Here is a 144,179-nt window from a genome sequence, read left to right on the forward strand (position 1 = left end):
CACCCCAACACTTAGAGTTTTTTTTCACACTTTGTTTGCACTTTGTTACATTTTCATGCAGAAAAGGGTGGGGTATTTATAGGTCCCAATGGCTTCAAAATTGGAGCCAAATAGTATCTCATCTAGGGTTTTCGGGGTATTGGCGGTACCATCATCTAATACTCTAATAATGGGTGGTACCACTACTTGACAGAGTCTCGAATACTGAGCTCTAACAGTACCATCGCTTGATAGGCAAGTACCACCACCTAGAAGGTAATAACTACCGGTGGTACCATCACCCAATCTGGGTAGTACCACCGCTCAGACCACTTGAGAGACCGTTCCCTAGGCGGTTCCACCGCCCCAGTCTAGCAGTGCCATCGCCAAACAGGGTCTAGCAACTTGGTTGGGCCTTGAATTTGACCAAAACCAATCTAATTATGGGCTCAGTTTGCCCCTAACTAAGTTAGTGGGATTACCCCCTAAACCTAATCCTAATTAGTGCTAACTATAATTCTTAAGGCATATACTAAGCAAATTAAGTCTGATTAGTCTAGGTTTCTTCTGGTGAGCTTCCGGTGATCTTCCGACGATCTTCTAACGAACTTCCGATGATCACTCGGTAATGTTCTAGTGGACTCATGGTAAGCTCCTTGGCTTCACGACGATATTCTTAGTGAGTTCCTATGAGCTTTTTTGGCAAGCTCTTGGACTTCTCGGTTAATTCTAGTGGAATTTCTGATAAACGTCCAGACTTTCGATGAACTCTCGAACTCCTAACAAAATCTCGATCTTGACTTCAGCACTTCATTTTGCTTTATGCCTTGATTGCTATTGTAGTTAATCCTGTACACTTTTCTCAATATATAAATTTGATCAAATAATTTGTCAATTAATTTCATCATCAAAATTCGAGATTCAACAATCTCCCTCTTTTTTATGATGACAATCAATTGACGACGGAGTTAACTTTAACTCTCCCTATCTATATGCCATACTTGAGAAAAGACACTCTTGAATTCAAGGCTTTTGAATTCAAGTATTAAACCAATAAGTAATATTCATTTAAACTTATCGACATACACATCATTATACCAATCATGATTTACTATCTAAAAGTATGATATCACGTATTTATCACAATACAAATGATGTCAAGGCATGACATCTATTTTTAAGTCTAATGATGATAGATAGTCATCATTTTTAAGTATGATACGAATTTCAAATATAAAATTTAGCAAAATAATAATTCTCGATAAGAGATGACAATTCATCATTCCTAGGTATGATATCAATTATAAATAGCAAATTAAGCTCATGATACCTTATCATAATGATGCACAATTATCAAGTATTCATGAAACATTTCAAGTATCTTCGATACATATGATGCATATGAAATACATTTTGATATATTTCAAGTATTTGTGATGTGTTGCGATGTATTTGACGATTCCAATTATATTTCAAGCATTCATAAAATATTCAAGCATTTATGATAAGATACATTTTATACATTTATCTCAAATATTCATAATGCCAATTTGTTATCAATTTGCCATATTTCTCCCCCTTTGTCATCAACAAAAAGGAGAACCATTCAACAGTGTAAGTGTAGTAAAAAAAAAAAAAAATTCAAGCATGTTCCACACTAAGTTATCTAAGTTAGCAAAAATGAGAAAAGCAAAAACTTTGCATGATAACTACTTTTGGATAAGCTAATATTTTTATTTTGGATGTGCAAAAGCTTTTTGGTTTTTCTTATACAAGTTTCTTTCTTCCTTTATCATAAAAATAAGATAGGAAAAAGGGTAAAGAACGAATTCATCAAGAACCAAATTCATAAAAGGATTTGAACCAAGTTAAATGAAAATAAATGAGTTTCATTGAATCAAGCTTCTAGTTCAACAAGGAGAAAGGATTTATAAAAAGGATCAAGATATCCATATGAAATCAAATCCCCATTCTTACAAGTGATCATCATATACTTAAAATCCATGAAAATTCTTCTTTCATGGGAAGAGCAAGGAAGAGGGAAAGAAGCATAAAAAAAAATCATGAATAAAACTTCATAAATCAAATCCATTTCTCATTAAAAATTCACAAGAGTGAAATCCATGAGAGATATATTTGTCAATTAATTCTATGAGTGAAGGGACTAAGTATATCAAAAATCATTAAGTGATCGATCAAGAGTAGGAAATAAATTTGATACCAAGTAAATTGATATTCTAGATTTCATGAAAGCTTTAAAAAATCGAGAAAGCCCGAAAAATATATACAATAAACTCATACATTTGGACAATTTAATATCCCTAACTTTGCAAATAATCATCATATGAGAAATAATACATCAAGTTGTAAATACTAAAAGTTGAATCTTTTCTTTTATAAATATCACGAGAAAGAAAAACGTTCTTGATTTAAAAAGAAAACTGAGAAATTCAAAGAATGCATCAAGGAATTTATGTATTCAAAAGATTTACCAAGTCTAATTCTTAGAGTAATACAAGCATTAAACCATCATCAAGAAGCGTATCATAATATTGAAATTATATGATGTCAAAGGATACGTCATAGAATGTAAGAAGTATAGTATATCAAAGAGTACAACTCATCATGGTACTTTTTAGTTCTCTGCTCCCTTTTATCAGCAAAAGGAAATACATAACCTATTCAGGTGGTAGTAAATCAAAATGCCTAAACAAAGTATTCAATTGCCGACAAATTTGCTATGTCTCGGTCTAATCGGATTCTTCATTATTACTCTTTCTCTCTCAATCTGAATGATCATAACTAGGGATTTGTCTAAGAAAGAACACATGGGATATTCCTCTCATGACACTGAGAGTAGATGATCCTCTATCGACACTCAATAGTCCTCGTAAGGTTGGCTACCACTCTCGATGATCGATTATGCTAGATCTGAAACCACCAGATTTATAAATATAGTATTAAAGAGTGAAGTACTTATACAGGATATCCTTGGTATCTCAAGTCTAAGAACCAGATATACCACTAGGACTACAAAATCGCTATCTGATAATAAGGCATCATCAACCATCCAGCATTCTGTAAGCGGATCAATTAGTGAACTCATTGTCCAATGATCACCTGTACTGTATCCCTAATGTCCCCACACAAGCAGTTATAAGATCAATTACATTCATCATATGGATGGGTATATAGCATACCAGTATATCTGATTATCTCGATGTCCCTCTCAAGTAACCTATGATCGGGATTATTTATGATTTATATTGAAAGGCGAATCGGTCTTCTTATCATGATCTCATCATGATCCGATTCTCATTGCATAGGTCCATGGACATCATAATATATTCAAGCAACATATATAATAAAGTGATAAAATACCAAAATATAATAAGTAAAAAGATTGTGTGTCAAGTCACACATGTCATCACTCACATGATTGGCTTGTAGAGCACCTATGATTAGCAATGAAACCGTCGACAGTTAATATTGTCAGGTGGTGGTACCACTAAAGCCTAGTCTATGAGGCTCTGTCAAGCGGTAGTACCACCAGACTAGAAGGTGGTACTGCCCATTGTCAGAGTACTTGGTAGTGGTACTGCCAGTATCTTGAAAATCCAAAAAGAGACTTTTTAGCTCCAATTCTGAAACCTTTAGGGCCTATAAATACCTCACTCCTTTATGTGTAAAAGTAAAAAATTCTTTAATTGTTGGGGGTGTAAAAGTGTTGTAAAAGTGCTAAAGGTCCTCATCTTTCTTTAGCTTTATAATCATTAGAAAAGAGGCGTGAGGCTTATAAGGGTTATCTCTTGAACCCGTGAAAAGGAGAAAAGCTTTATAAGAAGGTGATTAGTTTTTGCCTATTAAATGAAGATCATTAGTGGATGTTGGTAACCTCAATAGAGGAGGAATCAGAAGTGGACGTAGGTCACAACGGCCGAACCACTATAAATCCAGTATGTTCTTTCTGTTGGGAAATCTTGGGGGCGACATCATATGCACAGCGGAAGAACAAGAAAACAAAATCCCTGATTCCCAAAGAGATGTTCGTCGTCGTGCGAAGATTGGTGCGCAAAATCTGTGAAACTTAAAACTGCGTATAGAGTATATTGTGTTACTTAGGGAGATCGTATATACCTATTTCCTTGCAGATCCTTAGGAGAGAGTGAAGGAGGTCAAGCGTCCTCCTCTCTAGCGGTGATCCACACAGTAGGATTGCGACGACGCTCCTTAAAACTTCAGGCCTACTATGAGGTGGAGAGGGAGAGGAGAATAGGAAAGGCAAGCGAAGGCTCTAGCCTATGAGGCTCTTAATCCCTCCTATTTATAGAGGCCCCCTGTCAAACCCTAATGGGTCCTCCCCTAGTGGGTATTGGATCTGCATCCAATAAGACAAGGGCTCCATCGGATATCTCATATCCGAACCTCTACTCATCGCAATGCCTACCATATGTGTGTGACCCTCTAGGCCCAATATCGAGCTGGCCGTGAGTCATACCTGTTAGAACTCCTTCTAACTCAGTGAATTATTATCTCTGTAATAATTCACTCGACTCATCGACTACGGACGTACTAGGCCACTACGCCGTAGTCCCCAGACGATACAGGGGAATCCAATCCATTGGACTTGTCTGTCCTCAGTTACCATGTACCTATAGTCCCTCATCCATCTAATATCCCAGAGATCGTATATCGAGCATGGTGCTGTCAGACCCATACGGTTTCTACTCGAGTCTCGCTCTAATTGGATTCTCTCGGAGAACTCTTTTTCTCTCAACCCGAATGACCCTAGCTAGGGATTTGTCTAAGCAAAAACACATGGGATATTCCTCTCATGACGCCGAGAGTGGATGATCCTTTATCGACACTCAATAGCCCTCATAAGGTCGACTACCACTGTCAATGACTAGTTGTACTAGATCTGTGACAGTCAAACCTACAAGTCTGGTATCAAAGAGTTGAGCACTCATACAGGACATCCTTGGTGTCTCAAGTCTAAGGACCAGATACACCACTAGGACTACGGAATCGCTGTCTGACAATAAGGCATCATCAACCATCCAGCATTCCGTAAGCGGATCAATCAGTGAACTCATTCTCTAATGAGCACCTGTACTGTATCCCTAGTGTCCCTACATGAGCAGCTATGAGACCAACTACATCCATCATATGGACGGGTATATAGCACACTAGTCTGTCCGGTTATCACGATGTCCCTCTCGAGTAACCTATGACCGGGATTATTTAGGATATGTGTTTAAAGGTGAATCAATCTCATTATCGTGATTTCATCACGATTTGATTCCCATTGCACAAATCCAAGGACATCATAATATATATATGCATTTATGTAATAGTTATAAAGTGATATACGCCAAAATATAATAAGCAAAAAGATTCTGTATCAACTCACACGTGCCATCACTCACGTGATTGGCTTGTTGGGCACCTATGACTAGCAATCTCCCACTTGACCTAAAGCCAATCACCTATGTGTCTGATCCCTATCAGACCCCTGTGACGCTCAAAGACAGTATGAGACAACGGCTTTGTCAATGGATCTGCAATGTTATCTTCGGATGGAACTCTTTCCACTGCTACATCTCCTCAGGTTACGATCTCTCTGATAAGGTGGAACCTCCTCAGAATATGCTTAGATTTCTGATGAGACCTAGGTTCCTTCGCTTGAGCAATCGCCCCGTTGTTGTCGCAATATAGGGAGATCGGCTCCTCGCTACCCGGCACGACTCCCAAATCTGTAATGAACTACTTCAACCAGACTCCCTCCTTTGCTGTATTAGATGCAGCAATGTACTCCGCCTCTGTGGTCGAGTCAGCAGTAGTATCTTGCTTGGAACTCTTTCAGCATACTGCTCCTCCATTCAAGGTGTACACATACCCTGAATTCAACTTGCTATCATCGACATCAGACTGAAAACTTGAGTCAGTGTAGCCTTCAACTTAAGGCTATTACCTCCATATACTAGTAAAAGATCCTTAGTCCTTCTCAAGTACTTAAGGATACACTTTACTGCTTTCCAGTGCTCCAAGCCTGGATCCGCCTGATACCTGCTCATGACACTCAGAGCATGCGCTATATCAGGCCTAGTACATAGCATGACATACATGATAGACCCTATTGCTGAGGCATAAGGTATCATATTCATATTCGCCCTTTCTTCTGGAGTCTTTGGGGACATACTCGTAGAAAGCGATATCCCATGTCTCATCGATATAAGACCTCTCTTGGAATTTTTCATTCCAAAGCTTTTGATAATGGTTCTATGTACTTGGACTGGGATAAGCCAAGCATCCTCTTGGATCTATCTCTATAGATTCTAATCCCCAAGATATAAGATGCTTCCCCTAAGTCCTTCATGGAAAAGTGTATAGATAACCAAGCCTTTACTGTGGATAGCATTCCTACGTCGTTCCCAATGATCAGGATGTCATCCACATATAACACCAAAAAGGTGATAGCACTCCCACTTACCTTCCTATACACACAAGGCTCATCTTCGTTCTTAACGAAGTCATAAGATCTGATTGCCTCATCAAATCTTATGTTCCAACTTCGGGAAGCTTGCTTTAGTCCATAAATGGATCTAAGCAACCTACACACCTTATCTGGGCAGTTCTTGGACACGAATCCCTTAGGTTGCATCATATACACCTCCTCCTCGACGTTTCCATTGAGGAATGCAGTTTTCACATCTATATGCCAGATCTCATAATCATAGTGTGCTGCAATAGTCAATAGAATTCTGATGGATTTTAGCATTGCTACGGGTGAGAAGGTTTCGTCGTAGTCAACACATTGCCTTTGACGATACCCCTTAGCCACTAGCCTTGCTTTATAGGTCTCTACCTTTCCATTTACTCCGATCTTTTTCTTAAAGATCCACTTGCAACCGATTGGTACAATACATTCGGGCGCATCAACTAGGTTTCAAACCTTATTGGAGTACATAGAATCCATCTCAGAATTCATGGCTTCTTGCCACTTCCTAGAGTCTATACTCATAATAGCCTCCTCGTAGGTTTGAGGATCAATATCCTCAACATCTTCTCCTCTAATATGTCCCACATATCTCTTAGGAGGATGAGATACTCTATCAGACCTACGTAAAGTTGAAACTTGTGTATTAGGTACCTGAACAGACTCGGGCTGTAGAGTGAGCTTGGTTCTCCAACCTTGCTTAACTCTATCATTCTCCCACTATCTCTGCCAAGAATATATTCCTTCTCAAGGAACACTTCTCTCTTAGCTACAAAGATCTTTTGGTCCTCGAGATGATAGAAATAATACTCACAAGTTTCCTTGGGGTATCCCACAAATTTGCATCGCTCTGTCCTTGATTCTAACTTATCGGGGTTGTGTCTTTTAACGTGGGCAGGGCAGCCCCAAATCTTAACAACCTTAAGATCAGGCTTCTTCCCTTTCCATATCTCATATGGTGTAGACACTACCGACTTAGTTGAAACTCTGTTCAGAAGGTAAGTTGCGGTTTCTAGGGCATATCCCCAAAATGAGATGGGTATGTCAGCGAAACTCATCATGGACCGTACCATATCTAATAACGTACGATTTCTCCTTTTAGAGACACCATTGAGTTGAGGTGTATAAGGAGGTGTCCATTGGGATAATATCTCATGGTCCTTAAGGAACTAAGTAAACTCTGTACTTAAGTACTCACCTCCTCGATCTGATCAAAGAGTTTTGATACTCTTTCCAGTCTGGTTCTCCACCTCATTCTTATACTCTCTGAATTTCTCAAAGGCCTCGGACTTGTACTTCATTAAGTACGCATATCCATACCTTGAGAAATCATCAGTAAATGTAATGAAGTAGGAGTAACCACCAATGGCATGAGTTGACATGGGTCCACATACATCACTATGTATGAGTTCCAACAGCTCAGTGGCTCTCTCTCCAGTTCCACTAAATTGAGAGTTGGTTAGTTTTCCACGAATGCAAGGTTCACAAGTTGCATATGACACAGTCGAATGGATCTAAATATCCATCATTTAGCAACTTTTGAATCCTTCTTTCATGGATGTGACCTAGCCTACAATGCCACAGTTATGCACTGTTCATCTCATCTCGTTTCCTTTTGGATACATTTACATTCATGATATGTGAAGTAGTGTCTAACATAAATAAACCATTATGCAATATTCCTTTCGTGATGATCTTATCATCTAATAATATCGAACAACCATTGTTCTAAAAAAAAAATTTATATCCACTAATTGTTAAACATGAAATGGAGATAATGTTTTTGATAATAGAAGGAACAAAATAACATGCATCTAATGCAATAAAAGCTCAACTAGGCAGATGTAGGGCGACCTCGCCAATAACTACTACAACAACTTTTGCTCCATTACCCATCTTGAGGTCCATCTCGCCTCTCTCTAGTCTCCTAAGTCTTGCCAGAACCTGCAACGAATTGCATATATGATAAGCACTATCGGTATCCAATACCCATGTGTTATCATAAGAGTCTGACAAATGGAGACTGATCATGAATGTACCTGAAGCTTTATCAAGCCTTTGTTTCGCCCTTTCTACAAGGTACTCTTTGCAGTTCCTCTTCCAATGCCCATCTTTACCACAGTGGAAGCATTGGCCTTTGTCCTTTGTTGGGTCTTTCTTAGCAACCTTTGCTTTACCTGGTTTGCCCTTGCCCTTTCCCTTCTTAAGGGACCTTTATGCTTTCCTTTTCTTTTTGGTCTCACCAGTGTAGAGAACTGGCTTCTCTTTCTTAATAGTACTCTCTACCTCCCTCGAGGAGCTTTGGGAGAGTCACCTCAAACTTGTTCATATTAAAATTCATTATGAACTGTGAAAAGGAATCTGGTAGGGACTGAAGCACAATGTCCACACACAAGTTATCCTCTAGGACCATTCCTAGACCTGTGAGTTTCTCTATCCACTTAATCATCTTTAGGACATGGTTCTGAACCGGTGTCCCCTTAGTCATCCTAGCGCGGAAGAGGCTCTTGGATATCTCATATCGTTGAGTCCTTCCCTGTTCCTCAAACAATTTGCGGACATGTAGGAGAATGGATCTGACATCCATCTTTTCATGTTGTCTCTATAACTCAGGAGTCATAGAGCCCAACATATAGCACTGAGCAAGAGTGGAGTCATCAATGCACTTCACGTAGCGAGCGATCTCATCCTCGCTTGCCCTTGTTTCAGGCGTAGGCATCACTGTATCAAGGACGTACACGATTTTCTCCGCTGTGAGAACAATTCTCAAGTTACGGAGCCAATCCGTATAATTTGGACTAGTGAGGTGGTTGACATCAAGTATGCCACGTAAGGGATTTGAAAGCGACATTTTCTAAAAATAAAGATGTAGCAGAAATGAATAACATGCAGATTTTGCAAGAAATAAACTATCAAGATATGGACTTCTATCTTAATATGCTCCCACTATTTTACTAACGAGTCACGCGACACTCTCAGCACGTGAAACGGAAGTCTTCGACAGACTTCTAATGGGGATCAGGATCCAATCAGCGTCTTAGTGTAACCTCGAGGGACTCGACCAATCACACTAAGCCTAAAAGGTAGGTAACTCTTGCCAATCACAACTCCTTGTGATTCCCGTCCTGTTCGGCCTCCGAATCACCATGGCCTCAAGGGACTCGACCAACCATGATACTCGGTTAAGTCAACACCTTCGTTACAAGATGAGTCTGATTTAATGATATACCCTCGAGGGACTCGACCAAGTATACCATGCCCTGAGGTCACCGGTGACATCTCTATGTCGTAAGCAAGATAGTGAATCGCGATATAGGTAAGTCTCGAGGGACTCGACCAACTCAACCTACACCGGGAATCGGTTCCTACTTATAACGATGGAAGGCCACGTGGGTCAATCTAATTGCCTCACGTTTACCAACTTAATATTATCGAGAGAGATGTTTCTATGATTTGGTCTCCTAATATGATATGTCACACATATACATATTTAATATATATCTACATCGCATGCAAATATATATACATATCTAGTATGTGTATAAGCAATCACACCAGATGATCATGGACCACAACCTAATGTGATTAGACCCGAGCTAGTAGGCCTAATCACTCACATCAAGATCTGTGTGCAACGGTGCATCTCCATGCCCTATGATCGTCCATCTCGTCCTCGGTTCCGTCGACATCTTGATGCATCTTCATGCATCGCGATCATCTGTCTCGTGGGTCCCGCTATCACATCCACGCTCCCGCTGCGCCTCCTCATGTGATTACAACTTAATCATAGGCACGCAGACCCGACAATAAACGAGAAATATAATGGAGGCTCATAGACCTCAATAATAATAATCACAAGTACACATATCACACGGTCCATGATCATCCGTATACACATCATACATCACATATATAAATAATCATCATCATGTAGGACTACTAGATAATAATAAAAATAATAATCAACTAAACTTTTTAATTAATTAATATTTTCTGAAATCAGGGACATGTAGGGAATTTCTGAATGTCTAAGGGTATTTTCGTAATTTGGACAAATGACAGAAACTGAAATTTCTCAAATTCACAGGGGCAAAACTATCTTTTTGCCCAAAACCCTAATTCCCTCTTCTCCTTTTCCCTTGCTGCTGCTGCCGCCGCCGCCGCCACCCTGACAGTGGCAGGCTGTGCGGCGGAGGGCGGGGCGCTGCTCTCGCCTGCGGGCGGCACGCTGCCCTCGCCTGCCCCTGTAGGTGGCGCCCCCGCGGGCGCCGCCGCCTCCGCGGGCGGTTCTGCCGGCGAGGCAACGCCCGCAGGCGGTGCTGCCCCTGCAGGTTGGTGCCCCTGCGGGCGCCGCCGCCTCCGCGGTCGGTTCTGCCAACGGGGCAACGCCCGCAGGCGGTGCTGTCCCGCCGGACGGCCGCCCCTGCGGGGGGGTTTTGCCCACGGGAGCAGCGGCGGCAGGCGGCGCCTCACCCCGCGGGAGAAGCGGCCGAAGACGCCTCTGCCCGCGGGCTGCCAGCCCCGTCGGCCGCAAGCCTGCTGCAAGCAGGCCGCCGGTCGGCTACTGTAGACGCAGCCCCTGTGCTGCCTGCTTGCGGTTGCGCTGCACGCAGATCAAGGGCAGCAACTGTTGCTGCCCTTTCTCCTTTTTGCGTCAACGATTTTGACGTCAAAAGTTTTTCCTAAACACAATACACGCAGTTCAAAGCCAATCATTCGCACGAACAACCTGGCTCTGATACCACTGTTGGGAAATCTTGGGGGCGACATCATATGCGCAGCGGAAGAACAAGAAAACAAAATCCCTGATTCCAAAGAGATGTTCGTCGTCGTGCGAAGATTGATGCGCAAAATCCGCGAAACTTAAAACTGCGTATAGAGTAGATTGTGTTACCTAGGAAGATCATATATCCCTGTTTCCTTGCAAATCCTTAGGAGAGGGTGAAGGAGGTCATGTGTCCTCCTCTCTAGCGATGATCCACACAGCAGGGTTGCGACGACGCTCCTCAAAACACCAGGCCTGCTCTGAGGTGGAGAGGGAGAGGAGAATAGGAAAGGCAAGCAAAGGCTCTAGCCTATAAGGCTCTGAATCCCTCCTATTTATAGAGGCCCCTTGTCAAACCCTAATGGGTCCTCCCCTTGTGGGTATTGAATCTGCATCCAATAAGACAAGGGCTCCGTCGAATATCTCATATCCGAACCTCTACTCATCGCAATGCCTACCATATGTGTGTGACCCTCTAGGCCCAATATCGAGCTGGCCGTGAGTCATACCTGTTAGAACTCCTTCTAACTCAGTGAATTATTATCTCTGTAATAATTCACTCGACTTATCGACTACGGACGTACTAGGCCACCACGCCGTAGTTCCCAGACAATATAGGAGAATCCAATCCATTGGACCTGTCTATCCTCAGTTACCGTGTATGCTGTCAGACCCATACGGTTTCTACTTGAGTCTCGCTCTAATCGGATTCTCCCGGAGAACTCTTTCTCCCTCAACCCGAATGACCCTGGCTAGGGATTTGTCTGAGCAAGAACACATGGGATATTCCTCTCATGACGTCGAGAGTGGATGATCCTCTATCGACACTCAATAGCCCCGTAAGGTCAACTACCACTCCCAATGACCAGCTGTACTAGATCTGGGACAACCAAACCTATAAGTCTAGTATCAAAGAGTGGAGCACTCATACAGGACATCCTTGGTGTCTCAAGTCTAAGGACCAGATACACCACTAAGACTACGGAATCGCTGTCTGACAATAAGGCATCATCAACCATCCAGCATTCCGTAAGCGGATCAATCAGTGAACTCATTCTCCAATGAGCACCTGTATTGTATCCCTAGTGTCCCTACACGAGCAGCTATGAGACCAGCTGCATCCATCATATGGACGGGTATACAACACACTAGTCTGTCCGGTTATCACGATGTCCCTCTCGAGTAATCTATGACCGGGATTATTTAGGATATGTGTTTAAAGGTGAATCGATCTCATTATCGTGATCTCATCACGATCTGATTCCCATTGCACAAATCCGAGGACATCACAATATATATATTCATTTATGCAATAGTTATAAAGTGATATACGCCAAAATATAATAAGCAAAAAGATTCTGTATCAAGTCACACGTGTCATCACTCACGTGATTGGCTTGTTAGGCACCTATAACTAGCACTTTCCTTACTACTTTCTTTCATTACTTATCTATATTTTATACTTTATAATTACTCTAAGTTATTACTTTCATTACTTTCCGATATGGGCTTTGATGAAATGATTTTGTGGAACGAAACTTTTCAAATCCGTAACTTTTATTGCTGCACTAATTCACCCCACTCCTCCCCTCCCCTTCTTAGTATTGTATTAATCTTAACATAATATTTTGACTAAAAGACTTATAGGGGTATGGTAGATAATTTATTATACCTCACAGCAACTAGACCTGATATTATGTTTAGTATTGGAGTATGTGCTAGATTTTAATCTAATCCCAAGCAATCTTACTTAAAAGCTATTTAAAGGATTTTTAGATACCTGAAAGGAACTCCTAATCTAGGATTATGGTATCCATAATCCAAAAACTTTGAGTTACTTATTTTTACCGATGTTGATTCTCTAATTGTCAAATAGATAGAAAAAGCACATCCGGAACATGTTAACTCTTAGGTCATACACTTATCTCTTGATCTTCCAAGAAACAAAACTCGATTGCACTATCTATAACTTAAGTTGAGTACATAGTAGCAGGTGCATGTTATGCACAATTTATATGAATGAAAAACACTTTAGAAGATTATAGAATTTATTTGAAAAATATCCCTATAAAATGTGATAATAGTAGTGCAATATATTTAATCAAGAATATCATTCAACACTCTATAATTAAATATATTGATATGAAGTAGCATTTTATTCGAGATCATGTTAATAATCATGCCATATCTTTAGAAATTATTGATACAAAGCATCAATTAGCATATATTTTTATAAAACCATTGAACAAGGAATAATTTGATTTTATTAGAAGAGAATTAGGCATGTTAAATATTCCAAATGTATGAATTCCTCTATACATTTTTCGGATTTCTCGATTTTTCATAACTTTGAGTTTTCTTTTTAAATCGAGATCATTTTCTTCATTCATTCTTCTTGTAATTCACTAAAGAAGATATTTTATTCATGGATTTTTGCTATACTTGATCTTTTATATGATAACCATTTCGTATGAATCCTTCTTCCTTCTATTTACAAGAAAAGGGATTTGATTCATGAATTTTTAGTATGTACATTTTGATTTTTTATCATGAATCCTTTCTCTATGCAAAAGTAGAAGTTTGATTCAATGAAACAAATTTTTTTATGGATTTAATTTGGTTCATGGATTTTGTTCTTATAACTTGATTTTTCTTGTAACTAATGAATTCCTCCCTTACTCTTCTTCCTTTTCTTCTTATTCTTATGACAAAAGGAAGAAAGAAACTTGCACCAAAAAATACTTGCACATCTAAAGCAATAAAGCTAGTTACCTATTTTAAGAAGCAAAAGTAATTATCATGCAAAGTTTTTACTTAACTTCTCATTTCACAAATTTACTAGATTGGATAAATTAGTGTAAAACTTACTTGAATAGTTTAAAATACTTGTATTATTGAATAATTCTCTTTTTTTGTTGATGACAAAGAGGGAGAAATGATGAATGTTTGGTATCATGATGAATGGTATCATGATCAAAATATTGATTAAATACATAAAGTGATAAATGCTTAAAATTTTAATGTCTTAGCATCATGTATGTATGTCCAAAATGATGTTAATGTTGGTATCATGAATGTTTTAGTATCATGTGTGTTGTACCCAAAGTGATGTTAATTTATTTTTGATATCATGCATAAAATAAGGATGAAATGTAATGTTTTAAAATTATGCATATTTTAATTTGAAACTATAATGATACCTAACATATAAAATTTTGATATAATATATTGCATTCTATCGTAGAGATCAAAATTATTTCACTTGAATTTAAAGGTCATGATTCCTTTTGAATTCAAGTTTGCTTTATCTCAATATAGCATATAGATAGGGAGAGTTAAGGTTAACTCTGTTATCAATTAGTTATCTTCGTCAAAAAGAGGGAGATTATTGAATCTCGGATTTTGATGATGAAATCAATTGATAAATTAATGATCTAATCCATATGTTGAAATAAGTGATGCAAGACTAACTACATGAAAAAAGGTAAATCAATTATGGAAGAATCGGGTGTTGTGTCGGAGTCATGATCGGGCATCGGGTTAGAAGAATCGGAGTATGCACCGAGAATGGGTGTTGTAGGAGTCAATATGCTGAAGGATCGCGTGATGCACCGAATATCTAAACGATGTGCTAGAAGTTCATCGGAAGCTCATCAAGAGTTCACCAGAAGTGCGCTAAAAGTTTCGTCGGGAGTTTGACTGAACAATTGACGTGTCGGATAACTAGATTGCTTGATTGTAATTGTTTTGGCCTTAATTGATGCTTGGGAGAAATCCTACTAACTCAGTTATGGGCCAACTAGGCCAAAATTAAGACTGAATTGGTCCTATTGTTTGGCTCATTCAATGACCCAAAGCCATGTCAAGCGGTGGCACTATCGAAGCTAGTGGTGGTATCGCCTGAGGCTTAACCTCCTAGGTGGTCTGGGTGATGGTACCGCCCAGATTGATCGATGGTACCACCAATAGTTAATGCTATCAGGAGGTGGTACTGCTCTGTCAAGCAATGGTGCCACCCTGTCAAGTAGTGGTATTGCCAGAGCCTTGTCTCTAAGGCACTATCAAGTGGTGGTACCACCCAATATCAGTTTGTAGGTGGTAGTATCGCCCAATAATGGCGATGGTAATACCAATACCCCAGAAATCTAAGATAAGATACTTTTTTACTCTAATTTTGAAGTCATTGGGACCTATAAATACCTCACTCTTTTCTACATGAAAGTATAACAAAGTGTGAACAAAATATTAAAGTATTAGGGTATGAAAGTATTGTAAAAGTACTAAGTGTCCTCCCTTTCTAAGTATTATAATTATTCAAGCAAGATGTGAGGCTTATAAAGGTTGTCTCCTAAACCCGTGAAAATGAGAAAGTATTGTAAGAGGGTGGTTGATTTTCACTTATTAAAGGAAGACCATTATTGGATGCTAGTGACCTCAACGGAAGAGGAATCAGAAGTGGATGTATGTCACAACGATCGAACCATTATAAATCTAATGTGTTCTTTCCTTACTGCTTACTTTCATTACTTAGCTGCATTCTGTATTGTAAATTTACTTCAAGTCGATATTTTCTTGATACGATTTTTTCGTTATATTTTTATCAACTTAGAAAGATTTGGAATCGCAACCGTCATTTTTATCGCTGTACTAATTCACCCTCCCCACCCCCCCCCTCCCCCTAGTGGCGTATTGATTCTAACACATACAAATTTTTTTATGGAGGACTAATATTATTCTTATGAAATAGTATTGCTACTTTTGAGTATATAAATCTAAATTACAAGGATATCTAAAACAATATTATCTTATCCCATCACATAATTATTCGAAGTAAATTCTCTTTGAGAATTATCTAAATCTCCTAAATATGAATATAATTTTCTTAATATCATTTATAATTTTAATATAATTTTAGAAATTATTAATCTAGATCACTTTGGCAACTATAAGGCAAATACAATAATATAAAATATAGTTTAAAATATCTTATAAATGATAAAAAAAATTTATTATAAATTATATCCTATAAATCTACCATCCCAGCTCCCTTTGGTAGCTATAGATTAGATAAAACTTAGATATATAATTTATAAATAATATTTACTAAATTATTTCAATTTAATTTATGTAGATATAGTTTAATAATAAAATAATAACCGTAATAATTATTGAATATTTATCAACAAAAAGAAAAACTCATATGATAACTATAATCATGATAAAATATAAACCATACCTTTATATTAAAAATAAATATTATTTCATAATTATATATATATATATACATGTGAATAACCAAATAAATATCTAAGAATAATAATTGATTTTTTATTTATCGTATGCAAAATATAATCAATAAGTCATATGAGAAAACTAAAAAATCATAATTTATATTTTTTAATTTCATTTGAAACCCTTACACCAATAAATCTTATTTAATTAGGCAAACCTAGAATTAGGCTAAACATCAACCCAATTAAGTCAAGAATTAAAATTGATCAATATGAAAATTGATCAAAATTTTATTTTTTCTAAATTTGATTAAATAAAAATCTAGTAAATAGTCAAATATAGACATGATCAAGTCCAATCAAAATATTTAATTAATTAATTTTATAATTGAGGGCATAAATAAAAAAATTTAAATTTTAAAAGGGTAAAACTATAATTTGACATAGGATATATAATGATAATTTATAATTTTCTAAGGGCATAAAGAAAAATTAAAATTTAAGGACACATATTTCTCTTATTTTTTAGGATAAAACTATCTTTTTAGTCAAAAGAAAAACCTAACCTCCCTTTCTACATGAGATCGTCGTTGTGCGTGGCCATCACCTTCGCGTGGCGATGTAACTACCATTCGTAGCTATTGCATGAGATGCAATCACTGCACATAGTGGTGCTGCATAGTCATTGGCTACAATTAGGCGAGCAATCACCAGAGGCCACCCTCAATAATATATCATCAACAATAAGCTATCGACAATGGTCTATCAATCAAACACGAGGAACCTTACATCGCTCATAAGCAAGCGATAAAATGAATCGGATAGAAAAGCATACTAGCAATATTGATGATTCATTCATGCGACGTAAATAAAAACTAATTAACACCTCTTCATGAGTGAAAGGTACTAACAAATAGATCTAAAGTATTTGATTTCAAAATCATGGCTTTGATATCAATTGTAAACATAAAAATCATAAGCTATTATTTTACAAAAAACTTTAATGCCGAAATCTAAAATCAAATAACAATAGATCTCTAAATTTACGATACGTACCTTTCGATACTAAAATATTTTCTCTGATCTACTAGCATACCATCATCGGATCCGAGATCTGTAATAATATCGACCTATAAGGAGAACTAGATTCGTCTTCTCCTCTTTTCTTATCTTTTACAGGACTATTATGAACGTTAGATTTAGGAATAAAGGGATACAAGAGAATATATGTAATATCTCGATAACTAATTCACATGATTAAGGAGAGATAAGAGAAGATTTGTAATTTCTTAATAATATCATACAATTCATTTATCCATGTATCCGCATAATTAATCATTATGTGTATAATTCTTAGAAGGTATTATCTATTTATAGGCGAGAATAGATATTCTATGATAAGTAATTAGAAAAATCCCTCTCAATCAAAGTTATCTTTTGATGAATTATTTTATAATTATATTTTCTGTCTGATAGGTAATTATAATCAAAATCTAATCATATCCATAATATATTTTATATAATTGAATATTACTATATAATCTAACACCCCGTCATCTCCGTCACCCCAGTGGCTCTGTCCACACGATAGAGAGAGAGAGAGAGAAAAAAAAAAAAAGAGAGAAAAGAGAGCGAGCGAAGGAAAGAATAGAAGAAAGTCAACTTCTCTAACTAGCCTGTATCCAGTTCTCTCTCTAACTAGAGCAGACTGTGTATCTTGTGGTTCACATGATAAGGGAAGAAGAGAAGGAAATCACTCTAAGTGAGTCTTGCAGAGCTAGAGATAGAGATAGAGGCCAAACTCATCTGTCTCCCAAAACGAGAGAGTTAGAGAGAGAGAGAGAGAGAGAGAGAGAGAGAGAGCAGTGGTAATGGAAGAAGAAGAGAAGGAATTCCTTGATGCTCCCCTAACTAGCAAGTATCCAGGTTCTCCCTCTACCAGAGCAGACTATATGTAGATTTATTATGGCTCAAATGAGGAAAGAAGAGAAGGAAATCACTGTACCCGAGTCTTATAGAGCTGCTGCAGCTGTTCGAAGCCCAAACTGCCTCATTAAACTCTCCCTTGTCGCGGTTCGGCTTTGCAGTTATGCGTCTCGTTATAACTTAGAAGATCCAAATGATGCACAGTCCTGATTGGATCAGGACGAGTGGAGCCGGAACGCGTCGACATCAAAGTGGTTTAGAGATGCCTCGCACTTCGTTGGATCAGGAATTCTTCTCTCACACCATGTTGGAGATGTGGACATGAGAAGGCTTTTAGTAGCTAATGAATCACTATATCACACACAACAATGCAAATGTTGACGTAATGGTAACATGATACATAAAATCAAATGTCACTCTGCAGAACATCACATCATTCTACTTTATAAGAGTACAAACTAGTAATCCATTTACAACCTCAATTTTATTTGTCAAAGTTGCAGCTCAATACAAATTGTAGAATACAAAAGGAGAATAACATATACAGGAACAACACTACAACACTTCAAACCTTCTCTCCTCCATAATGTTACACAAGGACAATATTTCAAATAATATATTCTTACAGAAACTTTATTGTGTTGGTGGATTTGAGATAACTTTCAAGAACTGAAACTAGCTACATGGTGAGTGTATCAGGAAGAGCAGTATAAGCTCCTAGAATCTTGCCACCGACATCAGGGAAACACTCCTGGTTGGGCAGGGGCCCGACCTTGCCATCAGCTTCCACCTTGACAGGGTATTTCAGTAGGTGACCTGTCAGTGGTGTTATTTCCTCTGCAGTGTATCTCGACCAGTTCTCTTCAGCTATCTTGTTCACAAACTTTACACACTCCAAACTGTTGGGTTCCTTGAAACGGTCATCTATCATACCGAGATGTTCCGCCCACAATGACATCCTATATCCATATACCTGGAGCAATTCAAATTTTGTTAATATGCATTGCGCTTGGTATAATATGCAATATCAAAATTCTCTTTGAAAAAGGTAAACTATGATGGTACTTCAGTACCACCTTGCAAATGCAACAAGTGCTACAACAAGAACTAAAAGCAGGAACAGATGTGTAAGTACTAGAAAACTTTTGTCTGGTTTTGTACTAATACAATTACCACAAAAGCACCAAAACTTTCCATCTGGCTAACCAATCAGCTGCTTTAGTTTGCCAATTAAGGAAAGCATCTTGAGTCCCATTCATCAGCAAGTTAGTCTATTGAGAGATCCATTTTTTCAGTTACACTTTTAATTGATCTTGCGTAGGGTGACTTGGTTCCACCAACACCTGGTTTAGTCCACCTGGAAGGGCGACTAAAATTGGATCACTTTGTATCAGCTATTCCCACAAACTAGCTAATGCATAATATGACTACCTCCAACATTCTCCATTTAAATTTCTATCACTGCATCAGCACCACATCTATCATAGGGTTTATCATTGGCAAGGAACTCTCTTTCAGTCAGAAAAAAGTTAAGGTCCATCACATATCATGAAATTTCTCAGATGCTGTAGGAAAACGATACAAACTTTTAACTTTTCCATATTTTTCATTCAACATCAAGTTATTTTTTATGATTTTGATTTTTATGTATTCAACTATCAGAGGGTACTTGATGTTGAGTTTCTTGTCACTGGAATATTGATATGAATTGAATTGATTTTGACGATTTACTATGATGGGATTTTATTGTAATTTGGTATTTTATTGTAAAATAAAGAATACTTACATGTACCTGTTCAAGCACATCATCACCTATCCTCTAGCCATCAACACGTGTTATTTAAACCTTTAACCACCTATAGGATCGGAAATGCCAAAGCTTTTCTTGTTCCAGCAGTCTCTTCACAAGCTTTCTTCTGTGATTTGACACAGCAAAATCCCTAATTTCCAAAACAAATTATCTCTTGCTTTTTTGAAGGTAAACATGTCTAGCATTGTGCAGTTTTTTATGTACTTTGGCTGGTCTTCAAGGAAAAAACAAAACAAAATAGAAACAACTCAAATGAAGTCACACAAAAGTGGAACCATAGTTAATTAGCTACATCCATGTTGTAGTCATATTGTCCAACGCATTCTTTGACAATACAATCTTTTCCTGTTTCATTCTTCCACCCAACACATGCATTCTTTGTTTTCTTGCACTTTGCAAGTTAGAAAGCTTTCCTAAACTTGAGTCTGGAAATTCGTTGGGACAAACACCACTGTACAGGAGACTTGTCTTTAATATTCTAAGTTGATCTACCAACTCACTCATAGAGGTCCTTGTCACATGTCACTATGCCAATCAGCAGGCCTGTGAGATAGCATGGAAAAGCATGATTTAATGTGTTTCTAAAATGATTAACTGTATATCACAACAATTCTCAACTAATGATCCAAATAATCTTGAAGTCCCAGACATGGGACTCAAGGTTTCATCTCATGGATAATTTGATAATTGGACCAGATGCCTGTAGTTCCCAAACAATATGGTATTTCTAAATAATTTTTTCTTCATATGGTGGAAAGGCACAAAGCTTATCATTTTTACAGTAGCATGATAAGTTACTCAATATATGTTTAAACTCAAACTTCTTTGAACGATGCCTCAAATTAGCAGTAGAAAGAAGTTCAATCAGCAATGAACTATAACATAACTGCACAGTGTTCTATAAGGGTAGTTAGAAAGGAATACCAAGTTTCACATGATGAAGAATACATACAGACTCATATATTTTATGATAGTGATACTAAAATCTTTCATATATTATACATATTCAATGTATAATAAATGTTTGGAGATGGTTAAATAAAGTTTAGATTTAGAATTATAAAGTGATACAGAAGGATGAAACATAAAAGATGATAAATGGCAATGACCTGGCCATGTGGATGTCTTTTTCTCTTAGTCCATGTATGATGAGGCTGATAGGCTCCCATGGCTATCTCAGTATCTCTTGAACCAGCCAAAGATCTTTGGTTGATATTGGCTGAACCAATTATAACATACTCATCATCTACAATCATCCCTTTTGCATGGACATAGATCATAAACCGCCGAAACTTTTGTGACAATTCCTGAGTTCATTCAAGATGGAATACTTAGATATTAAATGTGAAGCATGGTACAAAAGCACTTGGTTATTTTCTAAAAGTAATCTATATAGAGTATGACAACCTAGATACTCATTTCCTTTGAGTTAAACCTCTATGATATGTAAGTCTCTACAAAGACAATATTAAGCAAGGCACATTAGAGAATAAAATAGAAGTAGCCTTGTCGCAATGTGAAGATCATAATGCTAATTGCAAACTTCAGACGTAACAATTTTGAGACAATCCATAAGATACAGAGGATTTATTGGAAACAGTGTGATCTCCCATGTCAAAATCAACATCAACAGGACAAATATGGAGCTAAAATACAAAAAAGTCACTAGCTATAAATATTCAGCTTTCAAATTACATCCAATGTTTGATGCAAGGTAGGCAATACCGAATGATATCGCCTGGTACGGGCGGTACATACCGGTCTGATGGGATACCGGTACGCGGACCGCCCGCAACCGGGCAGAACGTTTAAAAATGCCCCGTATCGGACGATACAGGGCAATATTGAGTGGTAACGATCGAAATTTCGACCGTTACCGCCCGGCACAACTCGGTAACGGTCGACATTGACCGTTACCGCATTGTAACAGTGCTACAATGCTCCAACGGTCAATTCCCGCATTGTAATAGTGCTACAGTGCTCCAACGGTCAAATTGACCGTTGGAGCCCTTTCTCATAGTATATAAACTCTTCTTCTTCCCTATTTCACTCCTAAACTCTTTTTTCTCTCCTAAACTCTATAAAACAACGATTTGTGAATTCAATCGAGGCTAATTTGGGAAGATTAAGAGGAAGAACTTTCAAATCAAGAGATATGTATTCTCTTTCTTTAATTAGAGAGCAATTAAGATCTTTAATATTATGATTAGTGTGTTTCATGCATATTAAATATTGAAAAATATTTATGATGCTGCGATTAGCCATTTCAATGATGATTTAATCGAAATTTGTTCGATTTTATGTCAATTCAATATGTTTAATATCTATTAGGGTGTTTGCCATGTTTATAGTGTTGAAAGAGAAGTAATTAATAAAAATTTAACTATATTAATCATGTAATTAGTGTATCTAATGATGATTTTATCATAATTTAAATCATATTAGATCAAAATAACATATTTAATGTTTCTTTTATGTGTTTGACATATATATGATGGTAAAATAGGTTTAATTAGGTTTTAGTAAAGTTATTTAATGCTGCGATTAGTCATTTTAATGATAATTTAATCGAAATTTATTCGATTTTATGTCAATTCAATGTGTTTAATACCTATTAGGGTGTTTGTCATTTTTGTAGTGTTGAAAGAGAAGTAATTAGTGAAAAATTAACTATGTTAATTATGTAATTAGTGTATCTAATGATGATTTTATCATAATTTGAATCATATTGGATCAAAATTACATATTTAATGTTTCTTTTATGTGTTTGACATATATATGATGGAACAAGACTTCCTTAAAGCTCGAAAAAGATATGTGATACTATTCTTACCTAATTTACATTAATTTTGCTAAACTTATACTATTACTATATTTATTTCTAACTTAAAAACACTATCCTAACTTTTTTTTTATTTTCAAGTATTTTCGGAGGGTTTTACACCCTAATTTAGGTGTACCGCTCGGTACGCCAAGGCGTACTGCTTGGTATACTATACTGTACCGTACCGAGCCAACGTCGAAATGCCGGTACAGTACGGTATTGCAGACCTTAGTTTGACATACCACCCGAAATGGTACGAAATGGTCATACATATCGGTCCGTTAGCTGACCTGTATGAGGATGATGTATCAGCCAACACAGTCGAAACTTATGCTGTATCAACTGATATGGGTTGGTACAATCGAAATTTCACCAATACCGATAAGTATGGGTGATGTATCGATAAGTACAGGTGATGTATCAGCCAACGCAGTCGAAACTTATGTTGTATCAACTGATATGGGTTGGTAGGTGGTACAATCAAAATTTCAGCAATACCGATCCAAATTGGGTCAAGTTTGGCCCCAACGATCAAATTGACCATTGGGGCCTCATTTGGAGCTTTAAATCGCCCCCTCTCCCCCTATTTCACTCACTTACACTCACTCATTAACACTCTCATTCTCACTCTTTCTCACACTCTTGCTTGTGATTAAAGTTTCTAATCAGCAATTAGTGGTAATCAAGCTATTAATTTGGATAAAAACAGACTGAAACTGAAGATCCAATGGAATTTCTCTCCAATTTGAAGGTATTTTGCTTCTTTGTATGTTTATTTATCATTTAATATAATTAGAGACGTATTAACACATATTTACAAAGATTAAACATGATTAAGGTCATTCTCTTGTGTTAGTCTTAATTAGTTCGATTGTCTTATATTTAGACCCAAATTGGAAGTATTTAGGTTAATCACTATCTTATGCATTTATTTACACCTCATATACACTCTATTCTTAATTAAATAAAATAAAATTATCATAGGATTTTTCTATAAACTTTCAACCATTGTTCAGCCTTTTCTAGAAAACTGGTGCATACTAGCGTACTGACATTATGTACATCAGTACTGACTGATATCTACCAATCCTCCCGTGGACCGACACCACCTGGGTATGATGATTCTTGATTACATCCACATCAAACATGTACAATACAGGACTTTGTTGTTTATTTTTTTCAAATGGCTCGTCATTTAATATGAAGTGAATCTGATAAAAATGTTTGAGGACTTCATAAATGAATAATGATATTTTTATTCATTTAAATGAATAACGATATTTTTATTCATTTTAATCCCTTAAAAATGATATTTCCAATGCATTTACGGAAATTAGCGAATTTATGAACTAAATAATGATTACATCTATGTAATTTTAGGTTTCAGCATTATGGAGCATGTTGATCACAACGTTAGACAGTTTCCACATAACAGAAACAGTAAAGAGAAAAAAAGGAGGTGAACTAGAATGTTGTTCAATACTTCAATATTTCTAATGAAGGGTTTACACTTTACACTATAAATATGAAGTTTTCAACGCTGAAAGAAAATTATTAACGATGAACTATGAAAGATAATTAATTAAACAATCATCCTACTAATGAATCAACTGCTAAGCCAGCCATAGAACAAAGATTTACTTCAAGAAAAAATAGCATCACAGTAACGATTGAAAATCAACAGAAATTACTACTTACATGCACAAATTACCTATTGATCTTTGGTTCTTACCCTTAAATAGCCAGGACTCTGTAAAACATGTTGTTGGTACTCATCTCATCTGGCAGCAGGAACGGGTGGAAGTTGTGATGTAAGAAATCAGTTTAAAATGTCAATTAAGTTTTGGTGTATTGATTCCAGACCAGTGCTCCAAAAATTAGGGAAGAGAGTCTTAATGAATATATAATATATAACTCCAGTTCAGCTCTAATATTCAGGAAGGATTCTGCCAAAATGATTTTAAATTGACAAATGACCAAATAGTTCCATTATTGACTTAAAACAACTTAAATATAAAATATTTAAGTTCAATCTTTTTGCTGCCATCAAAAGGTCGCGTTGGCAGGAAAAGATAAAAACCAACAAAAACAGCTGGATTTGACCACCGCTAACTAGTGTAAGCCAACAAAAACAGAAGGTAACCCCTAACCTTTTATGGAAATAAATATGCCATATTAGAGAAGAATAATGATTCCCTATTAACCTAAAATTTCAAGAGCACTTTATTGGAATAAAGTATGTATTTATTTGTTTTTGCATTACCAAACTCTTTATTCATATGATGATCAGATGAGTATTGGAGATATAATGAGATTTGTCACTATATTCAGAGCTATGAATAAATTTTGAGTCTTTAATTTGAAATATATTATATCTCAATCATATTTTTATGAACTACACTTCATTATTTTTGTTAATATTTTTACATACTTTTTTAATCTTTCACATGCTGATTTCATATATTTTTAAAAGTTAAATATCTTAGGAAATAAAAGCTAAAAGAATCTTTTTGCATTTAATAATTTTCTATTTTTTATCATTTGTTTGGCTTGATCTTCGACTAATTCCAATCCCAGCACCTTGATCTGACAGTATAAAAATAACAATATAGTCTCTAGTCAATCATAATGCTATTCTTGGGAACTAGAATAAATAGTTTTGAAATCATAAAAAGATCCCTTTCATGTATTGTTCTTGTTGTTTGACATTCAAATAGCATACTTAAAAAGTTGGGTAACTGTAATATGTGGATATCTGACATATATTGTGCGTTCGGACGCCCATGTCCATGCAGCATTGGCTATTGGTTGCATAATACCAGTGATTAAAATATTCAAACTTGAGCAAAATTTGTACTGTTTCTACAATAATTGCACTTTTCTTATCGTTGCTAGTACTCGTTTATGGATGCAGATGCATTATTATTACTTTCTTAAGAGGCTTTATCATTATCTCTAAACTAATTTATAAGTGTCTTCTTTTCATGACCGGTATGATAGTGGAATGTCTTGCCAACAAAAAAGAATTCTCTTTTATCTGTTCTGTTGATTGTCCAGTGAAGCATTGTAAAATGCTTAAACAGATTTAACTTGAACCATGTTTATGACTATATATTTTAAAAAGGCCCCAGTGGCTTTGATCATTTTTAGCTGAAACATCCCATGTTTTAGGTTAAGCTATAGCGAAATCCTCTTTGGTACATAGGAAACTAGATCTAACTTCTAATCACATCAATGAAAATTTTGAATTTGATGATAAATTTTCGCCCTGACCATACCAAATGATATTTACCGGTCAAGGACATGAACCAAAATATGTACCACTCCTTTCCAGGTGGTTTGTGGCCAGTTCATTGGTTACCAGGAATTAACTCTCCTGAATTGGTTTGATCCTTTCTTTTCCTGTTGATTTAGGGTTAAAGCAACCGCTGATCCCTTCTCTCGATTTCTCTTGCACTCACCTCTCTCGTGCCACCTGCCACACACCGGCTCACCAAGTACTGCTCCTCTTCCTCGTCCGCCTCCTATTCCTCCTCTGCTTCTACTCCTCTTCTCCTTCTTCTCCTCACCTCCTCCCCTTCTCCTCCTCCTCCTCCTCCTCCACCTCTCCCTTTTTGGTACATTATGTACCAGCACGGCAGCACACATGTCAGCATGCTGGTTCATACGGGACCCATAGTAGTCTGGTCGAGACCGGTATGGGTTTGATACCCGAGATTTTAAACTAAGCTCCAAGTATTTAAGGTAGTCATTAGGTGTCAGATGAGTGGAATGCCTATGTCAGCACTATGCCATCCGTGATGAAGGAATAAGGAAAAGAATCGAGGAAAATGAGGGCAAAAAAATTGTACAGGCAACGCAGAGAGGTGCATGCTAGTACCATGTCCTTGTCAGCAAACTCAGCATATGCATGGGCACACGGCTTGTATTGCACAAAATGCACAGTACATGCCTTGCCAACAAAGTACAGCCATGCAACCCATGCCACTGAATTTATCATACAACGTAAATGATTCATACTATTCCATTTGATGACTGAAAGACAAGTAAAACAATTTCAAATTATGCCATAGATACTTTACCTCTGGGATTTTTTCCAAGGACTGATCATCTTGTTGCAAGTTATCTTTTGGCGCTTCTTCACGATTTCCAAGACAATAGAAATTAAGATAATCTTGTGGATGTGCATTTTCAAGGTTCATGAATTTAAGAGCCCGTGCCACAATTTCATACATCATCTGTATTGTCTGGCCCTGTAGGAATCATAAGTTCCAAAAGTTAAAAGATTGTGATAATATGATCAACATAGGAAGCCTCAGTTACATAGAAGCAGAGTCTGCCATACCGAATCGTACCGCCCGGTACGGGCGGTATGTATCGGTCCGATAGGCTAACGGTACGCGGACCGCCTGTTACCGGTCCTCTGTAGCAATGCACTGTAGCAGTACAGACTACAGTACACTGTAGCACTGCAACGTTACATTTTACTGTTACAGTGCACTATTATAGTAGCAGTATAGTGCACCAGTATATTGTAGCAATGCACTGTATCAGTGCTATAGTGCTCGGTACACCGTACCGTACCGGTACCGAGCCCAGGTCGAAATACCGGTACGGTACGATATTGCGAACCTTGCATAGAAGCATAATGGATCCAATGTTGTCAAGATCAAGTTGACAATGTAAGTGACATTCTTAATTATATTAGTTACTACCAATATGGCTTTTGGTATATTGGTTACTACTAAAATGATGGGAAAAGATCCATGTAACCGATCCCAAATAGTTGGAACTTACGACTTTGTTGTTGTTGTTGTTGTTATATGGTGAATTCTGTCATTCTAGTCAATACAATATCAGTCTGACAAGATTCAATATAGATAGTGGTATCAGGGTTTAAACCTTGACCTGATCCACTTTGTAGTTTGTACTGCGGATGGAAGAGCATGGAAATGCAAATGGTTACTTTGATTACATGGCGTGGAGTATCGAGCCCTTGTGGAAGTAAACAAATGGCATGCACTGATAGGCTGGAAGTCATCAGAAATACTTCCAACCAAAATGACACTCCTGTAATTCTATCTTTATCTTGATGGGGCCAAAAAATATTTATTTTTATTAATGTACTCATGGAACAGGTTAATTCAGTTTCATTTTATATGGCATCTTAAGAGCAATAGGTTGATCTCTGGTTGGGAACTGAAACAATTAGGGAAGAAAATTTTGTTTAGTGCCTGACATGGTCTCATGTTCCTTCAATGAAAGTATTCAACGCACAGATAAGAAACAAAGGAGAGTTAAAAGGAAATTTATTGACTAAAATATAAAACTGTTTTGTCGAGCAGACTACAATCTAAGCACAACCTGTGAAGCAAAAAAGAAACTCCAGATAAACCATAAGGCAAAAATCATCATACTCCAAAACATTATACATTCAGTTCATGGAACCATACTAGTTTATTATTTATGCATATTGTACAGAATTTATTAAGAACTATGTTGATTATAGTTGGTCAGTTAATTTTGCATAGATAAAATTACATCCACATTTTATTAAAGAGTATGATCTTTTCCGGTGTAGGAATAGCAACATAAGAATTATATACAATGATTTCCTTGGGAAATAAGCAATAGGATTGCATATCACAACATACTGTGTGGACATCAAAATGTTATTTTGAAAAGCATGTAACGATCCACAAAAACCAAGCAGCATAGTTTCATATTTCATCATATTATGGATTTCCAATCTAATAAAAATAGTGATAATACTAAAATTTTCTTATTGCATTAATTAAGAAAACGAAGAAGATTCTCAAACCCATTTGACAAAACCAATATAAATACACTGAAGATAATGGTCCACATATGTTTCATGTACTGTTTGCACCTCTAGAGAAGCAGATAGAAAAATGACTAGCTCCATAAACTTTTAAGGTACTCTGACTGAAGTTAATTAAAATTGACAAAACTTAAGAAGCAATAAAAGAATTTGTACATACGAAAAAAGAAAAGGATACATATAACAAGTGTAGTAAACAAGAAAACATGAGCAGTATCAGATGAAGAAAATAGAGTAAGATAAGTTACATTGATATAAGTAAAATATAAAGAACAGATAGAGAAGAAAGAAACATAACACAGATAATAGATCAGAAGTACAAGGAAAACCAAATCATACATTAAGCAAGAATAAGATGAGCTTAAAAAAGTAGCAAATGAGTGCAGGCCTTGATACATAGACTTTGAAGGAAACAATCTTATTTAGAGGTAAGCTTATGTACATATAGACTTTGAAGGAAAAGGTTGATTGAAAATATAGACCAACTCTGTCACCCCAATTTAGTCCCACATCACATGTAGGAGGAGAATTGAATTAATTTATAGGGGTAGATGGATTTACCATCATAGTCTCAGCTAGTGATTCATGCTCATCAAAGTAAGAGGCCCATAATCACCTTGGATAAGGTTGTGACAATCTGAAAACCAAGAGAGAATAGGCGAACTAGAAAAGCAAATCTGAAAGGGCTATATTTTTAAAAAAGAAGATAATATTATAAACCAAACTCTTTACCTGTCCTCCTCCCTCTCTCCATTCTTATAACTTCAAACAAATCATCTCCATGCTAAAAAACAATAGAAATAAAAGGGTGAACCAATGCACGAGGCTCATCCAGGGGGCTAATTACAGATTATCCCCTATAGTTAGACGTCCTTAGCATCCTAGTCCCTAGACTTCAAAAAATTTATATTTGAATCCTCATAGTTATGAAAGTGAAACATCTACGTTTATTTACCTTAACATCATCAGTTTTACCAACAGAAATACGAAAATAATAGGCAAAAAAGTAATTTCAATGTTCCAATTGATGGTGGTGACTACTGTAGATGAGGAGAGTAGCGACGAGACATGAGGGTCGCTCTACATCACCGACCCTTTCGCCACTCGACAATTGTGTTGACAACGACATAGATGCAGAGTGACGAACGGGCCGCTCGGCATCAGCGTCGACGCCAATGCAGTTGCCGAGCGGCACTACTCTGTATTGCGCCACTCTGCATCTACGTCGGCGCCAACGCATTTGCCAAGCGGCCCTTTTGCTGCTCTGCATCTGCATCGACGTCAACGCAGTTGTCGAGCAATGAAAGCGTCACTCGGCATCTGTGTCGGCGGCCCTTTCGTTGCTCAGCAACTGCATTGACGCTGACACAGATGCAAAGCGACAAAAGGGCCACTCGACAATTGCGTCGGTATCAACGCAGTTACCGAGCGATGAAAGGGCTACTCAGCATTTGTGTCGACGCCGATACAAATGCAAAGCAACGGGATGCAAAGCAATGTGATGCAGAGCAACGCTGCTCTGTGTCTGCGTCAACATTAACGCAGTTGCCAAGCTGACACGGACTTAGCTGGATTTGCCTAAGTCGTGCGGCACCCTTGCGTGTCCGTCCGCAAAGGTCAGCCTCCCTGAAGCCTCCCATTGTCCCTTAGGACCAACAAAAGAAAGAACGGGTTAGAGAGAACGCCTCAATCGGGATCCACAAGCAAACATCTCCGAAAAACACTTCATAGACAATGCAAATTATAAACAGACTTTACAAGCTCTGAACAGTGGCACAACAAAGGGTAAAATGGTCCATTACAGACCGAAAAGCTCTCGCACGTGTCCACATGACACAACCTTTATTTACAAGCCTAAAGAGGCCACCAACCCAACTAAAATGGGACTATTATGCCTTCGGCCGCCCCTCTACATGTTGTACAAGGCATGAACATGCCAAAAGACACGGACATACATAAGCATTACGTCAAACACCCTGTTTCGAAGTTTGTCCATGACATTCTCCCCCACTTATTCCTTCGACGTCCTCGTCGAAGCCTTTGTGAACACTGCAACTCTTCGCCTTTGCTGAGTCTTCAATCTTCTGCTCCAACTGCAATGCACCTCCTGGCTCCCAGCTGCTCTCCGCTGCTGTTTTTGAGTAGTCGAACCTTTGATCAGCCATGCTGCTTCAACTCGCCAATGACTCTGACTCTGGTGTGGGGTTGGCTGAGTTGTGTTGATCCTCGTTGATTCCTACGGATCCACCAAATGAAGGAAAAGACCATCCTTACTGCGCCAGTCTCTCAAAATTTTCACATGCTGCTTGAACTGGGTGGATGCTTGTTGGAGCTTTAACGAGCATCACCTCGCAAACTTCTGAAGTTTTGGGTCCTTCCTCCACAAAATCTGCTCATTGACTCTTCTTTCAGTTAGTTGTCACATCCAAGTAGGTTCGCATCACTTCCGCTTTCGATTGGCATTTCGTTGGGAAATGAAGCGGACAATCTACTCACAGTAGCACTGATCACCGTTGGTGAGGATTTGACAACTATTGTCTTCCATTATCCTCGAAGGGTCTTTGAACTTGTGCAGAGCTCCTCTGCTGGATAAATAAGAGAACTGGGGTACTCGGTTTTGCCCATTCTCTTAAGAGTTGAGAAGGCAAATGTTACTTGACTTCGTCCGCCTCCTCGAGGTTGTACTTCATGCATCGAGCTGGTTACTGGCCTTCGTCTGCTCTTTGCTCACACTTCTGAAGTACTTGAAGTGTTTGCACTCCTTGCGTTGAGTTAGCTACTGCGATTCACCTTCTCAATGCCATTGAACTTCTGGAATGCAGGAAGTTTTCACCCCAACTTGGAGTAATTCTCTGATAAATGAGGTCGCCTCTGGGATTGTACCGTCTTCTCCATCAACCCTGCCGCCGACTCCACTGAGTAGCAAAGGTACAGCACCGCGTACTGCCTGCTTCGTTCCTTGGTCGTGCACTCTTGCATGACCCGAAGTCCTTCACTTACGGCTATCTTGATGAGAAACTTGTTGACAACGGTCTTACGAAGTTTCTTGGCCTCTGCCCTTCAGCCTTGTCTCGGTACTTGGAGATTGCCTCTGCATGCTCCACCTCCTCGACCCCTTTCACGACCAAGCGCTCTCCCTCCGTGAGAGCAAGGGATCAATGACTTTCACGGAAGTCCCGCCTCTGCGGTACCATGGCACTACCATGCCCATGGCACTACTATCCGTCGCCTCGCCTCTGAATCCCTTTTCTTCACAATCAGTAGATATGTCTCTGTGGCACTCCTCTGAGTCCATCTCAATTCTGACTGATGCTTGATTTTGGGTAGCTAAGTCCCTCGGCACTCGTCGTCGCTTCCTCGCCCCTTTCGACCTCCTGCTTCAACACCTCTGTGTTCTCCAAGCAGTCTGTTTGGTCGATGGAAAGACAGACTGCAACTCCCATGCATGGCCTCTGCCATCACGTTGTAGGGTTTGCACCGATTCTGTTCTCCTTAGCTTCCTTAGTAGCAACGTTCGCTTACTCGGCCTTGTCCTCTAACTTGCCGGGCTCCCTTAAGCGAATATGAACTCTGGAGCAGTCCAACTCTCCAGCTGCTTCGATCATACCTCTGCATGATCAAGTTCCTCCCATGGAACTCACTGGTACTTGCATTCGAACTTTTCCCTTGGTGAAACCCAGCCCCCATATGCTGATGACCAAGGTTTTCATCCGAAGCAAAATTCGATGCACGCACGAAAGACCCGCCTCTGCGGTACCATGGCCTTCACTCCTTGAATCCATAGCCCTTCTTGCCGTCATGTTGTTCACCGAAGTGGAGCTCCCAGTAGCTCCCAGTAGCTCCCGATCATACCTCCATATGATCTAGTCCCTCCCGGGACTATGTCGTGTGTGTCGCATTGCCACGAACTGTTCCACCACGATCCGCTGCACCATGTCGCCTCCTGGTGACATCTCCATTGCATTCTGATCCTTGTGGAATAAACTCGAATTGTGAACCCTCCATGTGTGGCCTCTACCAATACATCGCAGGGTCTCCTTCACCTTCGATTTTGTTCACTCCTTTGACAATCGACCTTCATCCACCCACTCTTGGGTCACACCTAGATGAAGCACCACTCTAGGACAGTCCGTCGCCTAGTAGCTCCCGAAGTCCACCAACTTCATTGTAATTTGTGCACCATTGTCTGGATCCTGGGCCTCTGCCCCTACCAGCACAATCTCCGCTGCGCACCGCTTCCTTCATAGCAACTCGAATGGCAACACTGTGGCATATTCTTCAAGAGTACCCGCCTCTGCGTCCTCTTGCCCCGTGCTAAGGCCTTCTGAACCCAACTTCGCCTCCGCAAATTGAGTCGCCTTAGTTCCTCCATCAAATGCTTCTCCGAGATAAGGTGCATGTGCCCCGAAGCTCCCTTCGTCTTTGGCACCATGCAAGATGAGTCCGCTCCGTCAGAATGAAGGACCCATGGAACAACATGATCCTACTATTGCCTCTGCAAGAGTTCATGTCCTTGACCTCTGTCTAAGGAAAGCACTGTGCCTCTGCTCCACGTTCCAACTTCTATGCTGGCTCCCTTCATGCGGCTTGGGTACTTCGCCAAGTTACACCCAAGTTGCTCCGCTCCTCGTTTTTTCATTGAGTCGATGGTGGCCCTCGTGCCCACCATTCCACGGGTCAGCCCTCCCTTGAGTCCGATCTCCACATCGACTCCAAGTGTGCCTTCATTTAAGTTGCTTTAGGTCGCTCCCCCACTTGATCTCGCAATGCATCCACCAATGCATTCTCTCGAGCGAGATCATGCGACAACTCCTCGCCGCTTGCTCAGTCCATCGAGCTTCGTGGAGTTGTTGTTTGTTGAGGTACTCCTCCTCAACATGTGAGGTCCGTCTCACATGATTCTCCCTCTGGAGAGCCGGGACTTATCCCACCTAGATAACTATCCCGTTGGAGCAACATCTCTCTTCGTTTCGGAGACCACCATCCTCTTGGACTACTCCGATCTGCTGAACAAACTGTGCACTGTTCTGCCTCCTGCAAACGCACTTGCTAGATTGCAACTCCATGTCAATACAGCCCTCGCTGCACCCCTCAAGGCCTAGCAACATGCTGAACTCGTTGCACACTTTAGCCTCCGACGGACGTATCCTTCAAATGCCGAAGAGAAAGTTTCAATGCTCCATGGCGCCGAGTTTCGGTCGCCTTGGGATGGCCACGAACATTCCGTCGTCCACATATAAGCCCATGCATGAGTACCAAATTCTTCGAGTTAGCAATTCCCCTCACCTCTGTGAGCTTTGCATAACTCTTTTGGTCGTTGAGCAACTCATTCCACCTTGCATGGTCTCATTCTTGCCAAGCGCCTCGCTTGCCTAGAGCACCGTCAAGTATAGTTGCCAACGTTGAGCCGTAGCTCAAACTCAGCCATCCCAACCTTTGTGCGCTCCAAATTCTTCCAAGCTTACCTGTTCTCGTGGTGCCTCTTGCGCGAAGGGTTGGCCATTCCTCTGAATGCCAATCTCAGATGCCCGCTCCTCTGAGCGACTCTTTTCCCTATATCTCCATGCCCGTTTTCCCTCAAACGGTCGCGCGTGTGCTGACTGCCCTCAACGCAGCCACGCTAGGTCCCCCACGTTTGCATGTCAAGTGTTTCTATGAGTGCTTGTCCCGCTCTGATACCATATGACACGGACTTAGCTGGATTTGCCTAAGTCGTGCGGCACCCTTGCGTGTCCGTCCGCAAAGGTCAGCCTCCCTGAAGCCTCCCATTGTCCCTTAGGACCAACAAAAGAGAGAACGGGTTAGAGAGAACGCCTCAATCGGGATCCACAAGCAAACATCTCCGAAAAACACTTCATAGACAATGCAAATTACAAACAGACTTTACAAGCTCTGAACAGTGGCACAACAAAAGGTAAAATGGTCCATTACAGACCGAAAAGCTCTCGCACGTGTCCACATGACACAACATTTATTTACAAGCCTAAAGAGGCCACCAACCCAACTAAAATGGGACTATTATGCCTTCGGCCGCCCCTCTACATGTTGTACAAGGCATGAACATGCCAAAAGACACGGACATACATAAGCATTACGTCAAACACCCTGTTTCGAAGTTTGTCCGTGACAAAGCGGTGCCGCTCTGCATTTGCATCAGCACCGACACAGATGTCGAGTTGTCACGAACAAAGTTGTAAATGAAGTGGTTGATGTAATGCTCATATATGTCCGTGCCTTTTGATTTTGTTCATGCTTTGCACAGCATGTAAAGAGCTGGTCGTAGTGTCACGGACTTAGCCGGAATTGCCTAAGTCGTGAGGCATTCTTGCGGTAAAGTCATGGACTTAGCTAAAGTTGCCTAAGTCGTGAAGCACCCTTGCACCAACTCCTCGGACTTAGCTTGGGATTGCCTAAGTCATGAGGCGCCCTTGCGACATATGCATCCGCAAAGGGTCAGCCAAGTTGTAACCTCGTACAGGTCTCGAAGGACCTATAAAACAGAAAGTTGATTAGATTGTAAATGAGCGATGAGCAAGTCCCGACGTCTCGCGAAGAGAGAAGCTTTACAAGCAATTCAGCGAGCACCTTGAGTGCAAGAGAAAAAAGAGAGGAAGGAGAAAACAAGGACTTTAGAAGGTAGAACGAACAGTTGCAAGTCCACAAACAACTGCTCACCGAGTGCCGAGTGCGAAGGCAAGTTCCCGTCAAGTTAACGTGCGAACTTGTGAAGATTGTTCAACGCCCAACACTATACCAAAGCCCCATCCAGCCCTGTGCCACCCGGGGGGTTCCAGGGTGCTAAGATGGCTAACATTTTGCGTGTTGCTGCAGTCTGCAGAAAACAAGCCATTGGCACACGAAAACGGAGCCATTTTAGGGTAATTTTGCCCGGTGTGGTGAGCGGTCACACTATGGCGCTGCAACTTGTTCGAACATGCATTTTTACAAGCAAAAACACACAACCAAGGCAAAACATGCTGCCAAGCATCAGTACATGTATGCAAAAGCGACGAACGGTTTGTTGAACGAAGTTGTTGCGATTGTGTGATGACCATTCGTGACATTCTCCCCCACTTAAATTCACAACGCTTGTTGGTAGTTGTTGACGACTGCTTCTTCATGTCGTAGGGCATCTTCAAGCTCCCAACTAGCTTCGGTTCGGGGAAACTTTTGTCACTTCACCAAGTACTCAGTCTGCTCAGTTCTATTAGGTAGCTTTATCTTGCGATCTGCTAAAATGGTTTCAACTCGCTTCTCGTAGGAGGCTCTCGTGAGGGGTAACCGAGTTGGAACACTTCGGAAAGCATCTTGCGGATCTGAGTGGTAGGCTTTCAAGTTACTAGTGGGAAAAACATTGCGAATTTTGAGCCACGCCGGTAGCTGTAACTTGTAGGAGATGTTGCCCACCCTATTGATAATTGGGAAGGGCCCTTCATACTTACGCATCAATCCTTTGTGTACTTTGTGTCTAAAGAATTGGAGTGATGCTGGTTGAAGCTTCACCAACACCAAATCGCTGATTTTGAACTCTTGCGATCGCCTTCCTAAGTCTGCCCACTTCTTTATCCTTTTGGCCGCCTTCTCCAAGTAAGCCCGCACAATATCTGCATTTCGGTGCCATTTTTTTGCAAAGTAATATGCTGACAAACTACTCCCAGTATACCCGATAGCCAAGGTACGAGGAGTCGACGGTTGTTGTCCTATAATGATCTCGAAGGGGCTCTTGTTAGACGCAGAGTTCCGCTGCAAGTTGTAAGAGAATTGGACACTCAATCTCGTTGGTTGGCACTAATGTAGTGTCGAAAATATTGCTCAAGGAATGAGTATCCTTTCGATTTAACCATCTGTCTAGAGGTGGAGACTTGTGGAGAAGTATAACTTAGACCCCAACAATTTGAATACCTCGGTCCAGAATCGTCCTAGGAACTGAGCATCTCAATCATTGATGATATTGTGCGGGACTCCCCAATACTTCCTCTAACTCGTCTTCTCTTTTACAGGTCCTTAAGGGACCATAGGAGGTTTCGGGAATGCCGACCCTTGGCGGATGGACACGTAAGGGTGCCGCATGACTTGGGCCAAACTAGCTAAGTTCGTTACAATGGTATCAGAGCGGGACAAGCACACTTAAAAACACTTTGCATACAAACGTGGGGGACCTATCGAGGTTGCGTTGAGGGTAGCCAGCACGCGCAACCGTTTAGAGGAAACGAGCATTAAGGTGTAAGAAAGGAGTCGCTCAGAGAAGCGGGCATCTGAGATTGGCACTCGAAGGAATGGCCAACCCTTCGTGCGAGAAGCACTACGAGGACAAGCGAGATAGGAAGAACATATAGTACATAAAGGTTGGGATAGCTGAGTTCAAGCTATGGCTCGATGTTGGCAACCAAACTTGACAGTGCTCAAGGCAAGCAGGGCACTTGGTAAAGGATAAGACCGTACAAAGTGGGATGGATTGCTCAGCGATCGAAAGAGTTGTGCAAAGCTCACAGACGCGAGGGAAATTGCTAACTCGAAGAATTCGATACTCATGTAAGGGCTTGTACGCGAACGATGGATTGTTCGTGGCCATCCCAAGGTGATCGAAACTCGACGCCATGGAGCATTAAAACTTTCTCTTCAGCGTGGGAAGGATACGTCCATAGGAGGCTGAAGTGTGTAACGACTTCAGCATGTTGTTAGGCCTTGAGGGGTGCAAAGGGAGTTGTATTGGCGAAGTGTCACAATCTAGCAAGTGCATTTGCGAGGGCAGAATAATACATAGTTTGTTCAGCAAAGCAAAGTAGTCTAAGGGGATGGTGGTCTCTGAAACTATTAGAGGGAGGGATGCAAAGAGAGAAGTTGCTCCAACGGAACAGATATCCAGGAGGATAAGTCCTAATTCTCCAGAGGAAGAATCATGTCCTAATTCTCAAGACAACAACTCCACAAAGCTCAACGGACCGAGCAAGCAACAAGGAGTCGTCGCATAATCTCGCAGGAGGTAATGCATCAATGGACGTATTGTGAGATCAAGTGGGGGAGCGACCCAAGGCAACACCAAATGAAGAAACACTTGGAGCCAATATGGAGACCGGACTCAACGGAGGGCTAACCTGTGGAATAGTGGGCGCAAGGGCCACCATCAACTTAATGCAAATCGAGAAGCAGAGCAACTTAGGCATAACTTGGTGAAGTGCCCAAGTCGTATAAATAGAGTCAACATAGAAGACGGAATATGGAGCGGAAGCACAAAGCTTTTCTTGGACAGAGGTTAAAGACATGAACTCTTGTAGAGGCAAGAGCAGGATTACACCATTCCATAGTGTCACGAATAGTCGTTGTGCACCCGCAACAACTTCGTTCAACGAACCGTTCATCATTTTTGCATACTTATACAGATGCTTGACAATATGTTTTGCCTTGGTTTTGTGTGTTTTTGCTTATAAAAATATAAGCTCGAACAGGTTGCAGCACTGCAATGCGACCGCTCACTGTGCCGAGCAAAACTACCCTAAAATGGCTCCGTTTTTGCGTGCCACGGCCTGTTTTCTACAGACCGCAGCTGCAAGCGAAACGTCAGCCATCTCAGCACCTAGAACCCCCCGGGTTGCACTAGGAGAGATGGGGCTTCGGGGTAGTTTCGAGCATTAAACACTCTTCATAAGTTCGCACGTTAACTTAACGGGAACTTGCTTTCACGCCTGACACCTAGTGAACACTTCACTGCTTCCTTCCCTCTTAATGAGACGTCGGGACTTGTCTGCCACTCATTTTCAAACTAATCAACTTGCTGTTTTACAAGTTCTTCAGGACCTGCACGTTGACCCTTTGTGGACGCGTATATCGCAAGGATGCCTTATGACTTAGGCAATCCCAGCTAAGTCTGAGAAGTTGGCGAAATGGTGCTTCACAACTTAGGAAACTCCAGCTAAGTCTGTGACAATTGCCGTAAGGGTGCCTCACGACTTAGGCAATTCCAATTAAGTCTGTGACAATGGGTCTCTCATTCTGATGGAGCGAACTCATCCTGCATGGTGCCAAAGACGAAGGGAGCTTCGAGGCATATGCATCTTATCTCGACGAAACATTTGACGAAGGAACTAAGGTGATTCAACTTGCGGAGGCGAAGTTGAGGTCAGAAGGCCTTGGCACGGGACAAGAGGATGTGGAGGTGGGTACTTTTGAAGAATATGTTGTAGTGTTGCCATTCGAGTTGCCGCGAAGGAAGCGGTGTGTAGCGAAGATTGTGCTAGGGGGGTCAGAGGCCCAGAATCCAAACAATGGTGCACCAATTTCAGCGAAGTCAGTGGACTTCGAGAGCTACTAGGCGACGAACTGTCTTAGAGTTGTGCTTTGTCCATATATGACCCTAGAGTGGGTGGACGAAGGTCGATTTCTGAAGGAGCGAACACAATCGGAGGTGACAGAAGCCACACATGGAGAGATTGTAGTCCAAGTTCATCCCACAATGATTAGAATACAATGAAGATATCACCAGGAGGCGATACGGTGCAACGAATCGTAGTGGAACAGTTCGAGGCAATGCAACACACACGGGACAAGTCCCGTGAGGGACTGGGTCATATAGAGGTATCATTGGGAGCTACTAGGAGCTCCACTTCAGTGAACAACACAACGACAAGAAGGGCTATAGATTTAAGGATATAGGAGTTGGTCATCAACATATAGGGGTTGTGTACCATCGAGGGGGAATTTAGAGTGCATGAACCAATGAATCCCATAGGGGGGACTTGATCATACAGAGGTATGATCGGAGCGACTAGAGAGTGAGACTGCTCCAGAGTAAGCGAACATTGTCATTAAAGAAGACAAGGCCGAGTAAGCGAACGTTACTATTAAAGAAGCTAAGGAGAATAAAATTGATGCGAGCCTTGTAATATAATGGCGAAGGCCATGCATGGGAGTTGCAGTCTGCCTTTCCATCGACCAAGGGGAACTACTCAAAAAACACAAAGGTGTTGAAGCAAGTGGTCGAAAGGGGCAATGAAGCGACAATGAGTCCAGAGGGACTCAACTATCCAAAACCAAGCATTGGTTAGAATAGAGGTGAACTCGGAGAAGTGCCACAATGGAGAATCTATCGATCACGAAGGGACGCAAATGAGAGGCGACGAATAATGCGAGGCGATGGATAGTAGGGCTATAGGCATAGCAATGCCATGATACTGTAGAGGCGAGACTTCCATGGAGTCATTGATCCTTTGCTCTCATGGAGGGAGAGCGCCTGGTTATGAAATGGGTCAAGAAGGTGGAGAATACAACGGCAAACTCTAAGTATCGAGACAAGACTGAAGGGCAGAGGCTAGAGAACTTCGTAAGATCGGTGTCAACGAGCTTCTTATCAAGATAGCCGAAAGTGGAGGACTTCAAATCGATGCAAAAGTGCTTCACCAAGGAACGAAGCAAGTAGTACGCAGTGCTATACCTTTGCAACTCAAAGGAGTAGACGACAAAGATGATGAAGAAGATGGTACAATCCTAGAGGCGACCAAAACTATTAGAGACTTGCTCCAAGTCGAGACAAAAAATTTACTCCTTTTGGGCAAAACTTCTTGCATTCTAGAAGTTTGATGGCAATGAGAAGGCAAATCACAGAAGCTAACTCAACACAAGAAGTGCGAACACTTCAAGTACTCCAAAAGTGTGAGTAAAGAGCAGACGAAAGCTAATAACCAACTCAATGCATGGAGTACAACCCTCGAGGAGGCGAACAAATTCGAGTAACATTTACCTTCTCAACTCTTAAAAGAATGGGCGAAATTGAGTACCCCAATTCTCTTATTTGTCCAGCAGAGGAGCTTTGCACAAGTTTAAAAACCCTTCAAATAAACTTAATAGAAGACAATAGTTATCAAATCCTCACCAATTGTGACTGGTACTACAGAGAGTAGACTGTACGTTTCATTTCCCAACAGAATGTCAATCAAAAGCGAAAATGATGCGAACCTACTTGGAAGTAAAAACTGAGTGGAAGAAGAATCAATGGGCAAATTTTGTGGAGGAAGGACCCCAAAAACTTCAAAGCCTACGAGGCGATGCTCGTTAAAGTTCCAACAGACATCCACCCAGTTCAAGCAACATGAGGCGTTTGAGAGACTGGCGCATAATAAGAAAGGTCTTTTCCTTCATCTAAGGATCTATAGGAACCAATAAGGATCAACACAACTCAGCTGACCACACACCTGAGTCAAAGTCATTAACGAGTTGAAGCAACATAGTGGATCAAAGTTCGATTACTCAACAACAACGGTGAAGAGCAGTTAGGAGCCAAAAGGTGCGTTGCAACTTAGAGCAAAAGATTGAAGACTCAGCAAAGACGATGAGATATAGCGTTTGCAAAGGTTTCAACGAGGACGTCAAAGGAATAAGTGGGGGAGAATATCATGAACAAAGTTGTAAACAGAGTATTTGATGTAATGCTCATATATGTCCGTGTCTTTTGGTTTTGTTCATGCTTTGCACAGTATGTAAAGGGCTGGCAATAAGCTTGGTAATCCCATTTTAATTGGCTTTCATGATCGCTTTTGGCTTGTAAACGAAAGTTGTGTCATGTGCAGTGATTTAAAAAGCGCTAGGCGCCAAGGTCCACAAACGCCCAAGGCGCTAGGCGCTCGCCCAGGCGCTCACCTGAGCGAAGCGAGGCGCTAAAATATAAAAATATATAATATAATTAATAATTTCAAATAAATAAAAATTAACAACATTAAAATCAAAATAATATATTATTAATCTATTAACATAAAATTAATCATTTCAAAATTCAAATAAACTTAATATTAAGAGTATACTGTATACTGAGCCTGATGGAGAAACGAGGAAGCAGCGACGAGCGACGACAGCAGCAGCGGCGAGCGACGACGACAGCAGCGGCGAGCGACGACGACAGCAGCGGCGAGCGGCGACAGCGGCAGCGGGAAAGGGAAAGGGAGCGGAAGGCACGAGCAGCGGGAGGGCTAGCGGGAGGCGCAAGCAGCGGGAGGGCTAGCGGGAGGCGCAAGCAGCGGGAGGGCTCGAGGGAGGCGCGAGCAGCGGGAAGGCTCGCGGGAGGGCTCGCAGGAGGCGCGAGCAGCGAGAGGGCTCGCGGGAGGCGCGAGCAGCGGGAGGGCTCGCGGGAGGCGCGAGCAACGAGAAGGCTCGCGGGAGGCGCGAGCAGCGGGAAGGCTCGCGGGAGGCGCGAGCAGCGACAGCGGCGAGCAGCGGTAGCGGGAGCAGGAGCGACGAGCAGCGAGATCACGATCGGGATCGGGATCGGCAGCGGCAGCAGGTTAGGGTTAGGTAAGAGTTAGGGTTGGGGTTATATCAGTTTAGTTGGTTCGATTGAACCAACTAACAACCGAACCAGGACCGAACCAGACCTAAAATTCTGGTTCGGTCGCCTTGGTTTACCCAGGCGCTCGCCCGAAGCGCCCAGCGCCTGGGCTCGGGCGAGCGCCCAGGCGGCGCCTGTTTGAAGCGCGCCGCCTGGGACATTAGCGAGGCGCTCGAGCCTCGCCTCGCCTCGCCCGAGCGCCTAGGCGAGCGCCCGAGCGCCTTTTTCAATCACTGGTCATGTGGGCACTTTTTGAGCATTTCAATCTATAGTGGATAATCTTAGACCCTTTGTTGTGCAACCATTCAGAGCTTGCGGAGGTCTATGTTAGTAATTTGCATTGACTATCATGTGTTTGCTGAAATGGTTGCTTATAGATCCCGAGTGAAACACTTCCTCTAACCTGTCTTCTCTTTTGCAGGTCCTTAAGGAACCATAGGAGGCTTCAAGGAGGTTGACCCTTGGCGAATAGACACGCAAGGGTGCCACACAACTTAGGCAAAATCAGCTAAGTTCGTGACAGAGTGGCGAAAGGGCCGCTCACTACGTCGGTGTCAACGCAGTTGTCGAGCGATAAAAGGGCCGCTTTGTCACGGACTTAGCTAGAATTGCCTAAGCCGTGAGGCACCCTTGCAGCAAAGACGCAAACTTAGCTTGAGTTGCCTAAATCGCGAAGCACCCTTGCACCAACTTCTCGGACTTAGTTGGAATTGCCTAAGTCGTGATGCGCCCTTGCGATATGCATCCACAAAGGGTCAACCAATTTGCAACCTCACTCAGGTCCCGAAGGACCTATAAAAGAGAAAGTTGATTAGTTCGAAAATGAACGACGGACAAGTCCCGACATCTCGCGGAAAGGTAAGCTTTACAAGCAATTCAGCGAGCACCTTGCATGCATAAGAGAAAATAGGAAGAGGAAAACAAGGACTTTAGAAGGTAGAACAAACAGTTGCAAGAACACAAACAACTATTCACCAGGTGCCGAGCGCAAAGGCAAGTTTTCATCAAGATAACGTGCGAACTTATGAAGATTGTTCAACGCCTGACAATATACCGAAGTCCCATCCAGCCCTGTGCCACCTGCGGGGTTCTAGGGTGCTGAGATAGCTGACGTTTTGTGTGCAGCTGCGGTTTGCAGAAAACAAGCCATGGCACACGAAAACGGAGCCATTTTAGGGCAATTCAGCTCGGCGCAGTGAGCATTCGCACTACAACGTTGCAACCTGTTCGAACATGCATTTCTACAAGTAAAAACACATAAAACCAAGGCATAACATGTTGTCATGTCTCTATACAAGCATGCAAAAGCGACGAACGGTTCGTTGAACGAAGTCGTTACGGGTGCGCGACAACCGTCCGTGATGTTCTCCCCCACTTAAACTGTTGACGCCCTCGTCGACGCTTATTGGTAGTTGTTGATGACTACTTCTTTATGTCGTAGGGCATCGTCGAGCTCCCAACTAACTTCGGTTCAGGGAAGCTTTCGCCACTTCACCAAGTACTCGGTCTGCTCAACTCCATTGGGTAGCTTTATCTTGCGATCCACTAAAATGATTTCAACTTGCTTTTCGTAGGAGGCTCTGGTAGGGGGTAGCTGAATTGGAACACTTCAGGAAGCATCTTGCGGATCTGAGTGGTAGGCTTTCAAGTTGCTGGCATGAAAAACATTGTGAATTTTGAGCCACACCGACAGCTGCAACTTGTAGGAGACGTTGCCCGCCCTACTGATAATTGGAAAGGGCCCTTCATACTTGCGTACCAATCCTTTGTGTACTTTGTTCCTAAAGAATTGGAGTGATGTTAGTTGGAGCTTTACCAACACCAAATCACCGACTTTGAACTCATGCCGCCTTCCCATGTCTATTCACTTCTTCATCCTTTTGGTCGCCTTCTCTAAGTAAGCCCGCGCAATATCTGCATTTCGGTGCCATTCTTTTGCAAAGTGATATGCTGACGGACTACTCCCAGTATACCCAATAGCCAAGGTGTGAGGAGTTGACGGTTGTTGTCCTATAATGATCTCGAAGGGACTCTTATTGGATGAAGAGCTCCATTGCAAATTGTAGGAGAATTGGGCTATGTCCAATAGCCTCACCCATTCTCATTGGTGGCACTCACGTAGTGCCAAAGATATTGCTCAAGGAGCAAGTTTATCCTTTCAGTTTGGCTCGATCTAGAATCATCCCAGGAACTGAGCGTCTCGATCACTAATAATATTGTACGGGACTCCCCAATACTTCACCACATTCTTCATCATCAGCTTGGTCGTCTCCTCTGCTGAAAAGTGTAGGGGTGCAGTAATGAAAGTTACATACTTTAAAAATCGATCGACCACCACGAGTATCGATCCAAGTCCCCCTACTACCGGCAAGCTTGATATGAAGTCCAAGGAAATGCTCTCCCACGACCTTTATGGTATAAGCAACAACTCTAAAAGTCCCACCGGCTTCTGCTACTCCACCTTGTCTTATTGGCAAGTGAGGCATGTTCAAACATATTCCTCCACATCAGTCCCCATCTTCGGCCAGTAGAAGGCCCTCTCTACGAGAGTCAAGGTTCTATGAATACCCGGATGTCCAGCCCAAAGGGAATCGTGACACTTCTTAAGAGTTCACGCCTCAAATTGTCCACTCAAGGAACATAAACTCTATTCCCTTTTGTGTAAACGAGTTCCTTCTGGACCCAAAATCGTCGTGTCTTGCCTTCTTTGATGAGCTGCATCATGGTTACTGCTTGGGGATCCATATGCAATCCATCCCTGATCCTGGAAAGGAAGTTAGAGTGCAACCGACTTGCTTAACCTCTGCCCTCCAATTGTATAGCATTCACTCGCTCCACTTTCCGGCTCAATGCATCGGCCACGACATTTGCTTTTCCGGGCTTGTACTCCATTGTCATATCAAACTCAGCCAAGAAGTCCTGCCATCATGCTTGCTTTGAGGAGAGTTTCTTTTGAGTTTAAAAATAGCTCAAAGCGATGTTGTCTGTCCTCAGCACAAATCGCGATCCGAGAAGGTAGTGCTGCCAAACTTGTAAACAATGGACCACTGCTGTCATCTCCTTCTCGTGCACCGAATATCATCACTCGGTCTCGTTGAGTTTGTGGCTCTCGTAGGTCACCAGGTGACCCTCCTGTATGAGTACTCCACTAATAGCGAAGTCTAAAGCATATGTATGAACTTCAAAGGGCTCCCCATAATCCAACAATTTGAGCATTGGTTCTTCCAACATAGCAACCTTCAGATCTTGGAATGCAGCTTCACATTTGTCAAACCACCTCCAAGGCTGCTCCTTCAGCAACTCATCAGTGGAGTTGCATGCTTCGAATACCCCGCTATGAAGCATCGATAGTAGTTAACGAAACCAAGGAAGGATCTCAGCTCCGACACCTTCTTTGGAGTTCGCCATTCCACAACAGCTTGCATCTTTGATTTGTTCATCCGAGTGAAGCCATCCCCAATTTGATGCCCCAAGAATAAGATCTTTGTTTTAGCAAAATAGCACTTCACCCTTTTCACGAACAAAGTGTTCTCCTTGAGAACCTTGAAAATTGTCCGAAGGTATTTGAGCAAAGTAGACAACGATATCATCCAAGTAGACGACGATATCGTCCAAGTAGATGACTACAAACTTATCCAAATACTCCTTGAATAGTTGGTTCATAAGAGTGCAGAATGTGGCCGGAGCGTTGGTTAAGCCAAAAGACATCACCAAGAACTCAAATGCTTCGTACCTGGTCATGCAAGTAGTCTTCGCTTCGTCGCCTTGAACAATGCGCACCTATCAGTACCCCGACTGAAGGTCGAGTTTGGAGAAATACTTTGCTTTGCCCAATTGGTTGAACAAGTCCGTGATAAGCGGGATGGGATACTTGTTCTTCACCGTCACCTTGTTGAGGGCTCGATAGTCCCATCTTGTTTCTTTTGGAAGAGAACTAGAGCTTCGAATAGTGATTTGGAACTACGGATGAGACCACCACTTAGCAGTTCATCTAACTGCTTTCTGAGCTCTGCCAACTCAGGAGGGGGCATGCAGTATGGTGGTCTCGCTGGAGGCTTCACTCCTGTCTCCAGCTCGATATGATGATTCATGCCTCTGCGTGGCGGCAGAGTCTTCGGCAACTCAAGAGGTATGACATCTGTAAACTCCGTCAGGACGTTAGCCACCATAGCATGTTCCTGATTGGCCTCCTCGTGGAGTGGCTCTAGCTTCACAATAGCCACGAATGTCAATTCGCCTTTTCGTACCCCTTTCTTCAGTTGTAATGTCGATATTTGTTGGGGTTCCCTGGTTCCTCTTCGAGAAATGGGAACCACACAAAGGTCGTCACCTCCCAACATATATAGGGAGTTTATGAATGGCATTGGCATCAACTTCGCCGTGTGCAAGAACTCCATTCCAAGAATCACTTGGAAGTCATCCAGTGGCACCGCCATCATGTTTGTGCTCCCGCTCCATGTTTCGATCTTGATGGGAACTCCCTTTGCCAACCCGAAGATTCACTTGGCCTCCGAGTTCACTGCCTTCATCCGACTTGGGTTCTTCTCCAAGATCAGCCCAAGTCGCTTTGCTTCTCGGTCGGCAATAAAGTTGTGGGTAGCGCCCGTGTCTACCATTGCACGGGTCGTTTGGCCATTGAGCTTCATGTCTACATACATCAGCTCGTTGCTTCCTGCTTTTTGTGGCTTTGCCTTTATGTTCTCCCCCACTTGACCTCGCATAGGGTTCAACAAACGCATTGCTTCTATTCGGGGTCCTTACAACTCCTCATCATTGCTACTGGATTCTGAACTACTTGAACTGAGAGCGACGGCTTTGCCCTTATCTGATTTGGGGGGATGGATGGAAGCTGTTAAAGCATTGAGTGCCTATTTCTGTGGGCACTCTCTCACCATGTGCGACCCTCCGCACAAGAAGCATCCGCTAGGTTTTGGGGCCTTGCCTTTTGAGCTTGGCCCTTTGTGGGAGTTCTTCTTCCTTTGCTCACCCCCGGGCTCCTTCCCTCGAGAGTATTTTGGAGGGAGATTTTCTAAAGATTGTTTCCTTTTTCCTACGTCCTAAGAGGACAAAGTCGGTGAGCCTTTCTGCGACCGTAATTGCCCCGATCACATCGGTGACATTCCTTCGATGCAGTTCTTGTTGAGCCCATGGCTTCAAACCATCAAGGAAGCTAAACAGTTTTCCCTTCTCAGACATGTCCTGTATGTCCAGCATTAGTGCAGAAAATTACTTCACGTAGTCTCGAATGGAAGTACTTTGGTGGAGTTGTCTTAGTTTCCTCCTTGCGACGAACTCTGTGTTCTTGAGTAGGAACTGAGTTCTCAACTCCCGCTTCAAGTCCTCCCATGTGTCCACCCAACACCGACCTTGTTGGATCTCCTCCCAACGGGTTCGCTATCAAAATTTTGCATCCTCATTCAAATACATGGTTGCTATCAAAACTTTGGTTTCTTCATAATCAGGCCTCGTAGCTCGAAATTATTGTTTCATGTCGAACAGGAAATTCTCGAGCTCTTTAGCATCTCTGGCACCTCCATAACAATGTGGCTCAGGTGCTCTCAAGTTTTGTGGCGACGTAACACGAGTGTTGCTTCCTCCCACATTCATTGCCCTTATGAGCATGGTCACCCTGGAAGTGAGTTCCGCCACGACTTCGTGCAAATGTTGCACGGAGTCTTTGGTGTCGTCTGATAGTCGATCGACTAGGGCCTCAACCTTATCTATCCGGGATTCAGCTTCTTACGAGCTCTCTAACCCAAGAAGCCTTCATTGGCCATGGTAGAGTTCCTCCAAGCTCTCTTCAAGAACATCCAAGCGGGTTTCCACCGCTGTGAGTCTCTCCTTATGGCTCTTTTTTCCGATTAGCGCTTCAAATTGCGCCTCCTTTGCTCGCGGAAAGTATCCAACTTCTCGCTCATCATGTTCGCTGTCGCGCTCCTCCTGAGCGGCTCCAACAGCATGAGAGTGAGTATGCACTTGTAGTCCACCTGCGACTGCTTGGGGCAAGGGTCCAGCTTGCCCCGTCTTGCTTGATTCGCCACGATGCTTTCCCATAGCGAGACTGTAAAGTTCCTTCGCTGCTTACTCAAATTGCTTGCCCGCTTTGATACCACAATGTCACGGACTTAGCTAGAATTACTTAAGTCATGAGGCACCATTGCGGCAAAGACGCGAACTTAGCTTGAGTTGCGTAAGTCACGAAGCACCTTTGCACCAACTTCTCGGACTTAGCTGAGATTGCTAAGTCGTGATGCGCCCTTGCGATATGCGTCCACAAAGGGTCAGCCAATTTGCAACCTCTCTCAGGTCTCAAAGGACCTTTAAAAGAGAAAGTTGATTAGTTCAAAAACGAGCAGCGGACAAGTCCTAACATCTTTAGAAGATAGAACGAACAGTTGCAAGTCCACAAACAAATGCTCACCGGGTACCGGACGCGAAGGCAAGTTCCCGTCAAGATAACGTGCGAACTTGTGAAGATTGTTCAACACCCAACAATATACCGAAGCTCCATCCAGCCCTGTTGCACCTAGGGGATTTCAGGGTGCTGAGATGGCTGACGTTTTGTGTGCAACTGCGGCTTGCAGAAAAACAAGCTGTGGCACGCGAAAACGAAACCATTTTGGGGCAGTTCGACCCGGTGAGACGAGCGATCGCACTATAGCGTTGCAGCCTGTTCGAACATGCATTTCTACAAGCAAAAACACATAAAACCAAGGCAAAACAGGCTATCATGCCTCTGTATAAGCATGCAAAAGCAACGAACGATTCGTTGAATGAAGTTGTTGCAGGTGCGCGACGATCGTTCGTGTCAGCTTGGCATCTACATTGGCACTGACACAAATGCAGAGCGATGCCACTCGACAATTGCGTCGACACCAACACATATGCAGAGTGGCGAAAGGGTCGCTCAGCAACTACTTCAGCGTTGATGCAGATACAAGCGGCTCTCATCTCTCATCGTTGCTCTCCTCATCCACAGCAGTCACGCGCAGCCTCCAGCGGCCCTCATCTCTCATCTGTCATCTGCCACCGCCGACACCGTCCGCAATCACCAAATGGAACGTTAAAATTACTTTTTTGCCTATTATTTTCGTGTTTCCGTCGGTAAAACCGACGACATTAGGATAAATGGACCTAGATATTTCACTTTCATAAATATAGGTATTCTAATATAAATTTTTTTAAGTTTAGGGTCCAAGATACTAAGGAAGTCTAACTACAAGGGGTAATTTATAATTAGCCCTCATCGAGATCATAGAGGAGCATCCTACCAATTATACTAAGGTACGCCCTCATAAAAGATGCTAGAAATAGCAAAAGGCAAAGATTTCTAGTAAAAGGCAAAGATGACCAAGGCAGGGGTCTCTAGAAAATGCTTGTTTTATCAAAATTATTTGGTCAGTCAGTTCAGCAAGCCAGATGGTATCAAGAATGCCAAACAAAACTTCACATTCATGTTACTGAAAGTGTGTTTCTTTTTGTGTTTGCTTTTACAGAAACTCTACTTCTTCTTTCTGGCTTCTTTTTTTAACCTTTTCCTTAATATACATATTTCACATACTGAAAGTTGCAGCATTTGCTGCCTTACCTAAAAATTATGAAAATTTGCCTCCTATAACATTTTTAAGATCAAGTTTGATGAGCAAAGTTATTTTTGTAAAATGATAAATTTTAAAGCATTTGCAAATTTTGTAAATTGAAGTAGGAATCACCAAGTTCCTTTCACCAACTTTTTTGATGAATTAACATGTGAAGAATTTGAGATGCTATTCTATGGATGATTCATCACAGAAAAAGAAATCACTTAGGAAGAAACAAATTTGTCCATCAATGGAAACTAATTTTAATCTTTACTTAAAATATGATCATTAAGTACTAAATATCTTGTGAATTAAGATATAATTTTTTAAAAAAAATAGTCAATATGTCTATGGAAATTGCAAAGTTTAATTTAAGTTCATAAATTGGCTAAATCACATCATTCTTTACTGAATAACATAACAAAAGATGTTTACCTTCTCGAAAGATAAGCATTTAACAATTCAACTAAAGTAAAATAATACCTGCCAAAAGAGAATTTCTTGCACAGCATTTGTAGTTGGAACTCCTTCAGGCCACATTGGTATAACCACATAAACTGCAAATGGCTCATTGGCTCTAATTTTGCTGGCAACTTTTAGGGCTAACTCCATCGGTATCAGATTATCAGCACCTGTTGATACTCAGGAGTTTATAACTCTGTTTTGAAATATAGTACAGGCAAAAAATAGATATAATGAAATTGGGCTGTAAAAAATGTTAACAATTCTGTTCGACGCATGTTGGCAGCCACCAAATGCTACCGAGAAAAATTAGTTGGTGCTTACAATTCAATAATTCCTTGATCAAAAATTAAATAAATAATTTAATTAAAAAACAGGAATTCCAAATATAAATGTGCAAAGATCATATTATGAAAGGATGACCTTAAGCACGACATTAAAAAAAATATACTAAAACATTGACTAATAGCAAATAGAAGCATCATGACCATAGCTGTTGCAGACAATTACAATTGTTATACTAGTTTTCACATTTTTCAAACTCCAAAATATCAACAAGTGATTTTCAGATTTAATACCTTACATAACAGAAGTTAAGGTTAACACAAAAACAAATCTGTCACTTACATCTAATAATTCTCTTATTATATTATTCATACACACTACTAATGCTAAAATATAATGTAACACCAGAAACTGCAAAAATATTTATGAAACAAGAACTCACAGATAACATGTATTGTATCTCTGTCAAATCTATTGGACAAAATTTGGATCCTTCTTCGGATATGCAGTCACACAGTATCCCTAGTTTAAAGAGATATATTAGACTAGACAATTCTAGAGTACTTGATGATACCTACAAAAGATTATTCCTTGGGCTTCTTGTCATCCAATGACAAAAAACTGACAGAAGATAGATGGTTGACTTTTGGTTTTGTGATTTTTAGTATCATTAGACGGAGAGTTTAGGGTTCAGGATTTGTTGCTATTTATGAACATGATACCATGCATGGCAGAATTTTGTAGTCTGTCAGTGAATCAACTATCCACAATTATGCACTTCTTGGTGGTTCCACATCATTTTTTCTAACAAAGTAACAAAAAATTGAAAACAATTAGGGTGGTAAAAAGTTTAGGCAGGAAGATGTTAATTGTTATCACTGAAAAATCATAACATCAAGGGATTATCACAAACCTGAATGTTTATAAGATGGCCAACCATATGAAGAACCAAGAAAATACTGATTTTCAATATATATGAAATGTTGGGCAGATCTGATTGCCTTTACATATGCTGTGTGGATGCTCTTATCAATTACCAGATTCTTTCGACAGACAAGATTCTGCAACAGATGATAATAAATGGTATATAAGACCAGAATAATATTTTGGAACTAATATATTATTTTGTAGCACATTGTACAAAACAGGAAATCATATGGCTTTTGTAAAATCAAATCGTGGCTCAAACTGATTCACACGAGGAAACAATGACATATAGCTATATAGTTTGTTAATGCTCCATAACAGAAAATATGCCAGCATATGCATCAAGGCAAAAGAATGACCATTTTTGAAGCTTCTTGGACATTGTCAGGAAAACCTTTTACCGATCCAGAGTCAATGGATCGAAAGACCTGAAAAAGTTAAAAAGTATATCAAAAGTCTTTGAGTATTAACACAAACTTTGCTTGAAGGTATTCACCAGTTTATTAGTGACATACAACCTGTACATGCCATTGTTCAGAATCTTCTTGCTGGGAAACCCATAGACTTGGATCATCATCTGGAACAGAAGGTGAAGGACTAAGTATCCATGAAATTCGTTCAAGTCTTATTAGAGCATCATCGTGCCAGCCGGATGGATTTTTGAAACAAAGACTAAATTCCTGCCATCTTGTTGCCTTCCGCCAGCGCTGCTCAAAATTCTTCAGGATATCATAAACCGCAGGACCTTCAATTTTGCAATGTAAATCATGCCATGGTTGTCTTGGGGCTTTAATTCCTGCCTAACACAGACAAGAAATACAAAAAGCTGATAAATTTACATAAAACCAGTACTGCTGAAGGTCCCTAGAAATATATTGAGCACACATGTTTACTGACCTTCACAAGTAGCTTACCTAGTTTACTGAGTCAAACTAAGGTTAAAATCCTGATCTGATATCAACTCCAATATCTTGTTGGACCAATATATACCAGTATAATGGGGATTCTGACCTATACTGCTTGGTACCACTTTATAAGGTCCATTATTGTTTCTTAATCAAACCAGTAAATATCAGTCAGTATGTATCACTCTTATTCATATTTAAAACCTTGGGTCATATGAAGAGCAATCTTGGGCTTGGCCTTGAGTTCCATCATAAAAATTCGAAAATATGAAAAGAAAAGCTAATAAATTACATAGAACCAACAGAATCTCAAATCTCCTGGAAATCCAATGAGCAAACATGTTTATCTAGGGCTTTTATAGATAGGGTGATGGATTTATACGTCGCAAAAACATGTAAACATGTTTACATATATCACAGACGTCTTACTTTCTATAGCTATAACACTGTAGCCTATATAATTTAAGCAAATTTATCTATTATATATATATGTGAGCCAATATCAAAGAAAAAAAAAAGGCACACACACAACCAAGGAAACTAAATGCAACCAGTTTTAATTCCGATCTATGCTTTACACAGAAATTATCTCCAAGATTAGGTGTTTAGTAACTATAACTTGGACCAGTATGAAGTTTTCCTCAGGAATTCATTTCATCGACCTAAATTTTGTACAAAAACATATGAACAATAATTATAATCATATCATCATTCACCAAAACCAGGTGATATTTATCAGTCCAACCAGTGTCCGGGAAGCAGACCCCCTGATTTCCCATGATACTAAACCAATCCTCCTCTCAACCAATCTTGGTCAAAAACCACCTGAAACCAGTTAGAATTTCTAAAATTTTGTTAAAACCAATTGAGAACCATAATAAGGTCCATGAAAACACACCAAACCCAATCCCTTTGACTTTGAGCACAAGAGCTCTCTCCTCCACCTCCACCCTCCCACCGCCACTGATCAAAATCAAAATCCCTGACTCAAGCACCTTCTAGGATTCTGCACATCACTGGCATGCAATTGTTGGTGATTCCTCCAAGGCATCTAGTGTAAGTCGAGACGGTTATTTTCTTTTTTCCTACTTTTTTCTTCCTTTTTCCAACCAGTACTAATGGTACCAGCATACTCTATTGGTTCAATCCTATTGGCACAGGTACTGATGGTCACAGCATATGCTACTATTCCAATGGTACAGGTACCTGTACCAAAAAGTAGTTCCATGCATTCTGTTATCTATTTTGGAATTATTAACTATGATATCCAAATAGGTATCAAATGATTATTTTGTTCTGAAACCAGTTATGAAGCCAAGATAATGAATAGAGGTGTAAAGTGAATCTCCATTTGGAACATTCCCTTAGTTGCATCCCAACTGCTTTATGACATCAAATATTTGAAATAAAAACATTTATTGACCGGAATTTACTGATCCGTTGCGATGCTAATTAGAACATTTCAAAAATAAAAACTTTGACAAATTTCCATGCATGGTAACTTAACTTAATATTGCCACACAATGCATAACACTGTTAACTACAACTGCAACATAAATTGGAAAACATATCATTGCCAAGATCTAAAGGTTTATGAAATAGCAAAAGGTCCAAATTGCTCCGTATTCAGTAGTGTAGCATGATAGAATGTCTAAGCCCAATAAGACATATGTAAGTTTGATAGATCTCCTCTTTATAAACATATCAAACAAAATGACTGAAAAATAGAGAGGATAGAATTGATAAACAAGACAAATAATAGTCACAAACAAAAATTTCCAACTATTGAAACTTTGAGATGCTACTCAATAAATGAAATTTACATACCAAACAAACCTGGCAAGTATACGACTGAAAACCCTCGAGGACTTTAAAAGAAGAAAGCAGAAAGGCTAAATGAACTCACAGCGAATGTGGGGTTATGGAAATCATTTAAAAAGGTTGTGTCAAGATCACGAAAAAGTCTATGCTCTGGTGTATCATACCGACCATCACAAAGATCAAGACCTCCTATGAAAGCAGTTATCTTTCTCATATTTCCAGAAGCCTGTGTATCAACCAATACACATTTCTGATGGTGTGTGAAAAGGGTCCCTACCACCTGTGGATGGAGGAAAACAATGTAACATAGTGCATAACAAAATAGGAGAAAAAAATTAACATTTTCTGCTTAAGGAATGTTATCCGCTTACCATATAAGACAACTTATTAGGAGTTATGGCTGGATTGTAGTTGGCTAATGAGTAGCTCTTACTTTCACACAAGAAGTGTGTTCACATAAACAAATTAGATCTAAATTGTGTATCCATGAATCTCACCTTGACACAACTAGGTTAAACAGTCAATTTATAAATCAGTATCTGTCTTCTCCTTAAGAGGTCCAAATCATGTAATCATTGATCAATTCAAGCTTGTTATTCCTATCAAAACTTATTCCTGTTTTTTAATGATTAATCCTCAATAAGGCCTATTTAATCAAAACTTGTTCAACTGGGGTAAACAGTCAATTTATAAATCAATATATGTCTTCTTCTTAAGGGGTCCGAATCATGTAATCATTGGTCAATTGAAACCTGTTATTCCTATCAAAACTTATTCCTATTTATTAATGATTTGCCCTTGATAAGGCCTCTTTAATCAAAACTTATTCAACTGATAATACTATGAATTCCTTTATAATGATATTACTATTATGTGTAGTATTAGTACTATTTTAGATGGAGAGATTGATGAAGATATTATCTATAGAGTAAAAACAGAATAGTTAAAATGATGAGGGATGTCAAAAGTCTTTTGTGATCATGCCTTTGAGATTAAAAGAAAAATTTTATAAGACAATTGTGAGACCAACAATGCTTTATGGATTTGAGTGTTGGATAGTTAGGAAACATCATATACAAAAAGTTTATATTGCAGAAATGAGAATATTGAGATGGATATATAGAGTTACTATGAAAGATAAAAAAAAATTACTTTTATTCGTAAACAACTCGGTATCATTTCGATAAAGAATAAGATGAGAGAAAATCATTTAAAATGATATGGGCATACTGTCATGGACAAACTTCTAAACAAGATATTTGATGTAATGCTTATGTATGTCTGTGTCTTTTGGTATGTTCATGCTTTGCACAGCATGTAGAGAGACGGCCGAAGGCTTAATAGTCCCATTTTAGTTGGGTTTGGTGGCCGCTTTAGGCTTGTAAATAAAGGTTGTGTCATGTGAACACTTATGAGAGATTTTCGGTCTGTAATAAACCATATTGACCCTTTGTTGTGCAACTGTTCAGAGCTTGTAATGTTTGTTTGTAATTTACATTGTCTATGAAGTGTTTTCGGAAATGTTTGCTTGTGGATCCCGAATGAGGCGTTTTCTCTAACTCGTTCTCTCTTCTGTGGGTCCTAAGGGACCATGGGAGACTTCGGGGAGGCTGACCTTTACGGAAGGACACGCAAGGATGCCGCACGACTTAGGCAAAATCAGCTAAGTCCGTGACAGATGGTATCAGAGCGGGACAAGCACTCATAGAAACACTTGACGTGCAAACGTGGGGGACCTAGCGGGGCTACGTTGAGGGCAGTTAGCACACGCGCGACCGTTTGGAAGAAAATATGCATGGAGATGTAGGGAAAAGGAATCGCTCGAAGGAGCGGGCATCTGAGATTGGCTTTGAGAGGAATGGCCAACCCTTCGCGCAAGAGGCACCACGAGAACAAGCAAACTTGGAAGAATGCGAAGCGCACAAAGGTTGGGATGGCTGAGTTCGAGCTACGGCTCGACGTTGATAACTACACTTGATGGTGCTCAAGGCAAGCGAGGTGCTTAATAAAGGATAAGACCAAGCAAGGTGGAATGAGTTGCTCAGCGACCGAAAGAGTTGTGCAAAGCTCATAGAGGTGAGGGGAATTGCTAACTCGAAGAATTCGGTACTTATGCATGGGCTTGTATGCGGACGACGGAATGTTCGCGGCCATCCCAAGACGACCGAAACTCAGCGCCATGGAGCATTAAAACTTTTTCTTTGGCATGTGAAGGATACGTCCGTAGGAGGCTAAAGTACGCAACGAGTTCAGCATGTTACTAGGCCTTGAGTTGTGCAGTGGGGGCTGTATTGATATGGAGTCGCAATCTAGCAAGTGCATTTGTAGGAGGCAGAACAATGCGTAGTTTGTTCAGCAAATCGGAGTAGTCCGAAGGGGATGGTGGTCTCCGAAACGAAGAGAGATGTTGCTCCAACGGGATAGATATCCAGGAGGGATAAGTCCCGGCTCTCTAAAGGGAGAATCATGTGCAACAGACTACACATATTGAGGAGGAGTACCTCAACAAAAAACAACTCCACGAAGCTCAATGGACCGAGCAAGCGGCGAGGAGTCGTCGCATGATTTCACTTGAGAGAATACATTGGTGGAGATCAAGTAGGGGAGCGACCCAAAGCAACACAAATGAAGGCACACTTGGAGTCGAGATGGAGATCGGACTCAAGGGAGGGTTGACCCGTGGAATGGTGGGCGCGAGGGCCACCATCAACTCAATGCAAAAATGATCGAAGCAGCTGGAGAGTTGGACTTCTCCAGAGCTCATATTCGCTTAAAGGAGCTCGGCAAGTCAGAGGATAAGGTCGAGTAAGCGAACGTTGCTACTAAGGAAGCTAAGGAGAACAAAATCGGTGCAAACCCTATAATGTGATGGCAGAGGCTAAGCATGGGAGTTGCAGTCTGTCTTTCCATCAACCAAAGGGAGCTGCTTGGAGAACACAGAGGTGTTGAAGCAGGGGGTCGAAAGGGGCGAGGAAGCGACGACGAGTCCAGATGGATTTAGCTACCCAAAATCAAGCATCAGTTAGAATGGAGGTGGACTCGGAGGAGTGCCACAAAGACATATCTACTGATCGTGAAGAAAAAGGATGCAGATGCGAGGCAACGGATAGTAGGGCCATGGGCATGGCAGCGCCATGGTACCGCAGAGGCGGGACTTCCGTAAAAGCCATTGATCCCTTGCTCTTATGGAGGGAGAGCGCTTGGTCGTGAAAGGGGCCGAGGAGGTAGAGCATGCAGAGGCAAACTCCAAGTACCAAGACAAGGCTGAAGGGCAGAGGCCAAGGAACTTCGTAAGACCGGTGTTAATGAGCTTCTCATCAAGATAGTCGAAAGTGAAGGACTTCGGGTCATGCAAGAGTGCACGACCAAGGAACGAAGCAGGCAGTTCGCGATGTTGTACCTTTGCTACTCAGTGGAGTAGGCGGCCGAGTTGATGGAGAAGATGGTACAATCCCAGAGGCGACCAAATCTATTAGAGAATTACTCCAAGTTGGGGTGAAAACTTCCTGCATTCCAAAAGTTCGATGGCATTGAGAAGGTGAATCATAGTAACTAACTCAACGCAAGGAGTACAAACACTTCAAGTGCTTCAGAAGTGCGAGCAAAAAGCAGGCGAAAGCCAGTAACCAGCTCGATGCATGGAGTACAACCTCGAGGAGGCGGGAGAAGTCAAGTAACCTTTGTCTTCTTAACTCTTAAGAGAATGGGCGAAACCGAGTACCCCAATTCTCTTATCTATCCAGCAGAGGAGCTCTGCACAGGTTCAAAGACCTTTCGAAGATAATAGAAGACAATAGTTGTCAAATCCTCACCAACGGTGATCAGTGCTACTGAGAGTAGATTGTCCGCTTCATTTCCCAACGAAATGCTAATCGAAAGCGGAAGTGATGCGAATCTACTTGGAAGTGACAACTAAATGAAAGAAGCGTCAATGAGCAAATTTTGTGGAGGAAAGACCCAAAACATCATAAGTTTGCGAGGCGATGCTCGTTAAAACTCTAACAAGCATCCACCCAGTTCAAGCAACATGAGGCATTTGAGAGACTGGCGTATAGTAAGAATGGTCTTTTCCTTCATCTGGAGGATCCGCAGGAACCAATAGGGATTAACACAACTCAGCCAACCCTACACTAGAGTCTGAGTCATTGGCGAGTTGAAGCAGCATGGCGGATCAAAAGGTTCGACTACTCAAAAACAGCAGGGGAGAGCAGTTGGGAGCCAAGAGGCGCATTGCAGTTGGAGCAGAAGATTGAAGACTCAGCAAAGACGCGGAGTTGCAGTGTCGGCAAAGGCTTCGACGAGGACGTCGAAAGAATAAGTGGGGGAGAATGTCATGGACAAACTTCTAAACAGGATGTTTGATGTAATGCTTATATATGTCCGTGTCTTTTGGTATGTTCATACTTTGCACAGCATGTAGAGGGACGGCCGAAGGCTTAATAGTCCCATTTTAGTTGGATTTGGTGGCCGCTTTAGGCTTGTAAATAAAGGTTGTGTCATGTGGACACTTGTGAGAGATTTTCGGTCTGTAATTGACCATTTTGACCCTTTGTTGTGCAACTGTTCAGAGTTTGTAATGTATGTTTGTAATTTGCATTGTCTATGAAGTGTTTTCAGAAATGTTTGTTTGTGGATCCCGAATAAGACGTTTTCTCTAACTCGTTCTCTCTTTTATGGGTCCTAAGGGACCTTGGAAGACTTCGAGGAGGCTCACCTTTGCGAACGGACACGCAAGGATGCCACACGACTTAGACAAAATCAACTAATTCCGTGACAATACGCTTAAGAGACCTCCGAATACAATAGTAAAAAAAGATGAAATAATTAATATTAATGGTACGAGGAAAGATAGAGAAAGGCCTAAAAAGACTTTAATAGAAACTATAAATAAAAATTTAAGTACTCTGAATTTAACTAAACATAAGGCTTTTTATATATCTCAATGGCGATAAACCTTAATCCAGCAAAGAATATTCACCAATTTAATGGTTTTGTAAACCTTAATCCAGCAAGAAAGAATGGATACCACATGAACCTTTTGAAGAATGGATGTTACCATTTGACATAGGCTGGTATTTGTGAAGATAGGTGACTTCCATGTTAAGAAAGAAAACAATAGAAGGACCACCTTTAACGTGCATAGATGATTCTCATAATATAATATAATAGCCAATGAAACATATTACTAGTTGAAAATATAAAACATAATTAAAATACAAAAAAAAGATATTGACTAACGATTAAGTATTAAATGAAAGCATTTAACAGTTAAAGTGAATCTCAGGCCTTACTCATAAAAATATAAGCTTAATATCATCAAAGAAATAAAAGAGTTTGGTTTAAAAGCAAATTTAGAGTAAAATGTTTCAGGATCCTATTTAAGGAAAGAGATCAACTGGGAATTTCCTCAAAAGAAAAACAAAAATCATAACAATAAAGAAACCCCAATTATGTAATTACAAAGTAGTTCCCTATATAAACCCTAAATCCATAATATGTTCAGGTTAAGTGGCACCTGCATTACCTAAACACTCTTTCTCATACGAAATGATATAAGTTCTAGTATATCACAGAAAACAGAATTGATGGTTACAAATGGTATATGGTCAAATAATATGCACTAATTATCAGTAGTTGGAAGTTGTAACTATAACGTTGTTGATTAGTCTTTATGGTTATATTAACAGTAACCTCATATAAAATACAAGATAAGCCATCATATTTAGTTCTCAGAAGGATAAAATTTTCAGTCCTTTGTCAACTGTACTGTTCACTAAATTTAGTAGTTTTCAGTCTAAAACATTTGAACTCAAGCATTTCTCCAAGATTATGCACATAAAGTAGGGTATGTGATTTAAATTAATTATTCACATAATCGATTATTTAGTCAAAGGGATCTTTCTGACAACCTAACCAGATTGCTCTAGACAAAGTAGAACAGATCAGAGAGAATTTGGTGGTGTAAAGCTTGCCTGTTGCTTGACAATGCTAAGCTTACTGCTGGCATATCGTGGAGATAACACACAAATAACTGAGGAATGCTTGAAAAACTTTTTAGTTTCCTCATCATGAGTTTGCATTACACCTCCCTGCAAAATTAAATGCACATGCAGATAAACTGATTTCATTAAATCATCTAATTCCAATAGTTGATCCAAAAGCAGCCTAATCATTGGATCTGTCGATATTTCATAAAAATTTATACATATAGAATTGACATCCTTGTTGAACTAATTCACATAAATCTAGTTAATTTATTAAAAATCTAGAAAAAAACAATTTGAGAAATTGGGTAAAGTTCATCATAGATTTTTATCAAACACAACTCTATTTAGTTTTCTCAACAAAAGTATCTTCATCATGCATTCTAATATTTAAGCTTGCCAAAGTGTGTCAACAATGTATAGCTCTAAAGCAAGCAACAATACATTGTGAATGTGGCAGATTTAACCAAACACACACGACTATGATTTTTTATCAATATAGTTTAATAATACTCGAGCCCCAAGTGATTCAACAAGTCAAATCTACATAGCTCTGCCTACAACAAACAACTATAACCAACTATTCCTACAACATTAAAATAGCTCTTTGTTTAAATTCCTGACAACAATACAATAAGTGCCTACAAATGTATTAAATGAAAAAAATAAAGAAAAAATGTAGCTAGTATAGAGAATATATGCCAGAAGAGGAACTTGGTGTGAACACAACAAAACTGAAGAAGTGCACTGTATGGAAATTATACACGAACAACCAATCCACCATCTAGATCCATTAATTTCCCTATCTCTGAGTTCTATATTATAATCAGTAAAAGTCAAATTTTGATATATTACATGCAATTTTTCGTATATACAAGTTTTATTGACAATTTGATATAAATTGGATGGTCATGTTATAATTAGTAAACAGTAAAACTCAGAACAAGAGAATATTGATACTTAAAAAGTGTCATGTAACTTGGACTTCTTACAAGAAAAATACAAGACCATTATTTTGCAAAATCCAGAAAGGGAATAAAATGAAGAGATTGAAACAGGAAAGACAAATTCACAACACAGAGCAACCGTCCATTGCATGAAGATGAAGATACTGATCACGACTCAGTTTGCTAAAGTTTGGCAAACAAATGATTTGCCAAAGAAAATACTTGAGTGTGAGTGATCTTACCGTCTTGATGAATAATTTGTCATGAGATGTCTTGTCGTCCCAAACCAACATGCAGACTCTCACCCCCTCCTGCGACTTGTACTTGAGCAGATCCCCTAGTGTGAGCTTACCAGCGTCGGGCAGCGGCCGTGTCGGCTCTCTCACCAGTTTCACCTTGTGATATATCGACCAGCCAACGAGATAAATCAGATGATGTGCCTCAAGAATCGCATGACAGATATCCTCCCAGCATTTCTCGTGCTTAAAGACGGCACCTTTCTCGAGCGTCACCTCCGGTAGCTCATCGTCCAGCACATGAGCATCCTGGTAGAGCGTGACCGACCCCCCTTTCCGAAGCGGGAAGTAGGTATTCCTCACCCCGAGCTGCTCGGGATCCCCAGCTATCCCGTGCTGGTACTCTGGTTCCTCCTCGACGGGAATGTACTCGATGGAAAGGTGGAGAGCGGTCTCCGGCTTCGGCGGCTTTCCTTTGGGGCCGATTATAGGGAACCAGTCCTGAATCTTCTTGCCGGCGGCGATACGGGCAGTGGGGATGGAAACGATGCCGATGAGCTGCGCGCCAAAGACGTCATTGTCCTTGACCTGGAGCTCGAGGGTTGAAGCGCGGTGGGCAACGGGGATGTTGAAATGCTCGTTCCAAGCGGGATCCTCGGAGTTGGAAATTACACGGGTGCGGGCGACGGTGGCTCCGGCGAGGGAGGCGGTGACGTAGGGGTCGCTGGTGATAATCTTTCGGTGGTGGTGGTTCTGGTGGTGCTGTGTTGCGTCAGGACCGGATTTCGAAGCGGTGGAGCCGGGGATGGGCGGGCAGCAGGAAGTGTAGCAACGGCGGAGGTGCTCGGAGAAATAGTCCATGTTGGGGAGACGGCAGGCCTCGATGACGGTGAGGAGGAGGTCTCCGTGAAGGAGGACGTCCTCCACGGCAGAAGCAGACTCCATCGCGCTCCGGTGGGGACGGGGGACGGAGGAGGAGGAGGAGGAGGAGATTGGGGGGGTTTCTTCTCCAAACAGAAATGAGGGTGGGATCATATCGGAACCGAACATGATCAAGGTTTTTCGAAAATGTCGTCACTATCCCTCCCACCAATTTAGATTTTTCACATTTAAAAATGTTTCATTTTTAATGACTTAGAACCCGACGCAAACCAGATCGCCCAAGTTGTGTCTTAAGTCGTCATCCAAGTCATGAGTGGGTGACTTTTTTTTTTTCAACTCTCGTAAATGGGATATCATGAATAGAAATTCAATATGCAGTGAAAAAAACAAAAGAAATTCTAGATTTTGTAATAAAGACAAACCTCTAAATACGCATCCAGATATATCCATTAAATGTGAATTAATTATTTGGCACAGTTACCGAATCGAATATTTTGTTCGTACGAATCGTCATTGGTTTTCTATAATCGTACGTGTCACTCCTTTCAACGGCATTCCTGTGGGCGCCACTTGTGGGCCCCATCGTCTCTACTGATAAGCAGGTAGGCAATACGAGTGTCGGCAGGAACCGTCTTGCATGTGGGATGGGACTTTAGACGCAGTGGAATGGGAATTGACAATCATTGAAGGGTATATAAGTAAATGCGAATGGGATCTCCGTCCCCGATCTCCATGAATTCAACGTGCGGGCCGGATGTAACCGTCACACGTACGAGTGTGGACAGGTCATGCGAGCTGCGCTGGTCGGGTCCACCAGCCAGCAGCAGGAGTGGCTGATTTCCCGCCACGCCTTCATGAATTGGCTGTATGCACTCCCTCAAATATAAATAAACAAACGTAAACACCAAAATAAATATAATAAAATATTTTCTCTCTCTAATCATTGTAGGTATCAGCCCTCAATCTCTTTCCAAAAAAAAAAAAAAGGGATAATTCGCGAGCTCATTAGATCTTAACTCTTTTATTAATAATACTAACAAATATATTTACTTTACGGATAATCATATTTAGTCTCTTGTAAGAACGATAACTCGGTTGGATAGCAAACTTAGGAGGGCCAACAAGGTATGGGCTCGCCTTTTATTCCAACATCGATTAGGAAGCAGACTTGTCCTATACCATAGGATTGATTATAATATAAATTATAATTTATCACTAACAAATTTAGTCTTAAATTGAAAGATATATATTTCATATCACCACTTAATGCACGGCTCAAGCAACAATGGTGACTATGATACGTTCCCATGCCACTAAACAGATCATAAGTCCTGAAATAAAGTAGTAGCCGATATAAAAATACAGATTCCACATTCTATCAAGCGCCATGTACAAGTTACCACTGTTAATTGACATGATCTTATTTGTAAAATCTAGTTCACAGTATCCTACTAACTTTAGTTTAATATATATGATGCAAAAAGAATAATATATTTAGTTCAATATATAATTCGAATAAGAAAATTTCTGAAGTCCTGAAAAGAATCAGCTCTGATGCCACCTTCAAACATACTTGTTCCTCAACAATTGCTTGATACCCATGTCATGTTTGCATGCCAATCTCTCTTTATCAATACCCTTCTTTTGAGCTTCTTCAGAGATGAAGCATATAAGAACAGTGCGCACTTACCATTATAAACACAGTTTTTGAATTGTCAGAGTATCATATATACTTTCTGCTAAGAACTCATGTTACGACATCTTCAACCACACTTGTTCCTAGACAATTGCTTGATATCCATATCAGTAATACACATGTCAATGTTCTTTATCAACATCCCTCTTTTGAGCTTCTTCAGAGACGAAACATATTGCATTCACTATAAACAGTGGTTGGATTGCCAGTGTCACACATCTCCTGCTAAGAACCCATGCTGCAATACCTTCAATCATACTTGTACCTGAACATTGGTTGATACCCATACCAATTTTACATGCCAATGTGTCTTCATTAACATCATTCTTTTGAGCTTCTTCGGAGATTCAACATATTAATACGCTGTACATTTACTTACCGTTATAAACACTGTTTGGATGTCAGTGTTCTTTAGCATTGCTTGATGCCCATATAATACAACACCTTCCTCTTCCTCACGGGCCTGCATTCTCCGTTATACCAAACTGATCTTGTCTGCAAACTTCATCGTATGCGAAAAGAGAGAGTATAGTAATAGTTATGCATCCATTTATCATGAATCCAGCCAACATAGTGTTCCAAGATTCCAAGTTCCTAGAATTGTGCTCAACAAAACAAATCCCAAATCAACAGCTTCAATCCTACCTTCCACTATTTGTATATGCCTCGCTTCCGGATGCCTAATGAGATAAACATGTCCATTCACCCAAACCGCAAAAGGCACCAATGAGCATAAACTCATTCAGTGTCCTCTGAAACCCCGCGGTGATCCCAAGCTATAACCATTGTATCAAACGCCCTTAACAAGCACTGTATCAAACACCTGGTGAGCACGAGTCGGTCGGTCCCGAGTCCAGCCTAGAGGACGCGAGCATGGACGGCTCTGCCTCCACGGGCGAATGGAAGAAGAGACGTCGCCTTCGAGGCGAGAATGAGGGCGGCATTGCAGGGGAAACACCCGGTTATCGTGAGGAGGAAATGGAGGAGACTAGCAGGTGAGTTAGGTTCCGAGGGTTTGCGGTACTTGGGAAAAGGCGGGAAGGAGGGGGTTGGGGGTGATAAGGTGAGCGTTGCCGCCATTTTCTTAGCCCAAATGGAAGTTTGACCGTTGTCAGTTGTAAGCTTAGAATTTTTTGCAAATAAAGAAGATTCATTCGTGAAGTATAATAATTTCTATCAATCTTTTTTACAAGTTTAATTGATACTCTAACATAATTTGGATTCTCATTGGAAGTATGTGCTTCAATTGCTTACAAGTGTTTCATTAGTTTGAACACCTTAATCATGAAGTTTTGATATATGGATTAATTTTGGAAAACACCTATTGGCACCTTCTTTTTACTAGGGGCAATCAGCCTATCACAAAGCAATCCTTGATGATATGTACAAAGTACAAGAACCAATTACTTCTCTTAAAGCCCACATGACCCATGAAAGACTGTCATGACCACATGGGGTTCGTAAAGCCTACCATGAGATAGCAAGATTGCACCTTACTTGCATTAATTGATTTAAGTTGTCATTTGGCTTTAGTATTTATGATTTTTAGTTTATATGATGTGTTTCTATCTATTACTGAACCTACTCTTGACAAAACTTGATTAAAGATTGGTCAATTTTAATCGATATGGACTTTTAACTAAGCCACCAATGGAATCGATGGAATCTACGTCTCATTTAATCCACATTTTAAGGCTCAATTTATTGTGATCAATAGGTAGTTGTCCATTGCGTTGGGTGATAGAGGCATTTCTCTCCCTTGAGAGTGGTCCAGCGTTTGGTCTCCTCTTTCGTTCCTTTCGTTGGTTGTATGTAGTAGAGGTTTAAGCGAACTGAGAATAATTATGGGTTTAAGTCATAATGAACATAATTAATGATGAAAGGTGTAAATGATGATCGGTAGACCAACATGGATAATTTTTCTATAGTGACTGTTGTTGTGGTAATTAGAATTATCTCCGGATCTAAATGTATTTAAATCTAAAAATCATTTTCTTGGATATTTCTTGGTTCGGATACCATTTTAAAAAGAAACAAACTATTCTACTACCAAAGAAACAATCAAAAGAATAGTAAATTAAATATAAATAAGATATTACACACAAGATGATGTAATTTTAATTTTTAATTTTTTTTGCTTCAAGTAAAATTTTTTTTTTCAAATTTAAATTTCTTCGATCGATTAGCTAAAGAAAACCCTATGAGTACCCTAAAATACATAAAAGCATTTATAAAGTTATCAATCCTTAATTTTCTGTCTCTTGTTTTGCTTCAACAAAAAGTTCTCTAGATTCAAGTGCCTTTTGTTAACTAAGTAAATTTTGTTCTCCTTCTTATTTTTCTTGTAAGAAGAAAAATAGTTGAAATGTGGGGACGAAGCTGTCATGCTCTTGACGCAAATGCCTCGAGTGATACGATCCCATTGTTTCCTGGGCCAAGCATCTGCAATGCGTTCGACTTAATGACGCGAGTACGGCGGAGCACCAAACCCAACTAAATATGATGTGCACGGCTCGCCGAAACGGCACTGCCGCTGTATCGATTTCACCATGGCACGGCGGTACGAGAAACAAGTAAGACATGAACTCAATCAATCCCCTTCCACATCGCTGCACCAATTAACTGCTACTGTTTCCCTCCCAAGTTAATGAGGGCAGGACGGAGGACAATGGCGTTTCATGAAACCGGAATCTTGATACGGCCCTCAACATGAATGTTAGAGAGAGAGAGAGAGAGAGAGAGAGAGAGATGTGATTGCAGCAGCAAAGCAAGTGAACTGGTGTTCGTGACTGCTTGAGGAGTCTTACAGCCATTCAATGGTCGCCTGCCAAGCTCATGTGGAGTCTCAGCCAAGAAGAACATGAGCTTCTTGAAGAGAGACTGTTGCTTCCAGTTGAGTCCGTGTGTGTGTGTGTGTGAAATGCCGCCATGGAACTATGGAAGCAGAGAAGCAAGAGGAAAGCCGTGGGAGGGAAATCACATGAAATAGCCTCTAAATCCAACTTGAACGCCAAATGTCTTTGTTCGTTTGGTTCCATGCAGGCTTAACTCTCAGTCCAAATTATGCTTATGCTTTTTATGTTTTCTTATGGAGGAAAAAAATCTACAAAAATATAAAATATCTTTAGGTATGTGAAACTGTAAATATGATGCCAGAATTTTTGTTGTTCTAAATATCATCGACAAAAATTTTAATATGAACATTTATGATATCCGAAGTGATCTTTGTCAGAGTGTTCGTTTATCATCCATCTATCTCTTAGTCGGTACCATTTGGGTACCACACGACTTAATCAATTTTAATTATATCATTTTGATATGTCAATATAAAATATAATCATATATGGATTTATATAATGTGAGAGCTCATCCTATTAAATCATAATTTTATTATTTAATTTTATTTATTAAAAAAAAAAAAAACTTCGTTCGAAAAATGGTACAAAATAGGTTCATAATGGAACTTATAAACCAAATTAGAATAAGATTTCTTTTGAAAGCTAAACTCTCAAAGTCTTGTATCGGTTAAATTATGCATATCACCCTTCGATTACGGGGAAACCATAGAAGAATGTAATTAATATATATATTTAGACTAAAATATGAGATTAAACATCTTATCTTTCCTATATACCACCTTATGTTGGGCTGCTGCCGTCTCTCTGCGACTCTACCGAGAACTAAAACCATGGATCACATTAGCACTGCTCTACGCACGTTCTCTTCTCCTCTTTCTTTGTCGCGACTATCTGCTCTTCTCATCCGTGCCACCCTCACCTGCGTCTTCGCCACAGGTTTATGCTTGTTCCTTGATCGGCACTGTGCATTTCCTTCGTCCAACTTCTGCTACCGTCTTCAAGTGTTTCTTTCCATGGTTTCAAGCGTGCCTGTCACGAGAACAAGTTTGTGTCCAATTTGTTGCTTTTGGCGTCGCTCAGCACCGTCTTCTCTCTTCCTGTTGTGTGTCAGTGGGAGTGCTCTTGGGAGCCCTGGCCGGCGCCTTGATCGGCGTAGCGACCGCGAGCGGCGTGGTACGTGGAAGCATCAGTGGAGCCATCTCCGGAGCGCTTTCGTCGGTGGAGGTCGTGGAAGACTCTCTTGCTATATGGCGAAACAACGGGTCCGGACAATGGAGCATCTTGTACTTGGTGAGTGACATGATTCAGTCATCCTTCTCGAAGCATAGTTTTGATCGTTGTTTTGGATTCTTTGAGACTGAGATACTGTATAGCCTTATGAGTGGAAGACTGGTTAATGAGAAGGTGGATACTCCGAGTAGATTTTGCAAAGCTGATCTGTTCAGCTTATGCCTGCTTCTTGCTAAAGGGTTTGGCCATGGTGAGCAGCTGTGTGCTCTGAGCGCGCCCTTCTTGGAGGTTCTTGACGACATCTTCGAGGCTGGCGGCGGTGGCACGAAAGGCATGCCCAAGGCTTCCGTCGACAAGCTCCCCAAGATCAACATCCATGTGGAGGACTGTGTGGATGCAAGGAGCGAAAGCATCAGCTGTGCAGTCTGTCTTCAGGTGCGTCTTGTGCTTCCTGGACTCTCTCACATATGATGCGGATGTGGTGTTTGATGAATTAACGACTGTTTGATTTTTCTCCCTCTTCAGGAGTTTCAAGCAGGTGAGGCAGCCAGGACTTTGCCTCAGTGTCAGCACATATTCCACTTGCCTTGCATTGATAGCTGGCTCATAAGGCATGGTTCCTGTCCATTATGCAGGCATAATTTCTCAGAAGCATACTTGGTACAGTAGGCAATGTCTCTATGTATAAAATCTTGAATACAAGGTTGTTCTCCACATTGGCTTTCTTCAAGCCATGCTCATGTTGCAGTGTTTCAGCAATAGAACATGTATGAATGATCCGTACAAAACTGACCTTCTGCTGTGCTGCAGAAAGTGAAGCATTCAAGAGGCAGAGAAACAGTTGTCTCATTTCATGCCTTAAAGAGTCTGAGTCTGCTATGCTATAGTTTTGCTCCTGGCCTCAGTTTGACTTGTAATATCACCATCTCTCTAACAACAAGCTAGTGCCTTAACCACTGTTCAAAGACGTGTTAGTCCGGGCTTCTGATAATTGTAGATCCAAAGACTGGGAACTGCGTAGAGCTGCAGTTGAAGAAACACTAGTCATGTCAACTTCATATTCTACCCTTTCTTGCCTTTGACCTGCAGAAATAACAGTTAATGATTGAGAGAACTGCATAGAGCTGATTTTGCACTAGTTAAATGATATCTGAAATCTTGTACCAAAGAATGGGCAGCTGCAACACTTGAAATGGATACAGAGAAAACAGCCCTTCAATGCATCTGTTGCAGAATCCATGGAACCTGAGATACATCACTGTCAACTTCTATGGAGAAACTTCTGGTGCATGAAGAATGGGTGATTGTAGCATGACTTATTGAGATTTTTCCAGTGACCTATGGGAATATTTGTCATGACTTTACTTTGTTAGGAATGATTTTAGTTCATAGTTTTTAGCATTTCCATTTAACACAAATCCTGCTATTCATTGCCCTCTATATGCTAAAATTATGATGATAGGAATTGAAAATGACAAGAAGAAAAACACGAGAGACGGATGGGCAATCAATGTCAGCACAAGCTGTCTCTTCGAGGCAATAATATTCCCACCATGGACGGTTGGATCTTGTAATTTGCTTCTCCATGAGACACAGTTCTGCACTTTGGTTACTCTGATGGCTGCATGAATTTATGATGCTGGGAACCAAAACACTTGATCCAAAAATTGAACAAAAAAGTTGAAAGTTATATATATATATATATATATCATCTTTGAAGTAAGGAAGAGAGAGAGAGGAGAACAAATTTTGTTCTTTCATTCATTAAAGTGTACTCTAATGTGTGTATATGTATTTATATAACTGTAATTTCTGGAACAATTGTGTTTCTGTTCAAGAAATTACAGTTTAGTTTATATGTTCTGAGGCCTCATATAGTTGAACTGTTTGTTAATGGCAATCACTTTTGATGGGTACTTCCAACTTCTAGCCTTCAAGAGGATGGTTTCTAATAATTCCTTTCTAAACACCGGAGTCGATTGTTATGATTCTATCTGAAGTTTGATTTAGAAGATCACAAATCATCCCTACCTTTTGACTGTTATGATTCTAAACACCGGTGTTGATATTATGATTTACAATAAGAATTTTTTATGTGAATATTGCATTTCTGAGTGTAGGAAGATTATTATCAGCAAGAATGATAATTTTATCATATATATATATATATATATATATATATATATATATATATATATATATATATATATATATATATATATATATATATATATATATATATATATATATATATATATATATATATATATATATATATATATATATATATATATATATGCACCTAAAGAAAGTAGGTAACTATTTTTTTAAGTGGGTGAGTATTATGGCAGCAGCAAGTCTGAATATAGAAATCTTAGGACTGGAAAATTAGATTTTTCTGGTAATGAATTAGAAATCATGGATGTGATAGGTTACCTGAAGAGAATGGAATTTAGTTGGACCAAATCGTTGTTGGAAGCTTTAATGCTGTTGTGGTCCTCGACGAGAAAGATACATTGGGATCAACAAACATGAAAACCACTCATCAGGCATTGACACTTCTTAAGAGTGATTCAGTTCATCTATTGAATATTAAAAGGAAATGGTTCAACAGTTGAGAAGTTAATGGATTAGACAGACATCTGCAAGATTGTTAATCTAGGAGAATCCTGTTCAAGCCTAAAATCAACAACAAAAAGCAAGATTTGTCAAGGACTAATGCCACAAATCCATGAAAAATGTTCGTAGCATCTGAATTCGAAGCATAGCTATAAGAGTATTATAGTTTTTTAAGTTTTGTATGGTTGGACCATGAGGCCAGAGGAAGGATATTAATAAGACTCTAAGGTTTTATTATAGAAAAAAAAAAGTATGATTACTTTAAGAGGATCGACCTTTTTGATCGCTAGCAAAAGTTTAAATCTAGTGATGGAACAAAGAATTTAAATATGAATTTAAATGAAATAAAACTTTTCTTTCTTCAATTATGGAACTGTAAGCACAGAATATTGCATACTGATATATTAGATGAGTATTTCATCTGTGGGATCCAAAACTAATTACTTGTGTCAAGGCTTCTTTGCATCACTTATTTTCTGTGCATTAGATAAAAAGGGTTCTCTTTTCTATCTGTTTACTATCATGCTTTTTTATTCTTTATTTTACAGGTCAAACAGTGTTCAACAGTTTAGATATACAAGGAAACCATGTTGACATCTTCAATTTGGTTTTTTGCATCATTGGAATTGTTTTACCATAAATAAATTTGAGCAGGAGTTGATGTGTTTCACAAAACCATAGAAACTGGAATGGTGCTATATCTTTCAAGACACTCATAAAACTCAAGAAGACTGGGAACAAGAAGAGCACACCATCAGAACTGTTCTTATCCATGGAGTGAATCAGAAGATTCCATATTACTCTGGCAATTTTAGATGATCCAATTTGTCAAATTAAATACCAAGGAAAACCTTTTAAGCATCCACTTTCTCAAGTAGTTGAATGGAAAATTGATAGGGGTCTAATTTCAACACCAAATCAAAGTTGCATGACATGAAATGGTACAACATACAGGCCTCAAAACTTCATAGCCTTTTGTAAACCAACTACTTGCATATATTAGAAACAAAACTGAAGGATTTACATGAATTGATTTTCCATCTTCAGGCCTCTTTAGTCCTCGGTCACAAAATTATCCATTGCTCGAAGTAGCTAGGAAAGAGTATTGATCTGATCGTGCTCAGCCATGTACCCGTATTCTCCCTGACAATTTAACTGGAAATGTTTAGGAACTATACAATAACAACAACTGTTGAACAGTGAAAACCCGTTACAGGGCAGTCATTGAACTCTTGGCCTGACAAATGCCGCTACGAAACATGCAGCAGTAGATCCAACAACCGAAACAAGAACCACAAAACACTTTCCTGTCACAAGAGCACTGGTTGTAAAAAAAGGGCTAGATGTCAAGAAAGTAAAATTATTTACAGAATCAGGTGGCTTTGTTAGTAGTAGCTGGGAATTATATTCTTTAATCTTCATTGTCATAATCCTCATCCTCATCTATCTGCATGGTTAATTGTACAAGTCTTGATGGTTCTATGCTGATGTTGTCCACGCCACCAGGGAGAGGCCAAGCTGAACATTGTTCTTGCTTTGTCTCCACAGCTGAAGTTGCAGATCCATTCATGACTGGAGTTGAGGAAGGAAGAGCACTCTGATGACTGTTTTCCTTCGTTCCTTCAGGCTGCCCCAAAGGGATTTCGTCATGATCACCAAACATGCTACTGTCATCCTCAAATTTCACATGTCCTACATCTCTTGCCCTTGTAGGTGGCCGTCCTCTACCTCTTCCTCTACCCCTTCCGCGTCCTCTAGGGCTAACACTAGTATTCGTCATAGCCTGTTGTAAAGTATACTCAGCTATCAGAGAAAGGAACAGAACTATGACTTTGCAGAAACATCAAGCAAATACTATTATACTACCATCTTGGAGGACCTCAACTGGCAATTCTCATTGCTCTCAACTTCATCACCATGTGGTAGTGTCTTCCTGAGCATTTTCTGTATTAATCAGTGCTTTATCATCGATAAGAATAGTACAAAAGGTAGAAAATGGACATGATCGACAAATTACCTTCTACGGCAAATTCCTTTTTCATCTTCACAAGGTTCCATGCCACCAAGGTTTGGTACCTTGTTGACAACACCAGTTAAGAAATCATAAGCACTATAAGTCCTCACACATTGTTTTCTGGAGAGCTCAGGAGAAGACAATGATAAACTATTACTAGTGACTTTCACTGGTCCAATCAGGCACAAACTTGTTTAATTTTCTTAACATAATATATGAAATAAATTTTCAAACATAAGATGTAAGATAAATTTTTTGAACATAATATATAAGATAATTTTTCCAACATAAGATATATCATTTCAAATGTAATAAGTGAAATATGTTATAAAAATTTGCAAAAAGAATAGGACTAGTTCAGGAATATGTTAACAGCAAATTTAAGTTACAACCCACATAAAAAGGCAACATAGCAAATGAATGAATGCAGAAATAAATCCTAGTCAAGGTCAGCTCATATTTGGGCATATCTCTCTTTTTGTTGTGCAATTGACCACACCTGAATGATGTATAAAAATCTAAGGTTGACCATATAAATCTTCTCCATCTATTTATCACTGCTGCTTCTAAACATAACTGTCTTTGGACTTCCATTTTATAACACATATTGAATCGATTTCCAACCTTACTTCTCACATAATGTTCTCAGCTAACAAAAGATAGTCAAAATTTCGTCAGCTAACTGGAATAGTTATGTATTGAATTTCACATGCAACAACTTCATAAGATCACTCGAGACTGGTTGAAGGACTACTCTTTAACTTCTGAAAATATCAAAGTTTCCAGGTTCGCCAAAGAGTTAGATCAAACTTTATGGTGTCAAATCCTCAAAATTCAGATCCTATCCCCCCAAAAAGCTTCCAACTGAGAGCCTGATTAAACACATCTCTGATGCAAGGTGGAAACAGCAAGTATGCTAAAAGCTAAGTAGAGACGAATCTCATTTGGTCTAAAAGCAGAAACTATGACAACTACTAGATGAGTTCATGTTAATTCCAGAAACACAATGTACCAATAAATGTAAGCTTCCAACCTCCATGCACTGCCATTACAGTTGTCGGTCTCACACAAACACTATGAAATCACTACCAGGCAATCAAACCTACCACTTACTGTAAAGCACCTGATGGCTACCCATTAACTGCGATCCACTTCTACAAGCATGCTTATTTGTTCTATTCTTGAACAGACTCTTTTTGCTAACCTAGTCAATCAATACACTCCCACTGCACTTGTACTGTTTACAATGTCATTATTCCTAGCAGATGTAATATCAGAGAATTGGCAACTGTCATTTTGGTTTCAACAACAGAAGCTGATTAATCTTGATTTAGAAATCGCGAGCCTTGGCACCATGTTAAAGTTAGTTCATTGCAACTAAGTGATCAAGATTCAAGTCATGAAAATTGCTTTCCATATGCAGATAAAGCTCCATATGTTGACCATTCTTAAATCCCATATTGGCAGGAGCCTTGAGTATTAAGCTACCCTTTTAGCCAAACCGAGTTCAGATCATTAGTTACCATTTACTAGCCTCCAACAAATCCTTTGACTAAAAAGTTTATAAGGTACATGCAAATGGTAGCACAGAGAAGAGCAAAACCTGAGAATGGAAGCAACAATAACTCAGGAATTTACTTTGCTGAAGTAAAGAAAAACTGATTCACTAAACAGTAGTGAAAGATTTCTGCAGACCTAAACTTTTACAAACCTCAAAACTTCATCATCATTGTCCAAGATCTATCACATCAAAAATCGGCTCTACTATGAACAACATAAAAGAAGGCAAGACAGAAGACTGAAAATGTCATGATCACCTGCCATTGCCATAACTCCTTTAAAGTTGTGCAAATTTCTCAATAATGAAATTAGAAGCAGAAGAACCTCACAGTGGTTATTCTACAAACCACAACTTAAGCTTATTCAAGCAAGAGGGTTGCTGCTGATTACTGTGCCAAATTCAGGAATTCTGTAATGCAAATTCTAGACTAATAGGGTTTCTGTCGACATAATTAAGTTGTGGCAGAACTTCAGTTGGCAGAAAGCACGTGGCAGCATACAGGAAAATGTGTATAACAAATCTTGATCCTTGCACAATAAAATGTTAAACAAGATAAAGCACACACACTGAAATGTGATTCAGGCATATTCATATATCTAACATTAGTGATCAGACGAGAATGCAACCAAACAGTACAAAATGAAGTAAATTTAAGTACTAAAATTAAAATCCTCTCGATGCCCTTGTCAAATATATCATTTAATCAAAACAATGATCATATTTCAAACAACTCAATACTTGAACCTTAGATATACAGCAATAATCACAATTCTGCTGAATTTACACTGCTGCAAGTTCACTAAAAGAAAAAAAAAGGTAATTATGAATTTTCTTACAAGTGTAAAGAATTCAATGTCTTGGCTCCTCTTTGGAGAGTAATTTCGTATGTCCTGTCACAAAGATCTTGCAAAAACAATTCCAAAGCTTTTGCTGCCAGCCAGTCAACAAAGAATAGATCAGCTACTAATAAATGGCTACTATTATCACAAACAAAAGAGAAAAACTAAAATCTTTTGAAAATAAGAAACCAAAGTATTGGATAAGTTCTATCTATGCTTTCATGATAGGCATTTTGGCTCTGAAAAGTAAATTATTATTTCACCAACTTGCACACAAAAAAGAAAGTAACATTAGCCATGGGAGCATAACAAATGACACACCATTACAGATGAATCGAAGGCCTACATGTATTCCTGAGGAATAACAATACAGAAATTACGAGATTCCCTAGAATTCTCGCAAAAAACCACTCATTCAAGTAGTTCCTCATGGAACAAACACTGACTTCCTTTGAAAAATCTCCAATCCAATACACTGTAATCTAAAACTACACGCACTAAAAGAACTGTTAAATAGAGAGTAATACTTTAATTCTTCAGCAAGACAAGACTTCCTACAAAATTAAGCCTTAAGAAGTAATGAAAATTTGTCATTCCTTTCCCTAAGCTGATCATGAATTTAGACCACGAATTAAATTGCAACTTCACTAGATTAAGCATTGTTCCAAGTACTTGTTTCCTTCAATACTATTCAGTAAAGGCCGAATCAAGCTGATATATGCAGATTGTAGAGGAAAAATTCCGCTAAATTCTAGCTAAGAAGAATAATCATCACAAAACAAATAGACTATCTTTGCGATGTCGAAGCAAAACATAACTTTAATGAAGGAATAAAAAGAACAATCAGCAAGTAAAGGAAGCTATGCAAGTTCGTAACTTTTATATATTAAATGGGATGAGATACTTTGCTTAGTCAGATACAGAAAAATATCCTAGGGCATGACAAATTATAGAATATGGAATTGCACAAAAACTTACAAACAAGAATAGGCACAGCCAACGCGATTTTGCCAACATCTTCATCCGCTTGCATTATCTTCTTTATTCGTGACTGTTAGAGCAAAATCAAACAAAATCCATCAGTTCCACATCAATGCCCAATGATAAAGCACCGATTTTACCAGTAGCACAAGGCTCTCGATCAGAAATTAGGTCGTGTCTGCAATTTGACCGTGGTTAAGGGATAAAAAGAGCATAATGAAAGCAGCAGAAGAACGAATCAACGAGATTGGAGTTTAGGATTTCATCAATCAAACAAGCCATTAAGCAAACTGGAGATTCCAAAGCAGAACGGCCAGTTTACAAATCAAACGACATCTCCATCAAAGAACCTCCGCGGTACCAGCAAAACGCAGTTTCATACGAGGCAAAAAAGAAGGGGAATGATCAAACAAGGGAAAATTACCGCAGGGAATCTTGTGCCGAGCTTCTTCCTCATATCCTAAATCCTACTCTGTTTCCTGCTTAAAGTATAGATCTAGACCGCCCTGGAGATCGGGCAAGGATTAGAAAGGGGAAATCAACGCGAAAGCAAGACCGGTCGCCGGTAAATGCCGTGGCCTTCGATCGTGATCTATCAATCCATCGACCGATCGCCTTCTTCCACTTCTCACTCTCGAATTCAGCAGAACGCGAGTCTCGGATCGGGCTCGAACGAGAATCGGAGCACCGTCGCCGACCCTTTCCCCTTCTTTAAATTTCTTCCAATTTAGGGTTTTTTTTCTTTCTTTTCTTTTTTAGTCAGAATAACTAGGCCAGATAATGGACACGTGGCCACATCCAACCGTGTGGTGATAACGGTTCTGCCGTTGGATTAGGTTGTGATGTTGACAATTTACAATTCAGTCCTTTAACTTTGATTTTATTTATTATGACTTTCTGAATATGAATTAATGTTTCGATCTCGTCCGACCTTTTGATTCTACTGAAATCGAAAATTAATTATGTCAAATTGGACATAATTACTTATAAAAACAATAAGTATACTGTTGGAAAATTATAAGTATACAATAAGTTCACTTATTAATCAAATTATAATTAATTATTTTGGATATATATTTGCAAATTTAACTCGTTTTTCCTTTTATCTACTCTTACCTGTCACGGACTAGTATTTCTAGTACAAATACGTCTCTTGTACGAAGTGGTAGATTAGGACAAATCCAAGGGATAGGGATAGGGATTAATAAAAGGGTATACGGAGACTCCAAAGACACATTAATGTATACGGCTCTTGATCTCCGTACATCTTGATAATTCTACGGTGATGGCTTTATTGGACTTGATGGTAATTAACTACTCCATCAGGGGCCATCATCCGGCTAATTCGACCCTAAGCCGGAAGAAGACCAGTTCGCCCGCTCCCTCGCCAGTTGCAGTATATAAGAAGAAGCGGTCGGCGGCTAAACCTTCTCCAGGGCGGAAAGGAAGTATACAAGCCGTAGGGGGCGACGAGAGGCGGCGGGACCGAGGTAGGGGAGTGGAGGGAACCCACTTAATCTTGTTCTTTCTTTGTGTTCTGTTGTCTCCGTTGCTTGATTCGGTCCTGGCTGCTCTCCCTGGCAGTCCAGCTCTTTATGGGTCCTATCTTCTCAAAATGATTTCTTGGTTTCCATTTCTGTGATTTCGTTCGGTTTTTATTTTGGAGTTGTTGGTTCTATATGCTGTAGCGGGAATTTTCTTTTTCCCGTTTGAACGTAGGTGTTGGTGTTTCCTTTTCTTTCTTGTGTTGGATTTATGATGAGTGGTCTGAGGTTTTTATCGGTTTGTGTAGTTTTATCGCTCAAAATTTTAATTTTTATGATTTTTGGTGGATGGGAAGATGGATCGGTACCAGAGGGTGGAGAAACCAAGGGAGGAGACCCCGATTAACGAAAATGAGATCCGTATCACGTCTCAGGGGAGGATGCGCAACTACATCACGTATGCCACCAGCATGCTTCAGGTATGCGCCATCTGAAAGAAAAAAAAAGATACTTTTTTTGAGTCTTGTAGTTTTGTTTCAGGTTTGCCGTTTATTGTTCTTTTGATCATAATACTATTTTATGGGAGATTAAGAAGCTCTACTGATGATATTGTGCGGAAGCAAGATTATGAAATATACTCTACTAACATTTAAGCTTGAATGGTGGTTACTGTAACGACCTACAATATAAATGTCCTTTCTAAAGGCCCAGTGCCTGTAAATTAGTTGTCTAAGTTATTTTTCTCCTTGTGTATATCCTGGTCATTGTTGCAATATTCAGTGGTCTGCAACCGTTTCATGTTGTCCATCTAGATTTATACAAGAGAAAAGCAACATTAGTAGTTATATCTCTTGAAAATTAAAATGTCAGCTCATCTAATTTATTTTTCAATGGCATGTAGGTTATGTTTTCAGAAAGAACCAATATGTTTAATGCTTATGCTTAACTGACTAAATTTACTTTCACAAATTTTCCTGGTGGCAACAATGATGAATTGGCTTAAGTGGACTTCAAAATTGCAAATAATAGTAGTTAGATCAGCTCAGCATGTTTTGTCTTATATGCATTAGTATCAAGTAAAGCTTCTCAGGTTGGCTGTTTATAGTATTTCTAAAATATTTTTGTGTTCACTTCCAAAGGAAAAAGATTCAAATGAAATCATCTTGAAGGCAATGGGTAGAGCTATCAACAAGACTATTATGATTGTGGAACTGATCAAGTTATTAGCTTTCGGTGATCTGCTTTATTCTCTAGCTCTCAAGGATTAATTGTGTTATACACAAGAATCTTATTGGTTTTCTGGTAAATTCAATTATGCTTATTCTTTTTCCCAATTAAATGAGAATAAGTGTTTGAAACTCCCACTTTTTTGTTTCATTATAATGATGACACAGAGAAGGATAGTTGATCTACATCAAAATACAGCTATTGGATCTGCTGACATAACTGATACACGGGAACCATTAGAGGAAGGCTTACTTCTGTAAGAAGACTTACTTTTAATGTCAAAACATCAAAGTTTTCATGGATGTTGGCATGTCCATAACTTGCAAAGTTAGATGTATTTTTCCATGTTTAAACATTGAAAATTTTCGTTTTTTATATCTTACTGTTATTATTTGCAGGCTTGAGACAACTAGACATGTCTCTGTGATCAGTATAACTTTGTCAAAGAAAGAGCTGGATACATCTGCTGTTGGGTTAGTTCAACAGGCATCTCCTTATTCTTTTGGAGCATATGTGCTGAAATTTGAAGATATAATAATAAACAATTTATACTTTTCTCCTTGACTTACACATTAGCACCACATACAAGTCATTACAAGTTTTTCTCTTCTCCCACGGCGGGAGCGTCTTTTGGAGTTAAACAGTTGTGTGATATCTGTTAATTAATATTTTCTTCTCTTTGCTCTATGGCCTTGAGTCTCAAATTATGTAGGTTTGCTACAAAGTTTGTTGTTACACTTGTTGTGTTTCTTGGATGTTCATTTGTTACTCTGGCACTATTATTGGAATAGATATAACTTCATTACAAGTGAAAGTATTTTATTATTGTAAGTCATGCAAATATCTCTTTTTTTTTTGGTATTTGCTCCACATGTTTGGTCAGCAAGTCATTATTTTGGGCTTGTGTGCCTGTGCTTTTGAGTTGAAATCCTTTATTAAACAGTTAAGTTGTACACCAACCAAAATATATTGAGGCAAGAAAACTGGTATAAGAGTAACCTAGTCATAGTGGGAGGTAACTTGGAAGTGCATTAGTTAGTTGTTTGCTTTAATTTTCAGAAGTTTCAAAATCAAATTATTTCTTGCTTATATTTGCCACTAGACTTCTTTTATTTCCATGTTCCGCTAGTATTGATCTTAAACTTGTTTTTTGATTTGGGGGCATCCATCCTGTTTTGTTTTGCAAAATGTGTCTCTTGTAACAAAAAGAGATAGTGAGCTTCGACTCCTACTCTCTTAAAAATGTATTTAAAGCTATAAATATGGCCCTTTCTAAATTGTGAATAGAGGTTCTTACTTCTAGCTTTGACTCTGAGTGTTGGATGGTTGATAAGTAATGTGTCCAAAAAATGTTTGTATCACTAAGATAAAAATGTTGAGATGAATGTGTTGTCTGTCTAAGGAAGAAAGAAAAAGAACTATTTTCTTTCATGAACAATTAGACATGCCTTCAATTGCAAATAAAATGAGGTTGAATCATTCGGATGGTATAGGCACGCTCTAAGGAGATCTATAGATGTTGTTAGATGATGTGAGATAATTATTAATACTGGTGTGTGAAATAGAGGGAGACTCAAAAGGATTTTATTAGTGACTATAAATAAAGATTTAAATGATTTTGATTTAACTAAGGATATTACCTTATACAGGACTCAATTGACAGAAACTGATCCATGTAGTCAACCCCAATTAGTTGGGAACTCATGACTTGTTTTTATTGTATTCAAGTTTCTTTCAAACTTTGTGTAGGCTGACCGCTCAGTATTGATATGTCAATGTACTAAATGACCTCTCAGTATTGATATGTCTATGTATGACATTTGAGTATGAAGTCTATTAACATGGCTACTAGGTTGAAGCTTATGCTGGTTAGGCTTTATGAATTAGCATCCAGCTTTTGTCATCAAAGCATCTCTGCACTTTAATGGAGATGTGTTGAACAAGTCTGTCAAAATTAGCTTCATTTATATTATTCCTACTTTTTCTATATTTAAAAACTTGTCTTTTACCGATTGCCTGATTTGTGGCTTTCCAAGAACTTTCTTGGAGAAACTAGGAGTTGAAGGAAACATTATTTTACCATCTAACCAGCAATTGTCATCTTCCAATTTATTGCATGCCTTGTAATTCCTTCCTCCATTTATTCAGTAAGATCCATTCAAGATCCACTTTGGGAGTAAATAAAATAACCTGGATGGGATGACTAATCTTATTTTCATATTATGAATCATAAGTGCATTAGAGGCTCAAGAGAGGAAATGATTTAAGATATTTTCCTTTCTAGATTTCCCTTATCATAATAACTTTCCTTTAGATTTCCTTTAGTTTTAGACTTCATATTGACTAGCCATTATTTCTTTCCCTAGGTTTCAACCTCCATTGCCCAAAGATGAGGTTAAACCCTTGGGTGAATTCGGCTATGGAGGAGGTATTTTGTAAACTTCACTCTACAATATTTATTTAGATAATTTTCATGCAATTTTCTCTGACAACTTATTTACAAACGCAGAGGGCTCACCCGTGAGTCGAGGTAGAGGCCACGGTGGCCGTGGCAGGGGAAGGGCTTATGGTAATTATGATGGTCAGGAAGATTTTTTATTCAGCAATTATATCTATGTTCTGTATATTTTGTTGTGCCCATTCTGTAATATGTAATTCTCATGGGTTCCCTTGTGTTATATGTTCAGGAGATGATACGGCGGATTATGGTGATGGAAGCTGGGACAACAAGGGACGTGGATACGGTAGAGGCGGCTATTTCCGTGGCAGAGGCCGAGGTTTCCGTGGCAAAGGTGGTTATGGTGGCCAGCCTGATTTTCAGCAGGAAACCAATGGCAATGACAATGAGGGTTCTATTCCTGTTCGGGGCAGAGGTAAGTTTCTCTCAGGCTTATAAGATTGGTTAACAGTCAAATTCGTGAAGACCATCCTAATGAAACATGGGCTGTGTTTGGAAAGTTCCTAATGGATCCATCTTAATCCTTTTGCATCAGTTCAGTAGGTTTTTCATGATCAAGTGGGTCTACGTCTGAACATTGTTGAGGATGTCTAATTTCAGGTCGTGGTCGTGGTAGGGGCCAAACCCGAGGATGGGGTCGAAATTCTCAACTGAACGGACTGATCCATGCTGGTGCTGTTGGTGCTTAATCAGATTGATATCATCTGCATGATTTCTGCTTTTGTGTCTGGATGGATGCCTGCTCTGATGAGTTCATCATTTGTTTCCTAACGCTGGATTAGCCATTCCTGTGTCATGATATAGCATCACAATGAATCACTATGATCCCAAGAGTTCTAGGCAGCCATTAGTTTTTTTTCTTTGAGAAGACTAATAGTAGGTCTAATCAATAGAGCAGTACATTCTTTTATTTAGTTTCTTTTGTAAAGGTAGCATGATAAATACTTAGCCATGCCATAATTTCTTATTAATGAGTTGCCCATTTTAGCATTGGTTTAGTGCTATCTTGTAATGACATCTTTTTATTATAGTAACATCTCTAAGATTAATATTTTTCAGATTGTTGCATGAACTTCGCATACAATGTTCCTCATCTTTCCCCATTTTGGATTTGTGGCTGCACCAGTTCTTGATCTGAGAAAAATGAGGGCCTAATTATCTTGTATTTTGCGTAGAATGTGTACAGATCATTATTCCTTAAAATTCAATTTCATGATCTTCTTCTTAGTGAAAGTATATTACGCTAATATAAATCACAACCTGCACACACATGCTTGAGAGATCTGCCAAGAATTAATTTAATCGCAGTGCCTGCTATCAAATTGTTTTAAACATGATACTGTAATTGGAACTAAAGTCCATGGCAAAGGATCAGTTCCAAAGTCTTTCCCACAAATGAAGCTTCCAATAAATCCTTCCCACATTCTCAATTAATGAAAGTAAAAGATAAATGCAGAAAACATGGGTGGCCTCCATGGCCTGTCAAAACTCCAACAAAATGGAGACCTGGTCTTAGCACACCAACCACAGCCAACTTGCACTAAATAAAGGCAGTTCAGGGAACTCTTCTTTGGAGAGAAGCTACCATGTTTTTAATCTTATCAATCATCCGATCTAAGTTTTAGATGATTAATGAGGAGATGTCAGCAGCTCAAAAAAATTAGTAGTGTTGAAGTCAAACAATCTTTATCCTGGAGAATATAAGCATTTCAATGGTTGAAGTAATGCGAAGAAGAGGAGAAGAGCACACCCATTCTGACCATCACGACTGAAAGCTCTTTGCTTGGAAGAGGTCATATGGACGTGTCTTGTGGAGTTGCCCTTCGTCTATCATCACGCCATAAACTTCATCATATTTATAAGCACAGACCAAGACATCTCCATTCATTGCATTGCAAGCCATGGCATCCCATCTCGTGTTAACTTCCAGGCTTACTGCTACCTCCTCCTTCTTCTTCTTCTTCTTCTTCTTGTGTCTCGTAGCTCGCCACCACTTAGAAGCTGCGGAGTACACGGTTGGCGACGCCGACGGATGGGACACCGGCATCAACTACCTCCTCTGGTCCAATAAGTACAACTTCACCGTCGGCGACGTGTTAGGTAACGTCATGAGAGTCGATCATCTCCTGCAAGCAGCCGCTTCGGATTTCTCGTTTACTGATCGATGTGTTCCGACGCACGCAGTGTTCAAGTACGTGCAGGTGCAGCACAACGTGTACCAGGTGACGGAGGAGACGTACCGTTCATGTGACTCGAGCACCGGCGTGACAAGGACGTACGACAGCGGCGACGACCGCGTGACGCTGGGCGAGGCCACGAGCTACTGGTTCATATGCACCATCAACGGCCACTGCCAGGCCGGAATGAGGCTCGCCGTTAGCGTGGCGAAGTCGAGCTCAGACGGAGGCGGTGCCACCTCCGCTGCACCGTCGCCGCCGGAGCAGGGCAACGGGGCGGCCGGAGGGCGCATGGGGTGGTGGTGGAAAGCATGGATGTTGTGCCTGTCGTTATGCCTGTTGACTTGGTTGAACTGCTTTTGAAATGGTGGGTTTGTGTTGGACATTTGTTATTCTAATTTTCCAATTTAACTGTTGTGTTAAGTTTGATTATTAATTAATATTGTTAGTAATATTCATATGTTTTCTCCATTTAAATCTAAATAATTAATCTTAAATTCCAAATTCCAATCATAAGAGATCAGTTGTTCTTTTTTGGTTTTTTTCTTGATCTGCGTACCTAACATTCTCGATTGGCCGCCTTTGGTGCATAGTTAACAAAACAGGAACGGATGGATATTGACTCGACTAAGTCTCGAGTCGTTGACGAAACGTATGCCAATTGGCTATATGTTATATTTAAAATATAAATTATAAAACTGTAATATTAGAAAAATAATGAAAGAGAATGATAGGGATGGAATAGAAGTTTGGAGGAGAGAGCTGAGTAATGAATATGGTAGGTGTTGTTACCTTTCATTAAATAAATGGGCGAATTGAAATATCATGATTTGATAGCCAACCACCTATCTCTCCTTTTCTCTGTTTGTTTTCCATTACTTTCCGATGGAACGATGATGATATATTGGATGAACCAATCTGATTATAATAATATTTTTATATTATGAGTGTTTTCAATAATATCCGAAAAAAAATACTATATCATAATCAGTTTATTTTATTTTATGGAATTCTTTTCATGCTTAAAGGAATTTTGGGTTCGTGCACGTCTCAAACCCAAAATGTATAAATTTTTGAGAAATTATTATTATATCATGGACTTGATGTTCTATCAGGTTTTTGCTTGGTCAACTTATTTTTGTTGTCCTGACGCAAAGTGTGATATAAACGAAACTCAACCTGATCGAACATATATTATCATAATTTAATCGTAAATGTGACATGAAAGGAGAATTATGTTAGTTTATTATTAACTTGAGCTTAATTATGTTGGTTGGATGGGCGGTTTAGACTTAAAAGAGATAAGCTTTTGATATATTGTGTCATTTTATGCAATAAATAATTTACAGTGAATAGTTTACAGTGTCTATCAATAACGAAGTCAGTCATATGCTACATAATAGGGACTACATGCCATTCACACAAGCACTTTGTTATTTATGAAATGTTAAGTGTACACCATCCTAACATATGTGCGGAATGGAAGGAGCTTACCTACTGGTGTCTCCCTCTATGTTTTGGACTCACTTTCCATACCTACTGGTGTCTCCCTCTATGTTGGATTCTACCGTCTCTTTATCTTCTCAGTCGAACATTGAACGGATCATGTTTCTTGCCAAGGCGTTGTTTGTGAACTCACTTGTTTTGGGACACTTCATGAGTCGCTCTTTAAAGAGTTTTATGTTGCATGCAAGGAATGCTATATCTTGGAATGTTGGTCTTTTCTAAAGTATTTTGGTGACACTATATATATATATATATATATATATATATATATATATATATATATATATATATATATATATATATATATATATATATATATATATATATATATATATATATATATATATATATATATATCATTGTGAATTAGGAAATGACTATTAAATATTCTAAATATGATATTATATTTACTAGTATATTAAATAAAAAAATTCATATTAAATAAATATAAGAATTAATAAAAACTTTCTTTAACGGAGTTTCATCTCTTCCTATTTAAGAGGAGATGTCTCTCCTTTGTTCCTAGTCTAGTCAAGCCCAAGAACAAAAGGAACGAAGAGTTATGTTAAAGGAGAGGTACTTTCATTACCTTTTTTGAAAATAAAAAATTTTATTTTATTTTTACTTTAATTCCTTAAATTTTAAAATTTTTATAGTTTAAAAATATTTATTGTTGGATTAAGATATATTATCTAAAGTTTTTAAGGGATTCTTTAATCCTCTTTAAATATTTTTATTTTAGATTTAAACATATTAAAATTATACATATTTTATGTATTGAATACATGATATATGATTTTTCATATTTAGATTAACAATGTTATTTTCTCGTATTGTCATTTTAATCTTATTTGGATTAAAATTTACTATGAGTAGTTTAAAAATATTTCTTAATCCTTTAAATATTAAAATTTTTATTGTTAGATTACAATATATTATCTGAAAAATTTTGATCACTTTTAAGATTTAAATTTTTATTATTTGATTAGATCATGTTGAAATTAATTATCATATTGAAAGTAGGAATTTTAATTCTTTTTGAATTATGAATGTCATTTCAAGTTTATCTTTCAATTTTATTTTTTAATTTGTTGTTATGTTTTAAGATATTATTCTTAATGAATATATGTTGTTATAATTTAATATTGATTAAATTGGATATGAATATGGTTAAAACAACCCACGCCCAATCCATAGGTTAAGTTATAGCCCACTTGCTAGGCCTAGTCAACAAATCAGGCCCAGCCTGTAGGCTAGGCTCAACCCGCGGGTCAAGCCCTAGCCCGTAGGCTAATCTAGTTGAGTCCGGGTAGTTATGTGCGATGCATATAACCAGTCCATGGACCAGGGTTGATTCAGCCTGGTGTGATGCATGTATAGTCATGTGTAGTGCATATTGCTAGTCATAGGTGGCCTTTAAGGGTGGCGATGCCCGTGGGGACAATACCACCTGTGGGCGTTGCGCTCACGAGCAAAATCGCCCGCAGGGGCAACGCCGCTTGCGGGTAGAGGCAACGCCCCCGCCTCCGCAATGGCCGCCATTAGGGTGGCGGTGGCCACAACGCAACAACCGAGAAGGGATTAGGGTTTTTATGGGCAAATGATAGTTTTGCCTCTTAGAATTTTAGAAATTTCGAGTTATGTCCTTTCTATATAAATTATCTAAATATCCTTCATAATTTATAAAATTTCCCACATATCTCAAATTTTAAAAAAATATTAATTAATTAAAAAGTTTAATTAACTATTATTATTTATCTATTAGTTCTATATTATAATATATACATGTGATATATGATGTAGATAAATGATCATGGACCGTGTGATATTATGTAATCATCATTATTATTATTATTAAGGTTTACGAGTCTCTATTTTTTTCTTGTTTATTATCGGGTCTGCGTGCTTATGATTATATTGTAATTACATGAGGAGGCACAACGGGAGCATGGAGGTGATAACGAGACCCACGAGGTCAAGACGGATGATCGTGATACATGGGGAAGTATCGAGATACCGATGGAACCGACAATGATGAGATAGACAATCATAGGGAATTGAAATACGTCGCTACACACATAGATCTTGATATGAGTGATTGGGCCCACTAGCACGGGCTTGATCACATTAGGCTATGGTCCATGATCATCTTGTATGATTGCTTATGTAATGTATGATTACTAATACATATACTATATATATGTATATATATTTGTATGCAATGTAGATATATATTAAATATATATGTGTGTGACATATCATAGGAGACCAAATTAAAATCTCATCTCTTGATAATATTAAGTCAATAAACGTGAGACAATTAGATTGACCCACATGGCCTTTTACCATTATAGGTAGGAACCGATTCCTGACATAAGTTGAGTTGGTCAAGGCTCACATATATCACGATTCATTATCTTGCTTACGACATAGAAATGTCACTAGTGACCTGAGGATATTTTATGCTTGGTTGAGTCTCTTAAGGGTATATCATCGAATCAGACTCATTTTATAATAATGGTGATGACTTAACTGAACATCATGATTGGTCGAGTCCCTCAAGGCCATAGTGGTTTGGAGGTTGAATAGGACAGAAATCACAAAGAGTTATGATTGGCAAGAGTTGCTTACCTTTACTAACTTAGTGTAATTAGTCGAGTCCCTTAAGGTTATGTTAAGATGCCGATTAGATCTCAATCCTCACTAGAGATCCATCAGGGGCCTCCAATTCATATACTTGAGGGAGTTTTGTGTTTCGCGAGAAAATAGTGGGAGTAGATCAAGATAGAAGTATATGCTAGTCATAGATGCCCAGCAAGCCAATCACGTGAGTGATGGCACGTGTGACTTGATACAGAATCTTTTTGCTTATTATATTTTGGCGTATATCACTTTATAACTATTGCATAAATGCATATATATATTGTGATGTCCTTGGATTTGTGCAATGGGAATCGGATCGTGATGAGATCACGATAATGAGATCGATTCACCTTTAAACACATATCCTAAATAATCCCGGTCATAGGTTACTTGAGAGGGACATCGTGATAACCGGATAGACTGGTGTGCTGTATACCCGTCCATATGATGGATGCAGCTGGTCTCATAGCTGCTCGTGTAGGGACACTAGGGATACAGTACAGGTGCTCATTGGAGAATGAGTTCACTGATTGATCCGCTTAAGGAATGCTGGATGGTTGATGATGCCTTATTGTCAGACAGCGATTCCGTAGTCCTAGTGGTGTATCTGGTCCTTAGACTTGAGACACCAAGGATGTCCTGTATGAGTGCTCCACTCTTTGATACCAGACTTATAGGTTTGGCTGTCCCAGATCTAGTACAACTGGTCATTGGGAGTGGTAGTCGACCTTACGAGAGCTATTGAGTGTCGACAGAGGATCATCCACTCTCGGCGTCATGAGAGGAATATCCCATGTGTTCTTGCTCAAACAAATCCCTAGCTAGGGTCATTCGGGTTGAGAGAGAAAGAGTTCTCCGGGAGAATCCGATTAGAGCGAGACTTGAGTAGAAACCGTATGGGTCTGACAGCACCATGCTCGATATACGGTCTCTGGGATATTAGATGGATGAGGGACTATAGGTACATGGTAACTGAGGACAGACATGTCCAATGGATTGGATTCCCCTGTATCGTTTGGGGACTACGGCGTAGTGGCCTAGTACGTCCGTAGTCGATGAGTCGAGTGAATTATTACAGAGATAATAATTCACTGAGTTAGAAGGAGTTCTGACAGGTATGACTCACGGTCAGCTCGATATTGGGCCTAGAGGGTCACACACATATGGTAGGCATTGCGATGAGTAGAGGTTCGGATATGAGATATCCGACGGAGCCCTTGTCTTATTGGTTGCAGATCCAATACCCACTAGGGAAGGACCCATTAGGGTTTGACACGGGATCTCTATAAATAGGAGGGATTCACAGCCTCATAGGCTAGAGTCTTTGCTTGCCCTTCCTATTCTCCTCTCCCTCTCCACCTCAGAGTAGGCCTGGAGTTTTGAGGAGCGTCGTCGCAACCCTGCTGTGTGGATCACCGCTAGAGAGGAGGACGCTTGACCTCCTTCACCCTCTCCTAAGGATCTACAAGGAAACAGGGATATACGATCTCCCTAGGTAACACAATCTCTATACGCAGTTTTGTGTTTTGCGAATTTTTGCGCACCAATCTTCACACGACGACGAACATCTTTTTGGGAATCGGGGATTTTTGTTTTCTTATTCTTCCGTTGCGCATATGATGTCGCCCCCCATGATTTCCCAACAATGGTATCAGAGCCAGGTTGTTCGTGCGAATGATTGGTTTTGAACTGCGTGTGTTGTAGGAAGAATATTGACGTCAAAATCGTTGACGCAAAAGCAAGGAAGGGCAGCAACAGTTGCTGCCCTCGATCTGCATGCCTGCAGCCGCAGCCAAGCAGAACAGCACCGGCGCATGCGCAAGCGCTGTGCCTGCAGCAACCGGCCGGTGGTCTGCTTGCAGCAGGCTTGCTGCTGGCGGGGCTGGCAGCCCACGGGCAGAGGCGCCGCAGGGCAGCGGCGCCTGCCGCCGCTACTCCCGCGGGCGAAACCCCCCACAGGGGCGGCCGCCCGGCGATACAGCACCGTCTGCGGAGGCAGCGGCGCCCGAAGGGGGCACCCACCCGCAGCAGCATCGCCGCCAGCGGGCGTGCCGCCTGCAAGCGAGGGCAGTGCCCTCGCCCCGCCGCACAGGCCGCCGCCGGCAGGGTGGCGGCGGCGGCAGTAGCGAAAAGGGGAAAGGGTATTAGGGTTTTCTGGGCAAAAGACAGTTTTGCCCCTCGAAATTTGAGAAATTCCAGTTTCTGTCTTTTGTCCAAATTACAAAAATACCCTTAGGAATTGAGAAATTCCCTACATGTCCCTGATTTCAGAAAAATATTAATTAATTAAAAGGTTTAGTTGATTATTATTTTTATTATTATCTAGTAGTCCTACATGATGATGATTATTTATACATGTGATGTATGATGTGTGGACGGATGATCATGGACCGTGTAATGTGTGTACTTGTGATTATTATTATTGAGGTCTGCGAACCTCCATTATATTTCTCGTTTATTATCGGGCCTGCGTGCCTATGATTAAGTTGTAATCACATGAGGAGGCGTAGCGGGAGCGTGGATGCGATAGCGGGACCCACGAGATGGACGATCGTGATGCATGGAGATGCATCAAGATGTCGACGGAACCGACGAGGACGAGATGGACGATCACAGGGCATGGAGATGCACCATTGCACACATAGATCTTGATGTGAGTGATTAGGCCTACTGGCTCGGGCCTAATCATATTAGGTTGTGGTCCATGATCATCTGATGTGATTGCTTATACACATACTAGATATGTATATATATATTTGCATGCGATGTAGATATATATTAAATATGTATATGTGTGACATGTCATATTAGGAGACCAAATTATAGAAACATCTCTTGATAATATTAAGTCGGTAAACGTGAGGCAATTAGATTGACCCACGTGGCCTTCCATCGTTATGAGTAGGAACCGATTCCTGGTGTAGGTTGAGTTGGTCGAGTCCCTCGAGACTCACCTATATCGCGATTCGCTATCTTGCTTACGACATAGAGATGTTACCGGTGACCTGAGGGCATGGTATGCTTGGTCGAGTCCCTCGAGGGTATATCATCAAATCAGACTCATCTTGTAACGAAGGTGTTGACTTAACCGAGCATCATGGTTGGTCGAGTCCCTCGAGGCCATGGTGATTCGAAGGCCGAACAGGACGGGAATCACAAGGAGTTGTGATCGGCAAGAGTTGCCTACCTTTTAGGCTTAGTGTGATTGGTCGAGTCCCTCGAGGTTACACTAAGACGCTGATTGGATCCTGATCCCCACTAGAAGTCTGCTGGAGACTTCCGTTTCACGTGCTGAGGGTGTTGCGTGACTTGTTAGTAAAATAGTGGGAACATATTAAGATAGAAGTCCATATCTTGATAGTTTATTTCTTGCAAAATCTGCATGTTATTCATTTCTGCTACATCTTTATTTTCAGAAAATGTCGCTTTCAAATCCCTTACGTGGCATACTTGATGTCAACCGCCTCACTGGTCCAAATTATATGGATTGGCTCCGTAACTTGAGAATTGTTCTCACAGCGGAGAAAATCGTGCACATCCTTGATACAGTGATGCCTACGCCCGAAGAAGGGGCAAGCGAGGATGAGATCGCTCGCTACGTGAAGTACATTGATGACTCCACTCTTGCTCAGTGCTATATGTTGGGCTCTATGACTCGAGAGTTACAGAGACAACATGAAAAGATGGATGCCAGATCCATTCTCCTACATGTCCGTAAATTGTTTGAGGAACAGGGAAGGACTCAACGATATGAGATATCCAAGAGCCTTTTTCGCGCTAGGATGACTGAGGGGACACCGGTTCAGAACCATGTCCTAAAGATGATTGAGTGGATAGAGAAACTCACAGGTCTAGGAATGATCCTAGAGGATAACTTGTGTATGGACATTGTGCTTCAGTCCCTACCAGATTCCTTTTCACAGTTCATAATGAATTTTAATATGAACAAGCTTGAGGTGACTCTCCCAAAGCTCCTCAATATGTTGAGGGAGGCAGAGAGTACTATTAAGAAAGAGAAGCCAGTTCTCTACACTGGTGAGACCAGAAAGAAAAGGAAAGCAGAAAGGTCCCTTAAGAAGGGAAAGGGCAAGGGCAAACAAGGTAAAGCAAAGGTTGCTAAGAAAGACCCAGCAAAGGACAAAGGCCAGTGCTTCCACTGTGGTAAAGATGGGCATTGGAAGAGAAACTGCAAAGAGTACCTTGCAGAAAGGGCGAAACAAAAGCTTGATGAAGCTTCAGGTACATTCATGATCAGTCTCCATTTGTCAGACTCTTATGATAACACATGGGTATTGGATACCGGTAGTGCTTATCAGATATGCAATTCATTGCAGGTTCTAGCAAGGCCTAGGAGACTAGAGAGAGGCGAGATGGACCTCAAGATGGGTAATGGAGCAAAAGTTGCTGCATTAGCTGTTGGCGAGGTCGCCCTACATCTGCATAATGGAGCTTTTATTGCATTAGATGCATGTTATTTTGTTCCTTCTATTATCAAAAACATTATCTCCATTTCATGTTTAACAGTTAGTGGATATAAATTTGTTTTTGAGAACAATGGTTGTTCGATATTATTAGATGATAAGATCATCACGAAAGGAACATTGCATAATGGTTTATTTATGTTAGACACCACTCCACATATCATGAATGTAAATGTGTCCAAAAGGAAACGAGATGAGTTGAACAGTGTATACCTGTGGCATTGTAGGCTAGGTCACATCCATGAAAGAAAGATTCAAAAGTTGCTAAATGATGGATATCTAGATCCATTCGACTATGTGTCATATGCAACTTGTGAGCCTTGCATTCGTGGAAAACTGACCAAATCTCCATTTAGTAGAACTGGAGAGAGAGCCAATGAGTTGTTGGAACTCATACATAGTGATGTATGTGGACCCATGTCAACTCATGCCATTGGAGGTTACTCCTACTTCATTACATTTACTGATGATTTCTCAAGGTATGGATATGTGTACTTAATGAAGTACAAGTCCGAGGCCTTTGAGAAATTCAGAGAGTATAAGAATGAGGTGGAGAACCAGACTGGAAAGAGTATCAAAACTCTTCGATCAGATCGAGGAGGTGAATACTTAAGTATAGAGTTTACTCAATTCCTCAAGGACCATGGGATATTATCCCAATGGACACCTCCTTATACACCTCAGCTCAATGGTGTCTCTGAAAGGAGAAATCATACATTATTAGATATGGTACGGTCCATGATGAGTTTCGCTGACCTACCCATCTCATTCTGGGGATATGCCCTAGAAACCGCAGCTTACCTTCTGAACAGAGTTCCAATTAAGTCGGTAGTGTCTACACCATATGAGATATGGAAAGGGAAGAAGCCTGATCTTAAGGTTGTTAAGATTTGGGGCTGCCCAGCCCACGTTAAAAGACACAACCCCGATAAGTTAGAATCAAGGACAGAGCGATGCATATTTGTGGGGTACCCCAAGGAAACTTGTGGGTATTACTTCTATCATCCCGAGGACAAAAAAGTCTTTGTAGTTAAGAGAGCAGTGTTCCTTGAGAAGGAACACATTCTTGGCGGAGATAGTGGGAGAATGATAGAATTGAGCGAGGTTGGAGAACCAAGCTCAAGCACCACTCTACAGCCCGAGTCTGTTTAGGTACCTAATACACAAGTATCAACTTTACGTAGGTCTGATAGAGTATCCCATCCTCCTAAGAGATATGTGGGACATATTAGAGCAGAGGATGTAGAGGATATTGATCCTCAGACCTATGAGGAGGCTATTATGAGTATAGACTCCGGGAAGTGGAAAGAAGCCATGAATTCTGAGATGGATTCTATGTACTCCAATAAGGTTTGGAACCTAGTTGATGCGCCCGAAGGTATTGTACCCATCGGTTGCAAGTGGATCTTTAAGAAAAAGATCGGAGTAGATGGAAAGGTAGAGACCTATAAAGCAAGGCTAGTGGCTAAGGGGTATCGTCAAAGGCAAGGTGTTGACTACGACGAAACTTTCTCACCCGTAGCAATGCTAAAATCCATCAGAATTCTATTGGCTATTGCAGCACACTATGATTATGAGATCTGGCAGATGGATGTGAAAACCGCATTCCTCAACGGGAACCTCGAGGAGGAGGTGTATATGATGCAACCTGAGGGATTCGTGTCCAAGAACTACCCAGATAAGGTGTGTAGGTTGCTTAGATCCATTTATGGACTAAAGCAAGCTTCCCGAAGTTGGAACATAAGATTTGATGAGGCAATCAGATCTTATGACTTCGTTAAGAACGAAGATGAGCCTTGTGTATACAGAAAGGTAAGTGGGAGCGCTATCACCTTTTTGGTGTTATATGTGGATGACATCCTCATCATTGGGAATGATGTAGGAATGCTATCCATAGTAAAGGCTTGGTTATCTAGACACTTCTCCATGAAGGACTTAGGGGAAGCATCCTATATTTTGGGGATTAGAATCTATAGAGATAGATCCAAGAGGATACTTGGCTTGTCCCAGTCCAGGTACATAGAAACTATTGTCAAAAGGTTTGGCATGGAAAATTCCAAGAGAGGTCTCATACCGATGAGACATGGGATATCGCTTTCTACGAGTATGTCCCCAAAGACTCCAGAAGAAAGGGCAAACATGGATATGATACCTTATGCCTCAGCAATAGGGTCTATCATGTATGCCATGCTATGTACTAGGCCTGATATAGTGCATGCTCTGAGTGTCACGAGCAGGTATCAGGCGGATCCAGGCTTGGAGCACTGGAAAGCAGTAAAGTGTATCCTTAAGTACTTGAGAAGGACTAAGGATCTTTTACTAGTAAATGGAGGTAATAGCCTTAAGGTTGAAGGCTACACTGACTCAAGTTTTCAGTCTGATGTCGATGATAGCAAGTCGAATTCAGGGTATGTGTACACCTTGAATGGAGGAGCAGTGTGCTGGAAGAGTTCCAAGTAAGATACCACTACTGACTCGACCACAGAGGCGGAGTACATTGCTGCATCAGATGCAACAAAGGAGGGAGTCTGGGTGAAGATGTTCATCACAGATTTGGGAGTCGTTCCGAATAGCGAGAAGTCGACTTCCTTATATTGCGACAACTATGGGGCGATTACTCAAATAAGGGAACCCGAGTCTCATCAGAAGTGTTTTGAGGAGGTTCCAGCTTATCAGAGAGATCGTAACCCGAGGAGATGTAGCAGTGGAAAGAGTTCCATCCGAAGATAACATTGCAGATCCACTGACAAAGCCGTTGTCTCAGATTGTCTTTGAGCGTCACAGGAGTCTGATGGGGATCAGACACATAGGTGATTGGCTTTAGGTCAAGTGGGAGATTGCTAGTCATAGGTGCCCAGCAAGCCAATCACGTGAGTGATGGCACGTGTGACTTGATACAGAATCTTTTTGCTTATTATATTTTGGCGTATATCACTTTATAACTATTGTATAAATGCATATATATATTGTGATGTCCTTGGATTTGTGCAATGGGAATCGGATCGTGATGAGATCACGATAATGAGATCGATTCACCTTTAAACACATATCCTAAATAATCCCGGTCATAGGTTACTCGAGAAGGACATCGTGATAACCGGATAGACTGGTGTGCTGTATACCCGTCCATATGATGGATGCAGCTGGTCTCATAGCTGCTCGTGTAGGGACACTAGGGATACAGTACAGGTGCTCATTGGAGAATGAGTTCACTGATTGATCCGCTTACGGAATGCTGGATGGTTGATGATGCCTTATTGTCAGACAGCGATTCCATAGTCCTAGTGGTGTATCTGGTCCTTAGACTTGAGACACCAAGGATGTCCTGTATGAGTGCTCCACTCTTTGATACCAGACTTATAGGTTTGGCTGTCCCAGATCTAGTACATCTGGTCATTGGGAGTGGTAGTCGACCTTATGAGGGCTATTGAGTGTCGACAGAGGATCATCCACTCTCGGCGTCATGAGAGGAATATCCCATGTGTTCTTGCTCAAACAAATCCCTGGCCAGGGTCATTCGGGTTGAGAGAGAAAGAGTTCTCCGGGAGAATCCGATTAGAGCGAGACTTGAGTAGAAACCGTATGGGTCTGACAGCACCATGCTCGATATACGGTCTCTGAGATATTAGATGGATGAGGGACTATAGGTACATGGTAATTGAGGACAGACAGGTCCAATTGATTGGATTCCCCTGTATCGTCTGGGGACTACGGCGTAGTGGCCTAGTACGTCCGTAGTCGATGAGTCGAGTGAATTATTACAGAGATAATAATTCACTGAGTTAGAAGGAGTTCTGACAGGTATGACTCACGGCCAGCTCGATATTGGGCCTAGAGGGTCACACACATATGGTAGGCATTGCGATGAGTAGAGGTTCGGATATGAGATATCCGACGGAGCCCTTGTCTTATTGGATGCAGATTCAATACCCACTAGGGAAGGACCCATTAGGGTTTGACACGGGATCTATATAAATAGGAGGGATTCACAGCCTCATAGGCTAGAGTCTTTGCTTGCCCTTCCTATTCTCCTCTCCCTCTCCACCTCAGAGTAGGCTTGGAGTTTTGAGGAGCGTCGTCGCAACCCTGCTGTGTGGATCACCGCTAGAGAGGAGGACGCTTGACCTCCTTCACCCTCTCCTAAGGATCTGCAAGGAAATAGGGATATACGATCTCCCTAGGTAACACAATCTCTATACGCAGTTTTGTGTTTTGCGGATTTTTGCGCACCAATCTTCGCACGACGACGAACATCTTTTTGGGAATCGGGGATTTTTGTTTTCTTGTTCTTCCGCTACGCATATGATGTCGCCCCCCATGATTTCCCAACAGTATATATCTTTATTGTTTATTTTTCGTAAAATCAACATGTTATTTATTTATACTATATCTCTTATTTTTTAGAAATATATCGTTTTCAAATCTCTTACGTGGCATACTTACCGTTAACCGCCTCATTGGTCCAAATTATATTGATTGGCTCCATAACCTGAGAATTATTCTCACGATAGAGAAAATTATATACATTCTTGATACAGTGATGCTTACACCCGAGGAAGGGGCATGCGAGGATGAGATCACTCATTATGTGAAGTACATAAATGACTTCACTCTTACTTAGTGTTATATGTTGGGCTCTATGACTCCTGAATTATAAAGACAATATGAAATGATGGATGCCAAATCTATTCTTTTGCATCTCTATAAATTGTTTGAGGAACAGGAAATGACTTATTTTGAGATGGATTCCATATACTCCAACAAGGTTTGAAACCTAGTTAATGCACCTAAAGGTATTATACCTATTGGTTGCAAAAGGATATTCAAGAAGAAAACCAGAGTAGATAGAAAGATAGAGACCTATAAAGCAAAGCTTAGTGGCTAATGAGTCTCATCAAATGCAAAGTGTTGATTATGCAAAGTGGCTAATGAGTCTCATCAAAAGCAAAGCTTATGGTATTATACTTTAAGAGAACCAAACAGTTGCTAGACTTCTTGGTTGCCATCTCCTTTTCTTCTCTCCCCTTCTTCTCCTCAACTAGTACGTGTGGAGATTTGGGCAGCAAGTTAAGGAGTGTCTTCGCAGCTCCTACCGTGTGGATTATCGCTAGAGAGGAGGCCGCTTGACCTCTTTAATCCTCTCTTACAGATTTGTAGGAATTCAGGGATATACGATCTCTCTATGTAATACAACTATCTTACATGTGATTTTTAATTTTTATGGGTTTTTTTTGCGATGAATACCTTTTTAGAAAATCTAGGATTTTATTTTATGTTCTTCCGCTGCGCATGTGATGTCGCCCCTAGAATTCCCTACACATGACCAGTTTATGGGCTAGCCCAACCTAGCTCAATATTATTATTGGATTCGAGCCCAAACATTGATTGAACAAAATCAGACTTGATTAGTCAATTCAGGGTGATTCCGAATTGATTGACTTATTCAAGTTAGGTTTACCTAATTTAAACCTACTCTAGTCCAAATTATACTAGTCTAGAGTAATTGCAGACTAGTTAAATGAGGATTAGAGATTAGTTCAACTAGGTTTTAGTTAAATTGAGTTTAATATGATCGATTGAACTAGGATTCAAGTCAATTGAGGGTTATTGTTAGTATTTGACATGAATAATGTTTAAAAGAGATGTTTTTAATATGTTATTTCATCCTGACATGACTAGTATGAGATAATGTTATTACCCTATTGAGGGTAGATAGGACGATTCCCTTCAGGGATTAACGAACCGTTATACGTAGTGGATGGACAGTTCCTCCATCCGTTGTTGGGAGGAATGTATCCCCACTTTGGCGGGTGAGAGACACCACTCCATCCATTGTTAGGAGAGTGATATAAGTTTGCCTCCATCCTCTGTTAGGAGAATACAAACTTATCCTATACAATAAAGTCTTTCTATCTGTTGTTGAGGGAGTACTCATTCGGGTATTTGATATATGCCAATAGAATACTTGATTTTTGATCATGTATTCATTTTGAGTTAACTATTGGGGTTACTGCTTAGCATTAGCATTGTTGAATTATCTTTATTTTTTATTTTCAAAGTAGCCTCCCACTAGCACTAAATCAGATTTCAATGAAGAGCAAACCTTCATCTACTGCTAGATAGAGCCATATGAGTGATTCATTGAGTTAACATAACTATGTTTACTTTTCAATTTGATAAATAAATAAATTATAATAAATATTTATAAATTATAAATAAAGTGATATTTATCTACTTAGCTCTAATGTGTGGAAAGATATGATCTTGAAAAAAAAAAATCTAGGATGTAACATCTTTGTATGGTATCAGAGCATGGCCTAAGGCCTTAGGTGTTTAAGTCCTTTGATTGCCTTTGACCGATGATTATTTTTAATCTATTATAGGAGTAATTGAGCCAATTTTAAAGAATAGCGGTCCTATCACTTGGAGTGCTCATGGTCGCAATGCTACTAGTCTATACACTTGGAGAGGTGTTCGAGCAAATAATAACCTGGAAGTTCCATACATCATAGAGCAAACCCAATCCTTACATATACCTATTACTGATTATATGTCAGCTTCTCCAACTTCGTAGAATGCATCTCATGCCCTAGCACCCATCAATACTCCAAATAATGTATACAAAGTCCTCAATGCTATTAGATGATGCTTCGAGTGTTAGAAGGAGCGAGATAAAGTTCTGCGGGGAGGAAATAATACCTTGGATCACTTTAAGAGATTGGGACTCTCAATTTTTAAGGGCAAACCAGATCCAATCTTTGCTAAATATTAGATTTGTCAAGTAGAGAAGACATTAGAAGCTATTGAATGTAAGGAAAATCAGAAGGTGCCTTACGCTTCTTTTATTTTGGAAGGGAAAATAGACACTTGGTGGACCTAAAAAAGGAGGTTGTTATAGGCTAGAGGTGTTGAATCTCGGATTTTGATGATGAAATCAATTGATGAGTTTCGATATAATCTGCGTTTTGAGTGATGCAGGACTAACTTTGATTAGAAAAGGTAAATTGATTAAAGCAGGAAGAATTGGATGTTGGGCCAAAGTGAACATGTTAGAAGATTGGACGTTGGACCAGAGGATCAGTCGACGTGTCGGCAAAAGGCTTCGTGCCGTGAATTCGGGCATCGGGTCGAAGGATCGGACATTGCGCCAAGAAGATCGGAAGTTGCGGGAGTCAACATGCTGATTGGGCAACACGTCGAAGGATCAGATAAAGTGCTAGAAGAACCAATGATATACCGAAAAATATATGATTAAGTGCTTTGTAATAATTTTCCTAGATCGAGTTAGTTTAGGTCTAATTGAGTCGGCATTGGGGTGAAATAATGTAACTTAATTATGAGCCAATTGGGCCTAAATTGGGAGTGATTTTAGGCCTATTAAGAGGCTCATTCAATGACCCAAATGTTGGGTCAAGAGGTGTCACCATCGTAACAGGTGGTAGAATCATCTGTGAGTTGGAAAACTAAAAAAACCTAGTCTCCAAGGCTGTCAGGCAATGGTACTGCCTAGTGATAGTGTGTCAGGTGGTGGTATCGCCAGACTGGGTGGTGGTACTATCCAATGTCAGGCTACAAGCGGTGGTACCATCCAATGTCAAGCTGTAGGCGATGGTACCGCTCGTACTCGGAAGACCCAAAAATTTAAATTTTTGGCTCCATGATTAAAATTGCTTTGACTTGAATTCAAGATTTGTATCAATATAACATATTGATAGAGGGAGTTTAGTTTAAACTCTGTTATCAATTGATTGTCATTATAAAAAAGGGGGAGATTGTTGAATCTCAGATTTTGATAATGAAATCAATTGATGAGTTTCGATCTAATCTGCGTTTTGAGTGACGTAGGGCTAATTTCAATCAAAAAAGATAAATTGATATTGGGCCTAGAGGGTCACACACATATGGTAAGCATTACGATGAGTAGAGGTTCGGATATGAAATATCCACCGGAGCTCCTATCTTATTAGATATCCAATAAGCCCCTGAATTATTGGATCTTCTTAATGAGATTCAATAAGAGCCCATGAGAGATTATTGGATAAAGATCTACTAATTTAAGAGACTTGGATAATTGGATGAGATCCAATACCCAATAGGGCAGGATCCATTATGGTTAAATTGATATGGGACCTCTATAATAGGAGGGAACTGGTGGTTTATAGGCTAGAGCTTTTTATTTGCCTTCTTCTATTCTCCACCTCTTCTCCACCTCAGAGCAGGCTTGGAGATTTGAGGAGCGTCATCGCAGCCCTGTTGTGTGGATCATCACTCGAGAGGAGGGCACTTGACCTCCTTCACCCTCTCCTAGATATTTGCAATGATTCAAGGATATACGATCTCCCTATGTAACACAATCTCTCACACACGTAGTTTTTTATTTCACGGATTTTTGTGTACTAATCTTCGCACGATGACGAACATATCTTTAGGAATTAGTGATTTTATTTTTATTATTTCACTATGCACGTGATTTTATTTTTACCTAAATTATGAAAATACCCCTCAGAATTTAGAAAATTCTCTACTTATCCCTGATTTCAGAAAAATATTAATTAATTAAAAATTTTAATTGATTATTATTTTGTATTATTATCTAGTAGTACTTCATGATGATGATTTATACATGTGATGTATGATATGTGGATGGATGATTATGGACCATGTGATGTATGTACTTGTGATTATTATTATTGGGGCCTACGAGTCACCATTTTATTTCTCGTTTATTGTCGGGTCTGCGTACCTATAATTAAGTTGTAATCACGCAAGGAGACACAATGGGAGTGTGGAAGCGATAGCGGGACCCACGAGATGAACAATCATGATGCATGGAGATGCGTCGAGATGCCGACGGAATCGACGAGGACGAGATGGACGATTACAGGACATAGAGATATACCGCTGCACACATAGATCTTGATATCAGTGATTAGGCCCACTAGCTCGGGTTTGATCATATTAGGTTGTGGTCCATAATCATCTGGTATAATTGCTCATATGATGTGTAATTGTTTATACACCTACTATATATATATATGTATATATATATACATATATGTATATACATAAACATATATACATATATTTATATATTTATATATATATATATATATATATGTATATACATGTATATATATATGTATATACATATATATATACATATATATAATATATATATACATATATATAATATATATATACATATATATAATATATATATACATATATATACATATATATGTATATATACATACATACATATATATATATACATACATATATATATACATACATATATATATATATATATATATATATATACATACATATATATATATACATATATATATATACACATATATATATACATATATATATACATATACATATATATACATATACATATATATATATATATATGTATACATATATATACATATACATATATATATATATGTATACATATATATGTATATATATATGTATACATATATTTATATATACATATATGTATACATATATGTATACATATATATGTATACATATATACATATATACATATATATGTATACATATATACATATATATGTATACATATATACATATATATGTATACATATATACATATATATGTATACATATATATATATATGTATACATATATATACATATATGTATACATATATATATATGTATATTTATATATATATAAATATATTTATATATGTCGAATAGGACGACAATCACAAGGAGTTGTGATCGGCTAGAGTTGTCTACCTTTTGGGCTTAGTGTGATTGGTCAAGTCCCTCGAGGTTACACTAAGACGCTGATTGGATCCCAATCCCGACTAGAAGTCTACTGGAGACTTTCGTTTCACATGCTGAGGGTGTTGCATGACTTGCCAGTAAAATAGTGGGAGCATATTAAGATAGAAGTCCATATTTTGATTGTTTGTTTTTTACAAAATATGCATGTTATTCATTTCTACTGCATCTTTATTTTCAAAAAATATCGCATTCAAATCTCTTACATGACATGCTTGATGTCAACCGCCTTACTAGTCCAAATTATACGGATTGGCTTTGTAACTTAAGAATTGTTCTCACGGTGGAGATAATTGCGTATGTCCTTGATACAATGATGCCTACGCCCGAGGAAGGGGTAAGCGAGGATGAGATCACTCACTATGTGAAGTACATTGATGACTCCACTCTTGCTCAATGCTACATATTGGGCTTTATGACTCCTGAGTTACAAAGAAAATATTAAAAGATGAACGTCAGATCCATTCTCCTATATGTCCTCAATTTGTTTGAGAAACATGGAAGGACTCAACGATATGAGATATCCAAGAGGCTTTTCCGCGCTAGGATGATTTAGGGGACACTAGTTCAAAACTATGTCTTAAAAATGATTGAGTGGATAGAGAAACTCACAGGTCTAGGAATGATCCTAGATGATTATGTGTGGACATTGTGCTTCAATCCCTACCAGATTATTCCTTTTCATAATTTATAATGAATTTTAATATGAACAAGCTTGAGGTGACTCTCTCAGAGCTCCCCAATATAATGAGGGAGGTAGAGAGCACTATCAAAAAGGAGAAGTCAGTTCTCTACACTAGTGAGACCAGAAAGAAAAGGAAAGCAGAAAAGTCCCTTAAGAAGGGCAAGGGCAAGGGCAGACCAGGAAAAGCAAAGGTTGCTAAGAAAAACCCAACAAAGGATAAAGGTCAATACTTACACTATGGCAAAGATGGGTACTGGAAGAGGAACTACAAAGAGTATCTTGTAGAGAGGGCAAAACAGAAGCTTGGAGAAGCTTCAGGTACATTCATGATCAATCTCCATTTGTCAAACTCTTATTATAACACATGAGTATTGGATACTGATAGTGATTATCATATTTATAATTCGTTGCAGGTTTTGACAAGGCCTACGAGATTGGTGAGAGACGAGATGGGCCTCAAGATAGGTAGTGGATCAAAAGTTGTTGTAGTAGTTATTAGCGAGGTCACCCTACATCTGCCTGGTAGAGCTGTTATTATATTGGATGCATGTTATTTTATTCATTCTATTATTAAAAATATTATTTTCATTTCATGTTTGATAGTCAGTGGATATAAATTAGTTTTTGAGAACAATAGTTGTTTAATATTATTGGATGATGAGATCATCACGAGAGGAACATTGCATAATAGTTTATTTATGTTAGACACTACTCCATATATCATGAATGTAAGTGTATCTAAGAGGAAACGAGATGAGGTGAATAGTGCATACCTGTGATATTATAGGCTAGGTCATATCAATGAGGAAAATATTCAAAAGTTGTTAAATGATAAATATCTAGATCCATTCGACTATGAGTCATATGCAATCTACGAGCCTTGCTTTCATAGAAAACTGACCAATTCTTCATTTAGTAAAATTAGAGAAAGAGCCACTGAACTATTGAAACTCATATAGGGTGATGTATGTGGACCCATGTCAACTCATGTCATTGGTGGTTACTTCTACTTTATTACCTTTATTGATGATTTCTCAAGGTATAGACATGTGTACTTAATGAAGTACAAGTCTGAAGTCTTTGAAAAATTCAGAGAGTATAAGAATGAAGTAGAGAACCAGACTAGAAAGAGTATCAAGATTATTCGATTAGATCGAGGAGGTGAGTACTTAAGTACAGAGTTTACCTAGTTCCTCAAGGACCATGAGATTCTATCCCAATGGACACCTCCTTATACACTTCAGCTTAATGGTGTATCTGAAAAGAGAAATCATATGCTGTTAGACATGGTACAGTCCATGATGAGTTTCGTTGACCTACCCATCTCATTCTGGGGATATGCCCTAGAGACCGTAGCTTACCTTCTAAACAGAGTTCCAACTAAGTCGGTAGTATCTACACCATATAAGATATGAAAAGGGAAGAAGCCCGATCTTAATGTTGTTAAGATTTGGGGCTGCCCTGCCTATGTTAAAAGATACAACCCCGATAAGTTTGAATCAAGGACGGCACGGTGAAAGTTCGTGGGATACAACCCAAAATGATTTTTGTCGGAATGGTTTTCGTTCAATCCCCTCTTCTCTACTCATTAAAGAAAAATGAAATAGTTTTCGTCAGAATCAAATTTTATCGTATGAAGATTTTCAAGCCGACGTAATTTTTTTACTGCACTAATTCAAACCCCCCCCCCCCCTTAGTGCCGCTCTTGATCCTAATAGGAGGTAATGTGGTGACTTGGGAGCAGTTTAAGGATGCATTTTATGAGCAGTTCTTTCCTAATTCAGTTCACTTTAAAAAATAACAAGAGTTCCTCATCCACCAAGGAAGTAGAACTATAATGGAAAATGATTATTATTTCACTAAGGTAGCTCAATTCTCTTCACATATTGCTTTTAATGAAAATTAAAGAGCTCGTCATTTCGAGAGGGGACTTCGATCATCAATTAGAAAGTCCATTACAGTATTGATTTTACCAATATATACTGAAGTGTTAAATCGAGCTTTGGTGATGGAGAAATTGGATAATGAACTATAACAAGCAAAGGATCGAAAGTGATATTTTAGTGTTGCACTATCTGTGTATGGGGAATTATATTCTCAACCCTTAAAAAAAGCAAGGGCAAATAATTTTGGTATCAACATGTAGGAGCTCCTAGTAATCAAGTTATCATAAGATACTATTTCTATGGAAAGATAAATTATGTTTTCACCTCATGCCCCATGAGATAGTGTGTATACTTTTATTGCCAACAACCAGAGCACATATTAAAGGACTACCCTTGGAAGCAATATGTCGAGCTCCACCCTAAACAGTTGGACAACAATAACTAGGGCCTAGAGAGGGAGGTCAAGCGAGAGTTTATGCATTGACCCATCAAGATGTTGAAGCTTCAGGATCTATTATTAAAGATATCATCACACTCTGTGGTATGCTTGCATATGTGCTTATAGATTTTAGTTCTACATATTCTTTTATATCACCCTATTTTTGCTATAAAATTGCTTAAGAATCGTGAGATAATAAGTAATGCGTCAATGGTAGTAACACCAGTTGAAAACTCTTTGATACTTAAATTAGATATATATAAACTACATTATTACGATTGAAAGTCACGATTTGCTGATAGATCTTATTCTACTAGAATATCAAGATTTCGATGCTATCTTGGGTATGGACTGACTTTTAGCATACCATGCAAGTGTTGATTATTTTCAAAAGACTGTTACTTTTTTGCCCCTAGATACAACCTTTCAAGTTCATTAGGATTCAAGAAAATCTCTCTTCTATTATTTCAGCCTGAGTATTATCCAACTATTACTGAAAGGATGTCAGGGGTACTTAGCTTTCATTTCTAGAGAAGAGTCTAAGAAGCTAGTATTAAAGGACATCCCTATTGTACGAGATTTTTCAGATGTTTTTCCTGAAGATCTACTTGCATTGCTACCAAATAGGCTGATTGAATTTACAATTGATCTTCTACCTAGCACTACACATATTTCTAAACCCCCATATAGAATGACATTAATTGAGTTGGAGAAGTTAAAGAAACAGATTCAAGAGCTTTTGGAAATGATTTTTATTTGACTTAGTGTATCATCTTGGAGTGCTATTGTCCTATTTGTGAAGAAGAAAGATGGATCCATGCGGCTATGCATCAATTATAGACAACTCAACCAAGTGACCATAAAAAATAAATATCCCCTGCCCCAAATAGATGACTTATTTGATCAACTTCAAAGTACTCAAGTATACTCGAAAATTGATTTGAGATCTGAGTATCATCAACTAAAGATAAGGGAATGAGATATATAGAAAACTACTTTTAGTATAAGATATGATCATTATGAATTCCTAGTAGTGCCCTTTGGACTTACAAATATACCGACTATCTTCATAGATCTTATGAATAGAGTATTCTACTATTATCTTGATAAATTTATATTTATGTCCATTGATGATATCTTGATCTACTTTTAGTATAATACCATCTTAAGACAATCCTGAAAGTCTTAAGATAAGAGAAACTATATGCCAAATTAAACAAGTACAATTTTTAGCTCATTGAAGTTATGTTTCTCAGTAATTTTGAGTGTTGGTATATCTGTTGACCCTTACAAAATTGAAGATGTGATAAAATGGAAGTAACCTTCTAATGTTTCAGATATTAGAAACTTCTTGGGTTTGGTTAGATATTATAAAAGATTCATAGAAGGCTTTTCAAAAATAGCAGAACCCTAAACCAGGTTGACATAAAAGAATATAAAGTTCGTATGGGATGATAAATGTCAATGAAATTTTCAAGAATTAAAGAAGAAATTAACCAGTGCTCCTATCTTGGTGATTCCTTCAGGGGAAAAAATTTTGTCGTATATAGTGATGCCTCACTATAAAGGCTTGGTTGTGTTCTAAGGCAAAATGAGAGGATAGTTACTTTTGCATTTAGGCAATTAAAGCCTAATAAGAAAAACTATCCTACTCATGACTTAAAGCTAGCAGATATCATTTTTATACTAAAAATTTGGAGGCATTATCTCTATGGATAAATGAAATCTTTATAGATTATTAGAGTCTCAAATATATTTTTACATAGAAAGATTTAAATATGAGACAAAGAAGATAGTTGGACTTTCAAAGGATTATGATTTTAATATCAACTACCATCCTGGGAAGGCTAATATAATTATTGATGCCTTAAGTAGAAATGCTTCTAGTCTTGCAATCTATATGAATATTCAAAGGAATTCTATAACGATAGAGTGATAAACTGACAATTTAAACTTTTATCGGAGACAAATAAAGGTTTTCTTGTGTGTCTGATGGCACAATCATATTTGGTAGAAAAGGTTAAAGAAGGTAAGAAGGAAGATGCATATCTTCATATGATAGTTAAGGAGATAACTTAAGAATCTAGACATGAATTCCTTTAAGTCGAAGATGGTTCTATTACACTCCACAACTGACTTTGTGTTTCTAAAAGCCATCCAGTAAAGATGCAATTATTGGAGGAGGCGCCCAAATCAAAATTTAATATCCATTCAGGGACTACCAAGATGTATCAGGATTTATGCCAAAACTACTAGTGGTATGGTATGAAGAGAGATATAGTAAAGTTTGTTTCTAAATATCTGATATGCCAATAGGTGAAGGCAAAACATCGAGTACCTATAGAAAAATTACAAAGGATTTCGATTTCTTAATAGAAATAGGAGCAAGTCACTATGGATTTTATGTCAGGATTATCCAAGACTGCAAAAGGATATGACATAATTTGGGTAGTAATAGATAGACTTACTAAACCTGCTCACTTTCTTCCTATTAATAAGAAGTATTTATTTGATAAACTAGTAAGCTTATATATTAAGGAGATTATTCAATATCATAAGGTGTCAGTAAGCATAATCTCAAATAGAGATCTAAGGTTCACCTTTAAGTTTCGGGGAAGTCTACAAAAATCTTTAGGCACATAATTAAAGTTCAGTTAAGCTTTTCACCCCTAACCTAATAGTCAATCTGAAAGGACAATACAAACTATTGAAGACATCTTAAGAACATATGCTTTAGACTTTGGTGGAAGTTAGGATATACATTTATACCTAATTGAGTTTTCTTACAATAATAATTACCACTCTAGTATACAGATGGCCCAATTTGAAGCTCTTTATTGAGGAAAGTGTAGATCACCTATATATTGGGATGAGGTAGGAGAACGAAAGCTTTTGAGACCTAAATTAATTCAAAAAGATATTTATAATATTTGAATTATACGTCAAAAATTATTAACAACTCAAAGTTGCCAGAAAAGTTATGCAGATGGAAGGCAAAGAAATATAAAGTTTGAAGTTGGTGATCACATCTTTTTGAAAGTGTTAACAACCAAGGGAGTCATGAGGTTTGGTCAAAGGGGGAAGTTAGCCCCTAGATTTATTAGCCTATTTGAGATCTTATAAAAAGTCGGGCCTGTGGCATACCGGTTGGCATTACCTTTAGTTTTGGCTGGCATCCATGATGTATTTTCACGTATCTATATTTCAGAGATATATTAGTGATCCATCACATGACATATTTTATTAAATTCTATGATGTAACTTTTATAGAATAACCAACTTTGGAAAGGAAAGAAATGTTATAAGGAATAAAATAATATATTTGATAAAGATTTATTGGCAATACCATTTAGACCAAGAGGCAACGTAGGAAAGAGAATAAGATATTGTTGGAAAATCCTTGGGGGCGACATCATATGCGCAGCGGAAGAACAAGAAAAACAAAATCCCCGATTCCCAAAGAGATGTTCGTCGTCGTGCGAAGATTGGTACGCAAAAATCCATGAAACATGAAACTACATATAGAGTAGATTGTGTTACCTAGGGAGATCGTATATCCCTGTTTCCTTGTATATCCTTAGGAGAGGGTGAAGGAGGTCAAGCGTCCTCCTCTCTAGCGGTGATCCACATAGCAGGGTTGCGACGACGCTCCTCAAAAACTCCAGACCTACTCTGAGGTGGAGATGGAGAGGAGAATAGGAAAAAGGTAAACAAAAGCTCTCTAGCCCATGGGGCTTTGAATCCCTCCTATTTATAGAGGTCCCCTATCAAACCCTAATGGGTCCTCCCCTAGTGGGTATTGGATCTGCATCCAATAAGACAAGGGCTCCGTTGGATATCTCATATCCGAACCTCTATTCATCGCAATGCCTACCATATATGTGTGACTCTCTAGGTCCAATATCGAGCTGGCCGTGAGTCATACCTGTCAGAACTCCTTCTAACTTAGTGAATTATTATCTCTGTAATAATTCACTCGACTCATCGACTACGGACGTACTAGGCCACTACACCGTAGTCCCCAGACAATACAGGGGAATCCAATCCATTGGACATGTCTGTCCTCAATTACCGTGTACCTATAGTCCCTCATCCATCTAATATACCAGAGACCGTATATCGAGCATGGTGTTGTCAGACCCACACGGTTTCTTCTCGAGTCTTGCTCTAATCGGATTCTCCCGGAGAACTCTTTCTCTCTCAACCCGAATGACCCTGGCCAGGGATTTGTCTGAGTAAGAACACATGGGATATTCCTCTTATGACGCCGAGAGTGGATGATCCTCTATCGACACTCAATAGCCCTCGTAAGGTCGACTACCACTCCCAATGACCAACTGTACTAGATCTGGGACAACCAAACCTATAAGTCTGGTATCAAAGAGTGGAGCACTCATATAGGACATCATTGGTGTCTCAAGTCTAAGGACCAGATACACCACTAGGACTACGGAATCGCTGTCTGACAATAAGGCATCATCAACCATCCAACATTCCGTAAGCGGATCAATCAGTGAACTCATTCTCCAATGAGCACCTGTACTGTATCCCTAGTGTCCCCACACAAGCAGTTATGAGATCAGCTGCATCCATCATATGGACGGGTATACAGCACACCAGTTTGTCCGGTTATCACGATATCCCTCTCGAGTAACCTATGACCAGGATTATTTAGGATATGTGTTTAAATGTGAATCAATCTCACTATCGTGATCTCATCACGATCCAATTCCCATTGCACAAATCCAAGGACATCATAATATATGTATGTATTTATGCAATAGTTATAAAGTGATATATGCCAAAATATAATAAGCAAAAAGATTCTATATTAAGTCACACGTGCCATCACTCACGTGATTGGCTTGCTGGGCACCTATGACTAGTAGATATACGAGAGTAATATCCTCATTTATTCTACTAAGGTATGCTAAATTTGGGGACCAAATTTTTTTTAGGAGGGGAGAAATGTAATCAAATCAAATATTTAATTTAGGAATCAACTTTTATTTCCTTACTTGCCATTGGGAATTAGGAAATGACTATTAAGCATTCCAAATACGATGATATCACATTTGTTAGTATATTAAATAAAAAATAATTTATATGAAATAAATATAAAAATTAAGGAGAACTTTCTTTAATAGAGGCTCATATCCTCCTATTTAAGGGAAGAAATTTCTTTCCTTCATTCCTCACCTAGTCGAACTCAACAATGGGAGGAACAAGGAGTTACATCATATTGAGGAGAGATAGGTTTCCCTACCTTTTTGAAAAAAAAAAAATTATTTTATTTTTATTTTAATTCCTTAAATGTTAAATTTTTTGTAGTTTAAAAATATTTATCAATCCTTTTAATGTCAAAATATTTATTGTTGGATTAAAATATATTATCTAAAGTTTTAAGGGATTATTCAATCCTCTTTAAAAGTTTTTATTTTAGATTTAAACATATTAAAATTATATATATTTTATGTATTAAATACATAATATCTGATTTTTCATATTTGGATTAAGAATATTATTTTCTTATATTGTATTATCGTTTACCTTTTAATCTTATCTGGATTAAAATATACTATAAGTAGTTCAAAAAATATTTTTTAATCCTTTAAATGTTTTTTTTATTGTTAGATTCTAATATATTATTTGAAAATTTTTGATCCCTTTTAAGCTTTAGAATTTTATTATTTGATTAGATTATGTTGAAATTATCCATACATTATATGTATTGAAAGTATGATTTTTAATTCTTTTTGAATTACAAATATCATTTCCTTGTATTGAATTTTATATTTCAATCTTATTCTTTAATTTATGTTTTAATGTATTATGGTCGGTCAATATATATTGTTATAATTTGATATTGATGAAATTAGATATGAATATGGTTAAAATAGCTCGCAAGCTATACCTAATCCATTGGTTAGGTTACAACCCACTAGCTAGGCTAAATCAATAGACCAGGCCCAGCTTGTAGGCTAGACTCAACTCGCGGGTCAAGCCCTAGCCCGTAGGCTAACCCAGCCTAGCCCAACATGGGCAGTCATGTGCAATGCATATGATCAATCCGTGGGCTAAGGTTGGTCCAACCTAATATGAGGCATGCACAATCATGTGCAATGCACTAAACTAGTATATGAGCTGGCCTAGCCTAGCCCAATATTATTGTTGGATTTGAGCTCAAATATTGATTGAACTAAACCAAACTTAATTAGTCTATATCGATTTAGATTCTGAATTGATTGACTTATTCAAGTCAGTTTTACCTAATTTGAACCTAATTTAGTCCAAATTATACTAATATATGGTAGTTCCAGATCAGTTAAATGAGGATTAGAGATCGGTTCAACTAGGTTGTAGTTAAATCGAGTTTAATCTGATCGATTGAACTATGGTTTAAGTAAATTGAGGCTATTGATAGTATTTGACATGAATAATGTTTAAAAGAGATATTTTTGGTATATTATTTCATCCTGATGTAGACATGACCAGTATGAGATAGTGTTATTATCCTATTAAGGGTAAGTAGGGTAATTCCCTTCGGGGATTAGTAGGTCGTCGGATGTGGCAGTTGGATGGTATCTTCATTTGCTGTTGGGAAGAACATATCCCCACTTTAGCGTGTGAGGGACACCACTCCATCCGTTGTTGGGAGAGCGATATGAGTTTGCTTCCATCCGTTGTTGGGGGAGTACTCTTTCGGGTATTTTATATACATCAATGAGATTATTGATTTTTATCATGTTTTTATTTTGAGTTAACTTTTGGGGTTCCTACTTAGTGTTACTGATTTATCTTTATTTTTAATTTTCAGAACAATCTCCTACTAGCACTAAATTGAATTCCAACGGAGAATGGACATTCCTCTACCACTACGTAGAGCCACTTAGATGATTCATTGAGTTAACATCACTATATTTATTTTTTAACTTATTTAACAAATAAATAAATTATAATAAAATATTTATAAATTATGAATAAATTGATGTGTAGAAAGATGTGATCCCGAAAAAAAAAATCACACCCTATATTAAGTATTAATTTTGTTATTTTATAAGTTCTTACGCTAAAATTTTTTTTATTAGGTATAGTCATGACTTCGTCTCTTCTTGCTAATACTCATCATCCTTAAATTGCAATCAAAGTTTATAATTAATAAAATAAATGTTACTCGAGAGAATTTAACCTTCTCGATTGAGGTTTTCGAAAATGATGTCTGAGTCTCTCGTTAAGGTCCAAATAAAACTAGCATACTCCATCTTACCTTTTACATTATCAAATCCAAAAAGAGTAGGCGAATCATCGATCCATCATGCTAATTAATACAGATTAGTCACGGTAATAGCAAGATCTAATTAATGTAAATGAGAAAACAATAACACGAAGTACGAATTAAAGAGACGTTGCATGGTTCCTGTGAGAAGAGCTCACTTTCCTAAACCAGCGTTCTCCTTTTATACGGTCTTATGTGGTCACAAGAGACTTGGGCAACAAAGTACGTGATCACATTTAACATCACATCCAATCTATTTTACTTCCCGTGACCAACATTTAGAGCTTCGAGATGTGGTCTCAAAATGGCCTCGTAGGACAACTCATGCTATAGCCATCGTGGCTTCATTGGAGTGCAAGAATAGACAAGACGCCATGATATCGAGTGTAGATGTCAAGATAATGATTGTAGGAAAAAAAAAATCTCTAAATACATAAATAATTAAAGAAACATGAGAGAATAGGATTTAGAAATTATAACACTAATATATGTAAATATTATTAGTTGTTAAATTGACTTGATGGAAATGAATCGATCTATTTTGTTCTTCCAGTACTCTCTTTTCAAGATAAAACAAAGGTTATTAGATAATTCGAAATTAAAAAGAAAAGGGAAAACTTTTTCAAAGACTAAAAATGTTTGTGTTCTATGTTCCATGTTTTACATTTGATTTCTTATAAAAGGCAAATGAGCTTTTCGGTAGATGCTAGTAAGTGTCCATTTGATTAGTTTTAAAGAAAAATATTATTTTTATAATCCATCTCATGAGTGATGTGAGAGTGTTTTTTTATTAAGGAACCCACCTTTCCTACCTTAATATCATCGATACTGTTCCTCTAAAGGTGCTAAACATCTTACAAATTTTATTTTAATTTGAAATAGAGTTTTGATCTCTTTGTATGGACCATTTTCTTGTAAATATTCTAAGCTTATAGGGGATCAATAATTCAAAATGATCAAACAATTAGATTAGCATATAGCTTTTTAAAACAATGAGAAGGGGCTCATAGATTTATGAATAAAAAGAATATATGTAAAATCAACACTATATATATATATATATATATATTTTACGCTTATGAATTAAATAACAAAAAATATATATTTTTACACTATTAATGTGAATTTTAAATATAAATAACATGTGAATATATACATATATATTGAATTGATTAATAATTAAAAAGGGCTAAAAAGGAAAAAAAATAAATGTATAAACGAGTTGGTCTCTCTGGGCGACCGCTTCGAGCGGACGATTTCCCGGCCGCCTCGCCCCCCCTCCCTCCCCGCCCTCTCTCTCCCCTAATCCGCTTTGAACGCACGATTTCCCGGCCTTCTCCTCTTTCTCTTTCGGAGAGAACGCGAAAGAGAAGGAGATCTCTTTTGCAGATCTGCTTCCTCTTCCTCTGAGAGTTAGGGCTGCCGCTCCTTTCTGTTTTGCCTTCTCGGTGTCGTCGATGGCGGAGGTCTTTGATTTGGCTGCGGGACGTTTGTCTCGGATGCGCAGCTGAAGAAGCAGCGGGCGGCCGAGTTGGAGGCCGAGAAGAGAGTGAGGGGCTTTTTTCTTTTTACCTTTTTTTTTATCTTGAGTTCTGTGTTGTGGTGGGTAAGGGTGGAGGAGATCGGCGGAGGAGATGAGCGCGTCGAGGTTTATAAAGTGCGTCACGGTGGGGGACGGTGCCGTCGGCAAGACTTGCATGCTTATCTCCTACACCAGCAACACTTTCCCCACGGTGCGTGCTGAAAATTCCGATCTTTTTTTTTTTGTGTTCTTTTCTTGCTTCCGTCACCTTCTCGATATTTTCCTGTGGGAGGAAGACACTCGTGGTGTAGGGGAAAAAAAAAAAATCTGCTCTTGACGAGGTTGAATTTTTGTTGAAAAGGTTTTATTTGTTGTTCCCCTCTTGTTCGTAGTAAAATTCCTTCTGAGGGAAATTTCAAATCCCTAGGGTTCTCAGGTGTATAATTTGACGATACGAAGAATTGTGGGATTATTCTATTCAAATTTGTGGATTGCTGATTAGAAAAAGGGGCTTTGTGATAGAAAATGGTACGCTTGAACTAATTAGGACGTATTTCAGGACTGACGTATGTGAATTATACGGATGTGTCTTTATTATGCATAGCATAAAGAAACCTCTGAATCTTTCTTTTTTTTTTTTGGAAATGATGTTGAAAATAGCAGTAGTTTGAAGATCTGGAGACGCCAGAATGATTCCTGGTTCTGTTTTCTTGAAAAGTTTGATATTTTATTGGTTTACGAGGAAAGCTGTCCATATGTTTGAGGGCTATGTTGATTTCTCTAATCCCAAAGAATCCGTTAGTTTCTGTCGAACATTGTATTGTATGCCATGCTGCAAAATATGTGGCAACACCATTTCACTTAGTTGTTCCATTCAAGCATCCAATCCACCTTCTTTTTCATCATGTGGGGAAAAAATGTTATCTTTTTAATGGAAAATCATTAATGCTTCTAGTAACTGTCTTTATGGACCAATTAAGCATCGTATCCACCTTCTTTTTCATTATCTGGTGACAGAAGTGTGGTCTCTATAATGGCAATCTTTTAATATCTTTATTAACTGTTAGTTTGCACTTTATGGACCATAACTTTAGACTTTTGCCTCTTTGAAAGAGGATTTTCATTCAAGACGATCATTTCTTGATAAATTTTTATTGTTAATTTTGTCTTTGAGGGATGAGAATGTGCAAATCATGGCCTTATAAGTCCTGAATTAGGATTTTTAACTCAAGGCTTTTATTCCTAGAGGAGACTATCATTGTTAAGTCCACATTTTGAGGGACGAGAGTTTATGGAGGCCTACAATTGCAGATACTTATATTCCTTATCTTCTGAACAGGATTATGTTCCTACCGTTTTTGACAATTTCAGCGCAAATGTAGTGGTGGATGGTAACACAGTTAACTTAGGTTTGTGGGATACTGCAGGTACATTGAATTTTATTTCTCTCTTTTGCCTGTTGATTCTCTCCTTTTTTGTTTTAATCCCTGCATTCCTTGTATATTTTAGTTTCCACACTAGTAAAATATTATGTTTTCTTTAAACAGGCCAAGAGGATTACAATAGATTAAGACCTTTGAGCTACCGTGGTGCAGATGTTTTCTTGCTTGCTTTCTCTCTCATTAGTAAAGCCAGCTATGAAAATGTTGCCAAGAAGGTGATGGATTTTGCCTCATTCTTACATCTTTGTTTAAAAGTATCCAACTTGTTACAAAAAAGGTGCATGGTTTGCTGATTCCTTTTTTTCCTCTTTTTTTTTTATTCTGATTTCTCAGTGGATTCCTGAGCTAAGGCACTATGCACCTGGTGTGCCCATAATTCTTGTTGGAACAAAGCTTGGTAATGTTATTATGATATTTTAATTTGTTTCACTTCTTATTTTCATTTTTCTTGTTATGGTTATGGTGGAATTTGACTTGGTGACTTAGAAGTCTCCTATCCGCTTTGTGTACAAGTATCAGATTCAAGATTAGTTGCTTTTGAATTTTGTTTTGAGGGTTGGTAGTTATGAGCCAGACAGAACTTTGACAACTATATGTTCAGTGCAAAATGAATGGAGAGAAAGTAAGGATGGCTTGGAGCAACCATTGCTAGTGGACAAAGAACATACAATAGTTTGATTTCTGTTACAACTCTGAGAAGACTGATTACAGACTTATGGAAATATCAGCGACCTTTAAGATTAGGACCAAATTTATTCAACATGATTTTGTACCTGGTCAAGACTTATGTTGACTCAACACTAGCTCGACCCTAACCTATGCAACCCAAAGTAGTCATGTAACTTTTTGAAACTTGGATCTGTTGTGTTTACTTTTCTTGTTATCTGTGAGGATTGTGGTTTGTCCAGGTTTTTTTGACACATGCTTGCGGTGAAGTTGCTACAGAATTAAATTGCAATGCTTTGATGTTTATCCTTGCACATCCTACACTGATGATGATACTGACAATAGTGTATAATCATTGTTGATCTTCACCCTGTTGAGCTACTATGATTCGCTGAGCATTATTTCTTTATGAACGACCGGTCACATTTAGCTTTTATCATCTTCTTATATCGTCTTCTCTTGCATCTTAGAACTGTCATTTGAGTTATTTTTCATAGAGTTGATTGTGTATGAATGTTTCCTGTTGGAGGTATATCAAGTTGGCTTACAAAGTCGGAAGTATATGACGTGTTCTTATTTAGCATTTGAGAACTTGGTGATACTAATAGGATCATTTTTATGTAATTCTATAGGTGATTTTGGTGTCTTTCCCAAAATAAGGATGTGCAATATGGTGGTGTATGAGCATGACAAGTTCAATTAGATATAATCAAGTTAGTTTGAGCTTAGGTTCAAGTTATCTAAATCTTTTTTTTATTTTTTAGAAAATTTCAAATGTATTTTAGTCATTAATTTTATGGTAGTTTTCTTGTGCCTTTAGAGTCATATCAACTGTCAGATTAGGATTTAGGGAGTTGCAAAGGCCTCCTTATGTAGGATTTCTTATATTATGATTTTTTTCAAACATAAATTTATCTTGGATTATGAAATCTATAGTGGTTAACAATACAAGTCTTGTACTGGTGGAATTTGATTAATGATATTTTCTTGGCTGATCGGATATTATATGTTTCTTCAGTTTGGACCTATTTGAATACAAGGAAAAGGGTAGAATCTTTTTTTCAGTAAATTTTTTCCATAAAAAATTAGTTGGAGTTTGGTTTATAGGAAATAGGAATGAAAATCAATTTCCTTTTCCTTTTCCGAGTTTGAGGTGTAGGAAATGATTCGTATGGGGTTTGGGTTTGACGATCCGTCGACTCGATACCACCTTTCGGATGGAGGTTTTGGCTGAGGAGAGAACTATTGTTAGATGACCAAGTGTAAAATCGAAAAAAGAACAACCTCTATTGTTTGTAACGTAAGAGTGCTAACTATAAGATTTAAGGCGATGAAATTAAAAGTGTGTAAAGAGACTAATAGGTACGTAGAGTGTAGGTTGTCTTTGAACAACACTTGGGTGCTCTCGGTAGATTATATTTCATCGTCGGTTTCGGTCTCCTCCTCTCTCACTACTGGAACCTCTTCCTAAGGTTTGGTCATTAGGCAACAAGCGTTGGCGACTTCTCACAGCAATTGGGCAGAGCTTGATGCAAAGCTTCGACTGTTGGAACTCGAGGAAGAAGTCTACGGCCAGAAGGATTGGCTGCACCGCGTAAAGTTCCTTCTCTCTTCTCCTCTCTTCTCTCTTTTGATATTGGAACAATTAAGGCTGGTTGGGCTCTTGCTAGAGACTATTTTGATTGCCTTTAGAGTTTAGATGTTGACACACCCCTTGTTTTATAGGGTAAGGGGTGCCTCAGGTCCTTAGGGTTTAATGACTTTCTTTGAAGGGCACGCATAGATAGTACTTTCCTTGTAGGGTTGCTAAACCCCCTTGTTTGGTGGCTACCCCTATTTCGGTGAGGGCTTCCCTAATCCGAGTCCTATTAGGATTTGGATTGAGCTAAGTGGGTTGTTTGGACTTGGGCTTTACTTGACCAAACATGGCTTCGAGTATTCAAGAGGCCCTTGGATAGGGGTCGGCCAAACTAGTTGAATGGTGTTAAGATCGTCTTTGATTATGACTCCCCTAGTTAGGTGATTCACGTCCCATTGAATCTTGCTTTGAAGTTTGGAAAACTTAGCTTCGGTAGCTTCTTTGGAGAATCATCTTGTTGCACTTGGTTTTTACTCCTTGCGTCCAATTTGGAAGACAACTTTGATGCCTTGCCGGGTGGTAGTGAACTTCTCGACGATAGTGTCTTTTTCAAGTGGCTTCTCTTGGTCGGTCACCAAGTCTTCGATGGATGATAGCGTCTCATTCATCTCATCATCTAACATCAAATGCTCGAACGATTTCAAGTTCTCGACGTTCACAACAGAGTACATCTCCATATAAGGTGGCAACTCGAGTTGGCATGCATTATTTTGAATCCGCTCCAAGACTTTGAACAGTCCATATCAGATGGCCTTTAGCTTCTTTCCTTCTCTTTTGAGTCTTTCTTTCCCAAAGTGTAGCAAAAAAAGGTCTCCTTCATGGAATCGTCCTTTGACACGGTGTCGATTGTGTCATTTGTATTTTTGTTGGCTTCGTTGAAATTGCTTCACAATCTCTTCATGCACCTTGTGGATGTTCTCTAGAAATTTCTAGGCTTGTTGTGTTGCATTGCTTTTTGTTGGATGTAACTGATTCTGAATCGATTATAAATTGCAGATCGAAAGAACTTTGCGATAAATAACTCGAGCATACCTCGAATGGTGATTTGTTACTAGAATTGTGCATCGCTCGATTGAAAGCAAACTAAAGGTACGATAAGCTTTCATCCCATGTCTTCGAGTGTCGAAGTTGTATTCTCGAAGGAGATGAGCCATAGTGCGGTTCACTATGGTTTAGCCGTCGATTTGTGGATGGAAGGCTGTGCTCTTTTCCAGTTTGGTGTCCATAAATGAATTCCAAAAGTTGGTCAAGAAATGCTTGTTACGGTTGAACACAATGGAACTCCGAAGGCTGAAGTGTGTCCACATGTGTTAGAAGAATAATTGGGCTATTCCTTCTCCAGTGATTATCTTCTTGCTAGGCATGAGCACCACCATTTTCGATAACTTATCGACCACCACAAAGAGATAGTTGTGTCACTGTCTCATCGTAGGGAGACTTCCCAAGAAGTCCATAGATACGCTTTTTTATGGTTGTGATGGAACGGGCAATAGAGTGTACAATTCTAATTTTCGATTGGTCGACTTTAAAGTGTTGCAAAGGACACATCCTCGCACGAACTACGCCACATCTTGCTGCATCCGAGACTAGTAAACATGTCATTGTAGGTTCATCAAAGTCTTGTTCACACCAAGTGTTTTACGACTTTTGATGAGTGTGCTTGTTGGATCTAATTCACGTGATTTGCTTTCTGCGGTATGCAAAGCTAAGCACCCTTGTAGAGCACTCCTTGGAGAATGAATTTCATGTCAATTCTTGATTTGACTTTCTCCATGATGTCTTTAAATTTTGGGTCTTCAATGTATATGTTTGCATAGTCTTCGTGAAAACTAGATTCGTCCTACATATGCACTGACAAGTAAAGACTCACGATCGAGGATCATGGAACATGTCAGCTACCTTGTTTTGCCCACCCTTTTGTACTTGATCACTAAGTTGAATTGTTGCAGATATGACATCCACTTCGTATGCCGTGCTTGCTACAATTTGGATTACATTCAAAGGTATTGAACTGGTCGATGGTTGGTGTAGACAATCGTCTCCTTCCCCAAAAGATACACACGCTAATGTTTGATTGTTTGGTGTGGCGTGAGCAATTCTTTGTCATAAGCGGGATAAGACTTCTGAGATCCTAGGAATATCTTAGAGTGGTATGCCATGGGTCGGCCATCTTGCATCAAAACATCTCCTATTGCATATTTCAATGTGTCCACCTCTAACTGGAATGGTCGTTGCAGACTTGGTAAGGTTAGCATGGGCGCCTCACTAGAACGTATCATCATGCTTTTCCATCCACTTGAATCTTTGCCTTGCCTTGGTGAGGGAATGTAAATGAGTTGCAAGAGTAGAGAAGTTTTGGAGAACTTACTAGGTATTGGTGTGTTCCTAGAAAGCTTTAAATTTCTGTGATCGTCCTTGGTTTTGGCCACTCTCGGATTGCCTTGACCTTGTTTGAGTCGATCGTCGATCTAGATTCTTCCTCCACCAATGATGAAGCCAAGGTTGATGAGCTTTCTTTTACCAAATTCGTATTTCTTTAGGTTGAGTCGCAGTTGGTGTTTCATCAAGACCTTGTTTGAGTCGCTTGTGTTCAACATGTTCTTTTTGCTATAGATGATGTCATCGAGGTGGACGATGACGAAATCTCCGATATAATGACAGCACATCGTCCATGAGTCGCATGAAGGTGGTCGATGCTTTGCATAGGCCGAAAGGCATCACCAACTACTCGAACAACTCGTTGTCTTGAATGTTGTTTACCAGGTATATTCTTGGATTCAAACTTGATATCCTGATTTGAGATCTAGCCTTGAGGAGACTATGGTAGGTTGTAGTTGCTCTTGCAAATCGTTGATCCGTGGCAACGGTTATTGATTCTTCATTGCGATCTTGTTTAAGGCACGATAGTCGGCGCACATGTGCTAACCTTTGTCTTTCTTTGGCGCTATCACCATCGGTGAGCCATCGGTGAGCCACAAGGGGAATTGCTTGGTTGAATGACACCACTCTCGATTAGCTCAACAACTTTCTTTGGATTTCGTCGTTCTCCATGATCGAACTCTGGTACATGCTAAGATACAACAAAGGTCGAAAATAAGCTAGATTTCGTGCTCCACTAGGCATCGTAGGGGAAGACCAACTGTGTTCTTCAAAAAGATTTGGATACTTGCTTATGGCTACTGTAGGCCTTTGTTTTTTGTGGTTTTGTGTGCCGAAGTCAAGGCTAATGTTTGTGTCACTACTGTAATTGGCCGGTTGAGTAGGAGCACAAACTTTCGGCATGCGTCCACCATCCTCTTTGCTTGGGCGATCAATACTAAGTTGATTGGTTATCTGCTTCTGTCCTTCTTGACGATGAACTTCTTTTTGTCCTTTCAGAACATGTATTGTTGGGGCCGATGATAGTAGATGGCTTCTTGGTCCCACAAGCACGGACTCCCGAAGATGACTTGACATATGTTGAGGGGCACCACCTCGTATGTCACCTTGTCGTTGTACTTGTTGGTGATCGCAAATTTGAATTTGCATTGGTGATCTATTTTCATCTCGACGTATTTGTGGATCCACACCAAAGGATATGACTTTATAGAGGAGTGGTCTCGAGTCCCAGCTTTTGCATCAAGCTTGCTGAGATAAGGTTCTTTTGGCTTCCAGTGTCGACGATTGCATCTGTTACACTAGTATCTTGAGAGTGAACCATTTTTCTCGAACTTCTAGATTGAGAGTCGGATTCGAGTCTATATCCTTTGGTCTAGCCATTAGCGAGAGACTCGGATTCGAGTGTGAAGCCGGTGCTAGTTCGATTTGATATCTCCTTGGTCGCGATTGCTGTATACTGATTCTAATTGTTCTTCCACTTAATCGGGAAGAGTTTAAGTTTGACCTTCCAACACTTCTCTCGTGATTCTGATTCTGATTGATCATAGAATAAATCGTTTCTTTTGGAAGAAGATGTGGCTTTATGGCTCTCGGTGTTCTTAGCTTTCGGGTGCTTCCCTTAGCCTTCTTCCCATTCTTCTCAATACAAGTTCTATTCTTCTTCTCAATTGTCACTGCCATCACACTTGTCGTCGTGAAGTCGTGAGTTTTAAAGAGGCGTAGTTCTGTGTTGATTTGGGCATGGAGGCCGGTGGTGTATTTCATCACTATCGAGTGAATGTCAAGGGAGATACTGAGTGCTATCGCTTGTTGTCGAAATCGACGGTGCATTCTTGCACATAATGGTCCCTTCGCATAGGTAGTGTCACTTCCTCCATCTTTCTTTGAGATACCCCATAGGATAAAATTCTTGTATGAGCCTTTTGAATCGTGTCCATGACACGTCTTCGTCGTCGTTGGTTCAAAGATAGGCTTTCTACCATGCGAGAGCTTGTCCAATCAACTTGAGTTGCACAAGCATCATCCTATCCTCTCTGTTGTAATCATATAGATCAAAGTAAGTATCGAGTTGATAAATCCATGAGTCTAATACCTCAGTGTTGATCGAGCCATCGTAGGAGGGTATGTTTATGCGTGCCTCAGCTCAAAATGGTTGAGTTCTTGCTGCGATATTTTGTTTGACAATATCTTCTTCCTGATTGCACATCTCTGATGGAGACGACTCTCTCTCCTTTGTAGTGACATTCTTTGCTTGGTCATCTTTCGCTATAGGGTTGGTTTGGCTTGACCCTCTCTTTCTACTGGGCTAATATTGCCATCTGGGCAGTAAGGTTGACCAAGGCTATTGGGTTGTTGGCCACCATCCCGTTGGTGTTTCTTCCTCCGGGTGAGTATATCGTGAACTCCAACTCTTGTAGTTTTTGGTTTAATCTTTCATATTTGTGTCTCATGGTCACCATCCACGAGTTCATTGCTATGATATCACTTGATCTATATGGGGTTCAGTTCGATGATCCATCGACTTGATATCATCTTTCGGATGTAACTTTTGGCAGAGAGAACTACTGCTAGAAGCTCAAGCATAAAATCGAAAAAAGATCAACTTCTATTGCTTATACAGCTAAAGTGCTAACTACAAGACTTGAGGCAATAGAATTAAAAGCACATAAGGAGATTAATAGGTGCATAGAATGCAGATTGTCTTTGGACAACACTTGAGTGCTCTTGGCAAATTGCTTGTCGTTGCCGGTTTCAGTCTCCTCCTCTCTCGTTGTTGGAAGCACCTCCTGAGGTTTGGACAACAAGCATCAGGCGTTGGGTGCTTCTCACTGCACCTGGGCAGAGCTTGGTGTAAAGCTTTGTCTGTTATAACTCATGGAAGAAGGCTACGGCTGGAAGGACTGGTTGCACCTTGCAGAGTTCCTCCCTTCTCTCTTCTCTTTTCTCTTCTCCTTTCTTCTTTCTTTTGAGGTTAGAATAGCTAGGGCTGGTTGGGCTCTTGATGGGACTTTGTTTGATTGCCTTTAGATTGGGGTACATCCCTTGTTTTATAGGGTAAGGGATGACCCAAGTCCTTAGAGTTTAAGGACTTTCCTTGTAAAGTGTGCATAACTAGTACTTTCCTTGTAGGGTTGCCACACCCCCTTTACTTGGTGGTTGCTTCTATTGGGGTGTGGGCCTTCCTAATCCGAGTCATATTAGGACTTGGATTGAGTTAAGTGGGCTGCTGAGACTTGGGCTTTGCTTGGCCAACCAGGGATTTGAGTCTTCAAGGTGCCCTTGTATAGGGGTCGGCCAAATTGGTTGAATGGTGTTGAGATCGTCCTGATCAGGAAAAGAAGTTATTTTGTGTTAGGAAGAACCGTTGGAAAGACATAAGCAGGGGGGGTCTTAGAGAAACCTTTTCAATCTCTAGAGAAAATGAGTGAAACGAAAGGCTATTTTAATAAAAATCTGAATTCTTGTTTCCAGATTTTTTTTGGTCAAACATTGGAAAAGAAGGTTTTGTGGTATAATAGTTTCCCATTGAAGTTTCCATGCAATGAAACACATGCTTATCTATATAACTTTTTACTATCTGTTTGTTTTTTCTAGTTTTGTCTCTTTTTTTCATTTATCTTATCAAAAGAACTTAGTTCTTCCCTCTTGTAGCGTCATTTCCTATTGGATCTATTTTTTTGTTTTCTCATTGCCCTCTATGTTCTTGATCCTTTTCGTTATTATAAGACTAAGGTTTGCAGAACTTGGTGAAAAGTTGAATATTTTATTAGCCTTTGGTTGTCTAAGGTTTAGATTTTTCCTTCCCTCCATATGCTTCCCAAACAAGTTAAATGTCAGGTAAAGAATTGGTGTATATTGTCCCTCTTTATGAAGCTTTCTTTATGAAGTTGGTTGTGAAGGATGCTTCTGAAATTACTTGCATGAAGTTCGTATAACCAAATTATAGTGTTCATATGGAATGTAATCTTTGGTTTAGAATCAAACATCACAATGTCATAGAGGAAAGCAGTTAGCAAGGGATACTAATAAAGATTTATGTTGGCACTTCACTGAACAAACAAAGGAGCCTGGGCGAATGTTAGAGATCTATAACAATAGATGAGTCAAAGCTGTGTTTTTTCTCCATTTTTTTTGAAATAGTTGACACTTTATTGGTTGGCTATGTGACTGATGATAAGATATGTTCTATCTGAGCAAAATAATGTCTACATGATATTTGAGCATGTCAGGTCTTTGATGATGATCGTGTTTAGAATGAAGCAGAATCGTTTTTATGATATTTGGCAATGAGGCAGTGAACATCAAATGGAAAAATGAATATCATGCATTTTGGTTAAGTTGCCTTGAAAATCCTTTGGCTAGCCAAAGGATTTTCAAGAGTTTATCTAAGGATAACTCTGCAGACTGGAATGCTTGATTGATTGAACTACATAGAAAAGATCCCTAGTCAATTATTTATGTAATTTTCGTCAGTCCATCTATGTACAGTTTGAGGTGAAATTCTCATACACAGTTCACAGAAGCGGAGTCATTTGATTTATGTATCTCACTAAAGTTTTTGATTATTTTGAGGAACGTTTTGACACTAAGATGATGGCGCATGATATTCACACTAAATGGATGCAATTGGTAACACTTAGAAGAGTTGGGTGGAACTGGAAAAATTAGGGTTAATTGAGGAAATAAGTATGATGATTTAGTTGAATATGTCTATGAAAACTTGACAAAGTTCAAAGGCATGTATAGACCTAGTTATGCTCACATTTTTTCTCGGTTAATATATATTGTGCAATATGTAGCATATTCAAGGGAATCTTCCTTATGTGTGCACAAGTTCCCTTCTTTTTCTTAACTCTGGTTTAATGAATGTTTTATTGTTTTTAATTGCTGACAATGAAAACACAGGGGAGATATTAATGTCGACAGGGATGCTACACTAGTTTCTTGTTGTCACATATATGATGATTTACATCTTCAGAGTGCCAAGTGGTGATCTTCGTGCAAAAGAGCTAATATTTGGGTGATGGAATTCCAATAGAGCACATATTTTCTACAACATTGTTGTCTCACATATTTTGCTTCAAGCTTATTCATTGTCTTTCTTCTATGGAATTAATTGTATATAACTTTTTATGTTTAACAATGCTACATTGCAGCCCGTCTTATGGCTTCACAGTTTTCTCATGTGACAATAACTGCAATGGATTTGTTTGCAGATCTTCGGGATGAGCAGCAGTTCTTTATAGATCACCCAGGTGCTGTTCCCATAAGTACCGCTCAGGTAAATTTGTTGACATGTTAGAAAGCTTAACCATGTTCCTATGTCAATATGCATCTTATTTGTGTTTTTTCAATCAGAATTTCTTACAATAATAAGTGGCTCTCACAATGTTCTAGGGGGAGGAGCTGCGGAAGCAAATAGGTGCTGCTTCGTACATAGAGTGCAGTTCAAAGACTCAGCAAGTGTGTTCCCCTAATTTTTCCTCTTGATCGTTTTTAATCCATTTCCATTTTTCTGATGGATTCCTGCCGCAATGTAAAATGATGTGATGTAGAATGTCAAGGCGGTATTCGATGCGGCCATCAAGGTCGTGCTTCAGCCACCCAAGCAGAAGAAGAAAAAAAAGCAACAGAAAGGTTGCTCCATATTGTGATAATCTAGCATGCAAAAGGTGGTAGCCAGCGATTTATTCGAGCGACTCGTTCAAATTCAGGGAATTTGGTACCAGCACACAACCAACAAATGCAGCAGCATTATCAGTGCGTCAAATGGTTTGTTTCTCCTTTTGACTTTGGTGATCTGCAATTGACCTGGCAAAGCATGTTCCTTCTTCGGATGACTAGTTCACATTAATGTTAGGGACTGTTGTTTGGATTTATTTTCATTGCACTAAGATGGTATACTGAGTTTATTGTATTTCAATTTGTTCACTTAAATGGCTTTTTAAGTTTGCAATAGTTGCTTGCTTTGAGGATTTTTCTTCAAAATCACCAGAATCTGGGTGTCACAACTGGAATGCTTGGCTTGATCCTCAAGTTTTCCCTGGTTCTTTCCTTGTCATTTTGTTCAGGATGATATGGTTTATTTGCTAATTCTACTTTTCTATTGACCTTATAGTTACTACTTGCGCACATGCTTGCTTGATTACCAGAGGCCATTTTATCTTCTGTCATGCTTGCTCATCGCTGCTTGAATTTTTTGTTCTTTTGAACCATAAGCTGTTGAACTCATTTCATTAGACTTTTTCTTGTTAAATGAGCCTCATCTCCCTGATTGTTAATTTTAGATCATAACTTAATTTTAATATATGTTTTCCCCTTCTTTTTGACACCTGAGATGGATGATGATGCTATGGAGACTCTTTGCTTCAAATAAAGTATTAGTCTTTTTTTGACCATTGCGAATAAAGTACACCTGATTTTTGAACTGCAAGTAAATGCCAAAACCTCTGATTTCTTCTTCTTTTTCTTCAACTTCCACCCATGGCTGTAAAACTTTTATTTCACCGTTCACCCCCTTCAACAAATGATCTCTGTATATGCGCCCTCAACTCTCTCTCATCCCAACCAGGTAGTCCTCTCTCTCTCCCCTGTCAACTATTATGCACAGGTGAGGTAGCTTTCCACTTCACTGACCATGATCTGTTCTTTTATTTTTATGTTTTTTGGATGGTGGTGCTTTTGTTGATAATAATGATGATAAAGATGATGCTATTATTCTTGCTATTGTTGATAGAGCTAACGATAATGATAATTAAGATAGTGATGTTAATCATTTATTGTTGTGGTTGGCGTTGTTAATTCTTGTTGTTGTTCTTGATACTATTGCTGTTGGAAGGTATACATACGGACACCATGGATAGATGTAGATTTGACATATTAGAATAAAAATGATGACAAGGGATGATGTACCCTTTAATGTAACCATTTCAATCCAAATAATAAATACTCCAACCAGTTAAAACCGATCGTGTAGGTGTGTGCATGCTGAGGAACTCCACCTCCTACATTGATCGAGTGGTAACGAGCAGACTACCTCAATAATTACATATGCATTCAAACTTCAAATAACTTGAAAAGACGATAAATCATATTTATCAGAATCGAATCAAACATCGATTAGGTCGAATCTAAGTCATTCAATCATTAGTTGATCCCATGGATGTATGTTTAATATTTTTAAAATATAATTATGTCTCATATTCGAAACATAAAAATATATAAAATTTAACAAATAGATAAAAAAAAACATTAGGTCGGAAAGGACGATGACAAGAGAAAAGATATCATATAAAGCCATCAAACAGCTAATTTTTACCATCTTATACAACATCATTAAAACCTGTCCAAGTCAATCTAATCCAAAAAACTAAAAAAAAGAAAACATTTAATGAATAAATAAAAGAACAACGGCTAGAAATACAATAATGCAAGGTTAATAAACACAGAGTGCGACCACTGGCAAACGTAAAGAACATAGACCATTATGCAACTAAAATGCTGTACTTTTGTTCTTGGAATTTGCCATATCAACACAAGCACAAACCAAACAGCATCGCGAGAATTATACATGTTGGAAGAAGGCAAACACTGCAGACGTATACATGTACACACGCGTACCTAAAACTGGTCTGTTCTTTGTTGGACGACTCTGCTATATGTAGGCGATCACAAATCTGGAACACTTGAGCTTACTGTGGACAATGGAAGTGTAGGATTTGCTGGTGAAAGGAAACTTCTCTCTATCAGTTCTCTCACTCAAAACGGAGCTGTTAAGGTTCTCTGCAGCGTAGGCTTGGAAGCCGTGGGGTTCTGAGCAGCCACTGTCATGCGCAGCTGCCGCAAAGGTTGAAGAATCTTGTAAGAAAGCATAGGATCGTTTTGTTTGATAGTGGTAAAGATTACCTGTTCGGACTCTCGCTTCAGCATCTCGTTCTCATTCAGCAGACGTGCGGCTTCTAGCTCTAGCTCGTTCCTGTAGGCCTGTCTCGTAGAAGGCGCTCAAGATTAGAGTCCTTGAACCCGTTTGAGAAGAAGGAGAGGGGATAGCACCTGTTTCCTGGCCCTAGATCGAGCCGCCGACTCTCGATTCTTGATCATCCGCTTCTTCCTTTGCTCGACGCCGCTTTGTCTGTCAACGCTCCGGTTCGGCCGCTTCTCCGGCGACCGCTTCTTCGTTGACTCAGACTGTGCTGCGTTACTGCCACTGGCACTGGCACTGGCGTTGAGATCATAGCCAAAGAACTGCCGGGAGTTGTCAGAGGTGGGACTGAGCGAAGCAGGAGGACTGTGGGTGCTCGGAGAAGAAGCTCGATTTTCTGCTTTGAAGGCATCGGCGATGAAGTCCTGCAGCATGACGGCTCGAAAGGAGGAGATGGTGGTGGCGGGGTGGAAGGCGAGGACGGGAGTTGAAGGCACGTCTTGGTGGAGAGTGCTGAGGCTGATGTCTTTCCATACCTCTTCCATGTTCCTTCCCGGCATCAGGTAGGGGAAGCTTCAAAGCATCTCAAGACCTGGAGGAAGAGGAGATCACTCCATTGTAGGCCCGAGGGAGCAGAATTTGGTACATGAAAGCATCAAATTTGCTGTTGCTTAGGAAGCTTTGCTAATTGATCAGTACTTAGGAGCCTCGTGCTGTTGTTTCCATGGTTGGTGTCATATGGCGTGCACTGCCCTTTCTCCATCTCTCTCTCAACCCATGCATGGATGGATGCATATTCGACGGAGCATGAAGAAAGAAAGGTTAGAAACGGAATAATGACTCTCTATCTCTCCTCCCATACTGGTACATTCTTCTCTATGCTTGCCATGTTGCGTCGTAAGATTCGCATGCTTTTGTCTCCTCCAATCTCTGAAGTCATTTGTGATCATTAGTACGTACCAGTTTGTGCACTTCTCATGTGATTGACACACATGTACTGGATTCTATGTGCTGCAACAGTTGTAACAACAGCAGACTTCACTCACTCTGGGGCTTGGGCAGGGTTGATCTTACTGAATTCCTGTCGCCCAGACCGAGCTCACTAACTCGAAAACCTCAAAATATCTATCTAAAGCTCTGCAGGTCCACAGTGGAGAACACTGCTCTAAAGGATGACCATTTGACTAGCCGCAAAACCAGGGATCGGAAGATGGAGACTGTCTTGGTTCATCACTCGGTCTTCTCTTCCGTCTTCAATGCGTCCAATCCAGCTTCTGAAGTACTCCCACTTCACGTGATGTGGTTTCCCCTCTTTTCTTTTCATGCTCATTGGGCATGTTGTGCTTGTGATCTGGTTCTCGCCTGCTGCGGTCAGAAGAAGAGAAATGGGAGGAGGGAAACGGAAGGCATGCTAAAAATGAACAGGCCTTCGTTCTGTGGGAGGTGGGGAAGGGGAAAGATGCGTATGGAAAGCCACCATTCAAAATCTGCAGTACTTGATTTGGTGCGGTGTTGATGAGAGTAGAGGGACAAGAGAAGGCAGCGCTCAGATGACAGGGAGAAAGATGGCAGATGGGGGGATCGTACGCTGTTTTCTGCTGTGCATGCATGTAGTCACGTACAGGGACGAAGGAAGCACTGTGAGCAGATTGCGTGCATCTGACAGATTAATATCAACGCAATCCATCAAATCTCTCTCTCACACACGCACACACCAAGATTGACAATGGAAAGGAGGACATTGAGACGTCCTTCTTCCATGATGGCCACTGGTGTAACATATGACATGAATAAATAGAAATGGTATCTTTATATTGCATGAGCAGGGAAACTAAAACACTATAGAAAGGTATGCTTTCACTATGACTTATGAATATGTAGATGTTGTGATTGATTCGCTGGATCCTATTTTTAATTTAATTTTATTATTATAAATTAAGGATTAAATTAAGAGGACACTGAAGAAGTAGTTTGAGTATATTTCTCTAATTAATAGAGTTTCTTAGTTTTGAAAAAATAATTGTGTTTTTAGAACGGGTGAATTTCCAAAAAATAATATTTTTCAAACATTTTCCGGGATGTCTCCTTTTTCAAAATTTGGCTCCCTACCTTTTCATAATCTCCATAATATCGTCGACATGACCCAACATATTTTATGGATTGATCGAGCCAATTCAATCTTCAATGTAAAAGATTTACAAAGTATTTTGAACAGGTTTATGACATTTTTTATATCTTCATCAAAACATCAGAGGTCTATGATTAAAATATATTGACTCAAAACACAATAGAAACCAACCTATATACAAAAATAGAATTTCAAATAATTATCCTTATTGGTTTATGAACATGAATAACACAATAGAAACTAACTTATAGTCAGTTTTTTCTAAGAAGCTTATAGTATTTTTAGTACCTCAAAAAAATACCCACAAAAACATTATAAATAAGGCAAATAAATTCAAAACTTAGTATAAATTGTTAGGATCAAGTCAATACTAAGAGAGGGGGTGAATTAGTACTATCATAAAACTTTATGTCGATTCAAAAATCTCATTCGATAAAAGTCGATATCGGAAATGAGCTTGACTTAGAGTGCACGTTTGTAAGCATAGTGAAAGTAGCAAGTAAAGCAATTTGCAATGAAAATAAAGAGCTTAAAGTAAATGCAAATCGAGTTTTATAGTGGTTCGGTCGTCGTGACCTACATCCACTTTCGATTCCTCTTCATTCGAGGCCACCGACTTCCACTACGGGTCTTCCTTCAATGGACGAAGACTAACTACCCTATTATAACTCTTTCTCCTTTTCACGGGTTTAGGAGACAACCCTTACAAGCCTCATACCTCTCTTGAATGATCTAAAGGGAGGAGATACTTAGCAATTTTATAACTTAGAATAACAATCCCTTTCTGCTTTAATTCATGCTATACTAAGCAAGAATAACTGGGGTATTTATAGACCCCAAATGACTTCAAAATATTAGAAACTAATCGACACCAAGAGGGGAGGTGGGGGGGGAGGGGGTGAATTAGTGCAGCGGTAAAATCACAGGTTCAAATCATTTCATTTCAATTAAAACTGATTCCGACGAAAATCGTCTCGTAAAGATCTTAACTTAAAACACGTTCGTAAATGTATTGAAAGCAATAAACAAGTAAAGTGGTTTGCAGTTAAAGTAAATTGCTCAAGATAAAATGCAAACCAGATTTTTATAGTGGTTCGGTCGTCATGACCTACATCCACTCCACCGATTCCTCTTCTGTCAAGGCCACCGGCATCCACTATCAGTCTTCCTTCAATAGGCGGAGACCAACCATCTTTTACAGCTCTTTCTTCTTTTACTAGGTTTAGGAGATAGCCCTTACACTCCTAGCTACTCCTCTCTTAAACTATTCTAACACTTAAAACTTTGAGAGGAGTTCACACAAGATTGCAACAGTGTTTCTTTCTTTCTTTACTCTCAATTTTTGTGTTTCTTAACCAGGGATGAGAGGGGTATTTATAGGCCTCAAGTTGATTCAAACTTGGAGCCTATAAATATCCCATCTCGGGTTTCCTGGGTATAGGCCGTACCACCGCCTGTGCTGGGCAGTACCACCGCTAGTGTCAGTCTGGCACTAACACTGCACTGGGCGGTACCATCGCTTGACAAGGGTAGTGCCACCACCTGACAAGGGTAGTGCCACCGCTTGGCACCCTGCCATTAGGTAGTACCACTGTCCAGAATTCCTAGGGTGTTGTTGTTGGGAAATCATGGGGGCGACATCACATGCGCAGTGGAAGAACAAGAAAACAAAATCCCCGATTCCCAAAAAGATGTTCGTCGTCGTGCGAAGATTGGTACGCAAAAATCCGCGAAACATGAAACTGCGTATAAAGTAGATTGTGTTACCTAGGGAGATCGTATATCCCTGTTACCTTGCAGATCCTTAGGAGAGGGTGAAGGAGGTCAAGCGTCCTCCTCTCTAGCGGTGATCCACACAGCAGGGTTGCGACGACGCTCCTCAAAACTCCAGGCCTGCTCTGAGGTGGAGAGGGAGAGGAGAATAGGAAAGACAAGCAAAGACTCTAGCCTATGAGGCTCTGAATCCCTCCTATTTATAGAGGTCCCCTGTCAAACCCTAATGGGTCCTCCCCTAGTGGGTATTGGATCTGCATCCAATAAGACAAGGGCTCCGTTGGATATCTCATATCCGAACCTCTACTCATCGCAATGCCTACCATATGTGTGTGACCCTCTAGGCCCAATATCGAGCTGGCCGTGAGTCATACCTGTCAGAACTCCTTCTAACTTAGTGAATTATTATCTCTGTAATAATTCACTTGACTCATCGACTACGGAAGTACTAGGCCACTACGCCGTAGTCCCCAAACGATACAGGGGAATCTAATCCATTGGACCTGTCTGTCCTCAGTTACCGTGTACCTATAGTCCCTCATCCATCTAATATCCCATAGACCGTATATCGAGCATGGTGTTGTCAGACCCATACGGTTTCTACTCGAGTCTCGCTCTAATCGGATTCTCTCGGAGAACTCTTTCTCTCTCAACCCGAATGACTCTGGCCAGGGATTTGTCTAAGTAAGAACACATGGGATATTCCTCTCATGACACCGAGAGTGGATGATCCTCTATCGACACTCAATAGCCCTCGTAAGGTCGACTACCACTCCCAATGACCAGTTGTACTAGATCTGGGACAGCCAAACCTATAAGTCTGGTATCAAAGAGTGGAGCACTCATACAGGACATCCTTGGTGTCTCAAGTCTAAGGACCAGATATACCACTAGGACTACGGAATCGCTGTCTGACAATAAGGCATCATCAACCATCTAGCATTCCGTAAGCGGATCAATCAGTGAACTCATTCTCCAATGAGCACCTGTACTGTATCCCTAGTGTCCCTACACGAGCAGCTATGAGACCAGCTGCATCCATCATATGGATGGGTATACAGCGCACCAGTCTATCCGGTTATGCACATCACAATATATGTATGCATTTATGCAATAGTTATAAAGTGATATACGCCAAAATATAATAAGCAAAAAGATTCTGTATCAAGTCACACGTGCCATCACTCACGTGATTGGTTTGCTGGGCACCTATGACTAGCAATCTCCCACTTGACCTAAAGCCAATCACCTATGTGTCTGATCCCCATCAGACCCCTGTGACGCTCAAAGACAATATGAGACAACGGCTTTGTCAATGGATCTACAATGTTATCTTCGGATGGAACTCTTTCCACTACGACATCTCCTCGGGCTATGATCTCTCTGATAAGCTGGAACCTCCTCAGAACACTTCTGATGAGACCCGGGTTCCCTTATTTGAGTAATCGCCCGTTATCGTAATATAAGGAGATCGGCTCCTCGCTACCCGGCACGACTCCCAAATCTGTGATGAACTTCTTCACCTAGACTCCCTCCTTTGCTACATCTAATGCAGCAATGTACTCCGACTCTGTGGTCGAGTCAGCAGTGGTATCTTGCTTGGAACTCTTCCAGCACACTGCTCCTCCATTCAAGGTGTACACATACCCTGAAATCGACTTGCTATCATCGACATCAGACTGAAAACTTGAGTCAGTGTAGCCTTCAATCTTAAGGCTATTACCTCCATATATTAGTAAAAGATCCTTAGTCCTTCTCAAGTACTTAAGGATACACTTTACTGCTTTCCAGTGCTCCAAGCCTGGATCCGCCTGATACCTGCTCGTGACACTCAGAGCATGCGCTATATCAGGCCTAGTACATAGCATGGCATACATGATAGACCCTATTGCTGAGGCATAAGATATCATATTCATGTTTGCCCTTTCTTCTGGAGTCTTTGGGGACATACTCGTAGAAAGCGATATCCCATGTCTCATCGGTATGAGACCTCTCTTGGAATTTTTCATGCCAAACCTTTTGACAATGGTTTCTATGTACCTGGACTGGGACAAGCCAAGCATCCTTTTGGATCTATCTCTATAGATTCTAATCCCCAAGATATAGGATGCTTCCCCTAAGTCCTTCATAGAGAAGTGTCTAGATAACCAAGCCTTTACTGTGGATAGCATTCCTACGTCATTCCCAATGATGAGGATATCATCCACATATAACACCAAAAAGGTGATAGCGCTCCCACTTACCTTTCTGTATACACAAGGCTCATCTTCGTTCTTAACGAAGTCATAAGATCTGATTGCCTCATCAAATCTTATGTTCCAACTTCGGGAAGCTTGTTTTAGTCCATAAATGGATCTAAGCAACCTACACACCTTATCTGGGCAGTTCTTGGACACAAATCCCTCAGGTTGCATCATATACACCTCCTCCTCGAGGTTCCCGTTGAGGAATGCAATTTTCACATCCATCTGCCAGATCTCATAATCATAGTGTGCTGCAATAGCCAATAGAATTCTGATGGATTTTAGCATTGCTACGGGTGAGAAGGTTTCGTCGTAGTCAACACCTTGCCTTTGACGATACCCCTTAGCCACTAGCCTTGCTTTATAGGTCTCTACCTTTCCATCTACTCCGATCTTTTTCTTAAAGATCCACTTGCAACCGATGGGTATAATACCTTCGGGCGCATCAATTAGGTTCCAAACCTTATTGGAGTACATAGAATCCATCTCAGAATTCATGGCTTCTTGCCACTTCCCGGAGTCTATACTCATAATAGCCTCCTCGTAGATTTGAGGATCAATATCCTCAACATCCTCTCCTCTAATATATCCCACATATCTCTCAGGAGGATGTGATATCAGACCTGCGTAAAGTTGAAACTTGTGTATTAGGTACCTGAACAGACTTGGGCTGTAGAGTGGTGCTTGAGCTTGGTTCTCCAACCTCGCTCAACTCTATCATTCTCCCACTATCTCCGCCAAGAATGTGTTCCTTCTCAAGGAACACTACTCTCTTAGCTACAAAGACCTTTTGGTCCTCGAGATGATAGAAATAATACCCATAAGTTTCCTTGGGGTATCCCATAAATTTGCGTCGCTCTGTCTTTGATTCTAACTTGTAGGGGTTATGTCTTTTAACGTGGGCAGGGCAGTCCCAAATCTTAACAACCTTAAGATCAGGCTTCTTCCCTTTCTATATCTCATATGGTGTAGACACTACCGACTTAGTTGGAACTCTGTTCAGAAGGTAAGCTACGGTTTCTAGGGCATATCCCTAGAATAAGATGGGTAGGTCAGCGAAACTCATCATGGACCGTACCATATCTAATAACGTACGATTTCTCCTTCCAGAGACACCATTGAGCTGAGGTGTATAAGGAGGTGTCCATTGGGATAATATCCCATGGTCCCTGAGGAACTGAGTAAACTCTGTACTTAAGTACTCACCTCCTCGATCTAATCGAAGAGTTTTGATACTCTTTCCAGTTTGGTTCTCCACCTCATTCCTATACTCTGAATTTCTCAACGGCCTCGGACTTGTACTTCATTAAGTACACATATCCATACCTTGAGAAATCATTAGTAAATGTAATGAAGTAGGAGTAACCTCCAATAGCATGAGTTGACATGGGTCCACATACATCACTATGTATGAGTTCCAACAACTCAGTGGCTCTCTCTCCAATTCTACTAAATGGAGAGTTGGTCCGTTTTCCATGAAGGTAAGGCTCGCAAGTTGCATATGACACGTAGTCGAATGGATCTAGATATCCATTATTTAGCAACTTTTGAATCATTCTTTCATGGATGTGACCTAGCCTACAATGCCATAGGTATGCACTGTTCACTTCATCTCGTTTCCTCTTAGACACTTACATTCATGATATGTGGAGTAGTGTTTTGCATAAACAAACCTTTATGCAATATTCCTCTCGTTAATCTCCCCTTAGCTTTGCTAGAATTTACAATAAATTGTAGATGTGATAAGCAATATTGGTATCCAATACCAATGCACTATCACAAAAATCTAACAATTGGAGATTGATCATGAATGTACCTGAAGCTTCACCAAGCTTCTTGTTTCGCCCTTTCTGCAAGGTACTCTTTGCAGTTCCTCTTCCAGTACCCATCTTTACCATAGTGGAAGCACTGGCCTTTGTCCTTTACTGGGTCTTTCTTAGGAACTTTTGTTTTACCTGGTTTGCCCTTGCCCTTTCCCTTCTTAAGGGACCTTTCTGCTTTCCTTTTCTTTTTTTTTGGTCTCACCAGTGTAGAGAACTGGCTTCTCATTCTTAATAGTACTCTCTGCCTCCCTCAACATATTGAGGAGCTTTGGGAGAGTCACCTCAAGCTTGTTCATATTAAAATTCATTATGAACTGTGAAAAGGAATCTGGTAGGGACTGAAGCACAATATCCACACACAAGTTATCCTCTATGACCATTCCTAGACCTGTGAGTTTCTCTATCCACTCAATCATCTTTAGGACATGGTTCTGAACCGGTGTCCCCTCAGTCATCCTAGCGCGGAAAAGGCTCTTAGATATCTCATATCGCTGAGTCCTTCCCTGTTCCTCAAATAATTTGTGGACAAGTAGGAGAATGGATCTGGCATCCATCTTTTCATGTTGTCTCTATAACTCAGGAGTCATAGAGCCCAACATATAGCACTGAGCAAGAGTGGAGTCATCAATGTACTTCACGTAGCGAGCGATCTCATCCTCGTTTGCCCCTTCTTCAGGCGTAGGTATCACTGTATCAAGGACGTACATGATTTTCTCCGCTGTGAGAACAATTCTCAAGTTACGGAGCCAATCCGTATAATTTGGACCAGTGAGGCGGTTGACATCAAGTATGTCACGTAAGGGATTTGAAACCGACATTTTCTGAAAATAAAGATGCAGCAGAAATGAATAACATGCAGATTTTGCAAGAAATAAATTACTAAGATATGGACTTCTATCTTAATATGCTCCCACTATTTTACTAACGAGTCACGCGACACCCTCAACATGTGAAACGGAAGTCTCCGACAGACTTCTAGTGGGGATCAGGATCCAATCAGCGTCTTAGTGTAACCTCGAGGGACTCGACCAATCACACTAAGCCTAAAAGGTAGGCAACTCTTACCAATCACAACTCCTTGTGATTCCCGTCCTGTTCGGCCTCCGAATCACCATGGCCTCGAGGGACTCGACCAACCATGATGCTCGGTTAAGTCAACACCTTCGTTACAAGATGAGTCTGATTTGATGATATACCCTAGAGGGACTCGACCAAGTATACCATGCCCTTAGGTCACCGGTGACATCTCTATGTCGTAAGCAAGATATCGAATGGCGATATAGGTGAGTCTCGAGGGACTCGACCAACTCAACCTACACCGGGAATCGGTTCTTACTCATAACGATGGAAGGCCACGTGGGTCAATCTAATTGCCTCACGTTTACCGACTTAATATTATCGAGAGATGTTTCTATGATTTGGTCTCCTAATATGACATGTCACACATATACATATTTAATATATATCTACATCGCATGCAAATATATATACATATCTAGTATGTGTATAAGCAATCACACCAGATGATCATGGACCACAACCCAATGTGATTAGGCCCGAGCCAGTAGGCTTAATCACTCACATCAAGATCTATGTGTGCAACGGTGCATCTCCATGCCCTATGATCGTCCATCTCGTCCTCATCGGTTCCGTCGACATCTTGATGCATCTTCATGCATCGCGATCGTCCGTCTCGTGGGTCCCGCTATCGCATCCACGCTCCCGCTGCGCCTCCTCATGTGATTACAACTTAATCATAGGCACGCAGGCCCGACAATAAACGAGAAATATAATGGAGGCTCGCAGACCTCAATAATAATAGTCACAAGTACACACATCACCACACGGTCCATGATCATCCGTCCACATATCATACATCACATGTATAAATAATCATCATCATGTAGGACTACTAGATAATAATAAAAATAATAATCAACTAAACCTTTTAATTAATTAATATTTTCTGAAATCAGGGACATGTAGGGAATTTCTTAATTGATAGGGGTATTTTCATAATTTGGACAAAAGACAGAAACTAGAATTTCTCAAATTCCGAGGGGCAAAATTACCTTTTTCCCAAAAAACCCTAACTTTCCACCTTTCGCTGCTGCCGCCGCCGCCACCCTGCCGGCGACGGCCTGTGCGGCGGGGCGAGGGCACTGCCCTCGCCTGCAGGCGGTTCGCCCGCTGGCGACGCTGCCGCTGCGTGTGGGCGCCCCCTTCGGGCGCCCCTGCCTCCGCAGGCGGTGCTGTCCCGCCGGGCGGCCGCCCCTGTGGGGGGGGGGGGGGGGGGGGGGGGGGGTTTTCGCCCGCAGGAGCAGCGGCGGCAGGCGTCACTGCCCTGCGGCGGCAGGCGCCGCTTCCTTGCGGCGGCAAGCGCCGCTTCCTTGCGGCGACAGGCGCCGCTTCCCTGCGGCGCCTTTGCCCGTGGGCTGCCAGCCCCGTCGGCAGCAAGCCTGCTGCAAGCAGGTCGCCGGCCGGCTACTGCAGACGCAGCCCCTGTGCTGCCTGCCTTCGGTTGCGCTTCACGCATGCAGATCGAGGGCAGTAACTGTTGCTGCCCTTTCTCGCTTTTGCGTCAATGATTTTGACGTCAAAATTCTTCCTAAACACAACACACGCAGTTCAAAACCAATCATTCACACGAACAACCTGGCTTTGATACCACTGTTGGGAAATCATGGGGGCGACATCACATGCGCAGCGGAAGAACAAGAAAACAAAATCCCCGATTCCCAAAAAGATGTTCGTCGTCGTGCGAAGATTGGTACGTAAAAATCCGCGAAACATGAAACTGCGTATAAAGTAGATTGTGTTACCTAGGGAGATCGTATATCCCTGTTACCTTGCAGATCCTTAGGAGAGGGTGAAGGAGGTCAAGCGTCCTCCTCTACACAGCAGGGTTGCGACGACGCTCCTCAAAACTCCAGGCCTGCTCTGAGGTGGAGAGGGAGAGGAGAATAGGAAAGGCAAGCAAAGACTCTAAGCCTATGAGGCTCTGAATCCCTCCTAATTATAGAGGTCCCCTGTCAAATCCTAATGGGTCCTCCCCTAGTGGGTATTGGATCTGCATCCAATAAGACAAGGGCTTCGTTGGATATCTCATATCCGAACCTCTACTCATCGCAATGCCTACCATATGTGTGTGACCCTCTAGGCCCAATATCGAGCTGGCCGTGAGTCATACCTATCAGAACTCCTTCTAACTCAGTGAATTATTATCTCTGTAATAATTCACTTGACTCATCGACTACGGAAGTACTAGGCCACTACGTCGTAGTCCCCAGACGATACAGGGGAATCCAATCCATTGGACCTATCTGTCCTCAGTTACCGTGTACCTATAGTCCCTCATCCATCTAATATCCCAGAGACCGTATATCGAGCATGGTGTTGTCAGACCCATACGGTTTCTACTCGAGTCTCGCTCTAATCGGATTCTCCCGGAGAACTCTTTCTCTCTCAACCCGAATGACCCTGGCCAGGGATTTGTCTGAGCAAGAACACATGGGATATTCCTCTCATGACGCCGAGAGTGGATGATCCTCTATCGACACTCAATAGCCCTCGTAAGGTCGACTACCACTCCCAATGACCAGCTGTACTAGATCTAGGATAGCCAAACCTATAAGTCTGGTATCAAAGAGTGGAGTACTCATACAGGACATCCTTGGTGTCCTCAAGTCTAAGGACCAGATACACCACTAGGACTACAGAATCGCTGTCTGACAATAAGGCATCATCAACCATCCAGCATTCCGTAAGCGGATCAATCAGTGAACTCATTCTCCAATAAGCACCTGTACTGTATCCCTAGTGTCCCTACACGAGCAACTATGAGACCAGCTGCATCCATCATATGGATGGGTATACAGCACACCAGTCTATCCGGTTATCACGATGTCCCTCTCGAGTAACCTATGACCGGGATCATTTAGGATATGTGTTTAAAGGTGAATCGATCTTATTATCGTGATCTCATCATGATCTGATTCCCATTGCACAAATCCAAGGACATCACAATATATGTATGTATTTATGCAATATTTATAAAGTGATATACGCCAAAATATAATAAGCAAAAAGATTCTGTATCAAGTCACACGTGCCATCACTCACGTGATTGGCTTGCTGGGCACCTATGACTAGTAGTTGTTTCCCAAGCGATGCCACCGCCAGCTAGGCTTTCAGCATCCTGGTTGGGCCTTGAATCCGGCCCAAACCAACCTAACTTTGGGCCCAGTTGGCCTTTAACAGAGTTGATGGGATTACCTCTCAATCCCAACTCCAATTATGTGCTAACTATAAAATTTAAAGCATACAATAAGCTAAATAAGTCTGGTTTCTTCTAGCGAGCTTTCAGCGAACTTCCGGCAAACTTTCGACCATCTCTCAGAAATGTTCCAGCGGACTCCCAGCAAGCTCCTGGACTTCACGACGATCTTCTTGGTGACTTCCAATAAGCCTCTTTGGCAAGCTCCTGGACTTCTCAGTTAGTTCCGATAGAACTTTCGACGAACGTTTGGACTTCCGATGAACTCTCAAACTCCCAACAAAATCGCGTTCTTGACTCCGAGACTTCATTTTACTTTATGCCTTGCTATCGTAGTTAATCCTGCACATATAAAACACACTTCGATCTAGACAATTATTACTAAGCATGAATCATGTTGTTCGGCATGTCATTGGTCTATCGACGCTTCAATCGATTCTTCGGCATATCGTCCTTTTTTACGGCCTATTGCCCAATCGGCCAGTTGACCTCCATAACTCTGATATCCTTGGCACAATATCCGCTCTTCTTGGCTCGATTCCCGAATCCATGGCCCGAAGCCATTTGTCGATACTTCGACTAATCCTCCGGCTCGACGTCCAATCTTCTGACATTGTTTTTCTCTAGCCCAATATGATTCTTCCTGCTTTAATTGTCTCTCCCTGATAAAAGCATCCTGCGTCACTCGAAATGCAGATCAAATCATAAACACTTATCAATTGGTTTCATCAACAAAATATGAGATTCAACACAAAAATAGAGCAAAAAAATGTCTCATTCTAGGTTTCCCGGGTCTTGGTGGTACCACCACCTACAACACTAACACAAGGCGGTACTATCACCTACAGCACAGACACTAGGTGGTACCACTACCCAATCTAACGGTACCACCACTTGACACAATTTGAGAGACTATGGTTGGGCGGTATCACTGCCTGACATAGTTTGTGAGACTATGTCTGGGTGGTACTATCGCTCGACACTGGACAATACTACTACCTAACATAGTCTCAGATATTGTGTCTTGGAGACTGAGCCTTTAACGGTGTCGTTGCCTAACCCAACTTCTGGCAAGTTGTTTTATCCTTTTTTTAAGTTCATTTTTATTCTTTAATTATTATTTTATAAACTTTTTAAATTTTATAGTGAGAAATTCAAAGTCATCATCATCACTTGAGTTATCACTCTAAGTGGTATTCTATTATTCGAAGTGCTAAATCATTTCTATTCTTTGGAAGGTAATTCTCATGTTCATCAGATTTAATATAAATCATTTCATAGGTCATTAAAGACCCGATGAGTTCTTCAAGTGGAAATTTTTTTAAGTCTTTTGTCTCTTATATTAACATCACTTTCAAATCTTAACTTTTTAGAAGAGATCTTAATATTTTATTAACAAATTCAAAATTAGAAAAATATTTACCAAGTACTTTCAAACTATTAATGACATCCGTAAAACAGGTATATATGTCAATGATAATTTCACTTTACTTCATTCGAAACAATTCAAAATCATGCATCAAAAGATTAATTTTTGAATCTTTAACTCTACTAATGCCTTCGTGTTTCATTTCAAGAGTGTTCCAAATGTTATAAGCCATTTCGCAAATAGAAACTCGATTGAATTCATTTTTATTCAAAGTACAAAACAAAGCATTCATAACTTTGACATTAAAAAAGAAAGTCTTCTTCTCCAAATCATTCCATTCGTTCATTAGAAGAGAAAACTTTTGAAAACCATTTTCAATGATATTCCATAAATTGAAATATAAAGAAAGTAAGAAAACTCTCATTCGAGTTTTCTAATACGTGTAGTCCTTCCCATTGAATATAGAAGGACGAATGATAGAGTAACCCTCTTGAAAGTCAAAAAAAGCCATATCTCTTGGGTGTTAATCCAAATAGAGAGAAACATAGCTCTTATACTAATTGTTATGATCAAGTTGACACTAAGAGGGTGGGTAAATTAGTGCTAATGTAAAACTTTATGTCGATTCAAAAATCTCGTTTGATAAAAGCTGATATCATAAATGAGATTGACTTAGAGTGCACGTTCATAAGCGTAGTGAAAGTAGTAAGTAAAGTAGTTTGTAATGAAAGTAAAGAGCTTATAGTAAATGTAAACCAAGTTTTATAGTGGTTCGGTCATCGTGACCTACATCCACTCCCGATTACTCTTCACTCGAGGCCATCGGCTTCCACTACTGGTCTTCCTTTAATGGGCAAAGACCAACTACTTTCTTACAACTCCTTTTCCTTTTCACGGGTTTAGGAGACAACCCTTATAAGCCTCACACCTCTCTTGAATGATCTTAAAACTTAAAAGGGAGGAGGAGGACACTTAGCAATTTTACAACCCAGAATAACAACCCCTTTCTACTCTAATTCGTGCTATGCCAAGCAGAAACAATTGGGGTATTTATAGACCTCAAATGACTTCAAAAATGGAGCCAAAATAGGTCTCGTCCCGAGTTTCCCGGGTCCTGACAGTACCACCACCTACAACATTAACACTAGGCGATACCATCGCCTAATCTGGTGGTATCACCACCTAGTCTGGCGGTACCACTGCCTGATACAGTTTGGTACTACCCAGACTGGCGGTACCATCGCTTGACATTAGGCGGTACCATCGCCCAGTTTGGTGGTACTATCGCGTGATACAGTCTCGGAGACTATGCCTTGGAGACTGAGCCTCTGGTGGTGCCACCGCCTGGACTAGCAGTGCCACCGTTTGACCTAATTTTTGGGTCACTGAATGAGCCTTTCTCTTAGCTCAAAATAGCCCCAATTCAGGCCAGTTGACTCCTAATTGAGTTAGCATGGTCACACCTGAAACTAACTTAATTAGCCCTCTAAACTACTTTAATCTAGACAAATTATTACAACTAAGAATACTAAGTTGTCTGGCATGTCATTGGTTCATCTGGCACTTCGTCCGAACCTTTGGTGTATCATCCTCTCTTTCGGCGTATTGCCCAATCGGCATGTTGACCTCCGCAACACTCGATCTCGTTGTCGCAATGTTTGATTCTTCTGGCCTAATGCCCGAATTTATGACACGAAGTCTTCTGTTGACACATTGACATTCTTCCAGTCCAATGTCCAATCTTCTGATATGTTCAATTCTGGCCCAACTTTTGATTCTACTGCTTTAATCGATTTATCTTTCCTGATTGAAACTAGTCCTACGTCACCTAAATGCACATTAGATCATAACTTTATCAATTGATTTCATCATCAAAATCTGAGATTCAACATAAATCAACTTATATATATAATTTTAAATAATTATTTTTATTAGTTATAAAAAGAACAATCAAATATGGGGAGTTATGTGTTAGTTAATGTTTTTTAATAGAGTTATAATGTTTTTGACATACCCACCGAAACACTATAAACCTAATTCAAAAACACTTTAATTGAAGCAAGTGAACTAAATACCCCATAAAATTTAATTTATATAAAAATAATTTTGAATATATATCATTATTGATTTAAGAACAAGAACGAAAAAATAAGGAGACTTTTATATCATTTATAATATTTTTAAATAGATTTATAGTATATTTCAAAATACTATAAGCCTATTCAAAAATTAAGAATTAGATTGGTCTAAAATCAATGGACCAATTTGGTTTTTAGGAGTATTTCAAGGAATATGAAAAAATAGGGACACGTCTTACGAAATATGACAAAGGGCACTTATAAAATACACCTGGTTTTTCTATGAGAATTAGTCGTGTTTAGAAATACACATGTTTGCGTAGTTACATAAAAGTATAGATCAGATTATACTATAAGGAGTATGCATTGAGATTGAGCATCTTAAATGTGGAATTACTATGGTAGGGAACATCATTACTATGGTAGGGAACATCATGGTATTTAGGTTGATTGAATCACACCTTAGAAAAAAAGTTTACGGAGTGATGTGATTTCTCACTGGCTTGACGTTGAGAGGCTAGTAGGTCTGAACTCGACATATTAAGTTTATGAGAGACAACATTTTCGAAAATTTCTTTTGGGTGATTTGATAATTAAAACAGAATCAGTGAATCTAATTAGTCATAACTTAAGAATTATGTCGTTAAGGTATATGCATTCATTATCTATTATAACATCATATTTTATAGTTAAAAATAATAGGGTAATTTTTTTTAAAAAATTATTTTCATTTTTTACAATATGGTGCCTCCCATTTTTGTTTAACATCTCTTTTTTTTTTTTTTTCATTTTCTAAATACCCTTTCCCCTTTTCCTAT

The 144,179-nt window shown here is 39.6% G+C and overlaps 7 protein-coding genes across 11 annotated transcripts; 4 read left to right on the top strand and 3 right to left on the bottom strand.

Annotated features, from left to right (window-relative positions):
- Positions 1-18,783: 18,783 nt before the first annotated feature.
- On the bottom strand, positions 18,784-62,387 carry LOC135649594 (phospholipase D delta-like). Of its 3 annotated transcripts, XM_065168109.1 has the most exons (10): positions 61,342-62,387; positions 60,141-60,257; positions 54,254-54,448; positions 51,961-52,242; positions 51,802-51,870; positions 51,429-51,576; positions 50,252-50,400; positions 27,117-27,287; positions 21,320-21,517; positions 18,784-19,373 (listed from the first exon to the last, which is right to left on the bottom strand). In XM_065168109.1, exons 1-10 carry the CDS (start codon positions 62,383-62,385, stop codon positions 19,080-19,082), a joined length of 2,667 nt encoding a protein of 888 aa, XP_065024181.1. In that variant the 5' UTR covers positions 62,386-62,387; the 3' UTR covers positions 18,784-19,079. The 3 variants fall into 3 exon arrangements, with proteins under 3 accessions (XP_065024181.1, XP_065024182.1, XP_065024183.1); XM_065168110.1 differs by lacking the exon at positions 21,320-21,517; XM_065168111.1 differs by lacking the exons at positions 18,784-19,373; positions 21,320-21,517 and adding an exon at positions 24,789-24,980 and having other exon boundaries at positions 61,342-62,385.
- A 5,150-nt stretch (positions 62,388-67,537) lies between these two features.
- LOC135649444 (NEP1-interacting protein 1-like) lies at positions 67,538-68,887 on the top strand. The gene is made up of 5 exons (XM_065167792.1): positions 67,538-67,707; positions 67,883-68,061; positions 68,260-68,436; positions 68,527-68,539; positions 68,637-68,887. Exons 1-5 carry the CDS (start codon positions 67,554-67,556, stop codon positions 68,687-68,689), a joined length of 576 nt encoding a protein of 191 aa, XP_065023864.1. The 5' UTR covers positions 67,538-67,553; the 3' UTR covers positions 68,690-68,887.
- Positions 68,888-71,749: 2,862 nt separating this feature from the next.
- LOC103998539 (uncharacterized) lies at positions 71,750-76,754 on the bottom strand. The gene is made up of 6 exons (XM_009420030.2): positions 76,440-76,754; positions 76,013-76,085; positions 75,032-75,125; positions 72,638-72,754; positions 72,487-72,553; positions 71,750-72,403 (listed from the first exon to the last, which is right to left on the bottom strand). Exons 1-6 carry the CDS (start codon positions 76,470-76,472, stop codon positions 72,032-72,034), a joined length of 756 nt encoding a protein of 251 aa, XP_009418305.2. The 5' UTR covers positions 76,473-76,754; the 3' UTR covers positions 71,750-72,031.
- Positions 76,755-77,402: 648 nt separating this feature from the next.
- Positions 77,403-82,242, top strand: LOC135586005 (uncharacterized). 3 transcript variants are annotated; one of them, XM_065166827.1, is made up of 9 exons: positions 77,403-77,505; positions 77,856-77,978; positions 78,639-78,718; positions 78,896-78,982; positions 79,125-79,199; positions 81,093-81,154; positions 81,236-81,295; positions 81,414-81,599; positions 81,785-82,242. In XM_065166827.1, exons 2-9 carry the CDS (start codon positions 77,856-77,858, stop codon positions 81,871-81,873), a joined length of 762 nt encoding a protein of 253 aa, XP_065022899.1. In that variant the 5' UTR covers positions 77,403-77,505; the 3' UTR covers positions 81,874-82,242. The 3 variants fall into 3 exon arrangements, with proteins under 3 accessions (XP_065022899.1, XP_065022897.1, XP_065022898.1); XM_065166825.1 differs by lacking the exon at positions 78,639-78,718 and having other exon boundaries at positions 78,894-78,982; positions 81,236-81,307; XM_065166826.1 differs by lacking the exon at positions 78,639-78,718 and having other exon boundaries at positions 78,894-78,982.
- A 735-nt stretch (positions 82,243-82,977) lies between these two features.
- Positions 82,978-83,819, top strand: LOC103998541 (chemocyanin). The gene is made up of 2 exons (XM_009420034.3): positions 82,978-83,284; positions 83,369-83,819. Exons 1-2 carry the CDS (start codon positions 83,086-83,088, stop codon positions 83,722-83,724), a joined length of 555 nt encoding a protein of 184 aa, XP_009418309.2. The 5' UTR covers positions 82,978-83,085; the 3' UTR covers positions 83,725-83,819.
- Positions 83,820-113,360: 29,541 nt separating this feature from the next.
- Positions 113,361-125,708, top strand: LOC135649645 (rac-like GTP-binding protein 5). The gene is made up of 7 exons (XM_065168225.1): positions 113,361-113,835; positions 114,964-115,051; positions 115,172-115,281; positions 115,400-115,463; positions 124,967-125,031; positions 125,148-125,213; positions 125,306-125,708. Exons 1-7 carry the CDS (start codon positions 113,737-113,739, stop codon positions 125,402-125,404), a joined length of 591 nt encoding a protein of 196 aa, XP_065024297.1. The 5' UTR covers positions 113,361-113,736; the 3' UTR covers positions 125,405-125,708.
- A 1,800-nt stretch (positions 125,709-127,508) lies between these two features.
- LOC135649064 (bZIP transcription factor 27-like) lies at positions 127,509-128,432 on the bottom strand. Its single transcript, XM_065167162.1, has 3 exons — positions 127,803-128,432; positions 127,656-127,733; positions 127,509-127,586 (listed from the first exon to the last, which is right to left on the bottom strand). The coding sequence occupies exons 1-3, from the start codon at positions 128,229-128,231 to the stop codon at positions 127,509-127,511; spliced, it is 585 nt and encodes a 194-aa protein (XP_065023234.1). The 5' UTR covers positions 128,232-128,432.
- Between the last annotated feature and the right edge of the window lie 15,747 nt (positions 128,433-144,179).

This window comes from Musa acuminata, chromosome BXJ3-9, assembly GCF_036884655.1.
Source record: "Musa acuminata AAA Group cultivar baxijiao chromosome BXJ3-9, Cavendish_Baxijiao_AAA, whole genome shotgun sequence".
Classification (NCBI taxonomy): domain Eukaryota; kingdom Viridiplantae; phylum Streptophyta; class Magnoliopsida; order Zingiberales; family Musaceae; genus Musa; species Musa acuminata.

Excerpts from the sequence above, each read along its gene's own strand:
- LOC135649594 (XM_065168109.1), bottom strand. The coding sequence starts at position 62,385 with ATGTTCGGTTCCGATATGATCCCACCCTCATTTCTGTTTGGAGAAGAA. Across the intron at positions 51,871-51,960 it reads CTGAACAATGGCATGTACAG|GTCTTTCGATCCATTGACTC; the intron begins GTTGTATGTCAC and ends TAACTTTTTCAG. Across the intron at positions 51,577-51,801 it reads TCCAAGAAGCTTCAAAAATG|AATCTTGTCTGTCGAAAGAA; the intron begins GTCATTCTTTTG and ends CATCTGTTGCAG.
- LOC135649444 (XM_065167792.1), top strand. The coding sequence starts at position 67,554 with ATGTTGGGCTGCTGCCGTCTCTCTGCGACTCTACCGAGAACTAAAACC. Across the intron at positions 67,708-67,882 it reads CACCTGCGTCTTCGCCACAG|TGGGAGTGCTCTTGGGAGCC; the intron begins GTTTATGCTTGT and ends GTTGTGTGTCAG. Across the intron at positions 68,062-68,259 it reads AATGGAGCATCTTGTACTTG|CTGTGTGCTCTGAGCGCGCC; the intron begins GTGAGTGACATG and ends CATGGTGAGCAG.
- LOC103998539 (XM_009420030.2), bottom strand. The coding sequence starts at position 76,472 with ATGAGGAAGAAGCTCGGCACAAGATTCCCTGCG. Across the intron at positions 76,086-76,439 it reads TCGGCACAAGATTCCCTGCG|TCACGAATAAAGAAGATAAT; the intron begins GTAATTTTCCCT and ends TTGCTCTAACAG. Across the intron at positions 72,755-75,031 it reads ACATTGAATTCTTTACACTT|AAAACAATGTGTGAGGACTT; the intron begins GTAAGAAAATTC and ends TGAGCTCTCCAG.
- LOC135586005 (XM_065166827.1), top strand. The coding sequence starts at position 77,856 with ATGGATCGGTACCAGAGGGTGGAGAAACCAAGGGAGGAGACCCCGATT. Across the intron at positions 77,979-78,638 it reads ATGCCACCAGCATGCTTCAG|GAAAAAGATTCAAATGAAAT; the intron begins GTATGCGCCATC and ends TCACTTCCAAAG. Across the intron at positions 78,719-78,895 it reads ATGATTGTGGAACTGATCAA|AAGGATAGTTGATCTACATC; the intron begins GTTATTAGCTTT and ends GATGACACAGAG.
- LOC103998541 (XM_009420034.3), top strand. The coding sequence starts at position 83,086 with ATGGCATCCCATCTCGTGTTAACTTCCAGGCTTACTGCTACCTCCTCC. Across the intron at positions 83,285-83,368 it reads CACCGTCGGCGACGTGTTAG|TGTTCAAGTACGTGCAGGTG; the intron begins GTAACGTCATGA and ends CGACGCACGCAG.
- LOC135649645 (XM_065168225.1), top strand. The coding sequence starts at position 113,737 with ATGAGCGCGTCGAGGTTTATAAAGTGCGTCACGGTGGGGGACGGTGCC. Across the intron at positions 115,464-124,966 it reads TCTTGTTGGAACAAAGCTTG|ATCTTCGGGATGAGCAGCAG; the intron begins GTAATGTTATTA and ends ATTTGTTTGCAG. Across the intron at positions 125,214-125,305 it reads GCAGTTCAAAGACTCAGCAA|AATGTCAAGGCGGTATTCGA; the intron begins GTGTGTTCCCCT and ends GATGTGATGTAG.
- LOC135649064 (XM_065167162.1), bottom strand. The coding sequence starts at position 128,231 with ATGCCGGGAAGGAACATGGAAGAGGTATGGAAAGACATCAGCCTCAGC. Across the intron at positions 127,734-127,802 it reads GATCTAGGGCCAGGAAACAG|GCCTACAGGAACGAGCTAGA; the intron begins GTGCTATCCCCT and ends TCTACGAGACAG. Across the intron at positions 127,587-127,655 it reads TGAAGCGAGAGTCCGAACAG|CTGCGCATGACAGTGGCTGC; the intron begins GTAATCTTTACC and ends CCTTTGCGGCAG.